This window comes from Hemiscyllium ocellatum, chromosome 16, assembly GCF_020745735.1.
Source record: "Hemiscyllium ocellatum isolate sHemOce1 chromosome 16, sHemOce1.pat.X.cur, whole genome shotgun sequence".
In the NCBI taxonomy this organism is placed as follows: domain Eukaryota; kingdom Metazoa; phylum Chordata; class Chondrichthyes; order Orectolobiformes; family Hemiscylliidae; genus Hemiscyllium; species Hemiscyllium ocellatum.
The window spans coordinates 3,278,030-3,422,208 of NC_083416.1; the positions used below are offsets into that span (position 1 = coordinate 3,278,030).

The 144,179-nt window shown below is 40.7% G+C and overlaps 1 protein-coding gene and 1 long non-coding RNA gene across 2 annotated transcripts; one reads left to right on the top strand and one right to left on the bottom strand.

Annotated features, from left to right (window-relative positions):
• Positions 1 to 3,262: 3,262 nt before the first annotated feature.
• LOC132823320 (matrin-3-like) lies at positions 3,263 to 96,194 on the top strand. The gene is made up of 15 exons (XM_060837006.1): positions 3,263 to 3,351; positions 26,204 to 27,347; positions 53,957 to 54,018; positions 54,344 to 54,382; positions 56,032 to 56,147; positions 68,183 to 68,256; positions 69,379 to 69,516; positions 70,870 to 71,001; positions 77,054 to 77,194; positions 79,597 to 79,728; positions 81,963 to 82,015; positions 83,156 to 83,573; positions 86,172 to 86,490; positions 90,840 to 90,961; positions 92,742 to 96,194. The coding sequence occupies exons 2-15, from the start codon at positions 26,370 to 26,372 to the stop codon at positions 92,805 to 92,807; spliced, it is 2,790 nt and encodes a 929-aa protein (XP_060692989.1). The 5' UTR covers positions 3,263 to 3,351; positions 26,204 to 26,369; the 3' UTR covers positions 92,808 to 96,194.
• A 19,684-nt stretch (positions 96,195 to 115,878) lies between these two features.
• On the bottom strand, positions 115,879 to 118,036 carry LOC132823125 (uncharacterized). The gene is made up of 3 exons (XR_009645497.1): positions 117,925 to 118,036; positions 116,905 to 116,972; positions 115,879 to 115,990 (listed from the first exon to the last, which is right to left on the bottom strand). It is a non-coding gene; the product is annotated as an uncharacterized LOC132823125 (long non-coding RNA).
• Positions 118,037 to 144,179: the final 26,143 nt, after the last annotated feature.

Sequence of the window (144,179 nt, forward strand, 5' to 3'; positions counted from 1 at the left end):
CACACGAGAGTTCCTAGAAGCATGGCATTCCAACCTGAACTCTACCAACAAACACATTGATTTCGACCCCATCTACCACCCTCTGAGAAAAAGAACCAGAAATAACATTACCAACCCAAGGAAACCCGAACACACAAATAGGAAATGGGACAGAACACAGCGCTTCACTGGAGGCTCACTGATGATGTTACATAGTATGGTGACAAAACGTCTGAAAACAAACCTTCCAGCTCAGTGAGCAAACTTACTTCCAGGTTTTTTTCTGAATTTTTGCTCTTTTGGTGACTGTTTATATTAATTATGCTCATCCCTACAAAAGAAATATTTTCTCTATGATCCACCCCTTTACCACACCATATTGTTTGTGTTCTGACATTCTTTTTCAATTTTCCTTTCTAATTATTTTAGCTATTTCCCTCAATTGCAATGATATTTTTTCATGAAGCATCTTTATTATTGCCTGTTTTCTATTGTTGTCTGTTCTAATATTGAATCAAATCTTTATTACCCATTCATGGGATGCACAAAAGCACAAATATAAGCCAGCATTAATAGCCTAATTATGCATGAGATACAACTTGGTGGCTTTTTGCATTTGAGGACAGTTGGAGCCAGAACATGATAACACAAAATATGAATGATTGATTTTCAACTTCCATCATTCATATTAGTATTTGAGGTCTTTACAGACTTAAGTAACTTTTCTAAAATGGCAAATACTACGCTGAAATAACTGATGTGAACACCTGATAATAATTCAATAGAAGAGGACAGTTTCAGGTTGTGGTCTTGACCATTTATGACCAAGATGAAGAAATATTTATTCTAGCCACCAACTAGCCACGAAACGACACGACCAGCTATGCTTAGTAGCCACACACGCAGATGACAAGCAACATGAGTTCGACTGGGACAACACTACTATTATAGGACAAGCCAAACAGAGAACAGCCAGGGAATTCCTAGAGGCATGGCACTCATGCACAGATTCAATCAATAAGCACATCGACCTGGACCCAATATACCGGCCACTGCAGCGGACAGCTGGAACTGACAACCGGAAGCGGCAGAGACAAACCACGAGAAATGCCGGAGGAAACATCACAGAAGCGCTTCACAGGAGGCTCCCAAGCACTGAGGATGTCACCTAGACAGGGGACGAAACGTCTGCAACACAAATTCCCAGCTCGGCGAACACAATCACACCAAATATTTATTCTCTTAAAAGTAGTGAACCTGTGGAATTCTCTACTGAAGAAGACAGGGGAGGCTCAAGTGTCTTCAAAATAGAGATTTCATTTTCATTAAACACATTGAGATATGAAGAGAATGCAGGGATATGGCATTGAGATAAAGGGTCAGCCATGATCCTGTTGGAAGTTTTCTGAAGAAGGGTTCCTGGAGCTGAAACATTACCTCTATTTCTCTCCACAGGTGCTGCCAAACCTGCTGTGTTTTGTCCAGCAATTTCTGATTTTGTTTGATTTTCAGCACTGGCATATCTGTGGGGTTTTATTCGGAAGAGCAGCACCTTATTGAGGATGTCTAGAGATGAGCAATAAATTCCATGCCTAGATCTCATGAGTGAATTAGTGGCAAGGTAGTAGCATTGTCACCCATGGACCCGGAGGTCCGGCTTCAAGTAGGAGCAAATTACTACAGATGCTGGAATCTACTGAAAGCTGAAAATGGTGAAGATCACTGCAGGTCAGGCAGCATCCATGGAGAGAGCAAGCTAATGACAGGTGTTGGGCAGGGACCTGGCATGGGTAGTAAGACCACCTGCTGAGCTTCCCTCTATTTGAAATTCTTTACCAGACTGTAATGTCAATTCTTATAGTAGTATCATCCTTAATTATAATATGCTATCATTATCTTATTTCTAACTTATTTTTTACGCACTGTAAGTAATGCTGCTACTTTTCCTTTTATTCCTCTTTTGTATCCAAACTTTGTATCTAGGTACTTTTACATAAGATGGTGCCATTAAAGGCTGCCATTGTATAAAAACTTTTCACTGCACCCCCATACAGGAGTACAGGAGTACAGGAGTACATTCTACAATAAAGGATATTTTATTCTTTTCTAATGTTTTGAGTTTGGGACTCTGATGAAGAGTCATCTAAAAGCTCCAAAGGTGTGTAATAACATTTCCGAATAGGTTGATTAGGAAAATTGATAAAATAGCAAAACTGAGGGTGGAGATGCTTTTTATTCATGTTTTGATGGTGCATCTAAAATGGAACCTTGGAGGTCACAGCAGGTTGAAAGGTGTCCATGGAGATAAAGCAAGCTAATGTTTTGTGTCTAGATGACTCTTCATCAGAGCTGACTTGAACTCATTGAGTCATACAGCACGGAAACAAACGTTAAAGTCCAATTAGTCCATGCTGACCAGATATCCTAAATTAAGCTCGTCCCATTTGCCATCATTTGACCCAGATAGGTCTGAACCCTTGCTATCCAATATAACCAGCAGCTGATTAAGATTCATCCAGACCAGTTTCCATCCAGAAGACTCTAAGAGCTGACTTCACACCAGCTCTCAAAACGTATGGTGCTGGAAGAGCACAGATGGTCAGATAGCATCCGAGGAGCAGGAGAGTAGATGGTTCGAGCATAAATTCTTCATCAGGAAGCTTCTGCTCCAAACAGCGCCTGTCCTGCGCCTTGGACGTCGCCTGACCGGCTATGCTTTTCCAGCGTCACACTTTGTGACTCTAATCTCCAACATCTGCAATCCTCACTCTCTCCTTCATATCAAGGAGCAATTTTGGCCTGGGGGTATAATTGCTGGATCCAGACACCTAGGTAATGTTCCTGAGACCTGGGTTCAAAACCCACCATGACTAGATGTTGAAATCAGTTTTGTGGGCGGCACGGTGGAACAGTGGTTAGCACTGCTTTCCCGCCTCAGGCGACTGACTGTGTGGAGTTTGCACGTTCTCCCCGTGTCTGCGTGGGTTTCCTCCGGGTGCTCTGGTTTCCTCCCACAGTCCAAAGATGTGCGGATAAGGTGAATTGGCCATACTAAATTGCCCGTAGTGTTAGGTAAGGGGTAAATGTAGGGGTATGGGTGGGTTGCGCTTAGGGACTTGTTGGGCCGAAGGGCCTGTTTCCACACTGTAAGTAATCTAATGTAAACTCTAAGAGTCATGGAGACTCCAGGGACGCCTGATGCGTCACGTGCGCCCCGCTTGTAACAAAGTTTGTTGGTGGGCGGGGCGGGGTTCGCGCATGCGCTGTCGTTGCCCCCGCTCGGGCGGAGCGCGGTGCAGCATGGGAGTGCCGGGCCGCGCGGTGCATGGTGGGGCTGTGGCCTGCTCCCACTCGCTCGAGCGGCTGCTGGAGGTAAGAGAGCGGCGTGAGGCTGTGGAGAGTGAGAGAGATGGGGTGGGGGGGAAGGAAAGGAAGGCGGAAAAAAAAAGGTTTTAAATAGCCTCCCGCGGAGACTCCGAAAGAGGGGGAGGGGGCACCGTGGGAAAAACGGTGGGTGGGAGGGATTGTTTGTTGAAGGGGGTTGGAGGAGAGTCGGTTAACGGTCGGTTTTTTTTCCCCCTTGCCCGCCCGAGCGGCGCCGCCATTTTGTGATGGAAGGGAGAGGCCGCGCAGAGAAAATGCTCAACTCCAGAGAGGCCTGTTCCTCCCTCACTCACACACACACAACCTAACCTTCCAGATCGTGTAAACACACACTCTCATTCCCGGGGAAAACAACAATCCGAGGCATCCCCCCCCCCCGCGAGAAAACCCGCCGAGAAGCGACGGTTTTACTCGAGGAACAACAGAGAAAAAAAATCCTACTCCTTGCGGGCGGGCGGGCGTCAACAAATAAAACCTCGCCGCAGCCTCGGCAAGTCGCAAATAAACTATTAGAAGCTGTTTTTTTTTAAAAGATCATACTTTTTTGTGTCGGGAGAAAAAGCCAGATAAATCATCTCGAGGAGTGTGAATGATTCAGTGGGATTTTTTTCCCTCCCTTCCTCAGGTTTTCGGGGAGCTGTAAATAAACCTCCCCCCTTTGGCCTGTAAATAAACCGCAGGAGCTCGAAAGCTTCTTCCTCCCCGGGATTTAAATAAATGTAAATCTCGCGGGAGGGTTACACACTCTTGGGAAAACATGATTAACCACAGGAAGCAAATTGTGAAGGGTTGGGGATTGCAATATATATGCGGCAGAGCACAGAAGTTTAATTACTCGTATATAATTTGTGACCCCCCCCCCCCCCCCCCCCCGTTTAAAGGACAACTAACGACCTGCACCGGTTTTGTAAATATGGGAAGTTATCTTTTTCTGCAGGTGATTAAATAACGCGTGGAGCATTCAAGGTGATGTGCTTCCCAGTATTCGTGGTCACCTTTATGTCCACCTGTAAAGATAGGCTTACAATCCCAGCACGCTCTGTTTCTTCCTTTCTCTACTGTGGATAGTATTCTAGTGCATGCTTTCTGCAGGAAACCAAACAATAAAGTAAATACGCTGGAAAGCTGAAGTAAAAATGACAGTGTTAGGAGTGCTTAGGGTGAAAGCTTCAGTAGAGAGTGGGAAAAGAGGCTAAGTTTAAGATGTGCATTTCCAGCACTTTTTAAAAAAATGTCTCAATCACAGTGTCACGGAGCCCGAATTGGACATATGTAGACTCTGACCAAGGCCTTCAAAAGGACAGAACAATTTAGAAGTAACGTTGGGATAATACAATAATGAGGATTGATCTTGTTTTGAAAGCTCAAAAATCAAATTATTTTGGGTGAAAATAAGAAATAGTGAAGGAGAGCAGTTTCTGGTGAGAGCACTTTATAGGACTACCAACACTGTAAATCAAAAAAAAAATTGGGATCTGAAAGGAATATACTTGTGTGCAACTTTAATATTTCATTTACAGATTGGGTAAATCATATTGGTGACGTTAGGCTTGAAGATGAGTTCATAGTGAGTCTTTGGGACAATTTTTTTGTTTTGGAATTAACCAGTAAACAGGTGATTGTAGATATCGTAATGTGTAATGAGAGAGGATTAATTAATGATCCCTACATAAATAATTGTGTAAATAAAAGGGATCATTCCATTGTAGAATTTTGCAGTCAGTTTGAGTGAGAGGTGCATCGGTCTGAAACAAGTACACTAAATTTAAAGGCAATTATGGAAGTATAAAAGTATATGGAATTGGCTAAAGTGGACTGGAAAAATATGTTAATAGGTAAGGAGGAGGATAAATGACAGCAAATATTGGGGATTTTTGTAGTCTCGGTAAAGACTCATTAGAAGGATGGAGCAGTTGGGGGTAACTAAAGAAGGTAAGGATGGCGTCACGTTGAGTCATAGTGTCGGAAAGATTACTGGTAGACCAAGTTTCAGGAAGTTTTAGGAGCCAGAAAAGAACTCCTAAAATACGAGAGGAAGAAAATCAACTGAGTATACTGCTGAGAAACATAATGATATGTGTGACTTACAACAAGAATACAAAAAGAGAGTAACTTAAGTAAACATTGATCCCTTAGAGGGTGAGACTGGGGAATTTATAATGGGCAGCAAAGAAATAGCAGAGACTCAAGTGTTTTGTATTTGTCTTCAAGGTAGAAGACATTAAAACATCCCAATAATAGAAACATCAGTTCGAAAGAAGGGAGAAAAATATTACTAGGCAAACTGAGATTAAGATATTACATGGCTCTTGATGTCATCTTAAATAAGTGGCTGTAGAAATAGTTGGATGCATTTCAGAATTTCTGAAATTTGGACAGCTGTCAGCACTGGAAAATATCAACTATGACACCGTTTCTCAGTAAGAGAGTAAGACATAAAAGCAGAAAATTAGAAACCAGCTCTGCTAACCATTGTCATTGGGAAAATGTTGGAATCCATTTTTAAGGAAGCAGAAATAGGACAGTTCTAAAAACACACCAATTGATTATGCTTGATTGTATTTTAATGAGAGGAAAATCATGTTTGACAAACTTATTGGTGGTGTTTTAGGATCTTCAAGTAAGATATAATGAAATATAACTTAGTGAAAAGCATGTGATGTGGCATTCTATACAAGTTTACTGCACATACTTGCTTGGTATTGGAGGAATTGACTGACTAATAGCAAATGTAATAGCATAATTTTCAGGTTAAACAAACTAATAGGACACTATAAGAATATGTGCAAGGACCTCAACTACTTACAATCTACCATGTCTGAGCAAACTAGGAATTTTTAAGGTCCATTATTTGAACCTTTATTTTGGTTCGTAACAAAGTTGCAAACAGTAGTTTTGGTGCAAGAAACTAAGATTATTTATTAAATCCTGAAACTAGTGTTAACAAGACAGTGCATTATGAATCATGTATGATCTTTCCTTAATGGAGCAGCTTCACCAGAGGTCAATGCTCATTTTAGTCTGACTTCATTCTATCTTCTGTGAACCTGTACAACTTCGCAGTTTAGAAGACCAAAGTGTGACATACTGAACATAAAATCCTGACATGACAATGTTAGATTCTTTTCCCAAGGTTTCCCACAAGAGATGCAACTCACACACACAACTTCTGCAAACATTTAAAGTTTAGTAAAGCCTGTACAAGCTAGATGACCCCCTTTGACCCTCTTCGCAAGTGTGCAAAGTAGAGTCAGAAAGCCAGAACAAAGAAGACACATCCCCTTTATACAGGTCAGTTTCAGAATGCATATGGGTACTCTGCTGTCCCCCCTCCCCAAAATAACCACCACCACCACATGTTACCCCAGAACAGAGGTAGGATGAGGTCATCCTTGGAGATAATGTGAATGTCCTCGTCCTAGTGAATCGTTATGCAAACAATTTCCTGACTCAGTATTGCCCTAAGGCAATGTAGGTGTGTTATGTCCTAGCTTCAGGGGATGGCTGTGAAAGTATTTCTGAATGGAAGGGACTGAATGAGAGTTCAATTTGATAATAGCTGGAGAGTAGTAGTAAGTGGAAGGGAGCCATCCATATTCCCGCATGCACGTCACTCCCACCCAAAGACAGTACAATTTAACCCTTTGTCATTACATTAATGTCTAGAGAGATATAGAATTTAATCTTAACATTACAACTTGATAGGTTGAATGTAATGATGGTATTTTCTTTTGTAGGAAAGGCTAGAATTTGGGTATATAGCGTAAGAGTAACAAAGAGGTCTCCCCAGGAATAACTGAGATGTAACCAAACTGATCTAGTTCTCAAATGATCATAAGTTTTGTCTGATGCTTTAAAAAGTGCACTGTAGAACCCTAGAAAAATTTCAGCAAAAAAAGAGGCAATTAAGCTTATTATGTTTACGCTGACAGAACAAACTAAAATATATTCTAATTCAGCTTTATGGGGTCATAGAAATCTATAGTTCATAAAAAGATCTGGTTAAAAACAACCATCTAACTATCCTATCCCATAGTTCCTCAGATCTCCTTCAAATCTTTTGCCGATTACCTTAAATCTTTGTCCCCGGTTACTGATCCCTCCATTCCTGTCAACCCTATCTGCAGCTCTCAATGTTATATGTCATAATCATTTGCACCTTCAATCTGCTGTGCTCTAAGGCAAACGACCCCAGTCTTTTGGATCTGTCTTCACAGCTGAAACTAAATAGGCCAGGCAACATTCTAGTCAATCTACTCTCTGCCCTCTCCAGTACGATCGCACATTTCCAGAATTGTCCACAATGCTTCAGCTGTTGCCTAACCAATGTTTTATACACTTCCAATATAACCTCCATGCTCTTAAACACTTAGTCATGACCATAAAGGCAAGTATACCAGATGCCTTGTTAACTACTTTATCCACCTTATCTCAAGGGACTGGTGAATGTGCACACCTGATCTTTTGTGCTTGTCAGAGATCTACCATTTATAATATTGCTTTGCAGCATCTGGTTTGTAGCCTTGGATTTAGGATGCAGATCTAGGTTCCGTTTATACCTCAACCTCTAAACTGAGCAGTTAATTCCAGACACTCATCTCACTCTGGGTGAAAATGTTTTCCCTTATGCCCTCTCTAGTCCTTGTGCCAATTACCCCAAACCTCTGGTCGAAACTAACCTGAAAATGGTTGATTGTGGGCTGTTGTTAAAAAAAGGTTGCAGAATCATAGATTCTTGGAGCATGGAAACAAACGCTTCAGTACCAACAGATCGACCAAGTTCCCCAAATTAAACTAGTCCCACTTGCCTATATTTAGGCCATTTGCCTTTCATATTTCCTCTTCATGTGCTTGTCCAAATGTCTTTTAAATGTTGTAGTTGTACCTGCATCTACATCTATCACTTCTTCTGGAAGTTTATTCCACATATAAACTACCCTGTGAAAAATTGCCCCTCAGGTCCCCATTAAATCTTTCTCCTCTCACCTGAAAAAGTTCCCCCACACTAGGGAAAAGACATCTGCTAGTCACCTTATCTATGCCCCTTATGATTTTATAAACTTCTATTAGGTCACCCCTCAACCTCCTATGCTCAAACAAAAATCACAAAAGTGTTACCGGGCTGAAAAAGTTTTTTTGGCCCATCACCATGCACTGGTGTCCAATATAACTGAATGCCACTTTGCTGTCTTTCTGCATATGGTTGCATAATATTTTAATTCAGACAATACTCTGTTACCTCTTGAATGTCTCGATTGTTCCTACCTCCATCACATATCCAGCTATTATATTCAAGACCTGAACCATTTGTGTGAAAACGTTGTTTTCTTACATTGCTCTTGCTTCATTACACATTGCTCTTGTTTATTGACAAATTGCTTTGAGGATTCGTGGGTCAGAGACTAGGAAACATACAGTAAGCAACTTACCTGACTCCAGCAAGTAAGTCACCACCGGACACCCCCCCCCCCCCGCCCCCCCAATCTAGAGGCACATGTTGGATCTGATGGAAACTTCCTACTTACCTGGATGAGTGCAGCTCCAGCAATACCCAAGAAGCTTGACAACATCCAGGGCAAAGATTGGCAGCACACATCTACAGACATCCACAAGATACTCTGTACAGATTAATCAAGGCTCCTTGGCATCTTCCAACCTATTTCCTTGCCCCTCCATGATTTGAAAACTTCCATCACATTTTCTGTTCAAGAAGAATGGTGCCATTCAAGAAGAATAGTGGGCGGCACAGTGGTTAGCACTGCTGCCTCACAGCGCCTGAGACCTGGGTTCAATTCCTGACTCAGGCGACTGACTGTGTGGAGTTTGCACGTTCTCCCCGTGTCTGCGTGGGTTTCCTCCGGGTGCTTCGGTTTCCTCCCACTGTCCAAAGATGTGCAGGTCAGGTGAATTGGCCATGCTAAATTGCCCGTAGTGTTAGATAAGCAGTAAATGTGGGGGTATGGGTGGGTTGCGCTTTGGCGGGTCGGTGTGGACTTGTTGGGTTTCCACACTGTAAGTAATCTAATCTAATCTAACTTTTCCAATCTATCCTTACAACTGAATTTTCGCATCCCTGGAGCCATCTTGTTAATCCCTTCTGCATGCACTCCTGATTTGTTTGCACCCTTTCTATAATAGGATGCCATTTAAATTCAGTCTGCCACTCAGCCCATAGACCCAATTGATCAAGATTTCATTATAATCTTAGATAACCACCTTCACCATCCACTATACCACCATTTTTGGTGTCATCCGCAAACTTAATAATCAAGTGGCCTGCGTCTGCACTGTAAGGATTCTGTGATTCTATGCCTCCTATATTCTCATCCAAATTTTTAATGTAAATGTGAAACAAAAGTGGACCCAGCACTGATCCCTGTGGAATATCACTAGTCACAGGCCTCCAGTCTGAAAAACAACCCTCTACCACCACTCTCTGTGACCTACCATTAAGCCATTTATGCATTCAGTTGGCAAGTTCACCCTGAATCCAATGTGATCTAACTTTGCTAATTAGCCTACCATGCGGAACTTAACAAAGGCTTTACTAAAGTCCACATAAACAAAGTATCACCCTGCTCTCATCAATCTTTTTGGTTACTTGCTTGAAAAACTCAAATCAAGTTTGAGACACACAATTTTCCTTGTACAAGCTATGCTGAGTACCTCTAATCATTCATTGACTCTTCAAATGCATACAAACTCCCATCTTTCAGGATCACCTCCAATAACGTACCCACCTCCGATGACAAGCTCACAGGTCTACGTTCCAGGCCTCTTAAACCTTATTTAAATAAAGGCACAACGTTAGCCGCCCTCCAGTCCTTTGGCACCTCACCTGTAGGTGTGATGATACAAATATTTCTGCTAGGGACTCTGCTTCCCTAACTTACCACAGCATCCTGGGATATACCTGATTAGGCAGCAGAGATTTATTCACCTTTGCATTTTCTGAGGCCTCCAGCAATTGCTGTTCTGTAATGTGAACTGTTTTCAAAATATTGGTATTTATTTCCTCAAATTCTCTAGTCTCAAGTTATTTCTCAACAGTAAAAATTGATTGTAAAATACTCGTTTGGTGTGTCTCCCATCACCTGAGGTTCAACACATAGGTGACCTCGTTGATCTTTAAAGTGCCCTATATTCTCCATAGTTCTTCATGTACTTGTAGAATGTCTTAGGATTATCCTCAACCTTACCTGCCAAGGCAATCTCTTTACCCTCATGATTTCCAATTTACGGATGCCCTTACACTTCAAAAGATTCATTTGATCCCAGTTGTGTCTATCTAATATATGATTCTTCAACCACATCTTTAGCTTTACCCTTATTCACCCTTTTTATTCCCTCTGCGAGTGTGTTAAAGATGACTTTCCTTTTAGAAATCCATGCTGGCTCATCCTGATCAATCTAATCTTTTCTCCATGACAACTATTTCCTTTGTTGTGACACAGGGCAAACCCCTCTGCTAATTTAAACCCCATACACTAAGAAGCTCACTTCGCTCTGTAGCCTGTTAAATTTCAAGAGGCAAAGAACTACCCAGATTTCACTATTTAAAGTAAAAATTAACAATTCTATTCTTTAAGTCTTACAGAGAACATTAAAACCACAACTATTTACAACCCCTTTCTCTTAAACCTATCTTTTACCTCCCACTCTACAATACTAGTCCAGTAAATTCCCTCTTAAATTGAGGGCAAATCGGTTTCAAACCCAGTTGTCATTTTTAGATGTTGAGCTTTCTCTTTAGGTTTCTCTAGGTCAGCTTCGGTCTTCTGCTACACAAATTTCATATGGATAGGTACCTTTCAGAGAGCTATTCTGCTGGCAGTCTTTACTTGTGGGTGCTCTTTGTTTTCTCCCCTTAACTGTTTTATATCCCAAAACATTGGATCATTTCATTGTTTGGATGCTTCCAAATAAACCTGTTGGATTATAAGATGATGTTGTGTGATTTTTAACTTGGTAAAATCTGATTAACTTTTTTCTCTATTCACCATGAGCGTTTGTTGCTCATACCAGATTGCCCAGGGGAAGGTAGCGAGCTGCTTTGTTGAACCACTGTAATGTTTGGGATGTAGAGTTATCCACAGTTCTGTTAGGGAGTTCACAATTTTGACCAGGTGGCAATGAAGGAATGCAGAGCGAGTTCAAAATTGTGATGATGTTTGCTTTTAACTGTTGCTTCATAGCAACTGAAGTGACAGTTGCCATCGACCTTGACTTGGGACTTGTAGATGGTGAACTGACACTGGGGAGATCAGAGGTGAGTTACTGCATAATTCCCAGCCTATGACTGGCTCTTATACCTGCAGTATGTAGATGGTTGGTCCAGTTCAATATCTGAAAAATGTGTTGCTGGAAAAGCACAGCAGGTCAGGCAGCATCCAAGGAGCCGAAGAATCAACATTTCAGGCCTTCCTGAAGAAGGGCTTATGCCCGAAACATCGATTCTCCTGCTCCTTGGATGCTGCCTGACCTGCTGTGCTTTTCCAGCAACGCATTTTTCAGCTCTGATCTCCAGCGTCTGCAATCCTCACTTTCTCCCAGTTCAATATCTAGTCAGTTGTAAACTCCTGGATATTGATAGTGGGGGAATTCAGCACTGATAATGCTATAGTCTGATATGAAGCAATGGTTAGATTCTTTCTTGTTGGAGGTGGTTATTGATTGGCTCTTGCCTGGTGTGAATATTACTTGGGCACTTTATCTGTCAGGCTAGACATTATCTGTGTCTTGTTGCACGTGAACACATTGCTTCAGTGCCTGAGGAGTCATCAGTGGAGCTGAATGTTATGCAAAATCCCTGTTTCCAACTTTGTGATGGAAGGAAAGGAAGTCATTGATGAAGCGTCAGAAAGTAGCTGGGCACAGGACTCTATACTGAGTAAATCCTTCAGTGCTGTTTTAGGGACAAGGTAATTGATCTCCAGCAGCCACAACTACTTTCCTTTGTGCTGGTATAACTTCAACCAACTGAGAACTTTCCTTTGATTCCTATCGATTTCATTTTTGCTAATGCACTTGATGCTGTTATCATTCAAATGAGGTCTTGAGGTCGAGCAGTCAGTCGCAATTCTCTTTGGAGTTCAATTCTGTAGTCATTGTTTAGATCAAGACTGAAGTCAGGAGCTGACCGGCCAGACAAAAATCAGATTGAGTGTTAATGAGCAGGTTATTCCTTTGCAAATTTGCTTGATAGCACTGTCAATGTCTCTGTCCATCAGTTGATTGAGAATAGACTCATAGGGCGGTTATTGGCCCAGTGGTTTGTTCTGCTTTTTCTGTATTACGTGCATGGGTAATGTTCCACATCGTCGGGAATGTTCTGGTCTGTTAGCCATACTTAGTTACAGGCTCTGCTGGTTCTTGAGCAGAAGTCTTCTGTATTGTTGCTCAGTGTTGTCAGGGTCCATTGCCTTTGCAGTATTTAATGTCTTCAGCTAAATCTTGGTATCACATGGAGTGAATGGATTTAGTTGCAAAGTACAGAGGAATCTTGATTATCCAGCATTCGATTAACCAACTTCTGGGTTATCCAAACAAGATCGCAAGGTCTCGATGCTTGGCTAGCTGTGTTATCCATTATTCGATTATTGGCATTCAATTAACCGAACAAAATACTCCCTGTCTGTGTACTTCAGATAATCAAGGTTCCTCTGTATGTCATCTTTGATTCTGGGCACCATTAGAGGGGACCTTCTTCTGGTACAGGTGTAGTGGTCATACCTTTGGATCAGAAAGCCCTGATTCAAGTTCCAGATGTTCTAGGGGTATGTAACAACATCTCTGAATAGGTTGATGAGGCAAATAGTTCATTTTTGTAAAAAAAAAGAGACTGAAATTAATTAGCAGCTCAGCACTCTTGGTTGAAGACAGGATGTTGGTATTTGTAAATCCTCCTTCTATTGGCTGTTTAATTGTCCACTACTAGCCAAGATTGGATGTGGCAGAATAATCAAACTTCAATTTGATTACTTGCTTGTGACTGAATGCGATTTTGACGGTCTGAATTGTTGCTGATGATCGTCCACAATGCCTCTCCACATACCTAATTTTGAGTTGCTATATATTATTGAAGTCTGTTCCATGTAGCACAGCATTAGTGAAGGGTCTTATTGATGTAAAAATGGAAATTCATCTCCGAAGGGACTTGTCAGTGTTGACTCTATATAAACAGTGATAGGCAGACGTATCTATGACGGGTCATGGAGATGTACAGCATTGACCAGATATCCCAACCCAATTTAGTCCCACCTGCCAGCACCCGGCGCATATCCTTCCAAACCCTTCCTATTCATATACCCATCCAAATGCCTCTTAAATGTTGCAATTGTACCAGCCTCCACCACATCCTCTGGCAGCTCATTCCATACACGTACCACCCTCTGCATGAAAAAGTTGCCCCTTAGGTCTCTTTTATATCTTTACCCTCTCCTCCTAAACCTGCGCCCTCTAGTTCTGGACTTTCCGACCCCAGGGAAAAGACTTTGTCTATTTATCCTATCCGTGCCCCTCATAATTTTGTAGGCTTTTATAAGGTCACCCCTCAGCCTCTGACACTCCAGGGAAAACTGCCCCAGCCTGTTCAGCCTCTCCCTGTAGCTTGAATCCTCCAACCCTGGCAACGTCCTTGTAAATCTTTTCTGATCCCTTTCAAGTTTCACAACATCTTTCCGATAGGAAGGAAACCAGAATTGCACACAGTATTCCAACAGTGGCCTAACCAATGTCCTGTACAGCCGCAACATGACCTCCCAACTCCTGTACTCAATACTCTGAGTACAGAGTAAATAAAGAAATGCTTTCTTCACTATTCTATCGACCTGCAACTCCACTTACAAGGAGCTATGAACCTGCACTCCAAGGTCTCTTTGTTTAGCAACAATCCCTAGGGCCTTACCATTAACTGTATAAGTCCTGCTAAGATTTGCTTTCCCAAAATGCAGCACCTCGCATTTATCTGAATTAAACTCCATCTGCCACTTCTCAGCCCATTGGCCCATCTGGTCCAGATCCTGTTGTAATCTGAGGTAACCCTCTTTGCTGCCCACTACACCTCCAATTTTGATGTCATCTGCAAACTTACTAACTGTACCTCTTATGTTTGCATCCAAATCATTTACGTAAATGACAAAAAGTAGGGGGCCCAGCCCCGATCCTTGTGGAACTCCACTGGTCACAGGCCTCCAGTCTGGAAAACAACCCTCCACCACCACCCTCCGTCTTCTACCTTTGAGCCAGTTCTGTATCCAAATGACTAGTTCTCCCTGTATTCCATGAGATCTAACCTTGCTAATCAGTCTCCCATGGGGAACCTTGTCGAATGCTTTACTGAAGCCCAAATAGATCACATCTACTGCTCTGCCCTCATCAATCTTCTTTGTTACGACTTCAAAAAAACTCAATCAAGTTTGTGAGACATGATTTCCCACGCACAAAGCCACATTGACTATCCCTAATCAGTCCTTGCCTTTCCAAATACATGTACATCCTGTCTCTCAGGATTCCCTCCAACAGCCTGCCCACCACTGAGGTCAGTCTCACCGGTCTATAATTCCATGGCTTCTCTTTACCGCCCTTAAACAGTGGCACCACATTTGCCAACCTCCAGTCTTCAGGCATCTCACCTGGGACTACAAATATCTCAGCAAGAGGCCCAGCAATCTCTTCTCTAGCTTCCCACAGAGTTCTCTGATCAGGTCCTGGGGATTTATCTACCTTTAACCATTTCAAGACATGAAGCACTTCCTCCTCTGTAATCTGGACATTTTGCAAGGTGTCACCATCTTTCCCTATAGTCTATATCTTCCATATCCTTTTCCACAGTAAATACTGATGCAAAATATTCATTTAGTATCTCCACCATTTTCTGTGGCTCCACACAAAGGACACCTTGCTGATCTTTGAGGGGCCCTATTCTCTCCCTAGTTACCCTTTTGTTCTTAATATATTTGTAAAAACCCTTTGGATTCTCCTTAATTCTATTTGCCAAAGCTATCTCACGTCCCTGTTTTCCCTCTTAAGTATACTCCTACGTCCTTTATACTGTTCTAAGGATTCACTCGATCTATCCTGTCCATACCTTACATATGCTTCCTTCTTTTTCTTAATCAAACCCTCAATTTCTTTAGTCATCCAACATTCCCTATACCTACCAGCCTTCCCTTTCACCCTGACAGGAATATACTTTCTCTGGATTCTTGTTATCTCATTTCTGAAGGCTTCCCATTTTCCAGCCATTCCTTTACCTGCGAACATCTGCCTCCAATCATCTTTTGAAGGTTCTTGCCTAATACTGTCAAAATTGGCCTTTCTCCAATTTAGAAGTTCACCTCGAATAGATTATTACTTTTTGGTTTCTTTACTACCTGCTGCAGATGCAGTTTAGTAGTTGTGCCCTTTAGGTTTCTGTGAGCCCAATTATTGGTGATGCAACCAAGCCACTTTTGGTGGTGGGCATTGACGTCCTCCGTCTAGATTACATTATGTACTTTTGCCATCCTCCATGCTTCCACCAAAGGGTTTTCAAAATGGAGGAGAGCCAATTCATCAGCTGAGATAGGTAGTAATCAGTAAGAGATTTCCTTATCCATCTTTGATCGAGTGCCATGGGGTCTGGAATCAATGTTCACTGCTCTCAGTGCAACTCTGATTGAATACCATTGGACTGTCACCTCTTCAGGTGGAACAAGATGTACCCATGATGGTGTTGGTTGCAACATTATCAGTTGATATTTTTCTGAGTGTGTGACCATGTCTAGTTGCTTGACTGGTTGGTGGGACAGCTCTGATTTTGGCACAAGCCAAGGGATGTTGACAAAGAGTATTTTGAAGTGTACACATGGCTGTTTTGAAATTGTTTCTGGTGACTAGGTCCAGGCCAGATGGTATGTCCTTATTTTTTCCCTGCGCTTGTAGCGATACAATTGAGTGGGCATTCGATATTCAGTTGTATTGATGTGTGTTTCTAGTCATATGTAGGTCAGAAAATGATGGCAGACCTAATTCTCTAAAGGCTATTTGTGAACCAGCTGGGTTTTCAATGACTAAAGGCAGTAGTTACATGGTCGCCATTTGTTCTGCTTTCAATGCTAAATTTTATTCAATTCAAATGTCGCTCAAATCAAATTTCACTTTCACTATCTGAATAAATGTCCCAATCATTAACTTGTGGTTTTGGATTAGTAGTCCAATGATATTATTGCTATATCATTGCCTTCTTTAATTAAGTTGAGGTCGGACTGAAGAAGCTATCTGGCTATGCTGTGTTTACCCACTAGCACTTGTTGGTGTTGCTGGACGTCTGAAATGTGAATGATTGTATTCTCTTGCTTGAACAAGTGTGACTCAGTGTAACAACAGCTGGAGTATCCTTTCCAATCATGCATCCTACTTTAGGAAGGACATGAATTCTCTGCAGAAGCTGGAACAGATTTACTAGAATATTTCCACAATGAAGAATTAAGTGTTATGTGTAGAACCTGGAAAAGCTTAGAGCAGTGAAGTCTGAATAGATTTGATCAAGGTATTTAAAATCAATAGCTTTCAAATTGAATAAACATAGAATGCTACAAACAACTGATTGAATTGTAGACTTAATAAATCCATTGTCTGATTTAGATTTCATGTGCCAAATTTTCATTTCCATTTAAGGAGATTAAAATTTAATTAATAGAAGATCAGAAAATTTTGCATTATTTGAAAGATGGATTATAAAGTTGACTGCATACTAAATCATGGATGTAGGTGAAGAACATTTGAGTTGTCCCATGGATTGAAATCTTTAACGGTACACCCACCTTGTGTATCTGCTATATTTTTAAGCTTTTTTGTATGTTGGCAAGAGAGCCATTTGTTGTAATGTATTTTTGAAAAACAAGTTTGTTTACCTTAGTAAATTTTCAGAATTCTATATATTTTGTCAAAACTGATCTCTATCTCATTGTTGAGAGAAAGCATGAGGGAATTCCTCTTGAGATATCTTGATTTATCAAAAATATATGATGGGGGCTGTTATTTTTATATCTGTTCATTTGCTAAGTCACTCCATTGTCCCTTTGTTTGGGGTTGTTGTTAAGAGCTTTGCTCCTCTAAATCTCTGAAAGGTTTTGGGCAACACATTATGTGCTGACTATATATCTAGTACCTCATCCAAAAAAACGACTCAGAGTTATGGTGAGGCAGTAAAAAATGGTTCACATGTACTTCATTGGCTAACTGACAGTGCAGGTCAGGGCATTTTTAAAAGGAAATACGTTAAAACTGGAAACTTGCAGGTTGTATGCCATTCAGTGAATGTTCCAATTAAAGCCTTCCCACCTGCAGGAAAAAATTGCAAACTGCGTATTGAAGCATAATCAGGAATGATTGCTTTCAGGCTACGATGCCAAAAATGAGGGCTTTTCTGGGGTGCATGCAGCTGAAGTAGTTTGAGATCTTGATTGAAATTGAAAATAGTGATGGTTCACATTGGATAAAAAGAACAAATAATTTTAACAAGTTGGAAGATATCTTTTTAAATTTATAAAAAAGGAGCTAAACTTTCAAAGAACTTGTTTTCTTCATTAAATGGCATAAGTTGTAAAATTGCTCCTGTTGAAATTCCAATGTATTATTTTAAAAGTTCCTATGGTGACTTGGAATATTCTTAATAATCTTAGAGGGCATGAGTTTTTTGAAGTCCAGACTATAAATAAATGGAAAACTATCAAATGCAGTGAGCAAAATCTAGCTGTTGAGTCATGCAGCTGGTAGGCTGAAATGAGTTGCATTATTATAAAAATTCTCTGAAACACTGCATCTGCATATTCAAAAATATTTTAATTCTGAAATAAAGATAATAATCAGTTGAAATCTGACTTTAAAAAGGGAATACGTTGCTACAAATACTTATCTCAATAGAAAACAGTTTTGATTGTATTTCTAACTGACCTAAATATTCTGCAGAAAATATGGCAGATCTGAAGAATGAAAGTGACTTCCAGTGAATGCTTAACTTGTAAATGTTTGAAAGGTTTTTGTAAAACAACATAATTGCTGTTCAAGTTAGAGAGATCAACTGCTATATATTGCCATGGATTGCCTTAAGATGATCCTGTGGCTAAATGCTGTACTCATTTCTACCTGAGAAAAATAGTATTCAAATTATTTACCTTAGTAAGTACTCAACTTACATAATGAACAAATTAGCATCCAGTTTGAAAGTCATGTCCTCTTTTACTTCACTTAAACTTTTCACATAATTGTATAATTTAACAGGTCTTCTTTTGAGATTGTTTGTTGATGAGGAACTTTGCCCTACTGGTGTCCTTCATTAGCTTTATATGATGTCACAAATTATAGCTTTGTGAACTACTTATTCATGGCAAACTACTCCTTGTGCGATAAAGTATGTCTGTCTTGACAGAATCTGGTCATTTTCAGTGTCTTCTAAGAGATGCTGATTTCTTTGTTCTGCATCCAGGACAATGCTATTGGCATTTTATACTTCAATAATATAAGATTTCTTTCACCTATAATTTAACTGTGAACCTACAGTCATTATCCCTGAGGAGAACTGATAGCCATGCCATCATCTCTTCTTTGTGCTCCAGAAAAACTCCCATCTATCATCCTTCACCAAGCAATGATTTCTCACTTTTAACAATTTCTCTTTTCACTTCACTCACTTCCAGGGAAAAGATAGGTGCATGTCCTAACTTCAGACTTTTTTTTAAGGTTGTGGCGTATGTTTTGCTTCAGCCCACTTCCAGATTGCCATTTCCACGATGCTGATGATTAATGTTGCTTCTCATTGTCCATTTAATTTTGATCGCTATGATTTTGGTTTCCACTCATCTCTTACACCTTAGCACATTTCGTACTACGTCTCTGTCCCTCCTGGTTTTCTATTTATCTGTGGTGGTGGGATTTCCATAATCCTCTCATCTGAATGCACTGGCTACCACAACTGATCAGAATATTATTCTTCTCACCCTGTCTCTTACAGCAGTTCTAATATGGAGGATGTTCTGTCTATATCCTATACGTTGGGTATCAATGACTCAAAACAGTTGTAATGCTATTATTGGCTTTATATCCTTTCTGACATTAGCCTCCTGATTGTAGGCAGTGCCTCAAAACAGATTGTCTTAGATTCCAGTGTTTTATCAATCCCATCAACCATGCATTAGCATCTTCATATGGTAATTTCTTGATATATTTGTATACTGTTCTTATTCAGTTAAAACTGTATTTTTCAAACATTCAATGAGAGAACCAGCAATGATGTCTTCCGTCAAAAATTTTTTCCCTTAGATCTGATGTTCCCGTGCTGCGTGTTGCAGCCATCTGGAGTGCTCCATGCAGTGGTCCATACCACGATTAGTTGCAGTTTACTGAGAAACCGAAATATAAAACACATCAAAATGTTTACTGTTTTCCAAAAATCTCTTTTGTAAGCTCACTTATTTCTACAACTTTGAGGAATATTCTTCTCCCCACCCTGTCTCCTGTAATGATTCTATTTCCTTCTGTGTCTCACTTAGACATTGTTTGATCATGATCTTTTGCACCGAAGTTCTTAATATTCAGCCTGTAATCTAATCAGCATTGTTCTGACTGCCCTCTCCAGTCTCAATCAATCAATCAAGAGACAATCTATCAGTTCTTATCTTCTGTTACACAGTCTCTCTGTATATGTCAGAGTAATTTCAACATGTACGTGACCAAAAACAACAGAATTTTACATTTTTTGAAAGTGAGGTAGTTTGTTCTGAAACCAGGGTGTTAAGCTTGAACAAAAGAAATTATGAAAGTATGAGGGGCAAATTGACTCATAGGCACAATATATTACGTAGGTAATGGATAGTCTTTCAAGGACTATTAGATAGTTTATAAGCAGATCTACATTCTTTCAAAGCCCTAAGTATATCATTCCACTGTTGCAAACAAAGTTCAGAACTGTAGATCTTTTAAAAAAAGACTAATGAAGTTGCCAGAAATAGTAATAAAGCTGAGGATTTTTAGAATATAGTAAAGGAAAGCCAAGAAACTGATAAAGGGAGAAAAGAATATGAATGAAAACTAGCAAAACAAAACTTAAAAATGAACAGTGAATGCTTCGGCAGGTATGTAAAAAGGAAATATTTGTCTAAAATGAATGTGGGTCCAATGCAAGAGTTTTTAAGATGGAATTTGAGAAATGGCAGAAAAGCCAAATTTACTTTGCCTATTTTGTCTATGGAATATACAATGCAGAAACATCCCAGAATTGTAGATTCCAAGGGAGTAAGAAGAATAAGGAATTGAATGAAATTGGTATTAGTTGAAAGTGTTGGAAACATTAATTGGAAACAGATATTAAGTCATTGGGACCTATTAATCTCTTCCCCAGAGTGTTTTTTTTTAACTGGTTCCTGAAGAAGGTAAGATAGTAAATTTCACAAAACTCTTTAAAAGGGAAGGGAGAGAAAGTGAGGAACTAGAAGACCTGTTAGTCTTTCATCAGTAGCATGGAAAATGACTTTTGGATAATAATGAACTGTTTGGACATAGCATGGATTTATGAATGAGAAATTGTTTTTGAGAAATTAATGGATGTTTTTTGAAGATCTGAATAACAGAATTGACAAAGGTTGAAGTAGTGTTCTTGAGTAGTAGACATGATGGACCTACTTTTATTCTGTTGGCACTTCCCTATATGTATTTAGGAGAGGAGATACCTATCTGGTTACCACTTTCCATAGTGTTGTCAGAACTTCTGTGGAATATTAAATTTGAGTTTCTTGTAAATTGCTGTGTAGGGCGCAGTGGCCTCTGCACTGGGAGGATGAATGTAGACCAGTTGACTGCCCTGCTAAGTATCTCCTTTTGTCTGTGTATGTGACTCAGAACTGCCTAATGTTAATCACTTAACTGCCTAATGTTCCTCTTCCTTCCACTATGACCTCTGTCATTAGCCTTCTGTCTTGTTCCAGATTGCTGTATGGAACAATAATCTGTTTATTCTATGCATTCTCTAAGGTTCTGGTCTGAGAACTGATTTCAGTAACTTCAGAATTTTAGTTATATTTTCCTTTTCAAATTTTTGCACAGTCTTCATAACTACCTCTGGGATTTTGAAATCTCTCGTTTTCTTGCACTTTCCTCAAACATCTCACTTCCTTGACCATTTATGGGAGTTATTTTTCTTTTTTATTTCTCTCGTACGTTGTTTTGACACTTGACTAGGAGTTAATTGTTTAATCATTACACTCTAATTCCACTTGAGTTTGTCATTTTTATATATATCCTTCCCTCTTTCTGACTGTATTAATATACTTGTCATCTTCTTTTTCAGTTATCCAGAAGGGTGCACACCTGAAAAGTATCTGTTTTCTCCACGGATGCTGATTGACCTGCTGGGTGTTTCCAACTTTTTCTGATATTGTTTCAAACTTATGCAGCTGCAGTATTTTGCTATATATTATATATCTATATTTAAATATTGCCTTTGCACTCCATCCATTGTTGTAAAGCATTCATTGGTTCTGCAAGTTGCATGGATCTGCTGAGTTTTGCTAAATCCTTCCAAATTCTAGCAAACATACAACATTGTATACATACAATAATTTTTTGCATACTTTAATCTGCTATTTGAGATTGCTCATATTTTGCTGAGTTGGATAAAATTCCAGCACTTACTTGAGACATTGAATCATTCTTCAAAGTGGGAGAACACTGCGCCAGTCAAACCGAGAAATGAAACCAATTTGAGAGCACTCCTTGCATAAGTTCCTCCTAGGTCAATTTGAATGATTGCTGCTTCATAGATCTACAATCTTAGAATTGGAGGTTCAGACAACCCAATTGATTCCTTTATAGTTAATGAAACCTGTTTCATTTTAAGCATGAATTTAAACAAAAGTCTAGCATTTATCACGTGGTTGGGGTAGGGGAATTGAAGAGATTGCTACTTTCCTTAGAGACTTTCATTCTGTGGCCAGACCTTGGGCACACATTTTAGCAGTAAAGTTACTGAAGCTTGCCTAACCCCAGGCAAATTCACCTGCATTCTGTATGCTTTTCTTATGTTATCTTTGAATGAGTGGCGGTTCTTTCTTTCACGTATTTAACCAAAATGACTAAAATCAGTAGGATCAAATTAATGGCATTTATGTCACAAATATGCTCAGTTGAGACACATTATCACAGAAATAATTTTTAAAAAGTCCTACCAAAGAATAAAGTGTTGGTCTAACTTAATGTGTGCTTGTGAATTCAAGCCTCATCCATAGACCGGGGCGCAAAAGTCAATGTTGATCCTTTAGTGCTGGGGCAGTGACGTGTCAGAAGTGTTGTTTTCAGGTGTGCTGTTGATCTGAGGCTCTACCTACCTACTCAGGTAGACATGGGAATTTTAAAAGTATTTTCTAATGAAACTGTTCGGGAGTACAATTACACACCTCTGGAGTAGGTGGGACTTGAACCCAGGTCTCTTGACTCGGAGATAGGATCGATATTATTGCACCACAAGAGCTCCTTGTTATCAATATTTTTGCACCACTATTTTAGTGAAGGATAGGGCGCTTTCTGTGATGACCTGGCTAATTTGTATTCCTAAGTCAGCATTAAAATATCTGAATACTACGTCATTATTGGGCAAAAGAGTTGCCGTGTTTCCTGCAACAGTGGCTGCAATTTAAAAGTCAGTACAAAAATTGGTTGGAAAGTTTTCAGATTATGAAAGATGCTATGTAAATAAAATACTTATCATCATTGTTTTGCTGTAACCTCAGATAAAGAAATTGTTTTTCAACCAATGGATTACTTTTGAACTGCAGTCATCATTTTGAATGCATCATGATGTTGAAATAAACTTAGTTGATTTGAAGATGAAAAATATTACATGTTCTGAACTCAACAATGAATGTTATTACAAATCGCAATTACAATTTATTTGCCTTCACTGGAAAGTTAATCTTTAAGAAGGGAGCATAGTTATTCGGTTCAGTATGAAATGCACATGCCTCCCATCAGATCAGTCGGTGTGTCCAGTACTGTGGTGCTTTTTTTTACACTTTGTATATTGATGTTTGCTTAAATTGGATTGTATGAGATTCTGTAAGAGAACTGATTTTTTTTTTGCTGTGTAAATTCAGAGATTCGTTACAAGCTGCTCTTTCCCAATCCATCCTAAAAAGTCGTGATGTAAAATTATTTTTTAAGAACACATGGCCGTGGTAAGATCAGAAAACATAAGATAAAGGGTATCAGACATGTTCCTTCCATTAACATTGTATCACGCACATCATTTAGTCAGTTTAATCTCTTGAAGAAAAAAGTTTAAATTTTCTCATTGTCAGGGACCTCAACCCTGGTTGCTGTGAATTCATCTATCATACCAAATACAAGGTTAGGTATTTTTAAGCATGCCTGTTTTTGATCTGCATGGGCCATGTTTCACTTCATATTGATTCTCTTCATCTGTGCTTAGCTATTTTTAAAGAAACTAATGAAAACATCTGAAAATTAAAATCATATTTCCACCCTTCTGCATGAAGGAATCAAATCTTAGTCATCTCATATCTTGCTCGAGACTTGTATTTTTAGATAATTGCTATTAATTTAGGTTAAATACCTTTCTTGCATCTCACCTTTCATTTAATTCCTGTATTCGTTTTAAAAATGGATTTTGTCTTAACTTTTCTCGAATGAAAACAAGTATTTGGATCTTCCTTTATAATTCACTTTTTAGTGTCCTGGAATTATCCTCCTTACTCTTTTCTGGAAACTTTCCCAGCCCAATTAATCTTCCCTTGAATATCGTGAGCCCAGAATGTACAAATAGTCTAAATTTTGCATCACTATGCATTAGAAAAATTTTAAGTTTGTGTCTTCGTGATACATTCTACTGCTAATAGTCTTGCTGATAGTATTTCCATATTGACCCACTACTCCAAATCAAGGATCTTCTTGATTCTCCAGATCATAATCACTTACTTTGTTAATTGTTTCAGTGCCTGATACCTTTATTGTATTTTCAATAAAAATCTCACCTGTCCTTACAGATTCAGCTCAGCACTTCTGCTTCTTGTCACCTTTGGCCTCACACCTACATACTAGATTTTGTTTGGAATCAAAGCCCAACTGGTTGAACTTTGAAATCTTTATCTTCTATGGCCGTGACAGCTGGTAACTTACTGTTTGAAGATTGGAATTATGTCGTGACTTTAAAACTGGCTTTGAATAAACCAATTTTGTTGCTTGAAAATGAATGCACGCTACAGTGGAAATTTTGTAAAGCCATTGGAGCATGTATCTTCACTTCATTTGTCTCTGGTCTTTTCATGTACAACTCGTTATTTTCTCAATATAAACATTATGCATCTTCCCAGTTCTTTGAAGAAATAAACCACCAAAGGCTTCTGATTTAGTGTTAAGGAAAATGCTGACATAGTGGAATTATTTCTGAACAAACGTATCTCTCTCATTAATTGCGTTGTCATCCAAAACTGTCTTCCATGACACTTGTTGAAGTTTATATATTTTTCAGATCTATGCTTTTAAGTTCACTGTGCATTATATACCAATATTGAAGTATTATCTATTACCTTTTCTGCACATACTTCACGTACTTGATAACTCACACTGTAGGTCTAGAATGACACATTTCAAAAGTTAGTCTTAATTCATTCGAGGGGTAGCTGAAAGCCCTGGAATATAAAAGCTTGAATGCGACTATCAAATTTCTAATAATGTAGCATTTAAAGCCTTTTATTTCTACATTTAGAGTAACTGACATTTAATCTATTGAAGTTCCTTGTACACCATTGTGTTACATACACTTTACATATACATTTTTTCATTTTGCTCTGCCCTTGATCATATTTTTGCAAAATACCCTTTTAAGGTAAGTTTTATAGCTTTTTATTCAAAGTCCAATTTTAAGAGTGTAAAATTGGGTTACACTGTACATTTCATCATATAAAGCTGTGCAGGAAGTTCATGCTTAAAGTTGCACTGCTTAAAATAATTTCTCTTTCACTTTATATTTAAGGCCTGCTTCTCCACATTATGATCACATTCCCAGCCTGACTACCCTGGCCCTGTCTCCAGAGTGATTTTATTACAGTTCTTATTTTCTTGGTCCTTGACCCCCACCCTGCCTCATACACAAAAAAAACTCTGACTTTGGATCTTTTTCTGGTCTCCCTCTTCCCTTGACCCTGCCTCTTCCTCCTCCTTGTCATCCTTCCTCTCCCCATCCCCTTTTTCCCTTTTCCCCCGAACCCACAGATTGCTCCTTGAGGCTGTGCATTTCTGACTGTGGTCCTAAACCTGTACCAAAGGGCTCCATCAAATGGCTGAGGTTAGTTAGTGCAGCTCCCTGCACTGACTACTGTCTGCCACTAGGTGGAGGTTGATCAATCTAAAAATACAGGTGAGTGTAATTTTAAAAGTATGCATTTTAATAATGTGTTGTACAGGGTGTTTACAATTCTGAATTTCTTTTAGAGTAGTGATTTTTTTTTGAAGTTATTTTAGCAACAATGCACAGTATGGTCAGCATTTCAACTTGAATGTTGTTTTCTTCTGGGCAGTAAATGTCCAAAGGAACGTCACTCTGACTTTACCATTGATTCCTATGGGAACCTATGATTCACCTAGTCATTTCACTTTAAGTCACAATTTTCAGGAACACAACCACAACTTTAAGCGAGGACATCTGTATGAATATTGAACTGAGTTCTATTTTTAAGCTGCTTTCTTTCAACAGATCATTTTTGAATTTTAGAACTTGAAGCTGACTCTAATCTCTATCCTTGCGATTCTTTCGTATTCTTGGATCTAATGTTTTTCTTTTAACTTTCAGCCTGACAAAATTCTTGGAGAAATTACATCCCTGTAGTTTATGAAATCGTCCATCTTTTAGACCAAATTAGACAGTGAAACAACTTCTTTAGAACTCCTACTAACCAAGAAAGAACTCCTAGCCTGCTTTGACCGCTATTGAAATAGACACTCTCTCTTGTGCCACAATGGCAAGTTTTGGCAGAGGCCAGAGCAATCAAATGCGTACCAAGAGGAAGAGTCGTTTTCACGATGCAGATGCTGGAGGTCTCGCTGCAGGTCCACCTCTGAATATCCAGGCAGCTCTTGGGACATTGTGCCACAATCCTCACTTGGCTGGCTTAATAAATTCTGGACAGGGTCAGAATTATGGCCTTCATGGTGCAGGACAGGGTCAGAACTTTGGCCCGCAAGGTGTGGGACAAAGATCTAAAGGTTTGATGTCTACAGCTGGTGGGCCATCACGATACAGCGATACTGCTAGCAGTAGCTTACCTTCCTTGTTTGGAGTTAGAAACCAGAATCAACAATCTCATGCTGTTCAGAAACAGATTGATGCAGACAGGGCCAGTAACATTCTAGCTGCGTTTGGTCTTTCATCCAGGGATTTGGATGAACTGAGCCACTATCCTGAAGATAAGCTTACACCTGAATCCTTGCCAGAAATTCTTACGGAGATAAAGAGAAGAAGAGCTAATGAAGGAGCAGCTTCAAAATACAACAGGGGTGACGGTTCTCCACGACATGACCGTTCCTACAGAGCCTCTCATGATGATTGGGAGGAAGAAAGACACTTTAGGAAACGTAATTATGCAAGTCGTGACTCCAGTCTTGACTCAGTAGTTGAATATAGTCACGGTCATTCTTCTCGAGACTCAAGTGCTAGGTATGACCGGAAGGACTATGAACGTGAGCGATTAAGAGGCAGTGATGATTTCTCCAGAGAGGAAATGTGCCTCTCTGAGCCCCCTCACAATTTCAATAAATTTGATTCTGATTATGGAAGAGCTGCTCATCTTCCTTCTCCTCGTACACACGAGAGATCTCTCTTTGAGAGAAAACGAGGATCTCCTTCATTGAACAACATAAACGATTACCATGGTTTCTTGCCAGCAGTGTTCCCCTACTTGTGCTCGCTGTGTGATCTAACCATTCATTCTGTACAGGTGAGTGACCTCTAACTTCTTTAAGAATTGCTTAATAAACAAAAAGCTATAACTGCTGCAGCTTTTCTTAGACTTGGAAAACATCATTTGGTTTTAAGATTCTCCCAGCTGACCTTCTGGATAATCTTTGCTTCTGATGCATTATTCAAAAATGTGATGCAATTAAATCTACTTTTCTACGCAATCTTTTCTTTCAATGCACATGTATTCATATAAATTAACCTCTTATTGAATTTTGGACTTAGTGTTTCAGCTAGATGTAGCTCTTGCACAGTCCTGACTGTGAACTTGAACCTCACTTTGTTCAAGTTTTGATTAATGCGACATCACTATTAAATCAGTCTAGGTTAGAAATACAGAAAACCTTATGACGTTTTCTAAGTCATTACTTTTTGGATCTATTTTAAGATATGATTTTATTTTTGCGTGGACAGTATTTAATCAGTTTTCCTGACGTTATAAGTCATATTTTCACATAGGTGACATCATCCATTTAAACTTTATTCTGTCACGTGGTAGCAGAAATCATTTTCAAAGCTCCCACTATTTGAGATTTGGTGTTCAAAATAAAATCTGGCATGTTTGACTTTTTGACAGTTGATATGACTGTGTCTTTATTTTCCTGTTCAAACTCTCTTTTTTTATTCCTACCTTCTCTCTTTGACCCCCTGTCAGTCTTGCATCTCCACTCAGTGTTTCTTCCCTGTGCTCCTTAGCATAGGTTTACTTGCTTACCAGAAACTCTAGTTTCAGTTACAACAGGATCCATGGGTGTTGTTTTCCTTGTTTTGCCTTGCAAATTCATGGACAATGGGAGAAATATTTGATAAATAACCAAAACTTTGCAAAAGCAGTCAGTCATACGTTTAAAAAGAAAATTGGGTGGCTGGCATCTAGATTTCTGCCACCCTAATTACATGTTTCATGGTTTACAAATGTAAAGGGAATGCAGTTGTGAATTTCTGTTTACAATGAAGCATTTATATTTTATTATGAGATTTTAGCATAAATCCAAATCAAGTTGAACTGTATTTGTCCCTGAATCTTTAAACTTTGGTTCATAAGCATTTGGCTTCTAAAAATTAAATGCTTTGAGTGTTAACTCCATAAGTTGTTGAGGCGTCAGTGGTGACAATTTATCACGTTAATTGACAAATTAATGGTAAAACTGAATCCATCAGTAAAGGTAAGTGATTATTACCTTCGCATAAAAATAATCGATGAAGTCTGCATAAAAAATGTCTCGCTTAATATCAAATCATCGATCTGAACATTGTTGGTAGTAATTAATGGTGCATTACTACATCTTCAGTGTTTTGTTGCAAGGGCTGGAGTCTGCTGGTATTCCAATCATTTATAATAAGTGTCCAATAATCTTAATATCTGGTTTTATATTAAGTTGTATTTTACTGTTTCAATGATTATGGAAAAAGCAATATTTTTTATGAAGTCAAAATAACAGTCTATCTATTGTCAAAGCCATTATTTGATAGAAATATAACCTGTGATTATAGATATCCTTACACATCAAATTTATATAGGTGGGAATGTTTTTCCTAAGGACTGAAAATGTGCTGTATAATTCTTAAGACGCTAAGAAAGGAATGAATATTTCTTGACATTTTTTGGTACTACTGTGTAGTGTGCAGCCAAATTACAGAAAGGCTAGTTTAGAAAAGATTGTGTGATCACGTAATTCCATATGAAATTGGAACAGGAGTTGACCCCTCTAGTTTATTGTTCTGATTAAGTTGTGGTCTCGACTGTACTTCACTGTCTAAGTTTTGACTCCCTTTTTATTGAAGAATCACTAATGCTTTCCTAAAATTATATAATGACTTACCCTACACTCCTCTCTGGTGAAGAGAGCTCCATATACTAATGATCCTTTAAGAGGGTAAGATTATTCCTCAAGTCTAAAGAGGACACCTTTTTTTTTTAAAAAAAGTCCCCGATTATAGAATCTCACGGCATTCCCTCTTTCAATCCCCTCAGAATCCTTTACGTCTCAATAAGGTCACCTCTTAATCTTCTCAACGCTGACGGATAAAGGCCTATCCTTTCCTTTTAGTCCCTTCATCCCAGAAATCAGTTGAGTGAATCTTATCTGAACTGCTTCTGATGCAGTTATATTCTTAAATAAAGAGACCAGTGCTACATGTACTGAATGTCACATCATCATGAAGTTCTGCAGTTTTCTTTTTCTGCCCCTGTTCAATTTGGCGATTGAAACCGTACTTTTGTGACCCGCAATGAGGTGTCTTAAAATTATTCATGCTCAATTTGCACAAAATATGCTTGTACACAATATATGTGTGTGAAGAAATTACTAGGTTTTTGTTTTCTTCAATTTCACCCCCATTGTTCCTTCGTCAGTATTTAAAATACCAATACTTTCTCTCCATTATTTTGTTTTTCATAATAAGTGGAAGATCTCCAAATCCTGGTTCTGGAAATGTTCTGCATTGTTCAGTAGGTGTTGCTGAAACTTGTAAAATGTAACGTAATTCATTCATGGGATGTGGCTGGCCAGTATTTATTGTTTGTCCTGACTCATCCTTCAAAAGGCAGTGGTGAGTTCCTGTCCTGAACTGCTGCAGTTGATTTTAACAAAATAAAATTTTGAAAGTGTTGGTTAAGGTGCACTGATCACTTGGCAGTTATTCTTTAACAAGTCTATATATAAAAAAATTATTGAAGCTTTTATTCAGCACTTTGTTCCAAACATCATTTGACCAAAATTTCTTTTATTCCCTTATTTATGTATTCCTTTATAATTTGATAGAAAGCGCACACTGAAATATTATTAGATTCAATGAATTGATTTCATGTGCAAATTACTTGTGCTGCATCATTAACTATTAAATATTATATAAGTCATATATATTAAATTTGTTATGTCCTGTCTCTACTAAATTCTACAATTCTTATACACTCCTTCAACCTGTGTTCTCTGTAGTTGGCTTTGTGACAGTAACTTCTCCATCTTCCGTCTGTCTTAATTTCATACAGGTTACTGCATAGATATTTGAAGATCTTATGTAACACTATTTCCTTTTTTTAAAATTTCTTTCACTTTCCAGAAACAGGGTGAAACAATTAAGCTTAAGTCTGCCTAAGATTTTGCAATGTTTCTTACTGTCTAGCTGAATTCCCAAAATTCTTGTTGCTCCATAATCTTAGTTGATTATGATCTTTCTTTTCATCTTCAGTGTCCTGTTTTAAGCTTTCAGTGCCTTACCTTTAACTGCTACGTGACATTTTCCTGAGCCTTGCTGGCTTGACATTGGGCTTGAAAGCTGTTTTTTTCTCTCCCATTCTTTGCTGTGAAACCTTCCTGCCACCTCTGAAGTACTTTGCAGTCCATCTTGTGGATGGAACTGGTAATTATCTACATAATATTAATTATGTGTCACACTGTTGATTGTAAGGACTGTATGAACTAAAATGCTTTGTTAAACCATGTACTATGCAGTCACTGAAATTGGTCTGTGTTGCATCAGGTGATTTGGAACACACTTAAGACACACAGAAGGAGGATTGCTGAGCAATGCTTTGAAGTTCTGTTGTTCAGGTCCAATAAATTGCAGTGAAAGGAAGCCATGTTGAAGATTGTGCATTGAGGTTTAGTAGTGGGGTTTGGTAACAGTACACTTCAAAAAGTTATTGAACTAGCATTGTGGTGTCATGAGTTACATAAACGTTTTAAGAGTGAATTCCGTTTCTAGAAATATCCTGTAATTTCAGCAACCCATTGGAGAGGTTTAGGATGTGATTATAATGGTTTTAGGGTTGAGTCTAGGAATTTTTGGTTAGTTCTGTTTTGGCAAATTAATTTGTGTTGATGGGGGGGGGGGGGGGAGGGGTGTGCTTATAACATGTAGATTCATGAGCAGTCAAGCTCCATAACAATTAATGGTGCTGGATTGGAAGAAAAGTCACCGACGAGATTCTCTGGATACGACTGGATAGATCAGGTCATAGTAGACAGGGTAGTTGTGGAGGGGTGTTTTCTGACTGGAGGTGAGTGCTGGGACTTGTGTTCGTAATACAGCAAACGTTGTTTTATCCAGCAGGTTATGAACAGGCACTCCTGATAAACCAGCAAAAATTACATACCTCAAGTGTTTACTATGTTATTCTATCCAATTATTATAGTTTTAAATGTACTTACCTCCACGTAAATATATTTGTTGTTCAGTCGAATGGCCACATGAAGTATCAACAGTTGATTCTATTTTGAGTCATTTTCTCCTCAAATACCAAAATGTTCTGCAGTGCCTGAGTAGTCAGTTACAGGTGTGAGCGAGAAGGCTCTCTGTTCGTAAGTTTTATTTCAGGCAAAGTTTCATGGTTATTTAAGTGATTTATACTGTAAATCAAGTATAGCAGTGCTGTGTGGGTCTTTTCCCCAGGGTGGAAATGTCAAATACTAGTATAGACAGTTTTAAAGTGAGGGGGAAAGTTTTTAAAGGAGATGTGCGAGGCATGTTTTTTACACTGGGTGATACGTATTATACATTTCTCTTACTTAGTGTGTGTTTTCACATTGTTCATGTCTCAATTATCTGGAATATTTGAACAATCAGCATAGCTCTGATCCCATGAGTTTATATATGAATGATTTGGGTGGCCTGGAATGGTGGTCTGATTAGTTTGCAGAAGAATGGTGGAGGTGTGGATAGTAAAGAAAGGTATTAAGGGACACAATAGAGTACAGATCAGTTGAGTGAAGAAGTTACAGGCAGAATTTAATCTGGACCAGTGTGGGGTGATGCAAATTGTGAGATCAAATGCAAAAAGAAAGTATATAGGAAATAACAGGATCCATATGAGCATTGATATGCAGAATGATCTTGGTGTAAGTCCATAGATCCATGAAAGTGGCAATACAAGTGGATAAGATGGTAAAGAAAGTGTAAGACATGCCTTCATCGGCTGGGGCCTTGATAATAAAAGTTGGCAGGTCACATTGCAGATGTATCAATTTTTTAGTTGACCTCATTTGACTACTGTGTGCGGTTCTGGCCACAACACTAGAAAGGATTCGGGAGCTTTGGAGAGAATGCAAAAAAGATTTACCAAGTTGTTGCCTGCATTTGAATGTATTAGCTGTCAGGAAATGTTAGACAAACTTAGATTGTATTCGCTAGAATGTTGAAGGTTGAGGGGGCGTTCTGATGGAATATGTACAGTTAAGAGGCATGTTTCACATGCAGGCTGCGTCTTGAGTTTTGTTAATAGAAAGATCAAAACATAAAACCTATAAATCAGTTGCATTCTGCAGAATTTCAGTTTGACTTGATGCCCTATGAAAATGCTCAAGATCTATTAATATAGAAAATAAACGTGAGCAGGGAGCCTTTAATATATTTGAAAATCTCTGATAAGAAACTGGCGGTTTGTCTTTTGTTACTATTTGGTTAAGATTTACAGCTAGTCACATTTAAGAGAATCTCTGTCACAATTGCTGAAGCATTGTATTTAGTGGTGTTCTTTTACTTGGCTGCTAACTCTGTTTTCCAGTTAATTTGGTTTCTTGCCATCATATTTGGCTGATATGGAGGAACTGGCAGGAAGCGGAATAGGAAATATTTAAATTTTCAACAGTGCTAGTTTGAAGGAAATTGATGCATGATAGTTCTTTTATAATGCAGTCTATGATAATACTGTCCGGAGAATATATCCATTGGGATTCATGTACTTAATGATTAAAATCCTAGTGTTTGCACTACTTGTCATTTCCAGTTCTATATATTTATGTTTCAGTTCCTATGTAATTATCAAGAATATTATGTTTAGATTGATAACTAGTTCATATCTGAAGTACAGAAGTTTCACATACGATAAATAACTGAATGTTTGGCGACTTGCTGAGTAAGCAAGTGTGTATCTCATAAATATATATGTAGGATGCATGATAGTTTCTGTTCTTTAACCAAGCGAAAATTGATTGTTAGCCAAAGCATAAGACAATTACATTCCTTTGAATTGTGTCGGTTGGAACAGATAGAATGGCAGACATGCTATCAAACCTGCTAATTTGTTATGAGAACTGTAAATTAATGTGAATAATACCTTTCAAAGTTTTGCACAAGATTCAAATTCTCCATCAGGCATAATTGTTAATTGCTATCAGTTTCAGAGACTTTGGAATGCTGGGAAGTATTGTGTTCAAGGCAGAGAAATGTTATGAAGAAATTTTATGACATTTCTTCAACATTTCATGTTCTATATTTTTTAAAAACTCAAATGGTTTAACAAACGAATTGTGTGTGAAATTTTAATTCCCCTGAGCCCACATATCAAGTATTTTCTGTAGCTGAAATAAGTACAAATATTAGAAGGTCCTAATTTTTGTCCCTAGGTCAAGGTATAGAAGCTGGACACTGTCGGGTGGAATTGTCAAATTTTCAGTTTCTGCTCCATTCTTGATTCCTGTATTATTTTTATCTCCCTCCATAATATTAGCAATGGTGTAAACACACACCTTCTTTTTCTATCTTCCTAGTCGTAGTATCACTTTAACATGTCACACTCACTGTTCTTTTCCTATCTGGCATGCTTACTACACATGTCACATAACTTTCATTTTAGTTTGAGATCTGGTAAATTTTGCGTTCAATGGTTCACCAGAGACAGGTAACAAAACTGACATCTCCCTGACAAAACATATGCTTTCCCACCTTCTATCTCTTCTAGCTTTCCTTGTTTGCTAAGCAACTTCCAAATGCCTTTTTGATAACTCCCAAGTTTTAGTTAAATGTCCCTGGAAATTTGACATGTAGGTTGGGATAATCTTTTACCTTTGGTTTATAAACTCTACTTTCATTAATTTCAAAGGGTCCTTTTACCTGATGCCTGTATATCAGTTTAAAATAGTGTCCTGTGGACTCATTAGGAATGTCCCTAATATATTCAAAAACAAGAGGACTCCTTTATCTCCATCATTCCTGACGTTAGGGTCTCATCAAGGAGTTTAACATTTGATGCAATCTTTCTGACGCTTCTTGCAACTGTGTGTAATAAGATGAACATGTAAGTTGTTTTATTTCTAAACTACTCATTCCTTTGAAAATTTAATAGCAAAAAGTTGAAACTTTATCTGATTGTATTTCTTTGGATCAACCATTTTGAGTGAAAAAATATTGAGCCATGGTAGAATCAAAGTCATCCTCTGAACTGCTATCTCTTCATTCTTCCTTTATCTTAATCTTCTCTTCAACCTAATCATATTGTCTAATTTCTGTGTCCCTCCCTCGAGTTCAAGCTTTCAGACTTTGTTTCTCTTTTTCTTTTGCTTTCGTCTCTTACTAATTCATCTTTTTGTTCATTTTTTTCTTTTTACTCCTCTCCGAGGTTTGTCCATTTGCGACTGCATGTTAAGTAGTTCTAACTGTGATACATCAATTTCATGTTTCTTTCCTTTCAATTGTAAATGCTGGCTAATCACTTTAATAATAATGTTCAAGTAATTGGCAACAATCAAAGCCATTTTAAAATTCTAACCCGCATAATATACTTCGCAGCAGTGCCTGCTTTTATGTCCACCCACGTACTGGTTTCTTTAAGGATTCGCAGGTCAATCTTAAGCTCAACTATGTTTGATCCTGGATGAGCCTTTACTTTGCTCTTGTCCAGTATTACCATCAGCTACGAGAAGTCAAATTCCAGTATGAAAACGAGCTTAATAGGCTCTAACACTTTTAAAACCTGGGGATAAAAGTTACTGGTTGCATTTAGAAATTTTCCAGCGTACTTTTCGCATAATGGCACATCTTTCAAGCAAGGAAAACAAAGTATGAAGTAGATTAAAGTAGACAAAAAGATGAGAAGAATTCTTTGTAAATACCAGAAAACTATTCAGATTCGCTGTCTTCCTTTTTATCCATGCAAACTTTAAAACCTCAGTGTGATGATGTAAAACTATCTCCACACTAAGGCATCTTGCATGGGGTGGTACACCTGGAACTGGTTTCTTTTTAGAGTATTTCTGTGCATACACCAGATGCTTATTCTTCAGCTGTCTCTCTTCCTCTGACACCTAATGCAAATTGCAAATTAAACTCATTTACTTCTAATTTCAGAGTTAACATGAGTTCTCTGCACGTAGTTTCCAGCAATTTTGCAGGATTTCTGACTCTGGAGTTTAGCGTTCATGCATCCACACTTGCTTTTTCTTGCATACAGATGTGATGTTTCGATTTTTCTGACTTCACATGCCCTTAGACTGCAGGCACCAGCACAGATTTTTTGCTTTCTTTCATCGGGCTACTAAGCCCCATCTCTTCGCTTCAAGAGGTTGCAAAATTTTAATAAACTGCATGTAAATAAGCAGGCTTTCAGAATTCTTACCAGCAAGCCCACAAGAACAATTTTTTGAAATGAAACTAGTTCCAAGCCTCTTACGTCTTAACAGTGATAATACAAAATATAAATTAAATTTTAAAAAGTTACACATTGTTCTGAACACATCTTGCAGCGTTTACTCAAGATCTGATTTTTAAAACCTTGATGTTAAAATGTATCAAAGCTGTGGGCTTAGAAAAGGGTGATTTTGATTCAGCATTTCGTCCTTAGCTAATCTGTTTCCTGATAATAGCAGTTGGATAATAGGAAATAAGTAGAGGTTATTCATCCTGATAATATTAGAAGATACAAATGCCTTCCGCTGGGCTACTGGTGTGTTACAGCATGAAGGTGATTTATCACGGAAATGAATGGAAAATCTGCTTACATCATTGTCCAACCTCACTTGTATGAAGTTTATTTTTTAATGTTAATAACCTATTGTGACTCCTCAATTTTCATTGCTTTATCATTGCTGGCCATTGTCTTCAGCTTCCAAGGCCCTGAGCTCTGTAAATCCTTTGCTAAACCTTCCTGTTCTCTACTGTAAGCTAGTCCTTCTGCTTCATTTGACCAATATTTGATATTTGTCCGAATCTTTGTTAAAGTGTCTTTGTTTCACAGTTCTGTGCAAAGGGTCTTAGGAGACTTTAAGAGCCTTTAGAATTTTTTCTAAAGGATTATAAATGTCCAAATTTATTCAGTACATGGTATCACTTCTTATGACTGATTGATAACATTTTTGCATGTCTAATTTTTCTTTTGTTTATTCCTGCCAGACCTGGTCTGATGAGGATTTATAGATGTATGAACATTGTTCACATTTATACAATTTGTGGAAAAATACTCTTCAGTCTGATTGTGATCTGATCCTGGCAATTAAACTGTGCCTGACTATAGCTTCATATGATGTGCAACCTAGTACAGGCACTCTGAGGTGTAAATGGGTTTTGTTCTCAAGTCAATTTGAATGTAAGTCAGAACAGCATGCAGGATAATATAAAGTAGTTATTCATAAGTGCAGGAAATGTTTGTATGTTGGATATTTAAAATTATACCCTGTATAGGGTCATGTTTGTAAGTATGAGCATTTGTAAGTCTGGGAGCGTCTGTGCTGAAAATTATTTTCCTAGCCTTAAAATAGAAACTGAGTAAATATGTGAGGATTAGCTGTGGAAAAGTCATGTCATGTTAGTGTGATGCCAGATCAGTGTTGAGACTACATTCCAGATTCCTGTATGAGAGAGTGCCCAGAGTCTGTTTCCTTTGAGAAAATGCAATCTATTTCATTGCTGATTTAGAAGACATCTTTTCTTGAATGCTGCTATTGTATCAGCTTCCACTAGCACCTCTGATGGCACGTTCCATGGAGTTGCCACCTTTGTGTGTGAAAAACTTGTCTTGCATGTTTTTTAAACTTTTTTTTGTTCCCCCACCCCACCCCAAACCACTCCCAGTACTTTGAACCTGTGTCCCTAAGTAATGAACCCCTCCACCTTGGGGGAAAAGCCTCATACTTCCCACTCTGTCTATGCCATTCACAAGCTTACAAACTTCTCTCACGTCGCCCCTCAATCTCCTGCATTCCAGTGAAAACAGTTGCTAACTGAGTTCAACATTTGCTTTCATTCTCTTAATACTTGTGTTCCATTATGAAACAAAGGTTTCTTTAATTTGTGATATCTCAGAGATTAATCACCTGATTAATTAACTGAACTTGCTAATTAAATTTGCTCATGCTCTTCCGGAGGGTTTAAACTAATTCAGCAGGAGGATGGGAACCTAAGTTAAAGTTCAAGTATACAGGAGGTTGAGTAGTGAGGTCGTAAATAAGATTTCAAGGTCACAAGAGGGCCACCGGCATTAGGATGTTGGTTTGAAATGCATCTGCTTCAAAATGAGCATCTGGAATAAGGTCGTGAACTTGCAGCATGGATTGATACCTGGGATTTCGATGTGGCCATTTCAGAGACATGGATAGAGCAGGCGCAGGAATGGTTGTTGCAGGTTCCGGTATTTAGATATTTCAGTAAGAACAAAGAAGATGGTAAAAGAGGGGGAGATGTGGCATTGTTAATCAAGGGCAGTATTAAGGTGGCAGAAAGGTCATTTGAGGACTTATTTACTGAGGTAGTGTGGGCTGAGATTAGAAACAGGAAAGGAGAGGTCATCCTGTTGGGAGTTTTCTACAGGCCTTCAAATAGTTCCATAGATGTAGAAGCAAGGTTAGAAAAGATGATTCTCGATAGGAGTGAGAGTGACAGTCTAGTTGTTATGGGGGACCTTAACTTTCCAAATATTGACTGAGAATACTATAGTTCAAGCACTTTAGATGGGTCAGTTTTTGTCCAATGTGTGCAGGAGGGTTTCCTGACACAGTATGTACACAGGCCAACAAGGGCAAAGATACATTGGGTAAAAAATGAGGTCTGCAGATGCTGGAGATCACAGCTGCAAATGTGTTGCTGGTCAAAGCACAGCAGGCCAGGCAGCATCTCAGGAATAGGATTTGGTACTGGGTAACGAACCCAACCAGATATTAGGTTTGGAGGTAGGTGAGCTCTTTGGTGATAGTGACTACAGTTTGGTTATATTTACTTTAGTGATGGAAAGGGATAGGTATATACTGAAGGGCAAGAGTTATAGCTGGGGAAGAGCAATTAAGATGCTATTAGGCAAGATTTAGGAAGGGGAAGGAAACTGCAGGGAATGTGCACAATTGAAATGTGGAGCTTATTCGAGGAACAGCTACTGCATGTCCTTGATAAGTATGTACCTGTCCGGCAGGGAGAAAGTAGTTCGAACGAGGGAGCTGTGGTTTACTAAAGAAGTTGATTGTCTTGCCAAGAGAAAGAAGAAGGCTTATGTTAGGATGAGACATGAAGGCTCAGTTAAGGCCCTTGAGAGTTAAAGTTAGCCAGGAAAGACCTAAAGAGAGAGCTAAGATGACCCAGGAGGGACATGAGAAGTCATTGGTCGATAGGATCAAGGAGCATCCTAAGGCTTTCTGTAGCTATATTGAGAATGTGTATAAGATATAAGCAGGCAGGGAAAGTGTTAAGATTTGTGTGTTGTGAAGCAAGAGGTTTAGCTGAGCATGATAAGAACTGAGTTAACAATGGGACTCCGGAGGCAAGGGTAATGGGTTAATAAGGTGGAAAAGCATTATGTAGAGCTATTTAACAAGATGAGGTAGCATTCAGTATGTAATGTCAGTTAACAAGGTGAAAAGTATTCACAAGGTTAACAAAATTCATTGTATAACAGCAGATGGCTTAATCTTTATTGTTGATGCTCGCTGATTATAACGGTCACCCAATTAATATGTACGTTGCCTTATCTGGATGCTTCTCCCTGTAAGATGACTATATAGTTTATTGAGAAACTACTTTTCCAGAGAAGACCGTGAACTCATGTCTCTGTGCACATGGACAATTGTTCTGTCTTCTTCAAGGGCCAGGAAGATGAAAGAGATAAAGCCATACTGTGTCTCTGAGCGTTTTGCTTCAACTGAGGAGGGTGGGGGGTGGATGCGGGACGACAATATCAGGAATAAAAGGATGACCAGAGTAAGATGAGGGCTAATCAAGGATAGTAGTGGGAATTTGTACGTGGAGTCCGAGAAGATGCGGAAGCGCTAAACGAATACTTTTATCACCTCGCACTAGAAAAAGGCACCTTTGTTGAGGAGAATACTAGGAAACAGGCTACGAGAATACAAGGGATTGAGGTGCACCCGGAGGATGTATTAACAATTCTGGAAAGTGTGAAAATAGGTAAGACCCCTGGGCCAGATGGAATTTATCCTAGGATTCTCTGTGTAGCCAGGGTGGAGATTTCAGAGCCTTTGACTTTGATCTTTGTCTTCATTGTCTACAGGAAATGGAAAGACAGGACAAAGAAAAGGAGAGAGAATTGGAAATACGTCTTTAATTTGGAAAGAGGAGGGAGAATAAAACAATAATTACAAAAAGAGAATTGAAAGGCAAACGATGAGGAATGGGAAACAGAATTTTAAAATGCGTAAGCTTCCAATAGGCAAGGAAATCAGACAACTTAACTTAATCAGAGAAAAATTTCGAATAAAAGAAAGAAGAGGGAGTTGTCAGAGAATGACTCCTAAGAAATTTGATTTCACTAAAAATCTGCATTTTGTTCCTATATTAAGTCAGGATGGAATTGAAAGACATTTTGCCTCATTTGAAAAGGTAGCTGGGCATATGTGTGGACCTTCAATGCTAAGAATATTAGAAGAACAATTTGCAGACTATGAAATTGTTTTAAAAGGCAGTCCTGAAGCTTATCAATTAAAATTTAGGAGTATAAGAAACAACCTTAATTAGACATTAGAAAAAAATCAGGAAAGGGAAATGATATAGGATTAATTATTTCAGTGCAATTAGAGTTTATTTGAGAAAATAAGGGAATTCGTGATTATGGAAGAATTCAGAAATAGCATGCCCACAGAACTAAACGTTTACTTAGGCGAGCACCAAAGGTCCAAAAGCAGCAGTTCTGCCAGATACTTGAGGTATCTCACAGTTATATGGAGAAATGATCATATGAAAATCTACAAAGAAAATGGATTAATAGAAGAGGTACCAGCTTTAGGGAATAAAGAGAACAGTGGAAAAGTAATAAAGTTGAAAACATCACAACTAAAATTTGATAGTAAATAATGCTCATCTTTTGTATGATTTTAGAGGTTCTGGTGTTGGACTAGGGTGTGCAAAGTCAAAAATCACACAACACCAGGTTATAGTCCAACAGGTTTATTTGGAAGCACTAGCTTTCGGAGCACTGCTCTGAACCACTTGATGAAGGAGCAGCGCTCCAAAAGCTAGTGCTTCCAAATAAACCTTTTGGACTATAACCTGGTGTTGAGATTTTTACCTTTGTAATAGGACAAAATACCAAAGATAAGTGCTGGAAATTAAATGGCAGACCAATTGTAATAATAGGAACTGTAAACAAATAGTCAGAAAAGGAGGCCTCCTGAAAGGAAATGGGTGCTACAAGGAGAGCTGAGATACAAAGAGAACATGTTTCCTTCGAATGAACAAGGCTAAGGAGGGAGAAAATATTAACTAGAGGTCTATGCGGAGGTTAGAACATAGAAGAGAGCTGCACAGGAGCAGGACTTCCAACCACTATGTCTAACTAACCATGGTACCGCTCTAAACTAATCCAGTCTGCCTGCACTTGGTCTATATTCCTTTATTCCCTGCCTGTTCATGTGTTTGTTTAAATGCTTCTTAAACATTGTAAAAATATCTGCTTCTACTACCTCCACTGGCAGTGTTTCAGGCACCTATCACACTATGTTTAAAAAAAAATGCCTCCCTCATCTCCTTCAAACTGCCCCCCTTTCACTTTAAACCTATGTATACTAGTATTTTACATTTCCAACCTGAAAAAAGAGTCCCGACTATCCACCTTATCCATGCCTCTGATCATTTTATATACCTCAGTCAGGTGGCCCCACAGCCATCGACACTCCAGCAAAAAAATCCCAAGTTTATGCAAACTCTCCTTGTATCTAATACACTCCAATCAAGGCAACAAACTGATAAATCTCTTTTGCATCCTCTCCAAACCTTCATTTAGGATGCAAACCAGTTCCAGTATAGTAAGTTGGACAAAAAAGTGACTTAGTAAATAGAGAATTTGTACTTGGAGTAGTGAAACAAATACCGAAAGAGGAATTGATTTGGGCAATGAACAAGCAGCCTCAAAAATATTAGGCTTGCTGAAGACAGTGAAACAACCAGTAGAAGGAAAAGAAACTGAGATGTTACAAGAGGAACATTCTGGATTGTATCCTGACTCTGTTGTGATTAGAGCTTAGCCCCATAAACTCGTCTCTTTCTGTGAAAAAGGGCCAATGACTTGGAAATTCAATGCAAACTTTAAAAAAGAATGAAGGCAAAGGGACTACCATGTTTAACCCAGCATCTTTAACAGAAATGCAACAAACAGATTCTGAATTGGGAGAATTCTATTAATGGTTTACTCAGAAATTGCATCAGAACAAAGGCCAGACAGTTACTAAAGATCATGCTTCGAGTTTCAGACAAAAGAATCATAGCATTTGCGTTGGCTAAAATTCTGTGCTTGATGAACTATGAAAATTAGAGCCAGCAAAAAGACCAAAGGTTTGAAATTTTATTTATGGAGACAAAGCATGAGAATTACTGTCTCTGGGAGCCATTACAGGCATAAATTTCCTGACAAATCAAAAAGAAACTAAACATTGTAAATTATAGAACATAGAACATTTCCATACATCAAGAGCATTTCTGAACTGACAGCCAGACTACTGCGACCACTAGGACTCATAACAGCACACAAACCAACAGCCAATCTCAGACAACAACTCACTAGAACAAAGGACCCCATACCCAGCATGAGCAAAACCAATATAGTTTACAAAATCCCATGCAAGGACTGCACAAAACACTACATAGGACAAACCATAAGACAGCTAACTATCCGCACCCATGAACACCAACTAGCCACGAAACGACACGACCAGCTATTCTTAGTAGCCACACATGCAGATGACAAGCAATATGAAATCAACTGGGACAACACTACTATTATAGGACAAGCCAAACAGAGAACAGCCAGGTTATTCCTAGAGGCATGGTACTCATCCACATATTCAATCAATAAGCAGATTGACCTGGACCCAATATTCTGGCCACTGCAACGGACACCTGGTACTGTTAACCGGAAGCGGCAGATTCAAATCACTACAAAATGCTGAAGGAAAGATCACAGAAGCGCTTCACAGGAGGCTCCCAAGAACTGAGGATGTCACCTAGACAGGGGACGAAACGTCTGCAACACAAATTCCCAGCTCGGTGAACAGAACTACAAATTGTTTAACAGAACTGGACTCTAGGCCGAATAATTTCCAACAACCACCGCTCGTTACCTCCTTATAGAGAGCCAGTTTCTCCAGTAGCTGAAAAATGTGTTGCTGGCAAAGCACAGCAGGTCAGGCAGCATCAAAGGAGCAGGAGAATCAACGTTTCGGGCATAAGCCCTTCTTCAGGAGTGAGGAGGGTGTGCCGTGCAGATTTCTCCAGCTTCCTCATTCCAACCCCCCACCTTCTCAGTCCCAACCCTCTGACTCGGCGCTGCCTTCTTAACCTGCAATCATCTTCCCGACCTCTCCGCCCCCACCTCCTCTCCGGCCTATCACCCTCATCTTAACCTCCTTCCACCTATTGCATTCCCAATGCCCCTCCCCCAAGTCCCTCCTCCCTACCTTTTATCTTAGCCTGCTTGGCACACCCTCTTCATTCCTGAAGAAGGACTTATGTCCGAAATGTCGATTCTCCTGCTCCTTTGATGCTGCCTGACCTGCTGTGCTTTTTCAGCAACACATTTTTCAGCTCTGATTTCCAGCATTTGCAGTCCTCACTTTCTCAGAGTTTCTCCAGTAGCCTACCATGTGGAACCTTATCAAAGACTTTGCTGAAATCCATATACACCATGTCAACTGCCCTACCCTCATCCACATGCTTGGTCACCTTCTGAAAAAACTGAGGTTTGTGAGACATGATCTGCCCTTGATGAAACCGTGTTGACTATCTCCAATCAAATTATTGTTTACTAGATCACAAATCCTATCTCTTAATCCTTTGCAAAACCTTTCCTGCAACAGACACAACGCCGACTGGTCTATAATTACCTGGGTTATCTCTACTGCCCTCCTTGAACAAGGGCACCACATTTTCAATCTTCCAGTCCTCTGGTACTATACCTGTGTACAACGATGACTTAAAGATCAAGGCCCAAGGCTGCGCCATCTCCCTAGCTTCCCAGAGAATCCTTGAATAAATCCCATCTGGCTTGGGGGATTTATATACTTGCACACCTTCTAGAATCGATAATATCTCCTCCTTACTAACTTCAATCCTTTCATGTCTAATAGCCTGTATCTCCGTCTTCTCCTTGAGAATGTTCTCCTTTACTTGAGTGAAAACAGATGAGAAATATTCGTTTACCACCTCTCTGATCTTCACTGGATCCACACACAAGTTCCCACTTATGTCTTTGACTGGCCCCTATTCCTACCCTAGTCATCCTTTTATTCCTCGTATCTATAGAAAGCTTTAGGGTTCTTCTTTATTCTATCTGCTAAAGACTGCTCATGTCCCTTCCTTGCTCTTCTTAACTCTCTTTTTAAATCATTTCGTGCCCCTCTGTAACTCTCCATTGCCTCATCCGAACCATCTTGCCTTAAAGTCTCACAAGCCTCCCTCTTCTGCTTAACAAGAGATACAAATTCTTTAGTAAACCACGGTTCCCTTACCTTCATCACTTCCTCCTATCAAGGACACGCAATATCTGTTCCTTAAACCAGCTTCACATTTCCATTGTCCCCATCCCCTGTGTTATGCTGCCCCATTCTATGCCTCAAAAGTCTTGCCTAATTGCAGTATAATTGCCCTTCCTCCCCCCCCCCCCCGCCATCTATAGCTCTTCCCCTGTGGCGTGTATCTATGCCTTTGTATCTGTAAACTAAACTTAACCGAATTATGGTCCCTCTCTCCAACGTGCTCACCTACCACTAAATCAAACACCTGGCCTGGTTCATTACCATGCTGAGAGTATTCCAGACAGCATTGAAAAACATCAGCGTGTGATTCATATTAGTATGTTCAAGACATTGTGACAGAGTATTGTTTGCACTGAAAGAACAAGGAAGTGACAAAAATTTCAGATCTGGAGAACTGAATCAGAAATTAAAAAATCAAAAGTTGATCCTCCCACAATTAGATAATAAAGATGTTAAAAGGTTAGATTGTTTTATCTTCCGGAGAATTATCAAAGTCACTATTTTAATGGCTATTGCAACCTCTATTTCTGCATAGGTTGTGGAACAACATTTTTGGCAATACATTGTTAATGTAGGGTGGTGTGTTATTGACAAAACAAAGCTCTTACACATTCAGTTCAGAGAAATTAGTTTAAATTAAGCAAGAGATGAAGTTCACAATCGAGAGTGATATTATTGAATGGAATCATAATGGCTGGAGTTCACCTATAATGATGGTGCCAAAACTGGATGGATCACAAAAGTACTATATTATTGCAAATCAATACTGCAACAAAAGTTGACTTGTATTCCAACTTCCATTGATGCAGCCAAAGAAATTAAAGGTTGTTAATACTAGATGGATTTTTATCAATAGCATTTTGAATGAAAAACACCAGCGATTTACCAGTAAAGTCACTGATGGACCAAATTATTATGGTTGAAAATGTGTTGCTGGAAAAGCGTAGCAGGTCAGGCAGCATCCAAGGAACAGGAGATTTGACGTTTCGGGCATCAGCCCTTCTTCAGGAATGAGGAAAGTGTGTCCAGCAGGCTAAGATAAAAGGTAGGGAGGAGGGACTTGGGGGCGGGGCGTTGGAGATGCGATAGGTGGAAGGAGGTCAAGGTGAGGGTGATAGGCTGGTGTGGGATGGGGGGGCAGAGAGGTCAGGAAGAAGATTGCAGGTTAGGAAGGCGGTGCTGAGTTCGAGGGATTTGACTGATCTCCAGCATCTGCAGTCCTCACTTTCTCCTCTAAATTATTATGGTGTCTACCTCAACGAATTTGTTGTGTTCAGCCAAAACTGGGAAGAATTTTCACACCATTTGATGAAACTAAGAGCCAGTGCAGTTAAGAACCTGAATTTGAATATGCCAAAACAAAGGTGTGAAAGGTATTATTTGTGCCATACTTCTGGACAAGGGTAACACACACGTGGAAAAGTAAAATGTAGAGCTATTTTGGATATTCCCATGTCTAGGACAAAATGTGAAATTCTGTGACATATTGGCAAGTATAAATTTTGTGAAAGGTTTGTGCCAATCTACAGATATGTTGTGGCACCGTTGACAAATTCTCTAAAGAAAGGCAGAAAATTTGAATAAGCACAATGATTTCACAGCAACTTGGACAACATGAAAGATTACTCTAAGCTGCCCACAAGGTTCCACACAGGGCCTTAAAAGTAAGGTCAGAGAGTTTTTCTGGAAAATTGTTAAAATGCACCGTTTTGTCCAGAGAGGAGGTGCATAAACCTTTGAGATGTTAATGAAAAGATATTGATAGTGTTGACAGTAGAATAAGCACATTTTTAAAAATGTTCAGATGAGTCATAAAGTTGAGTTGTGGAGGGTGACCAGGTCAAATTTGGAAAGATTTGGTATGTGAAACTTTTAAATGAAGGCCAAACACAAAAGTGTTAATAAAAGGAATGATAAACAGACTGACAGGAAAGGACAGAGTTTGAAACTTAATAATCAACCAACAGATAAGGCTAGTATTTACATACTGAGGAAAAGATTAAAACTAAGATTGTGTATCAGAATGCAAGTAGCGTTTGAAACAAAACAAATTAACAGAGTGCAAATAGAAATGGATAAACATGATCTGGTAGCCATTGTGTAAATATGGTTGCAGGATGACAGGGTTTACATTGATTCTTGAAAGGCACAGGATGTTTAAAAATTACAGGAAGATAGAAAGAGGTGAATGGATGACTGTGTTAGCTGATAATGGTATTGACACATAGAAAGGGGTAACCTAAGTTCAGGAAGCAAATAAATGGAAACAATTTAGGAAGAAATGATAAAGAAAAGAAGTAATTTGAGGGAGGTTTGTACAAGCCCTCAATCCCACTGTAGCAGGGACGGTGTACGGGAAGAAATAATTAGAACTTGTCAGAAAGGCACAGCAATAATCCAGTGGCATTATAATCTACTTATCGACTGGAAAAATCTGATGGGCAAAGGTGATCTAGGTGAAGAGTTCACAGTGTATTCAGGATAGTTTGCTCGACCCCTTGGCAAACAGCATCCTCTGGAACTGACCAGAGGGTAAGCTGGACTTGTTTTGCTATTGTGCAGTGAGATAGGGTTAATTAATCTTGTAATGAAGGCATCCTAGGAAACAGCAGCTATTCTCTGAATGAATTTTGCACTCCATTTAAGGGAGAGAGGAGCAGATGAGAGCCTGTTTTTAATGTTTTTTTAAAAAGAGCAGTTATGACAGCATGAAATCAGAGCTGTCTAAAGTGAATTGGCAAGTTGGTTAAAGGATAGGTCAGTAAAGTTGCAGAGGCAACCATTTAAGACGTTTCAGGATGAACAGCATAGATTCCAACAAGGAAGAACCATTCCAAGGAATGGATCCTTACCTGTCATTAACTAGAAATGTTAAAGATAGTATTCAAACCAAAGAGGAAAGCATATTTGTATAAAGATTGGACTGAATATAAAAACAGCAAAGTATAACCAAAATATTAATAAAGAGGGTGAAAGCGGAGTCTTGAGCGTAAGCTATCCAGAAATGTAGAAGCAGAAACTTTTTTTTTCGAAACAGGTTAAAAAAGTGAGCAATGATTTTTTTCAAAGTGAAACTAGAGAATTAATATTGACAATTAAGTAAAAGTCAGAGCAACTGAACTGGAATGTTGCATCTTGCTTTACTGTAGAGGTTACAAATAACATTCCAGGAGCAAACATAAATTAGAAAATGAAAGAGAGCCAACAGCTCAGGAAAAATTACAACAGTCAGAAAAATGATACAGGGTAACATGTTGGAGCTGTGCTCTGACAAATCCTGACTCCTGATAAACTTCATCCTAGGATCTTAAATATCTAACCAATGAGATACTGCAAGGTTCTTATTTGGGGCCATTGCTGTTTGTCATTTTTATAAATTACCTCAATGAGGGCATAGAAGGATGGGTTAGTAAATTCGTGGATGACACTAAGGTCAGTAGAGTTGTGGATAGGCTGAAGGCTGTTGCAGGGTACAGAAAGACATGGATAAGCTGCAGAGCTGAGCTGAGAGGTGACAAATGGAGTTTAATACAGAAAAGAGAGAAGTGATTCACTCTGGATGGAGCAACAGGAATATATGGTACTGGGCTAATGGTAAGATTCTTGGTGGTGTGGATAAGCAGAGAAATATACATGTCCATGTGCATAGATCCCTGAAAGTTGCCAACCAGGTTGATAGGGTTGTTGAGGAGGAGTATGGTGTGTTAGCTTTTATTGGTAGAGAGATTGAGTTTCGGAGCCACAAAGTCATGTTGCAGCTGTGAAAAATTCTGGTGCGGCTACACTTGGAGCGGGTCACTGCATTTTAGGAAGAATGTGGAAGTTTTGGAAAGGGTTCAGAGGAGATTTACTAGAATGTTGTCTGGTACGGAGAGAAGGTCTTAGGAGGAAAGGCTGGGGGACTTGAGGCTGTTTTTGTTAGAGAGAAGGTTGAGAGGTGACTTAATTGAGACACATTAGATAATCAGAGGGTTAGATAGGGTGGACAGTGAGAGCCTTTTCCCTCAGATGGTAATGGCTAACACGAGGGGGCATAGCTCTACATTGAGGGGTGATAGATATTGTACAAGTGTCAGAGGTAGTTTCTTTACTCCGTAGTAGGGGCGTGGAATGGCCTGCCTGCAACAGTAGTAGACTCGCCAAATTAAAGGGCATTGGATAAACATATGGATGAAATGGTCTTCAGATTGCTGCACTGACCTGTGAAAACATTGAGGTCCAAAAGGCCTGTACTGCATTGTTATGTTCTATAATGCATTGATTTTAATTTTACAAAACTTCCTTAATTTGGGTGCAGTCCCATTAGATTGGAGGATAGTGAATGTATGTTTTGTTTATTCAAAAATGGAAGGAGACTGAAGGCCAATCGGTTGGCTTAACCTTTGTGATAAGGAAAATATTAGTCACATTATTATTAAAGAAGCTGTAACAGGGCACTCTAAGTTCAAGGTAATCAGATAGAATCAGCATAGTATTGTGGAAGAGACGTCATGCTTCACCAATATATTGGTGTTCTTCAAAAAAGGGAGCTGGCAGATAAACTGGATTTAGAAGGCATTTGATAAGGAGTCACATCATTGGTTATTACAGAAAGGAGAAGCTCAGGGTATAAGGGGTAGCATATTGGCATTGGGTAGAAGATTAGTATGCTTATAGGAAGTAGGAAGTGGGTGCAAAGGTCTCTTTCAGGTTAGTAAGATGTAACAAGTGATGTGCCACAGGAATTGATGCTGGTTCCTGAACTGTTTATAATTTATATCAGTGACTTGGATGAAGGGTGGTTAAGAAGACATTTAGCATGCTTCATTACTCTGACCTTTTGAGTACAGGAGTTGGGATGTGATGTTGAGATTGTGTAGGATGTTGGTGAGGCTTCATCTGGTGTACTGTCTAGTTTTGGTCACCGTGTTATAGGGAGGACATTATTAAGCTGGAGAGGGTTCAGAAAGGATGTACCAGGATGTTGCCAGAAAATAGTCATAAGGAGAGGCTAGATAGATTGGGACTTTTTTCACTGGAACGTAGAAGGTTGAGGGGTGACCTGTATAGAGATTTATAAAATCATGAGGAGTATAGATAAGGTGAGTGGCAGGTGTCTTTTTACAAGGGGGGGGGTTATTTCAAAACTAGGTATATTTTTAAGGGGAAAGGAGAAAGATTTAAAAGGCATGAGTGACAATTATTTTACATGGTGTGGTTTGTGTATGGAATGAACGTCTATAGTGAGTGGTGGATGCAGATACAATGACCCAGTTTAGAAGACATTTGGTTAAGTAATTGAATAAATGTTGGGAGGAATTACACATTTAGTTTATGAAATGTTGTTATTTTGGCATAGTGTTGTTTGTATATGGAAGTTGTCAAATAAAGAAGCTTGATAAGTTATAATTTTCTAGTAGTCTTCTGGACATTTTGTGATCCAAGAAAGATTACATTGTGGTAGTCATTCTCAAACTAACATTTGGAGCAAAATTTAAACTCTGTCCACAAAATTCTCACTCATTATTTCAGTTAATTGTTTTTTTCTGACTTGCTGCGCTTGAGTTTCTTTCAAATGACTTCTCTTATAATTTTCTTTTGCATCCCTTTGGGTTCAAAAAAATGTGTTTAGTCTTAAATACAAGCATTAAAGGTGCAGGTTGACAGATCCAGTCATATACTTCTCTCGTCAGTTTGATTTCTAGTTCACAAATCTCAAACTCGCCACACTGATTATCTGTTTTCCCCTAAAAGCACAGTTAAATATTCAGCCAATGTCCCTTAATTAAAGTCACCTATTTCAACTTGTATTTACTTTTGGGCGTGCCTCCTTTTTGAAATATGTGTAATATTGATAATAATTAAAAACAAACAAAAATATACAAAATGACATTATTGTAAAGTGGAGGTTGACCCCATCTGAACTAAAACTGCAACACCTAAAGAGGAGTGTGAAAAGTAATGTAACCTTCTCAGCAATTTCAAGTGGTTAAACAAAATAAATACCTAACACACACTCTAAAATCAACAAGTAACAATTTATTCATCTAACTCTAATAGTGAGCAAATTAACTAAACTATTAACAAACCAAATAAATTCCTTCTAAGTAAATATTCCTGTGTAAAACAATATTCTAGTGGTATGCTGTTCCAATGAATATAAGTCCTACTCATATAAAAAAAAGTAGAATTTAGTCTATCAAAATTACAGCCAGGTTGCTTGTCTTTTGGAATTTTCTGTGCCTTCTCTATTGATTCTTCTGTCAAGGCAGCCTTCTGTCATTGATGCCGTTACTATTTAGATAGTGCTTTCTCTAAGACATAGATGACTGTGAGAGCCAGTGATTCTCTTTTGAGAGCTATGGGCAGGTAGCTCTGGAGTGTTTGTCCAACTATTCCCGTCTTTTATACCCTTGATGACATATCAATGTACCTTACAATAGGATTGGTCTTACGTTGTCAAAACCATCAGATTTAAATTTAATAGGTTTTTGATATCTGTGTGCCTGGTTCAAATTGGCTAACTGCAAAAACTGTTGTCATAGAGATGTCAGAGATGTACAGCACGGAAACAGACCCTCCCCTCCAATCCATCCATGCCGACCAAATATCCCAATCCAATCTAGTCCCATCTGTCAGCACCCAGCCCATATCCCTCCAAACCCTTCCTATACATACACGCATCCAGATACCTTTTAAATGTTGCAATTGTACTCGCCTCCACCACTTCCTCTGGCAGTTCATTCCATACACGTAGCACCCTCTGCGTGAAAACGTTGCCCCTTAGGTCTCTTTTATATCTTTCCCCTCTGACTGTAAACCTGTGCCCTCGAGTTCTGGATCCCCCATCCCAGGGAAAATACTTTGTCTATTTATCTTATCCATGCCCTCATAATTTTGTAAACCTCTATAAGGTCATTCCTCAGTCTCTCACACTCCAGGGAAAACAGCCCCAGTGAATTCACCCTCTCCCTAAAGCTCAAATCCTCCAACCCTAGCAACATCCTTGTAAATCTTTTCTGAACCCTTTCAAGTTTCACAACATCTTTCCAATAGGACGGAGACCAGAATTGCACACAGTATTCCAACAGTGGTCTAACCAGTATTCTGTACATCCGCAACATGACCTCCCAAATCCTGTACTCAATGCTCTGTCTCATGTTGTCTTTGTTAAAACTGCTATTTGGCCTGCTAATTATAAAGCCTTTTGATGCAAATATTTCAATTCGGGGTCCCTATGTACTTGAATTTTAAATCTCTGAGCACAGAAAAAGCACCATCTTTTAAAGGGACTTTAACCCCCCCACCCGCCCCCCAGCATTTTACAATTCTCCAAACACCAAATTTTAACTTTCTGCCTCCCAATTTTCAGTTACCGTACCCAACTTCTCAACAATGCATATTTCTATCATCTTTTTGCTCTACAGTAAAGTTCCAAATATTCTTTTGCGAGTATTTCTGACAAGTTTGAAGTTGTATTTAAAAGGCAATTGGGTACGTGGCAGTTGCAGCATTCACTAACTTCAAATTAGTTTCCTTTTGTCCTCCAGTTTCAGTTTTAAATTTCAATAGTGGTCCTCAGTCTAATTCCATGCAATGTTAGCTCTTTGTGACTTATTCTCGATTTAGGCGTCCATGGGTCTTACTGTCGAGTCCCTTTTAAAATTTCTTCCCATACTTAGCTCTATTTTTTGTGAGAGCCTGATTTCATCCCTTCCCATGCTGGGGACTGACAACTCGTTATTGGCAGGACTTTAGGAAGGATTTCTACAAAAAATGTACTAACATGGATTATATCCTCTAACTGATTGCAGCTGATTATTGGTATGGAGAGCCCACACTACTGCAGCTGATAATTTACATTTTGTCTGAATTGCCAAAACTTTGAATTGTTTTGTCTATTACCACAAAATTTCTTTCATACTTCCTGTTGCTAAATGGGCATTCATAGTGATTATGTCCATGTCGATGTACAGCCTTTAAATTCATTAACAAGTTTAACCCGAATATCAGTAAGACTTTTGCTGGTAGTCTAACTCTAGCTCCTGTCCTTGTTTCTATTACCTTATCCACAGTTATTTTCTTTACTTTGTATTTATGTTTGACTGACCAACTCCGGTTGCCAAACCTACAGATTGTAAACTGAAAATGCTTTTTTTTAAAACCCTAAACCGTTAACTCCATAGCCACTACTTCATTGAAATCTCTTGCTAACAGTGGACTTGGTGTAGGCTGTGATGGTGTCCTTTACTATTTCATGCAAATCTCACATCTATCACATTTTGTAATTCTATATGTTTTCTTCAAGCTTTATTCCTGCATCTTTTACTAACTTCTGGAGGTCAGATGGGAAAAAATGCTCTTGTAGTTTTACACAATTGATTTTGTGTCTTCTAAATTTCTGTACTCTTGTCAATAACACTTCATTATTTTCTTCTGCAGAGAGGTTATGTTCTACTAAAAGGACATAATAATGTCCCAATTATGTTAAGTTCTTTTTTGAGATCCTTACGCACTTGACGCAACTGCAGACGCTAACTTCTGTGAACAGCAGCCAAATTTTCTTAAGTACAGTACAGAACAAGTTTTGGAGAAACCCTGAATAGTTCTCACCGTGCTTGTGAGGCGTATCCAGGGAAACAGTTGTTCCTTTATTCAAAATCTTTACATCACAGTTAGTAATGCCCACAAGACAACCCCCCCAGAAACAAGTTAATGCCAATCATCCCTTAAAGGTCAAATCTATTGCAAATCATTTTTTTTAAACAATAGGGGAGTAGCCAAGTTCCAACTGTAATGTTCTTATTGATTTCTGAATAGGAGAGGAAAATGTAAGTAATAGGAGATGACAATGTAAATGGCTTTTGAATAACTAGCAAATGGCCATGCAAATGGCTTTGAATGCCAAGAGATGGGAATGTGATTTCCTTACAATCTACCTGTAAGGCAGAGGCATCCCATTCTAGCCTCGGGCCATCCAATTTCCTGCAGATCAGCAGAGTAAATTAACTCTTTAATGTCTCAATTGAGTACATTACAATTTCAGATTTTCTGAATACAGAGACACCAACACTTTGTTATTAAATAGGTCATTGATAAACAGTGGTATTTCACTAGATGCTGCAGCTGTGTCAATGAAGCAATCAATTCCAACTAATTTACAAGCAATGACTGATCTTTTTAAAAGATTTTACAGTGTTAATATCCCTCAAACTGGTGGAACTCTTAAATTCTTGAACTTTGTTCCAGTCCATTGCATACATGGTGGACATGTATCTACTGCACAGTTAAAAGGTTCTGCCACCACCACATTCATCACTGCCTTGAAACTTATTGTAATCAACTCAATGGTCTTTCTAATCAGTGACTCTGTCTTCTGGTGATGTCATGCTGAAGGGAAAGGGAGGTTATTATGGATTGAAGCATTCAGTGACCAAATGCAGAAAAACTTGGTCAGTAATATCCAGTTATAACAATATTGTGGGTGTACCTGCACCAAATCGACTGCAGCAGTTCAACAAGCAGCTCATTGTTGTCTTCTCAAGGGCAACTAGAGATGAGCAGTAAAGCTGACCCTGCTAGTGAAGCCCAGATCCCCTGAATTAATTTAAATATATCTAATCAATGAACAACTTGATGCATTCATTTAATGATTTACTTGTTTATCCATAAGGTTATGAATTTGTCCTATTTGGCAATATCTAGATAATGTTTCAGGTGTGAGAAATACAACTGTAGGTGAATTTGCCTTTCTGTTTACTGTGGAAAAACATCTATTCCAAATAGTTGTTATAATCTATGCCTTTTGATATACTACTATGGTATTCATTCTGTGAAATCAAGCTTGTCAATTACTACTTCATATATTTTGTAAATTGGATATTTTAATTCTAGTCAGTATTTATATTAATCTTTTCTTCCTTTATAGGATTGGAACCAGCACAACAAAAGTACAACACACAGACGACTTTGTGACCTCCTTGTGGAAATGTATGGAGATTTTTACTTGCTAATGATATTGTATAGTCTGCTTTTACTGGCTTAAATGCTTTATTGTTGATTTTATATGGCTAGTTAATTATGTCAATTCATCTACTTCCTTCAAGAAATATGAATTGAGCAGTTGGTGGGATGGCGGAGTTGGTTGTAAACATTTTTAAGGCTTTACACTCTGGTTTGAATCCTCTTCCTGCACCTGATTGCTCTTGCATGTGATAAAACGTAATGATTTTGAGAGATCATCTGCTAATTTTTGATAAAATTGTTAATGATTTGTAAATTTAATAATTGTGATTTCTTATGTTGTCATTTCCAGATATCCAGAATGGAATCCGGATGCCCTCCCACCACAAATGTAAGTATTTTGTCCATGCCTACACAATCTTTGTTCAAAATTTGTTTTAGTCCAATTACTCTGTTTCCTTTTATTCCATGAAGAATAAATTCTAGGTCCTGTGTTCCTGTAGGAGCAATTCTATATTGTGAGCTTTCCATCAGTCTAATAAGTTTCAGATAGGTTAACCTAACGGGCTTTAGTTGGCATTATTGATATCTATTTACATATGTTGATGAGAAAATATCACAAAGTTTTGAAGGCTTCTCATCATAGTGTGTGCTGTCATTATGAAGTGTGATGTTTGGGTGACACTTCCATAGACTCCCTACAGTGCGGAAGCAGGCCATTTGGCCCATTGAGTCCACATCAACCCTCCAAAGAGCAGACCATCCTGCTACCATATCCCTATAACCCCACATTTCTCACTTAACCTACTCACCCCTAGGCACTATGTGCAATTTAGTTTGGCTAATCCATCTGACCTGCACACCTTTGGACTATGGGAGGAAACCGGATTACCTGGAGAAAACCGACGCAGACACAGGGAGAATGTGCCTGCACAGAAAGTTGGCCAAGGGTGGAATTGAACCTGAGTCTCTGGTGCTGTGAGGCAGCAGTGCTAGCCACTGTGTCGCCACTTCATGCACTATTGGCAGCATATGTTTTGTTAACCATTAGAAGCTTCCTCTTTGATGCTCGTTGGTTCAAGTGGGTTGCAAAACTGTAAGTGCTGAATTATCTACTGCTGTAAGTGCTGGAAAAGTCCAGCATTGTTAGTCTCGGTTTACGTTTTGACCCCTTGCACGTTTTATAATTGTCACGAGACAAGTCATACTGGATAAACTCCCCAGGAATCTACATTGTTGCTTTACTGTCTCATATTTGTATTGAGAAGGACCATTGCTCATGAAAGGCCCCTTTGTGTTTATGACAGGCTTGGGCAACATTTTGTTCAGATAACCCAAAAAAGTTTGGCAAAAGTTCTTTATCAAGTAACATTAATTGAATAAAATTAATTGTAATTCATTGGTTTAAATCTGGACCTGACATGAATGAGCGAATGTTTTGTTTTACATCAGGACACTAAAGTTAGCAGGGCAGATTTTGACAGTGAAAGTTGAACTTGCTTCTTACACAGCATTACAGATACAGTTTGTGATGTAATCTATTTTATACGCAACTGATGTGCATTTCCTTTCTTAAAGTTTGGGATGTAGTACATTTCAATCAAAACCATGAAACCCTTTGAGTAGAGATTCCTCTTAAACAAGACTGTTTGTTTATTTCCAGTATTTATTTTGTTGCAAAACTTTTGATTTAGCATCAACTTTTGAGTAAATAATTATTTTATGTTTAATATCTTGCTCCCTGAAATCAGTCAGCTTCTACTGTTAATTTTTCCAGCTAAGCTAAATGACTTTATTAAAGTTGAATAATTTTATATATTCTTGCCATCCTTTTTGAATGAGCTGCTGTCAAGGCTCCACTTCATCCTATCGTAACCACTAAGAAAGCTCAGGTATTTTGTCTAAACAAGGTCTATACAGTTACTCATTTTCATTTAACTTCTTTGCAATAAAATTAATGTTAGAACAGCAATTATTGTATACTACTACATTTCTGATTTTACATATATGAACTGCTTAAAGATATTTTATTGCTTCCAGGGGCGATCCTCTGGTTTTACAGTCAACAAACCTGGCTCCAGGTATTCTGGGTCCCCCACCATCTGGATCCTTTCTTGCATCGAACAGAGGCATGGGAGGGATGGAATCCCATGGGGGTAATGAACGTCAACTGTTATATTACATTTTGTCCATCGTGCTCAGTGTTGAAACCTTTTGCTCTATAAGTGATTTGTTATGAATATTTTATTTCTTATATTTGATCTCAACCGTAAAACTTCATTTGAAACAAGGTTTCAGATTTATGCTTTCACTTGTGTGAATATACCACATTTAGGATGGCAGGTTACCCCAGTCTTTGGGACCATCGTTGATGTTTGTCTCGTGGTTTTCTTTCAACTTAATACTCTCCTTAGCTTCTTTGATTAGCTATGGTTGATTTATCCGTCTCTTTTCTCCTCATTGAGATATAGTTTTGTTGAGAACCATGATTTCTTCCTTCAATGTCTGCCACTGCTTGCTTACTATCTTCTGTGAATCTATGTGGCCAGTCCATTTTAGCCAAATCTCCCCTCATTTCATTGTAATTCCCTTTATTTAAGCTAAACACAGTTGTTCCCAATCCAAGTTTCTTGTCTACAAACTGAATATTAAATTCAGCCTTCTTCTGGTCATTATTTCCTCAGGGATCATTTTTACTCTGAGGTCTGCCACAATACCCATAACCATATATAATCAGTCTGATCTGTGGTTGGGTCCAAGTCATATTGATTTAGAAAACTATCCTTAATGCACTCTTATGAATTTATTGTCACAGTTACTCTTTCTAATTTGATAAACCCACTCAATGTCATCCATAATTGGTTTTCTGTTCTCTTTACATGCTCCTATTATTTGTTGATCTATATCCTTTCCTAGTGTGACTATAGATTGGGGAACAAACACCACTTCTATCAATGTCTTTTTTCTCTTGCTGTTTTTGTCCCCACCCAAATGGAATGCATGACATCAGAGACTCGATCTCTCAACTGCCCTAATTTCATCTTTTAACAGTGCCACCCCTCTTGTCCCTTTCTGAAAGATGAAGTATCCCTGAATGTTAAGTTCCCAGTTTTGATCTCCTTGTAACTATGTCTCCATAATGGCTATGAGATCATATCAATTAACATGGATTTGTGCCACCCGTTTGTCTATCTTATTCCAAATGCTTTGTGCATTGAGATACAAACCTTTAGACTTGCGTTCTTGTCATAGAACATAGAACAATATAGTGCAGAACAGGCCTTTTGGCCCTTGATGTTGTGCCAATCTGTGAACTAATCTAAGCCCATCACCCTACACTATCCCATCATCATCCATATGCTTATCCAAGGACTGTTTAAATTTCCCTAATGTGGCTGAGTTAACTACATTGGCAGGCAGGGCTTACCACTTGTAAAGTAGTTCCACTCTGTACTCGTAATGAGTAAAGAGCATGCCTCTGACATCTGTCTTTCATCCATCACCCCTCAATTTGCAGTTGTGTCCCTCGTATAAGCCCACGTCATCATCTTTGGAAAAAGACTCTCACTGTCCACCCTATCTAATCCTCTGGTCATCTTGTATGTCTCTATTAAATCCCCTCTTAGGCACCTTCTCTCCAATGAGAACAGGCCCAGGTGTCTCAGCCTTTCCTCCTAAGACCTTCCGTCCAGACCAGGCAGTATCGTGGTAAATCTTCTGTGCACCTTTTCCAATGCTTCCACATCCTTCCTGTAATGGGACAACCAGAATTGTATACAATATTCCCAAGTGAGGCTGCACTAGCGTTTTGTATAGGTGCAGCATGACATTCTAGCTCCGGAACACAGTCCATCTGCCAATAAAACCTAACACACCGTATGCCTTCTTAACAGCACTATCAACCTGAGTGGCAACTTTCAGGGGTCTTTGTTCATGGACACCAAGATTCCTCTGTACATCCACGCTACCAAAATTCTTTCCATTGACCCAGTATTCTGCATTCCTGTTATTCTTCCCAAAGTGAATCACCTCACATTTATCTGTATCGAACTCCCATTTGCCACCTCTCAGTCCAATTCCACAGTTTATCCAAGGTCATCTGCAAACTTAACTAACTCATCCACTTATTCCTGTATCCAAGTCGTTTATAAAAATTACAAACAGCAATGGTTCCAAAACAAATCCTTGTGGCACACCACTAGTAACTGGATTCTAGGCTGAATATTTTCCATCAACCACCACTCGTTGCCTTCTTACAGAATGCCGGTTTCTAATCCAAACTGCTAAATTACCTTCAATCCCATGCCGACACATTTTCTCCAGTAGCCTACCATGTGGAACCTTATCAAAGACTTTGCTGAAGTCCATGTATATCATATCAACTGCCCTACCCTCATCCACATGCTTGGTCACCTTTTCAAAGAACCGAGGTTTGTCAGACATGACCCGCATTTGACGATTCCATGTTGACTATTTCCAGTCAAATTGTTGCTTGCTAGATGATTATAAATTCTATCTCGTATAATCTTTTCCAAAACCTTTCCTACAACAGACGTAAGGCTGACTGGTCTATAATTGCCTGAGTTATCTGTACTGTCCTTCCTGAGCAAGGGCACATTAGCTAACCTCCAATCTTCTGGTACTATACCTGTAGACAATGACAACTCAAAGATCAAGACCAAAGGTGTGGCCATTTCCTTCCTAGCTTCCCAGAGAATTCTCGTAAAAATCCCATCTGGCCCGGGGGTTTATCTACTTGCATACCTTCTAGAATTGATAACACCACCTCCTTACTAACTTCAATCCGTTCAAGTCTAATAGCCTGTATCTCAGTCTCCTCTACAATATTCTTCCTTCCCTGTGTGAAAACAGATGAAAAATATTCGTTTACCACCTCTCCTATCTCCACAGGGTCCTGACACAACTTCCCACTTCTGTTTTTGACTAGCTCCATTCTTACCCTAGTCACCCTTTTATTCTTCATATCTATAGAAAGCTCCTTTATAAAGGTTCTCCTTTATTCTACCTGCTAAAGACTGCTCATGTCCCCTCCTTGCTCCTCTTAACTCTCTTTTTAAATCCTTCTGTGCTACCCTGTAACTCTCCATTGCCTCATCTGAAGAATCTTGCCTTGAAGTCACATAAGCCTCCCTCTTTTGCTTAACAAGAGATACAATTTCTTTGGTAAATCATGATTCCCTTACCTTCATCACTTCCTCCTTGCCTGGCAGGGACATACCTAACAAGGAGATGCAACATCTGTTCCTTAAACCAGCTTCACATTCTAATTGTCCCCATTCCCTGCATTTTGCTGCCCTCATTCTATGCCTCATAAGCCTTGTCTAATTGCAGTATAATTGCCCTTCCCACATCTATAGCTCTTGCCCTGTGGCATGTACCTTTGCCTTTGTATCTGTAAACTAAACGTAACCGAATTATGGTCCCCTTTTCCAAAGTGCTCACCTATCACAAAATCAAACACCTGGCCAGGTTCATTACTGGCTACCAGATCCAATGTGGCCTCCCCTCTTGTTGGCCCTTCGATATACTGTGTCAGAATACTCTCCTGCACACACTGGACAAAAACTGATCCATCTGACATACTAGATTTATAGCATTTCCAGTCAGTGTTGGGAAAGTTAAAGTCCCCCATAATGGCCACCCTGCTCCTTTCACTCCTGCCCAGATTCTATTACAAATCCTGTCCTCCACGTCCCTGGAACTTTGCAGAGGCCTATATAAAAAAAAAACCTCCCAGCTATGTGACCTCTCCTGTTTCTAACCTCAACCCCTACCACCTCAGTAGACGAGTCCTCATCAAATGTTCTTTCAGCTACTGTTATACTGTCCTTGACTAACAAACCACACTTTCCCTTTTTTACCACCTTTCCTGATCTTAATGAAATGTTAAAACCCTGGAACCTGCAACATCCATCCTGGATTAGTGTGGTGCTGGAAAAGCACAGCAGTTCAGGCAGCATCTGAGGAGCAGGAAAATCGATATTTCAGGCAAAAGCCCTCTCTATTCCTGATGAAGGGCTTTTGCCCGAAATGTCGATTTTCCTGCTCCTTGAATGCTGCCTGAACTGCTGTGCTTTCCAGCACCACTCTAATCCAGAATCTGGTTTCCAAAATCTGCAGTCATTATTTTTACCTAACATCCATTCCTGACCTTGCTCTATCCATGTCTCAGTAATGCCCACAACATCAAAGTTCCAGGTACCTATCCGTGCTGCAAGCTCACCTACTTTATTCCGGATACTCCTAGCGTTGAAGTAGGCGCACATCGTACGAGCTTGCTGTTTGCCAGCACACTCCTGTGACAATGAAATCCTGTCCATGTCCTCCGTACTCTCATCCATCTATGTACTGGAACTACAACACAGGTTCCCAACCTGCTTCTGAACACTTTTAACCATCCTGATTTTTCTTTGTCCTGTAGCAGGTGTTTAAGGGGCTATTCAATTTCTCCCAACTAAAATATATTCTAGAGAGTTAGAAACTTTGTAAAAAGGGTTTAAAAAAAATCCATGGCTAAGCAAGTTAACAATAAGATAAAAACAAGCGCATACCATATGCAAAGGCTAGTGGCAGGGTGGAAGATCAACAGCGGGTTACTTAAAAAAAAGTATAAAAAACAAAGATAAATGAAATGAAACTAGCACAAAATATAAAAATGGGTAGCACAATCTTCTGTAAGTCTATGAAAGGGAAGAAAGCAGCTAAAGTTAATGTTGGTTCCTTGGATGAGACTGGAGTTAATACTGAGGAACTGAAGTGGCAGAGACACTAAACCAATATTTTGTCTTTCACAGTGGAGATGAGTCCCATTCCAATAGTAACAGGTCATGCAGAAGCTCTAGAAAGGGAGGAACTTTGAGCAATCATCATCACTAGTGGGAAAAGTACTGAGTACTTGGGATTGAAGGCAGACAAGCCCCTTGGCCTGATGGCCTATATCCTTGGGTCTGAAAGGAAGTGTCAGTGGAGGTAGTGGATCCATTGGTCATAATATTCAATAATTCCCTGCACATCAAAAAGGTACTTGTGGATTGGAGAAATGCCAATTATAATACCCTTATTCAAAAAGGGAGGCAGGAAGTAGGAACCTATAGACTAATTTGTTATTGGGAAATTGTTAGAATTCACTATTAAGAAAGTAATAGGCATTTGGAAAGTTAAAACACAATCTGTCAAAGGCAGCATGGTTTCTTGAAGGGTAAATCATGATTGACTAATTTGCTAGTGTTCTTTGAAGAAGCAAGATGGATAGTGTAGATCCTTCAGATGTAGAACATCTGGACTCCCAGAAGACATTGATGGGGCCTGCACACAAGGTTGATACACAAAGGTCACATGGTAATTTAGGGGTAATTTATTAACCTGGATATGGGATTGCTAACCATCTTCAGTGGTCTCCAGCATTACAGATACCAGTCTTCAGCGTGTTCAACTCACTCAACGTGATAGCAAGAAACGGTTCGGGACATTGAATGTTGCAAAGGCTAGGGGCCCTGACAAAACCCTGGCTATAATACTTAAGACTTGTGCTCCAGAACTTGCTGCTCCCTGAGCCACACTGTTCCTGTACAGTTAGGACATCTGTCTCTGACATTGTAGAAAATTGCCCAAATATGTCCTGTTCTGAAAAAGCAGGACAAATGCAACCTGACCAGTTAGTGCTCAATCAGTCTACTGTTGATCGAAGATATAATCAATAGTACTGTCAAGTAACGTCTGCCCAGGTCTTAATGATGCCCAGTTTAGGTTCTTCGAGGGCCTCTCAGCTCCTGATCTCATTGTAGCCTTGGTTTAAATATGGTCAGAAGAGCTGAATTCCAGAGGTGAGATGAGAGTGAAAACCATTGCCATTAAGGCTACATTCAGCCAAGTGTAGCATTAAGGAGCCCGAGCAAAACTGGAATCAGTGGATGTCGGGAGCGAAGTCTTTGCTGGTTGGAGTCATTCCTGGTACATAGGAATATGGTGGCGGTTGTTGGAAGTCAGTTGTGTCAGTTTCAGGACATTTTTGCAGGAGTTCCTCAGGGTAGCGTTCTAGGTCCACCCATCTTCAGCTGATTTATCAATGACCTTCCTTCCATCAAAAGGTCAGCAGTGGACGTGTTGGTGATGGTTGACTGTGATCGACACGGTGGCACAGTGAGTTAGCACTGCTCCCTCACAGCGCCAGGGACCCAGGTTCAATCCAGCTTCCACTCTGTCCGTGTGGAGTTTGCACGTTCTCCCAGTGTCCACGTGGGTTTCCTCCGGGTACTCCAGTTTCCTCCCATATTACAAAGATGGGTAGGTTGGTGAGTTGACCATGCAAAATTGACCCATCATGTTCAGGGATATGCAGGCTAGGTGGATTAGTGATGGGAAATGCAGGATTATAGGGAAGGGATGCTCTTCAGAGGGTTAGTGTGGACTCAATGAGTCAAATGGCCTGCTTCCATGCTGTAGGGATTCTGTGATCATAATTTGTGACTCCTCAAATACTGAAGCAGTCCATGTTCAAATGCAGTAAATTCTGAACGGTATCCAGATCTGCGCTGATCAGTGGCATGTAACATTGAAGCTACATAAATGGCAGCTTTTACCATCACCAATAAGAGGCACTCGAACCACCTCCCCTTGACATGCAGTGGTGTTACCATTATTGCATTCCCCACAATCAGCATCCTTGGGGTGACCATTGTCTCAATTGGACAGTTATATAAATACCGTGACTACAAGAGCAAGGAATACTGTGGTGAGTCATTCACCTCCCAACTCCCCAAAGCCTGTCCATCACCTACAAGGCACAAGTCAGGAGTGAGATGGAATATTCCCCACTTACGTGGATGGCTGCAGCTCCAACAATATTCAAGAAGCTTGGCACCATCCAGAAAAAGCAGCCTGTGTGATTGGCAGTATGTTCACTCCCTCCACAACCGAAGCTCAGTACCAGCAGTGTACTATCTACAAGATGTATGGCAGAAGTTCTTTAGAGATCCTCAGACAGCACCTTCCAAATCCGCAATCACTTCCATGAAGAAGGGCAAGGGAACAACACCTGCAAGTTTCCCTCCAAGCCACTTACCATCCAGTCTTGGAAATATATTGCCATTCTTTCACTCTTGCTGGGTGAAAAACCTGAAATTCCCTCCCTGGCATTGTGGGTTAAATGATAGCTGTTGAACTGTAGAGGTTCAAGAAGGCAGCTCACCACCATCTCCTCAAGGGCAGCTAGGGATGGGCAAGAAAGGCTGGCCAGCCAGTGATGCCCACATCCCACAAATGAATAGAAAATACAAAAAGCGGAGTGTCAGGATTATTTGTACCTTTTCCTTGCTTGACGAGGTGTGACTAGTGGGGTTCCACAGCTTTTGATCTTTGGGGCCCCAACTCAAAGTCATGGAGGTACACAGCACAGAAATGGATCCTTCAGTCCAGCTCGTTTATGCTGACCAGATATCCTAAAGAAATGTAGTCTCCTTTGCCAGAACCTAGCCCATATCCCTCTTAAACCCTTCCTGATCATATACCCATCTAGATGTCTTTTAAATGTCGTAATTTACCAGCCTCTACCAGTTCCTTTAGCAGATCATTCCAAACACGTACCACCCTCTGCATGAAAAGGTTTTCCCTTAGATCCATTTGAAATCTTTATCCTCTCACCTTGAACCGGTGCCCTGTAGTTTTTGGGCTCCCCTACCCTATCCTTGATCCTCGTGATTTTGTAACTTCTATAAGGTTACCCCTGTGTCTGTAACACTCCAGGGAAAATAGTTCCAGCTTATTCAGCCACTCCCTCTAGCTCAAACTCTCCAACCGCGACAATATCCTTGTAAATCTTGTCAAGTTTCACAAAATCCTTCCTGTAGCAGGGAGACCAAAATTGCATGCAGTATTCTGACAGTGGCCTAACCAGTGTCCTGTACAGCCACAACATGACCTCCCTACTCCTATATTCAATGTACTGATCAATAAAGGCAAGCATACCAAACACCACCTTCACTATCCTATCTACCTATGATTCCACTTTCAAGGAACTCTGAACCTGCACTCCATGGTGTCTTTGTTTAGCAGTCTTCAGGACTTACCATTAAGTGAATAAGTACTGCCCTTTGCCTTTCCAAACTGCAGCACCTCACATTTATCTAAATAAAGCTCTATCTGCCACTTCACAGCCCAGTTGCCCATCTGATCAAGATCCCGTTGTACTCCTGAGATAGCCACCTTTATTGTACAGTACACCTCCAATTCTGGTGTCATTTTCAAACTTACTAGTATACCTCATGTCATCCAGATCATTAATCTAAATGACGAAAAGCAGTGAACCCAGTACTGATCCTCGTGGCACACCACTGGTCACAGGCCTCCAGTCTGAAAAGCAGCCCTCTACCACACCCTCTGTCTTCTACCTTCGAGCTAGCTGTCCCTCTATTCCTTGTGATCTAACCTTGCTAACCAGCCTATCATGAGGAACCTTGTCCCATGCCTAACTGAAGTCCATACAGATTACCACTCTGCGTTCATCAATCCTCTTTGAGTTTTTTGAAGTAGTAACAATCAAGTTAGTGAGATACGCTTTCCCATGGACAAAACCATGTTGACTATCCCGTGTCAGTTCTTTCCAAAAACGTCAATCCTGTCCCTCAGGATTCTCTAACAACAACCTGTCCATCATTGATGTCAGGCTTATGGGTTTATAGTTGCCTGGCTTTTCCTTATCATCTTTCTTAAATAGTGGCACACGTTAGCCAACTTCCAATCTTCTCGTACCTTGCCTGTGGCTATCGATGATACAGATATCTCAGCAAGGGCCCACCAGGGTACCTTCCCTGGCTTCCCACAGAGTTCTGGAGTGCACTTGATTGGGCCTTGGGGATTTATCCACCTTTGTACATTTGAAGATGTCAAGCACTACCTCCTCTGTAATATGGACATTTCTCAAGATGTTGCTATCTTCCATATCCTTCTCCACAGTAAACACTGATGCAAAATTTTCATTTACTATGTCCTCTTCTCCAACGCAACCCCTCCCCCCATCCCAATCTCATGTGGTTCCACCAATATATGGCCTTGCTGATCTTTCACTCTCTCATTGTCTTTAGTGTATTGGCAGAATCCCTTTGGATTTTCCTCAACCCTATTTTTCAAAGTTATCTCAATTTAGATTAATTATTAGGTTGTTGGGATAGATGATACTACAGCCATTTGCAGATGCCATTAAAATTGGTGAGAAAGTAAGTTGCAATAAAAGTAGTAGAAGAGACGGATAGGTTAGCTGAATGGGTCAAAATTTAGCAGTTGAACTTGAATAAGTGTGAAATTTTCCATTTTAGTCAGAGAAATAGAAAGGCGACTTATCTAAATGGGCTGAAAGTTCAGAAAGCTTCAGTACAGTGAGATCGGAGTGTCCTTGTGCATGAATTGTAGAAAATTAGTATGCAGGAAGGCAAGTGGAATTTCGACATTTATTGTTAAAGGAGTAGAGTGTAAAAGTAGGGAAGTGTTGATGCAGCTGTACAAGGCATTAGTGAGACTGCCATATTCTAGGCGCAAATAGTTTTGGCCTCCTTACTTGAGGGAAGTAGTTGCATTGGCAGCAGTTCAGAGGAGGTTCCAGATTGATTCCAGCGGTGAGGAATTGCCAATTATTACAAGTAATCCTTATGTTTTATTGACTTTGTCAAATTTCCTGTCAACCTGTTCTGCTCCAGAGAAAACAGCCCTAGTTTTTCTAGCCTTTCCTTATAGCTCATACCCTCTAATCCAGATAGCATTCTGGTTAACTTCTTCTGTATTCTCTCTAAAGCTTAATCTTTCCACAAAATCTAGTTCAGCTGGATCAGACTTTTGATCTTTATGGATCACTTCCAGTTACCTTGAATGATCTACCCTTTGAAGGAATGTGCCCCATTCATATACTGTTTCGCTATGTAAGGCTGTATCTGTGCACAAAAATGTGGATGTTTATAGAAACCATGGGTGGTTGTTTATCCCATTTCTGATCTTTTGACCTTAATCTTTGTTCGAGTGTCTTTGTTTTTAGTCCTTCGAATGAGAGAACCACCTGGCTTAGCAGGCTTTTTATTTTGTGATAACTTAGCAATTGACCCATTATTTAGGCAGAGCGTCTCTTGACCTGAGTGTATGTCATTCTTAATATTTAAGTTTCCAGGCTGTCTTTATTTAATCATTCCTCCATATTCATTGTCAAGCTAAAATGTTAAAGCAAATGCATGCTGGGCCACTTCGAATCAATTTTAAAATATTCTAGTCAGAAGCAAGTCAAGGTAACACCGAAAAGTTTTATTCAGCCTCCCAACAGGTCATCTCTGAATGGCACTGATCTAAGTTATTCTGATTCATTTTAGCAAAAAGGGAATGTCCTTTGCTGCAAAGGTAAATTAAGCTTTCGTTAGAAAGCTGTTCCTTGATGACTAAAGAACTGCTTTCCTCCTTTTCCAGGATCTGAGAACACTATTTGCCAGTCTCATTGACATGAAGGCACATATTGAGTTCGAAGAATACCCATGTAATTGTCCCTAATTGCCAGAGTGTGCTTTCAATACAGCATACTGTTAGTTAACCTGATCCCAGTGTCTGTAAGATTATCATGAAACATTAACCTGTGTTGGAGCTTTCCTGTGACCTGGGAACCTGGGCAACAGATGTAATGGTCATTAAAAAAGTAATGTTGGTTTGATTTTCCAAACTTCATTTGATTTTTGGAAAGTCCAATTAGATTAGAAGATAGTAAATGTTATTCCTTTATTCAAAAATAGAGGGAAGCAGGGAGCTACAGACCAGTTAGCTTAACATCTGCTCGAGGAAAATTTAAAAGCTAATATTAAATGAGTCATAGGATGTTTCTGTAAGTTTAAGGTTGTTGAGCAGAGTTGACATGCTTTAAAGGCACTTCTTTGTGTTTTATTTTTGTACCTGTCTGTTTATTCAAGGGAGAGTTTTACAAATGGATTGGAGTTTTAACTAGTCGAGTTAAATTACAGTGGTTTGTACATGTTTAGCTGTGGTTAGAAGTTAGTTACTTGTAGTAATTGGCAATCCTTGGTAAATACAGAAATCTGGTCTGTGCTTTGACACCATGGGTCTTAAAGTCTCAAATTCTATGTACTTGATAAACTTTTTTGATTTCTGGGACTACTCTGGGAATAGCAAGGCTTGATTTTCAGTATGCCACTCCAGTGAGACATAACTGCTTTGTGATAAGGCAACTATGTTTAACCAGTTTCTTAGTGTTAGATGATTACGAGGAACAGGAGCAGCCATACATTATTATCATACCTGATTCTCTGTCTCAATTCTATGTTCCCACTTTTTACCCATATCCTTGAGGTATTTAAAATCTTTAAAAAAACATTTTCCTGAATGTATTCAGTGACATGGCCCCCGCAGCCTTCTATGGTAGAGTATTGCACAGGTTTGTGATCCTTTGGCTGAAGAAATCTTTCCTCACCTCAGTCCTAAGTGGTGTCCTCTGGTTCTAGACTCCAGATCATTCTCCCTAAATCCAATCGGTACAGCCCTGTTAGAATTTTATATATTTCAATAAACACCTCTCTCATCCTTCTAAATTTAAGAAAATCAATCTCATCCTAGATCAACATAAAAAGTGAATGAATTGTGGATGCTGGAAGTCACAAACAAAAACAGAAGTTGCTGGACAAACTTGGTGTGTCTGGTGCATCTGAAGAGAAATCTTGAGTTAACGTTTATGGTCCAGTGACCTTCCTCTGAACTTAGATGGCAATAGCTTCTTGTTAAGGGATGGAAGATTATGCATGTAATTGGGAATGTTATAATCAGACCAACCATGATCTTAGTGAATAGCAGAATGGGCTTGAGGGACTGAATGGTCTATTCCTGCATCTTGTTATTTGTATGCTTGAATAGAGGGAGAATGTTAAGATTTGTTGGAATTCCATATAAAAATGTTTCTTGATCATGAGAGGTCAATTTGAGGAAGATGGATGTTATAGACAGCATGGTCATTAGTTATATCCAGTAAGAAAGGCTTACACCATTAAGTGTAAATCAAGCAGAAGGCAGTATGCATCCTAAAGTTACTATCATATCAGGTTCATAATGCAAATAAAATAAAAGAAGGCGAGGAAAATTGAGAAGATACAAATGCAAGTTTTTTTTATAGTAACATTGCTTAATTATTTCTGTGTTTTAGCTTCAAGTCGCAAAGGTCCTATGGATAACAAGCAAGGAAACAACACTCAGAGGCTGCAGAAGCCATCCAGAATGGTTGGTGTTTCACACTCTTATAAGATTTTTGTATTGAAGGTATTCATGTTGAATAAAGTCTAGTTTTGGACAACCCTGATATTTCATAATGAGAAATTAATAAGAGGAGTATCTTAGTTCCTTCAGCTTATCTTTATCATGGGTGTAGTAGTGGTGGTCATTCTAAGTTATACGGGATTGTGATTGTGATTCAATATCTAGTTCTCTACATGGTACGCTTCTGACCTTGAAATATGTTTGTGGTCAAAACACTAAACGCATGTCTATAAAAATGGTAAAATGTGAAACACTGAGTTATTTTCTATAATTAATTTTTGCGTAAGTGTAGAACAGGGTTGACAGATGTGACATGGCTTTCTCATGTTGTATCACCACAAAGTTGTACAGCCTCATGTGTCCCTTCAGAAAGTAAGTTGTGTGTATATATCAAAGAATAATCTAGAACACAAGGCTCAGAAAATTTGGAATTGAATCTCAGCATGGCTGGTGGGGAAATTAAATTTGAAAAACAAAATTGGAATAAAATAAAACCAGTCTAATGACGACATTTGACCACTTTCAGTTGTCAAAAGCACTCACCTGATTCACTGATATTATTTAGGGATGGAAATTTGTCATTCTTACAGTCTAGTCTCGATCCACAACAATGTGGTTGACTCCTCTGAGAAATTAGTGTGAGCTAAATGCTGGCCTAGCCAATAATGCTCATATCTCATGAATTTCTTTGTTTAGCATCAGTGTTCTACAGGATCACTCTTCCACACTGGTGAAACAGTTCATAGTTGGACTTGGGCAAATTCTTTATGCAAGTTCATTACATGTAGAAAGCCGTCTACACCCAGAGTGTTGGTGTATTTAGAGTGGAATTTTCTGTGTTTATTTTTTATGCCCATTGAGATCAAGATTGTATTTGGTTAAGGATTCTATTATTTTTAATGTCTCCAATCTGTTGATCACCTGGCATGGTTCAGCTGATATTTGTACGTGATATTATATTAGAGATTTTGAACAAACAAAGACAATCTATGAAGAATTTATTTCATTTTTCAAGACTTTTAAATTTTATTGTTATAAGTTTGAGTAAGATGTCTCTTAATGCTAAGTCCTTTTCTCCTGATTTAGAATGTAAGTGATGAGCCTGGCCGAGTTGTTCACATTAGTGAATTGCAGCGAGGTAGATGTACGAATCGTGATCTAATCAAGCTGGCTGAACCTTTTGGGAAGGTTACAAACTACTTACTAATAAAGTCAAAGGGTGAGGTAAGCACGAACATGCCTAGGTTGTCATACCTCAGTGTTGTGTTGAGACATATGGGGATTTAATAATCATTCTAGGTATAAAAAAGACAGTTTATTTCAATAAGAAAATTAGTGAATTATGATACAAAATCATGAAATTTTTGCGATAAGAAAAGGCTATTCAGCTCAAAAAAACTCAGACTTCATGTTCTCTAGTTCACTTGACCTATCACTTAAACTTTCTTGAGCTCTACTTTCTCCAATCTTCATCCTGTTAATCCACTGGGCAGGCTAAACTTGATTCGTTGTTTTATTTTTGCCTCATCTACGGCATTTAATACTCAACAAACCGTAACCCTGTTAATTGTTTCAGAAAATCTCTCCTCATAGTGAAGTCCCAGTAACTTTTGGGTTATTCTTTTTCTTTCTTTCACCTCGATAAATATACAAGGCATTTGAAGAATGCCAGCCAATATTGTGCAGTGCTTAAAAGCACCAGTGACCTTAAAGCACAGCACAACCTGCATAAACTTTTCTACACTTTGTTTTTTAATGTTGTTTCAACATTGAAATTGATGGTCTATTGTCAGTCAAATGACATTGTTGTGAGCAATGGTCCCTTTCAGAATTAGCTGGCAGCTCATGCTCATTAAGGAGTATGCCATATGGTACATTGATAATGACCCTACTCTGAGGCAGGAGGCCAGCGTTCAGGTCCCACTGCCCCAAAAGTATGCCACACATCCTTGGGTAGGTTGATTTCAAAACAATGTTGTAGTGGCAGTGTCCCTACCTCCGGACCCAGGTGGTCTGGGTTTAAGTTACACCTGCTCCAGAGCTATGTAATACTATCTCTGAACAGGTTGCATGGAAGTATCAAGGGTTGGTTTGTTACAGTTTGGACTTGGTCAGAAAGGGGCGCAAATAGTAGAGTTTGAACTGAAGTATCAAATGCAAATAACATATGGAAGACAGGCTATCTTCTGCAATTGGTAAATGGATGACTAGCAACCTAATATCCCCAATAGTTTCCTGGACTAATACCATTCAGTTTGTCGGGGATTCTTGTGACACAGTGGTAGTGTTGCTAACTCTGGGCCAGAAGGTCTACGTTCAAGTTTCATTTTCCATGGAAGGGCAACATAACATGAATAAGTGGAATGTTTAAAATAATTTTTGCTTTTTTCTCTTTCATTGTGTAGAGCTATTATGTTTTCGTCTCACCTCACTGTATTACCATTTGCTTTCGTTTATTATTTATTCAAATATTTTAATATTTTGCCTTGAATATTTATTTGGAGTTGGTCATAAAAAAATTAACAGAGGATTGTGGGAATCTACTTGCATTCAGTATTTGTATTTTTTTAATTGTAGGGATTTGTGGAATTGGCATATCCTGAAGCAACTCAAGCCATGGTGAAGTTTTACCAGATGAAACCAACATTTATTGATGGCAATGCCGTCAGAGTGGAACTCTCCCAGAAATATAAAAAGCTGACTATAATGGTATTTTATTTATAACTGATGTGTGAAAGTTAATAGCTTTATTTATATTTATACAGGTATACTTCCACGTAAGTATGGTTTATTTGATTCAGAGCCATGGATATTAAACATGCAAAAGAATTCCTCAAGCATGCGAGTTAATAGCATTTCATTGCAGACAATCAAAATAATCAGTTTGAACCTCTGCACAGTATCCAAATATGGATAAGTATGATTCATATTCACCAATAACTGTTTGGGCCTAAATTTGCTATTTCAGATACTTCATAAGGTTATTTTCAGGTTCAGTGTGAAACTTAATTAGTGATAGTTTAACTTTTATGGATATCATGTAAGGCCTCACTATCTTTCAGAATTGCAACGTCAACACACAGTTACAAATCCTTAACTGTCTTACTATATTGCACCTTCGGAATCTGACTACCCAATGCTTTCTTTTCACCTCTGTAATTGTTTACTGCAAGCTGCAGGGCCACAACATTTAATAAAGGCATAAATGGTCAGTTTCCTGTTCCACCTCTGGGCCTTGACCACTATCTTGGACGTTGTGCATCTTCTTCTGCACATCAAGAGAGAAATTGTAACAATAATGCCTTCAAGTTTGTGGGGGGTGTGACATTTGTTGGCAGCAGTAATCCTCAGTTTGCTCCTCATTATGCAACGTCTTGGAGTTGACTATCCCCCACCCCGAACTTTCATAACTCGTGTTGTCTTGCAGTGTGACATGTATACTCGATGCCTCCATGTACTTGAGGAACACACAAGATAATGCAATAGCAGACTGATGTCAGGTTTATATCCATCTCCAGAATGGTTAGCCATTTTGGCAGTGTGATGATCTTTGGATCACCTCAGAGCTGCTGCCCTCTGCTGCAACCAAGTCCAGGCTGCTTATTTTCTGGCTGAGATTTCTTTTCCCATCGAGGGGTGAGGGACCTCCCAATTATCATTTACAGCCTGAAGAAGGAGCTGCAGAGAGTCATCATCAAACTTAGGTCTGTCATAGAGATGTACAGCATGGAAACAGACACTTCGGTCCAACCCATCCATGCCAACCAGATATCCCAACCCAATCTAGTCCCACCTGCTAGCGCCAGGCCCATATCCCTCCAAACCCTTCCTATTCATATACCCATCCAAATGCCTTTTAAATGTTGCAATTGTACCAGCCTCCACCACATCCTCTGGCAGCTCATTCCATAAAAGTACCACCCTCTGCATGAAAAAGCTGCCCCTTAGGTCTCTTTTATATCTTGCTCCTCTCACCCTAAACCTATGCCCTTTGGGTCTGGACTCCCCAACCCCAGGGAAAAGATTTTCTCTATTAATCCTATCCATGCCCCTCATAATTTTGTTACACCTCGATAAGGTCACCCCTCAGCCTCTGACGCTCCAGGGCTAACAGCCCCAGCCTGCTCAGCCTCTCCCTGTAGCTCAGATCCTCCAACCCTGGCAACATCCTTGTAAATCTTTTCTGAACTCTTTCAAGTTTCACAACATCTTTCCGATGGGAAGGAGATGAGAATTGCACGCAATATTCTGACAGTGGCCTATGCAATGTCCTGTACAGCCGCAACATGACCTCCCAACTCCTGTACTCAATACTCTGACCAATAAAGGAAAGCATACCAAAAGTGCCTTTACTATCCTATCTACCTGTGATCCACTTTCAAGGACTCTTTCAAGAACCTACACTCCAAGGTCTCTTTGTTCAGCAACACTCCCCAAGACCTTCCCATTAAGTGTATAAGTCCTGCTAAGATTTGCTTTCCCAAAATGCAGCACCTTGCATTTATCTGAATTAAACTCCATCTGCCACTTCTCAGCCCATTGGCCCATGTGGTCCAGATCCTGTTGTAATTTGAGGTAACCCTCTTTGCTGTTCACTACACCTCCAATTTTGGTGTCATCTGCAAACTTATTAACTGTACCTCTTACGCTCACATCCAAGTCAGTTATGTATATGACAAAAAGTAGAGGGCCCAGCCCCGATCCTTGTGGCACTCCACTGGTCACAGGCCCTCCAGTCTGAAAAACAACTCTCCACCACCACCCTCTGTCTTCTACCTTTAAGCCAGTTCTGTATCCAAATGGTTAGTTCTCCCTGTATTCCATGAGGTCTAACCTTGCTAATCAGTTCTCCTTGGTCTGGAACCCTTCCCAACACTTAGCTCTGTTCTCTTTGCTGTTTGTAGAGAGAGAATAGAGATTTAGAGTTCTGTTTTTTTTTGTTTTCCTAAACATTTTATATTCATTAGAGGAATGGATCAGCTGTGTTTACATTTTCTTTCCCTCCTAGTAAAGGTTTCAAAACTAGCAAAATAGTTAGAACCAAACACTTTTCCCCCAAAATAATTCAGAGAAATTTAAATGCCACCTTAGACCTCAAAACGATAATTTTTGGTGCAGCTTTTGCACCAGCATGTCACGGGTCCCTTTAGAGTCACTAAAAATGTAACTGATTTCACGTTACTGGATTGCCCCCTCGCCTCAGACACCCAACCTTTGTTTATTGACTGGGCAAGCTGTCCCCCTTCCTGAATGTAATTGGCCAGTTTCCCAAGGAACAGCCATTAATTGGAAGCTAAAAACATTGTTGACTGTCTTTCAAAGTCGGGGGTGGGAATTGGTGATGCCCACACTTTAGAATGGGCTCCCACCCACAGTTGGGAAGCATTAAATTCAGCCAGTGGTGTTGGTCAGGAAGCCACTAGCAAAATTTAGAGGCATACAGTTATGTTTTGAAATTGGTGTGAAGCAGATATTTTAAAAGTGACAAAATGGTTGTATGCTTTTTTGTAATTGGATTCAGCATTCACATTGAGTCAAATTGTCATGGCTTAAAAGTTAGAAGAAAATGGTCAGAAAATTAGTTAGTAGATCCCTGAACTGGCAATCAGTCAGCATTGAACAATTCTGCCTGTACTACTCACAAGTGCTGATCTTGTTTTATTCCATAAAACTAGGAATCTGTCTGAAAGTGAATGCAATGATTCAGTCCTTTCAAAGCAGGTAGGTCCGTTTGATCCCTGGAAAGATCATATTGAGCTGTAAATATGGTTGCTATCTTGACCATCTGAAATTTCTACCCAATGAATGTGGATAGACAATGTCAACTTTTAAAGAAGACTCATGAATGCTATCAAGTTCTTTCAGGTATTGGAAATGTATAGCCAGAAAAGGGTGAGCTATTTGACAGGGTGAGACAGCATTATTAGTTTGCTGGATCCCATGAATTTTGGAGCAACTTGAGGGCTCAACTTAATGCATCACTTTGGATTTCTTCTATGAGGATCAGAAAATAAGTACCCACTGGAGCTCAAAGAAGTTGATTAAGCTGCAGAATGTTTAATTAACTTCAGTGAGAAATACTGATACCTGCTGGTGTTCCTTACCCTGGTTATATCACCATAATAACTTTTATCCCCTGAACTTCATATGAAAGTTTGAGCTGACCCAACCTGGCATGTAATTAAGTTTAGTGATGTAATGACCAAAGACACATCTAGCATGTGGTTTGTGAAACGTAAGTTAGTAACATTCATGTTATTAGCCCACTTTAATTCCTGATGACTTAAGATAAAGCAGATCATCAGTTGAGCTTTTGCTCAAAGCGGTTAATAGTTAGCTTATCATGTTATTACTGAAATTTACTTATGAGTAAAGAGAGAGTTATTAAGAATAGTGTAGAAACATCAGGAGTTAAATGAGTATAGCCAAGACAAAAGATGCAAGTCCCACTGCAGTATCTTGGGGTCATGTTGCTTGAGTTCATTGGTGCTGAGGCAAAGAGATTGACACTTCAATTCTGATCCAGTAGCTATGGTAGCTTCCTGTATTTGGTGTTTTGTTATGCGCATGGACAAATAGGACAACAGATTTTGGGAGAGATGAAACTCCTGACTTCGGGTCCCGCAAGTGTGCACTTTTAACTGTTATGTTAATTTACAGCAGGTCATTGCATGTTTCAAGATGCCTCTTTTTTGCCCTTGTTCACTCTGTTGAACTGCTCAGATGGTGTTTCTTGATGTCTGCATTGCAAATTGGCTGTATGGTCAGTTTTGTATAGTTTCAACTTGGAAAAATACTTATTGCAGAGTGATGAGTAGCTGAGAGTGCGGATTTGTCCAGATATTAGGGTTAGACTCGGCTGAATCAATCACCTTTTCAGATGTTGTTGTAATCGAATTGAATGGCTCCCACTTTTACGTTTGTAGTAAGAACAACTTCTACAACTGAAAATGACCCATTGTGCTGCACATGGCTAGACACATCTAAACACTTGCCTGTGCAATTTGAGACACAGCTAGTGCAGTTCATTAGGCTTTGAAAGTAGACTGTAATAGCCTGGTTGCCTGTGGTCTCCATCTTGATATCTTTTATTTCCAATTTGTTAAAGAAAAATCTACACAATCAGTCAATGCAGTCATAACGAGTGACAATAGCGAGAATTGTGAAGATGATGACTTTGCTGAGTTTTGATTCTATAATTCAGTTAGGAAGGAATTATGATTTGGTGATGATAAAGAAATAGCAGTTATCCATTTCAGAATAGCTGCATGTTGCATGTGATGGTGGTATTGTGCAACAGCACCATAAATGGTAGTTGCTGCTGCTGAAGAAATCTCGTTGAGCTATATCAAGATGTTTGAAAATGATATGCAACGCATCAATATGCACTCATTCATGTGTTTTGCCCAAAACTGTTGACTGGTCTGAGAAAAATTTGAAACATTTGTTTGTATATTAGTTATGAAGATGATGACACATAATATTCAAAGAAAACCCTATTATTGTGAAATTGAAGTATAAAATTTAAATTTCATGATTCTTGTCTTTACTCTTAAAATCAATTGGAAGCTATTGTAACCTCATCCTCTCGGACCGAATAAAATTTGGCTATGTTTGGAAAATCACTTGAAGTATACTTTTATAAATCCTGCTTGCATCCTCTAAATTCTCAATTCATTGTCACCTTTAATATAGTTTTTTTTTAGTGTGCAGCTGTTTTGCAATATACTTTAGTTTAAAATGGATTAAAGCATGGGTGTTGTGAACCCCCATCACAATAGCACTCCCTTGTATTTAGTTGCTAAAGAGCAAAAATAAAAGTCAATCATGGCTGAACCCTTCAGTCAAAATGGAATTTGGGCCTGGGCCTTGTGATAAATTGTGTTTATATGGGGTTCCAAAGTGAAGAATAAGCTTTGTTTTGTACATACTTCAGACTTCTCTGCCATGCAGTGATTCTTATTCTGTGCTTTTCTGATGCCTCGATGATGATGCCTTTTTTCCACTTGAGGCAGGGTGGAGATTTTAAAAATAAAAGGGGAGGCAATGGCCTAATAGTATTTTTGCGAGACTGTTAATCCAGGCACCCAGGTGATCTTCTGGAGATTTGGATTCGAATTCTGCCGTGACAGGTGGTGGATATCGAAATCACTAAGAATCTGGTATCAAATGATGACCATGGTTTTTTATTTCTTTACAATTGACAATCTCGTTCACCACTACCCTTTTAGAGAGGAACACTGCCATCCTCTCCTTTTCTGGCCTACATATGACTCCAAATCCACAGCAATCCTACATCATAGGAATGAATTTTGAAAATCGATTATTTTACGTACTAGCTCATTCTAATCCTTGCTGAAAATTGTAGTAAATGAAGATGAGGGGTTTGGAGCCTGGTCTGCTATCTGAGCGTTCCTACTTTGAAAATGTTTACAACAGCATTGATACATTAGAAATAGGAGCAGGCGTAGACATGAGTAATAGGGCCCTTATACCTCACCTTTTTAAATTTGCCTCGAAAGTATGTTATATGGGTATTGTTGGAAAGTCATAAACTAATTTTGTAAATCTTTGACTTGAATTTCTGGTTTGGCTGAAAGTCTAATTGTTCTCTAATTTGTGGTGCCGGGTAGTTGGTGGAGAAAGGGAAATGGTGAGATGTGTTTTTAGCTTGAAGATATCCAGGATGTTTCACTCAGTAGGTTCAACTGTCAAGTATTGAGGATTATGTTTAAATATTTTTCCATGCTTTCACACTTAGGGCAAAGAAAGTGAAGAACGAAGCCGGGTCGTCCACATCAGCAACTTGCCTTCTGTTGGCTATTCTGATTCAGAAATTGTATGCCTTGGTATGCCCTTTGGAAAAGTGACCAACTACTTACTGATGAGAGTTAAAAATCAGGTACTGTAGGATTAAAGTACTAGCAGTAATATGAAATATTTTGTTAATATTCATCATTTTAAGTCAGTCAAATAATCATTCACATTTGATTATTTTGACTATTTGTTTGGCACTTCTACCTTGAAAAATGAATAGGCATTTACAAGGAGGAGAAATTTCAGTTATTTGATAACATTTTGACTTTTAGATACTGGAATTCTGCTTGTTTTATTTTTATTTCCATACTCTCCCTTCACTCACCCTCCTGATCTTCTTTCTTGGTCCCTCAACCTTTCCACAACCTACCTGCCTAGCCCAGCCTGTAGGAGAGTGTGTTCTGCTAGTGGCAATGTGATGGAGCTATGGAGTTCAAGGTCAGCAAGCACAAGTCTCGATATTTTGGGACAGAGGGGCACAGAGCAGCAGAACCCAATGCTCCGTGAAGTTTGGCAATGCAGAAGGAAGGAAAAGTGGAGGACCGACTAGATTTGGGAAGTGGGCTAGTTAGTAGGAGGAAGAGGGTAACGTGGAGGAAGAGAACTGGTTGTTGTGTGTTCAGAGGGGTTTCACTGAGTCTCTGTTACCAGGGAGTATGGAGATCTTGGCTGAAAACCGCATAAAGTCATAGAAATATACAGCATGGAAACTAAATCCTTTGATCCGTGTCGGCCAGATATCCTAAATAAATCTAGTCCCATCTGTTAGCATTTGGCGCACGTCCCTCTAAACCGTTCCTATTCATATCCCCATCCAAATGTCTTTTAAATGTAGTACTAGCCTCCACCATTTCACCTGGCAGCTCATTCCATGTACACACCACACTCAGCGTGAAAACATTGCCCCTTAGATCCCTTTGAAATCTTTCCCCTCTCACTTTAAACCTATGCCCTCTAGTTCTGGACTCACCCACCCCAGCGAAAATACCTTGTCTGTTTACCCTGTCCATTCCCCTCATGATTTTATAAACCTCAATAAAGTCACTCCTCAGCCTCTGATTCTCTAGGGAAAATAGCCCCAGTTTATGTAGTCTCTCCCTATAGCTCAAACCCTTGAACCTGGTCAACGTTCTTATAAATATTTTCTGAACCCTTTGTACATTTTTACAGAGTACTGCCATAGCATAGATTTCCTATCTACAGAACAACCTCGATTATCCGAACATAACGACAGGGGATATTTTGTTCGGATAATGTGTTTACTGGACCTTGAGACCCTTGTTCAGATAATCCGGAATTTGGATAATTGATGTTCTGATAACCAAAGTTGTTCTATGTATGTTGATTTGTAATGTGCATATGTTTTAAGTGGTAGTGGTCTGCTGTCCTTGCCATGCGGATGCTCCCACAATTCAGTTAGGAAGGAATTATGATTCAGTGATGAAGAAGAAATAGCAGTTATCCATTTCAGAATAGCTGCATGATGTAAATGATGGTGGTTTTGTGCAGCAGCACCGTAAATGGCAGCTGCTGCTGAAGAAACCTTGTTAAGTCACATCAAACTGTTTGGAAATGATGAGTGATACATTTTGTTCTAGGTGGATTCGTTTTGGTGTAGCTTTTTCTCTAACATGGTTGGTGTATAAGGGTTTCCATCTGTTCATGTATCCATGCTGCTTTATTTATTTTTCTGTTTTAACTTTTGAGCCATATAACTCATATGCCCTAGCTGTTGAAACAGCACAGAAGCAGCTTTACTGCTCCCAGTGTTAAATTCATAATGAGTCATTGGTAATAGGTGTATATGAAAAAATTGAGTTAAAACATTGATATCGCAGACATAAAGAGAAAACTGACATGGGGGTTGGAGTCATAAAAGTATGTATGAATAATTTAGCAGAAATAGATTCAGTGAAAGAGTACCTATATTAGTGAAGTATGACATAATTTCTATTGCAAGAGTTGGAAGAAGTTGAAACCAAGTAGGTAGAATAACCAAAAGCAAATTCTTTAGAGTTTTAACTGAACCATCGATATAAAATGGTGGTCAAGCCTAAACATGTTAAGTGAGGTGGGAATTCTTATTTCTCAATGCACATTATGAAGAGATTTTAATCATGATGCTTTGCTAGATTTACAGCACCTCCAGAAGCAATTGATATTATTAAAAATAGTGACTCTGATAGCATTAAAGTTAAAGCTAAAATTACTTGCAGAAGTAAAGGTCCTTAACCGGATCCTTAAGGCCAGGATAACCTGAAAATCATTAACCAGCAATGAAAGAGAGGAATATCTCGTACCCAGAGATGAAATTTCTTGGTAAGTTTGTGTCAGTTGTGCTTCCCTGCTAAGGCAGATGATTCTTAATTAAAAGTGCATTGTTTGAAAGACTGAACAAGCGGCCACCTTTGATATTTTTCCTGTTGTACTGAAGCCATTATTCCAAACCTAGTTACACTTTCCAGTGATACTTTGTTTCAATCACAGGTTTTCCTGGAAATGGAAACACATCAGATGGCAATGGCCATGATAGAAAAGTTCAAGAAAATCCCTCTGATGTTCCATGGCAGAGAACTGAAAGTATATTTGTCTGAAAAATACAGAAGCTTAGTGTTAAGGGTAAGTTGTGTGGCTAATGTTCAGTTATAATCATAAAAGTTGAGGCCAGTGAGTGTTTAAGGATGAGATTGCAGAGTATTTGGAATTGCATGGTAAAATGGGGCTAAGTCAATGTAGCTTCGTCAAGAGGAGGTAATGCCTGATAAGTCTGTTAGAATGATTTGAGGCTGTAATGAGTAAGATAGTCAAAGCTGAGCCAGAAGGCGTATCTATTTGGATTTCCAGATGGTCTTTGTCAAAGTGCTGCACAGGAGGCTGTGAAATAAGATAACCCCTGGTGTTTGCAGCAAAGCACTAGCATGGATAGAGGATTGGCTGACTGGCAGGAGGCAGAGAGTGGGGATAAAGGGGTATTTTTCAAAATGGCAGCCGGTCACTTGTGGAGTTTGCAGAGGTCAGTATTGGGATCACAATAATTCATGGTATACATTAATGATCTGGATGAAGGAACTGAGGGCGTTGTTGCTGATTTTACAGATGACACAAAGTCAGGTGGAGGGACAGGTTCAAGCAGTGGGGAGGTTATAAAAGGACTTGGACAGGCCAGGAGAGTGGGCAAAGAAGCGGCAGAAGGAATACTGTGTGGAAAAGCGTGAGGCTTTGCACTTCGGTCAGAAAAATAGAGGTTTTGACTTTTCTAAATGGAGAAAGTGTAAAGTGGAAGTGAGAACCACAAAGTGACTTGCAAGTCCTAGTTAAGGATTCTCTTAAGGTTAGCATGCAGGTTCAGTTGGCAGTTAGGAAGGCAACTGTAATGTTAGTATTCATTTCAAGTGGGCTAGAAAATCGGCGCAGGATGTACTGCTGAGGCTGTTTCAGGCTCTGGCCAGACTACATTAGGAACATGAGGAAGAGTTTGAGGCCCTTTATCTAAGGGGCTGCTTTTGGAGGGGATCCAGAATATATTTATAACAGGGATCACAGGGGTGAAGAGCTTGTCGCCAATAGGGAATGATTGAGTACTCTGGGTCTGTACTCGATCAAGCTTAGAAGGATGAGAAGGGATCTTACAACGGAATACTGAGAGGCCTAGATAGATTGAGCATGGAGATGATGTTTCTACTAATAGGAGAGACTAGGATCCAAGGGCACCACCTCAGGTTGATGGGATGGCCCTTTAGAACTGAGCTGCATGATTAATTTGTGGAATTCATTGCCGTAGAAAGCTGTGGAGTCCAAGTCAATGAGTGTATTTAAGAACATAGGTTCCTGATTAGTAAGGGCAGGAGAATGATGTTTACTGATGCCAGCTATGATTGAATGGCAGAGCAGACTCAATAGGCTGAATGACCTAATTCTGCTCCTGTATCTTTTTGGTCTTCCTGTTGTATTTCATTGACATTTTGATATTGAGCAAACTCAGACTTTTTCTGGCACACAAATGCTCGTTTGATTTGTGTTACCAATGTGGTATAATTTGCTTCAACCAACATATAGTGCTCCTGTCTGAGTAGCAAAAAGTGAGGTCTGCAGATGCTGGAGATCAGAGCTGAAAATGTGTTTCTGGTTAAAGCGCAGCAGGTCAGGCAGCATCCAAGGAACAGGAAATTCGACATTTCGGGCTAAAGCCCTTCATCAGGAATCCTGATGAAGGGCTTTAGCCCGAAACGTCGAATTTCCTGTTCCTTGGATGCTGCCTGACCTACTGCGCTTTAACCAGCAACACATTTTCAGCTTCTGTCTGAGTAGAACCAGCATGGCTCCAGTGAGCAGGTGGGCAATGCTGTTAGGTAATTTAAGCAGCTGTGTGGTTGTAGGTATATATTCAGAGCACGTATCATATAGATACCTTTGCCTTCTAGGCCCTTCTGTTTAAACATAGAACTTTCAGTTGGATTAATGGATAATTGCAGAGTGATTATGGCATATTTTGTTAAGCTCTAACAAGCAAGTTATTTAAACTGTTTCACAAGATGGCCCATTTATCTAAATAAGGTCAGGAGTCACATGACACCAGGGTATAATCCCACAGGTTTATTTGAAATCACAAGCTTTTGGAGCGCTGCTTCATCAGCCTGACAAAGGAGCAACGCTATGAAAACTTCTGATTTCAAATAAACTTGTTGGACTAAACCTGGTGTCATGCAACTTCTGACCTTGTCCACCCCAGTCGACACCGACGTCTCATATTTATTTAGATAAAGGAGTACAACATGTACTTTAAGAATTGTCCTGCATACTTCAGGTATTAATTCAGGTGGCAATGGGGGATTAATATTTTTGTCTTTTTTCAGAAACCAGGCAAAGGAGTTGATGAACTGTTGAGGAACAGAGAGCGAGAAAATCGGTACGCTAACTGCTCGGGTGCTGATATCTGTTTTATTAACCTTGTCTCCAAATTTTAACTATAATCCATTCAGAATTAGTTAAACTTGTTTGAAAGACAGCTAATCTGTAAGTAGCAAGTTACAGTTGATTAACTTCTGGTCATTTCAGGTGTGAATTGTTTAGTGACCGGCATTTATTTTTACAAATATCATTCAAATGGCATTTCGGAGTACCAAGGTACTTGGTTTCTAAGACATTAACGGCCACTTGTTTCTTAAAATATAACAATAGCATTGTTGTATACATCTCTGCTGCTAATTCCAGAGCATTTTTAGTAGAGGCTTGTGGAATTGGTGACAGCTGTCAAAGATGGATTAAAGTATGTGGAAATGAAAGAAAACAATAAAGATTAAAAGTTAATGTTTCAACTCACTCAACCACACCTGTTTTTCTTGAGCTAAGTTAATAGACTTATTTCCAAACATTAAAAGGCTGTACTTTCTCCTGGAGGTTTAGGACATCAGTTTACATGTCATGTGATTTTCAGAATTCCATACCTTCCATGGTAATAGATTCAAGGTAATTTCAGCCCATTTTGTTTTACTGCAACCTTTTGACAGCAGGAAAATTAGATCTTGTGGATGAACTAGTTTAATTTCCTATGTTACTATTTTGCCTATACCATATTTTTTGACAGGGTCTGTGAGCTCAGTTGACTGGCTGCTTTGCAATGCAGGTAAACACCAACTGTGGCTTCAATCCCCACACTAGCGTGGTGACCCTCAAGTTAAACCACCACCAGTTGTCTTTTTATATTGAGCGAGAGCCCTATGATCCACAAGGACTATGGCAACTTTGCCTTTATGTGATCATTAACTGAGAACACAGACCAGTGACCTTCTTAGATCTCTGCCATTATCACAGATGTATAGGAAATGCATAAACACCACTACTTTGTCAGATTTAATTAGCTTATCTCTGGGGTGGAGAAATACTTTTCATCTGGTTTTTTAATGCCAGCTGACATCACAAGCTTGTAATCCAGATAATCACTGAAATAAACCTATAATAAATAAAACTGAAGACTTTTTTCTTTTTAAAAAAACTTTGTGGTACTTTCTGAAATACCTCGTATTAAAGATGTCTGTTTTGATTTCAGAAAAAGGGGTCGTTCTCATAGCCCTCCTTCTAAAAGAGCACGATCACCCAGCAACAAGAGAAAGGCTCAAGATAAATCCAAGAATTCTAAGGAAACAGACCATGAAAATGCACAAACAGGCTCTCCTTCAATGGAGAATGCAAGCCCTAAACAGTTGGAAGGAGAGAATGTTACAAAAATTAAGTCACAGGGTGGCCCTTCTCCAGACACCAAGAACTATGAAGAAGGTGGTACAGAAGACTTACTGTTAACGTATGATGAATTAGTGAAGGACAAATCTGCAGCTGGTGACAGAGGGGATGATTTGGAAGTGGAACTGGACCCAGATATAGAAGTTGGGCATTTCAATGAAGGTGAAATGAAAGATGAGTCTGATGCAGAACTAAGCTCTCGAGATGCAACACTATCATCTGAGAAGGTAGGCGTTAAAAGTTCACAAATTTGCAACTACTTTTGAGTATTCTAACAATTAATATGTGTTATTTGGATTCCAGAAACATAGGTTAGGTGGTTTTGTTTCTCCCTTCCAGTATCTATATTCTTTTACATTGTTGGTGTCAATACTTTAGAATTCTTGCATTTCAGTCACTTTTCATTCTAGTTTCAAGTCAGTGTGGATTTGTAGTATAGTGAGTGCAATGTGTTAATAATGGGTAAGTTTGTATGCTGTACAGCATAGTTATTATGGTAAATTGCATGAAATAGGAATATCTTTTTTGAAATAAGTGCGACTTTGTCCTTTACAGCTGAAAAGCCTTGAGATTAACAGCGAAAGAGCCTGAGATGACTTACTGCTCCTAAGCTCCAGCACAGCAGTGCTAAATTATGCTTTGAAGCACACCCAATGGTTTCCATGCAGCCTTCGCATACATATTGGATATTACCATCATCCTTTATGGGAGTGGAATATAAAGTGGTTATTTCTTTTATTCACTCATGGGACATGGGTGTTGCTGGCTGGGGCCAAAATTTGTTGCCTGTCCCTTGTTGAAGGTGAGAAGGTAATGATGAGCTGCAGCCTTGAACTGCTGCAGTCCATGTGTGATAGGTTTATCCACAATGCTATTGGGGAGGGAATTCCAGGATTTTGACACAGCAACACTGAAGGAATGATGTATTTCCAAGTTAGGATGGTGAGTGGCTTAGAGAGAACTTGTAGGTGGTATTACTCCTACGTATCTGTTGCCCTTGTCCTTTAGGTGGAAGGGGTTGTGAGTTAGATGTGCTTTCTGAGGATCTTTGGCAACGTTTGCAAGTGAAACTTGTCGATTATATGTACTGCTGCTACTGAGCACCAATGATGGAGTGACTGAATGGCAACACATCCACAAATAATCAAGTGGGCTGCTTTGTCATGGATGGTGTCAAGCTTTTTGAGTGTATTTGGAGCTGCATTCATCCAGGCACTTCTGAATTGTGCCTTTGGTGGGGAAATGGGGTGAGTTACTCACTGCAGTATCCCTAGCCTCTGACCTGCTCTTGTGACTGCTGTATTTATGTTGAGGGTTCAGTTCATCCTGGCCGATTGTGATGATAACATCATTGAATGCCAAGGTAGCGGTAGTTACATATCTCTTATTTGAGATGGTCATTTAAGTGGCCGGAGTGTTTCTTGGAGTAAACTGATACTTGATATAAGTGCAATCATTGCAGCAAATTGGAAATCTCATATACCTAGCAAATTTCTTTCACTTTTTCTTTGGGATGTAGCTGTTTATAAGACAGTGTTCAGTTGCAGTGTGACTTCCATATTGTGGTGCAATTTTTCAATGTAAAGCATCTCCCATTTCCAAACTGCCATCATTATATATTTCCTGAAATGTAGCATCACTAGATGGAGCAGTTTTCACTTCCTGTCTGCTTCCAAGATTTTTTTCGATCACTGCTGGAAAAACTCTTCAGAGTTCCTTGCTTTGAACATGTATGTTCTTATAGTGAATTGACTATTTATTATAACATATGATGTGCAGATTTCAAAGCACAATATCCACAGGGAACCAGTCTTAGAGCTACTGGACTGACAATACATTATCTATCTGTTTATGTTGGACCACCGCAACATATTCCTTTATCATTAACTACATCTTGTTGAAACAAGCAAACTCAACTAAATAGGTGACAGCCAAATGCTGCTCATTTCTCAAGAAATTGGGGTCAACCTTCCTAGCTTAAGACTAATCAAAGCTTGTCACTTTACTGTTAATAAGCATTAATGGTCGCATTCTCCATGGCAACATCTCCTACCAATTAGATCTAATTCGTCAACCAGTCAGCACTGTGATAAGTGTGTATGTTGGTCTTCTGTTTGAATTGGTATTCTTGCAAACTGTCTTGGTGAGTGCAAGATAAAAAGCTTTGAAGAACTGTCTTTTCTCAGCAGTTCCTAAAAGAATATTTGTCCATCTGGATCAATTAAACCACCATGTTTTATATAGCCAAACAAAAGCCATTCGGGTCCTCCTGCTTTCAGTGATCTACTTGAGTTGTTGAAAAGGTCTTTTTTTTGGCCATTAGTCCAATACTGCTTGACGAGCTTTCTAGTTTGAGTGGTGAATATAATGCTTGGATCCTTTAACTGATTCTTGATGTCGACTTAAGCATTATTTAGAAGAAGCTGTCCTAGCTCCTGTATTGATCCAGATGTACATCACCACCAAGTTTGAATGACCTTTTATGTGGTCTTCACCTTCTGCAAAAACATCCTTTTTTTTCCCTTTTTTTTGAGTCCTTGCCTCACTCTATCAATTTGATGTTTTAGTAATTTGCTCCCTTCAGGGTGACTGAAATTTAGGTCCAAATAAAATAAGCAAGAAGAGTTTGATGGCCATTGTATTTATGCAGGGCTCCTTTTAGATCATCAAACTCAAAAAGGCTAGTACCTCATTTTTTTTGTTACCTCAGCCAAAACAAATCATTGGATCAGCCTAGAGATCTTACAGTGGATCTTATATGTATTGTGAAGCTGCTCAATCTTTTTGTGAATTAATGACATTTTTTGTTTTTTTTCTCTCTGTAGAGATCAGAAGGCATTCGGTGTCCAGAGTACATGGATGAGTTTTTTGCCCTTGATGAGATTGATGATCCAGATGGTCAGAAAATCAAATCTGCTCAAACAGACAAAATGCTTACTGATGACATCAAAGATGAACAAAATGCTGAAAATGAAAGTTATCTAAGAAATAATATGAGTGAAAACACTGATGTTAAAACAGGTGAAGAAGTGAAGGGAAACATGTCCACATTAAGTGGAGAGCCATCAACCGAGCAAATCCAGGCACTTTCTCCTCTTCCAGAAGAATACAAACTTGGGCCATATAAACCCAACAATCCTGTAGGTAAGATTTTTCTTTAAATAGTAACTGGGATGTCGCTGTGAAGGCTAGAATTTTATTGCTCATCCTTTAAATCCTTAAATGTGGTGAGTCATCTTACTGAGTGCAGTTGACAGGTTAACTAGGTTATTTCAGAGGGCAGTTTGATCACATTGTTGAGAGTTCTGGAGTTATCTATTGCCCATAACATTTAGGGTCAGGAGACTTTCTTCTCTCAATGAAGTGAATTGAATTATTGAACGAGTTTTTTTTTGGAAAGGCAATCTGATGATCAAGAATGGCAATCAATACTGAGAACTAGCTATTTATTCCAGATTTTTAATTTAATTAATTGAATTTAAATACCCTGTATTGGATTTGAACTCTTTGAAGTCACTAGTCCAACAACCTTAGCATCAATTAATCCCTTAATATTTTCTTTCTCTCTAGACAACTAGATTCATTAGTTGCTTTTCATCAGAAAACTGAGGAGCCTATGAGTTAAAACAATGCCTTAGAACTAATTCTTCATGAATAAATTACTCCATGTGATGTGAACACACTTCCCAGTAAGATCAGTAATAACCAATCGTTCTTGAATGATTTTCCCTTTCCTAATCATTGTCTCTAAGGGCTGATTATAACAGGTCCTTGGTGAAAGTGGGTACTGCAGGTGCTGGAAAAGCACAGGAGGTCAGGCAGCATCCGAGGAGCAGGAAAATTGACCTTTCAGGCAAAAGCCCTTCATGATAAAGGGTTTTTGCCCTAAATGTCAATATTCCTGGTCCTCAGATGCTGCCTGACCTGCTGTGCTTTTCCATCACTACTCTAATCTGTAACAGGTCCTTTCCCAGGCAGAGATTGGCTATTTCAGCAGGCAGAACTGTGAGTACTATAAGAATTGACACCTGCCAGTGCTGCACCACACTGCCACATCACATCTGAGTGGATATGGAGTTGGGTTAACTGTTTGCACGGCAAACAATCTTGTAATTGAGAAAAAAACTTCACATTTCGGATTTCGGATAACAAATTGTGTACCTGTACATAGAAATGAATGTCATTAAAGATAATGTTGGTCAGAAACAGGGTTCATTCTCATGGGGAATGAGGAAATAGGAAAGTAATTGAGCAAATACTTGAGCCTGGATTTTCATTCCCTGGTCAGAGCATAGAGAGTTGGGCTGTTTCTCAGCATCACAGACCTGAACTTGGAAAAAGTGACCCAGAAGGTCAGACTTTCTTTTCATTGCGATGGGCCACCCTTGGAGATGATCCAGAATGAATGCAGAGACAAGCTGAGCAGAAGTCTACAATAGTTCACTGTCACTGTTTAGAAGTTTATTTCATTTTAAAATACCTGTAGACCTCACCTCTCAAGCTTCCTACCCTCATAACCTTTCCCTCCCAGCCCCCACTTTCCAAAAACATACCATGTCCCATCCATGTCACCTCATACTAACCTCTGCCAGTTTCATCTCGACTTGCGCTGCCTACTCTTTGCCCTGAAACCAATTTATCAGTATACATTATGGTCAAACCTCAGTACCAGTGCAGAGATGAAGTTCTTTTTATTGCAAGGAGAATGGAATGTAAAAGTAAGAAAGTTTTGTTGCAATTGTTAGAATGTCGGTGAGGCCATGTCTGGACTATTGTGTACAGTTTTGGTCTCCTTATTTAAGAAATAATGTAACTATGTTAAAGGCAGTTTGAATGAAAACATAGGATGGCTGGATTCTCATTTAGGAAAACCCATTTACTACAATACAATTCTTTGCCTACCTAATGTTATAAGAATAAGTATTTAATTGAAATTCACAGTCCTCATAAGAACAAGCATTGAAATTAATTTATAGTTTAACTTTAAAGAGTCTATAACCAATTGGAGCTGTCAGTCAAATGGCAGGCACACTATGATAAAGGATGGTTGTGAAATAAGTGATGTATCAGAATTCCTGTGATGGGAGTCCTCGGGGGTTATGTCAACAGACAGCGGGAAATAGCAGGCAATGCTCTGCGTTAATACTTCATTTGGCCAGGATTTTAAAAGATCTTGACAGCTCCTTTTGATAGGTCCTCTTGATATTTAGTCTTGGCACAGATTTTAACAGAACTGTTGACACTTACCACAATGTTTGTGTGGATAGTCAATGTGTTTATGCAACTGTATCCACTTCATGCCTACTTGTACCATTACAAAGGGTACTTACCCCTTGGGGAGGTTATCTTACCTCTCCAAAAGAATACCCAAGTTATCTAAATAATTGCAAAAAGTGACCAGCTCTTAGAAGTTTTGCTGTGCACACTTAAGTGCACTTTTGGGTAACCAGAATCTCACTATGGAACCATCTGATGATTTGAATAACCAGCTGCCTTTGTGAAGTCTGAATACATGAATGTCATCTTGATCCCATTCCACTCATGTGAAAATGGCAAGTGCTATGTTTGGGGATGGGACTTCAAATTTTCTGGACTTAACCATTTTTGCCACAAGCAAGAAACTTTCCTGTAAAGATGTTATCCTATATGCGTATCTACACAGTACACAAGTTGTACATATACACCACAAATGGAGAGTAACCAGACACAGATGAAAGTAATTCGAACTAAAAGTTGACAGATGTTAAACTGATGGCTTACATTTAGCATTCAAAAATGGATAGATGCAGATAATAGATCAGTGATCAGAAATTTCTACTAGATTTCTGACACTGTGATTTGGAAAGCTCCCAGTTTAAATATGTGATGCAATTCTGTGGACTAGCCCAAGGAATGGGGTACAAAAATATTGGTAACTATTGTCAGTCTGAGAGATCAGGAACTGACTGCACAGCTGTAATTGGAGGAGCATTGAGCATGGGAGAATCTGAGTAGCTGCTGCTTCAGTGTAAATTTTGTCTCTTCCATGTTGGTTGCTCCAGCTCCTCTAATCACAGGTCTCATCCTCCTGTTCTTGCTGCTCCTCCAGTGACATGGTCTGTGATTGGAGGAATGTTGATGACTATTGAATCAGTTTGCAAAGGATATAATTTTTTTTATTGCATCCACAGTGGGTTCCTAGAAAAATAGTAGAGATCATGGCTGCCAGTATGTAAAAATATGTTTAACAGTCTAAGCTTTTCTAGCAATGAAAGTGTTTGTGTAGGAAATTGTAACTTGGCAAGTTTTTAAACCAGCAATGCATGTTTATGCATCTAGAGATATTAGCTAGATGATGGCATTGTAACTTCAAAAATGAGCATTAAGGTAAAGCCCAAGTCTCTAAAGTGGCAATGAATTCATATACAGAAATTATATTTACAAAAGGATGTCTAAATAATAATTTGCCATTACATAAATTGTTCAGTATTCTCGTACCAGTAGACCCCAGCATCTGAGTCTTGAACACTACCAGCATTCATCAGAAGCCAGACTCCTTCCTGAGGGAAATGCTACTAAGTAGAAATGAGGTGAGATTAGATTCCCTACAGTGTGGAAGCAGGCTGATCAGCCCAAAAGTCCACACCGACACTCCAAAGAGCAACCCACCCAGACCCATTTCCCCCGACTAATGCACCTAACCCTATGGGCAATTTAGCATAGCCAGTTCACCTGAGCTGCACATCTTTGGACTGTGGGAGGAAACCGGAGTACCTGGAGGAAACCCATGCAGAGAGTGGGAGAATGTGCAAACTTCACACAGTTAGTCACCCGAGGCTAGAATTGAGCCCAGGTCCCTGGCACTGTGAGGCAACAGTGCTAACCACTGAGCCACCGTGCCATCCAGTGCAATTTTAAGAGAACAAAATCTGTTGCTCCATTGTTGTGGTTGGTTTCTGTACTTAAGTTGGCTGCAGGCCTATGTATCTGGGGCTCAGTGCAGTTTATTAGCAATAGATTCTTAATTGAACAGATTAACTGATGGATGAGAAATTCAAGCTTAATATTAAGGTTATTCTACGATGGATTCAAAAGGGTCAATTTGCCTCTTCTAAGACCTGGAGCAGGACCTGTTTAATGGAAATCCCAGGCTTTTAAGCAATGTCTTCATTGTTCAAATTTTACCAACCATTGAATAACTAACAGAGAGCTTGGTTAAAAACCCCAGAGTAATAGTAGTGCATCATAGTGTCAGGCCTCAAAGTAGGAGATACTGTTAGTAATTTTGTAAACTGCAACACTTCTTCATCTTTACAACAATACCTGCATTTCTTAATTTGATAAAGCACACTGGTCCTAATCACCCTATATATTTGAAGTAGTATGTAGACTTCTGAAAGATAGTGTACATACCTTACTGGTATGGTTAGTATCTGCTGTGTTTACTTTGGGTCTGTTTACGTATTTGTATCAGAAGGATCATTTAGATTCTAATGTTCTCTGTCTTCTTTCAGGTTTAGATTATGTGGTTCCAAAAGCTGGCTACTACTGCAAACTTTGCCGTCTCTTCTACACAAGTGAGGAGACAGCTAAGCAGACGCACTGTGGCACCGTTGAGCATTATGAGAGACTTAAGGTAAATTTGGATGTTCAGGGAAGCAGGTCTTTCTTTCTGCATACATGTCAGTTTTTTGAAGAAGATTGTAACTTGTATAATACGGCCTAGGTAAGGTTCAAAAAGTAACACAAGTATGGAACTATGTATTGTTGGAAAGAGGCGATTCAAATAGTGCATTTAATTCATGTTTAAATTAAAATATCTCTGACCATATCTGTAAACCTTTTAGTAGGAGGATGACAGATTGAGGAATGAAAAAATCATTACTTTCCTGGTTTTCTTTTGGTAGCAATGCATTATTTGGGATTTTAAAAGCTTTTTTTTCCATTTGGTATGTTAGTTACACCCAGCAATAGTTAACCTAAGCTTAATTCAGCAGTTTTTTATTCTGTATGGATATGTAAGAATGTGTTTTCTTATCATACTCTATCGAGCAATTGAATCATTCCAAATTCTATATCCATTATGTCTAATCTTGTTGCAGTAGGGCATGAATAGTTTTTTTAAATTTCCTAAACGTTTGTTTGAAGTGTGAGCTGTTAACTGTTCAGTAAAGGCAATAGGAAGCCTGGTGCCTTGATGAGCAAAACAGATGAAATATATATCATTTCTTTAATACTTTATATAATCTCAAAGATTAAAGAAATACAGAGGAACAACTGGCAAAGTGAGTTAGAGCTGGTAAATTCAAATCAGGTACATCAGGTGAGGGAAGCATTGAATTAAGGGAGACATAAAAAGACAGGTTTATAAATTTTAAAAAAGTTTGAGAACTATGCACTTTAAATCTCCTAAAGCAATTTGCAACCTGATTTTGTGTTTGTTTAAAATTGCTTTTTTTTGTGGAAGTGAGGTTCATTAGCAATAATACATAATTGTCTCATCATTAAAAGGGTTTCTGTGATGTTACTTACTAAACTTATCCTTCTGTGGCAAGTTTACTGGATGATGTACACTAAAAATACAGAAACTCCATGAAAAACACAAGGTGCTGTTTTTGTGAAGCTTAAAGTAGGGGAATGCCAATTGGGTATAAACAGGTGACAAGTTACACTTTACAGAATCTACAAAGTTAAAAATCTCACAACACTAGGTTATAGTCTAACAGGTTTAATTGGAGCACTAGCTTTTGGAGTGCCGCTCCTTCATCAGGTGGTTGTGGAGGACACAACCAGCTGAAGGAGCGGTGCTCCAAAAGCTAGTGCTTCCAATTAAACCTGTTAGACTACAGCCTAGTGTTGTATAATTTTTAACTTTGTACACCCCAGTCCAACACTGGCATCTCCAAATCATTTTTACAGAATGTCTCGTTCTCAACCTAAGTTTCTAGCCAATTTATGCAATAATATAGGATACTTTCTATGCCCCTTTCAGTAAAATCTGGTCTATTTAATTGCATTAGGAGTGCAGCAATTGTTCTATAGGCAGATATGCCATCCTCAATTTATTGTGCTGTAGACCAGGATTCATGTTGTAAGTTTGCTCAGTGAGCTGGTAGGTTTGTTCTCATACCTAAGAACAAACCTACTGGCTCAGTGAGCAAGCTCTCAACCTGAGCTACAAATGATCTCAAAAATCGCAACCAGGATTCATGTATGGCTTCATAACTAGTTATAAATTTCATTTTTATTTTTGCTTTGAAATCCATCATAAATACTTAAATAAAAATAAAATTTTACTACTTTCACTGGAAATCACTCACCCTACTTGTCATTGTAGTTCAAATAGGTAAAACATGGTGTTTTCTGTACCTTTTGACAGTGTTAGTTAACTCAGTCTTTCTACTGTACTTTTAAAGAAAGCGCTGGCCAAGCAAGCTATGGAATACTGGAGAGAAAAGCAACAGCAATTCGTTCTGGAGTGACTGAACAAGAACTGAGCAAAACATTGAGAAGCATAATTCCAGTATTACCCAAAACATTGAACACAATCTGACAACCCAGATGGATATGGTCTTTTTTGCAATTTTTAAACTAGCAAGATTTATATGAGTATTGTGCTCTAATGATGAAAACCTTAGGGCTGTAAGAAAGTTTGAGTTTTGAAACATTGACGATATATTATAACTTTAATGTTCATGTTTCTTTTTGGTTTTGAAGCTTCATTAAGTCGAACTCCCAACTGCAGTAATCACTTCCTTCCAACAGTGAAACAGACTCTCTACTTCAATCCTATTATCCTACAATGTTGATCTCAAACACAGTATCATTTCACAGTAAATTGCTTCTCATCACTTAACTATATGATCATTTTTCATGAAACAGTGATGATTTCAGTCTAGCAAATGAAGCTTCAAAATATTTTTTAAAGTTTGATTTGTTAGCACCTGTTTAAAATAAAACTGAAAGTGTTGAACTTCTAACATACAGTATTTGTCTCTGGTTAAATATTTGTGATTGGCTTGTGGAGACATGAAGCTTTTAATCATTCATTGCTAGTTATGTTTTGTTGAGCTAATATAAATGTTGACAATGTAACTGGCAGTAACTGGAAAAAAAGTAAAATACTCTTCAGAAAGAATGAATGAAAGGTTAAATGGGAATGAATCTCATCCATCATTGTTCCTTCACTGGTTTAAATTAGAATATTGAGTTGTCAGTTATGTTTTCAATTGTAAAACCATAAGTAGAGAGTTTGTAATCTGGGTTGTGATATATTGGACCAACACTGATATCCATCCATTTCAACCCAAACTAAGCAAATATTTTGAGATTTTATTTTCTTTACCACACATATAACATTGGAAAAAAAATTCTGTTTTTGTCTTAAAATGGTTGTTTCTTCATTCATTCAGTGAATTTTCATCTCCAAGTAGGAATTATTGTCACCTGCAGTATAAACCAGCTATAAGAAATGTCATTGTCTGGCAATTTACATGTGCTAAGTGCAACATACTTGGGATTGTTTGGCTCTTCCCTCTATGGATTAGCAGTAATTCATGTTCTCTGTGATTTTGTTTTCATAGATTAAGGTTATGTACTGTAAGTACTCTTAACATTTTTACTTTTGTAAGCATGCTAAAGAACCATATTCAACACTTGGTGTGATGTTCAGTAAACAAACAATTTTAATTTATAACCAGCTCTCAATCTGCAATGAAGAGTGTTTTCCAAATATCATACCTGGTTGTATGAATTTTGTTCATAGCAGAATATGCTTAGCTCATTTTATTGCCTACTGTCATATTCAGTTTTCGTTAGGACCAAGTGATCACTTAATGTAACAGCCAGTTTTTGAGGCACGTAACCATAATTGTCAAAGATTTGGTCAATGCTTGAATAGTAGAATAGGTTTTTTAAGATCTCTAATGTATCAATTTAAAAGTATATATGAAATGCTGCAGTTTTTATTAACTTGGCTCGCCCTCAAGTAACATGTGGAAACCTCATCAAATTTGGATGACTCAAAATTCTAAATCTGGAATGCAATAAAAAAAGTGTATTTTGGAAGTTCCCATTACTGGGTTTTTTAGACTGAAGTAGATTATTTCAAGACAATATCTCAGCTGTGATATGGGCACCCCATTTGGCTTCTTGAGATCTTTGTACTTTAGTTCAGTCATTCATTTAGATTGCAGCAAAATACCTGACATGCATGATGAAATCAGGGTCTCCAGACATTGTAACATGACTGCCTTAGAGCATTTAGATCAGTGCTTTCTAAACTTGAGGCTTGAAAATTGTTGTGACCGTTCAGTGAGAACTAAGAGTGCAGGGGCCTGTTACAGTGGAAGCACAGCTGTTATAATTCAGTCAGAGCTGTACAGGGGCCATTATTGCCCCAGAGGCCATGACCCCAAAGTCCAAACCCCTTCCCACTTGGGAAACCCTAATTTAGAAATTACCTGCATGAACCTCCTAAGGAGAGAGTGGAATGGAAAAATGAGGGGTATTTTGCTGAATTTATTGACTTGTATGCTGCATTCAGTGAAACAACTTGCCAAACGGATAATAAAGGGGCATGAACTACATTGGTTAATTCAGATGTCGTTATCCAAACTCCTGTGCAACTGCAACTCATTTTTAGATATTTCGTGTTACTGATGCCATGCATGTCATTGTGTAAATTCTTGCATATTGTGTCATAAAGATATTCAAAATATGTTTGCCATCAGTAAAAAAAATTGTAAATCCCAAAGAAACCAAAGTAACTTGAAACAATGGTTTGACACCACTGGATTAATTAAGCCTCAAAATTCTTGTCACTTGCACAATTAAAAAGTGTTGCGTTGTGCAGTATTTGGAAAGTGTAGAAGTTCAGATATTTTGAAAAAAACTTGAACTGTCTATGGGGAACAAACAACAATGGCATTCAGAAAGTCTAATAACTCAGAATTGCCACAAAAATTGATTTTTTTCATGTTGATAATTTGTCAAAAGATCAGATTTGAGAACATTGAGAGTTCTTTCACTGTCCTAAATTTTATATAAATAACTTGTTTTCAGTTTGACTCAGTCAAAACCAGATTCTTACCTTCATTTACAATTGAACTAAAATACTTGCTTTTGCGTTTTTAAGAGCAAGCATGCTTGTCTATTAGATCTAAGAGTGTATTTAGTAAACTTCTGAGAGATGGTGTTGGTATTTAAAGTATACAGACATACTAAATCATTGCCGATTAGAACTGTGATGTACTCTTGCTTCTTGTTTAAACCTGTGGTTTTTAGTACAGACATTGTTTTGTATTCAAACTGTTGAAATATTTTTCTTTGGTTTGATCTGTAATGAACCAAATGTTGTACAAAGAAGCCTTGGTAGATCACTTGCCTTCCAAATAGATGGCCAGAATTGATAGCTAGATTACCCTATCAGGAGAATCCTTCTGGCCTAGTCAGATAAGTGTTCCCAATTCTTGGGCAGCATGTGAAAGCGAGATGTTCCCTCTTAGAAGTGATATGTGACTCCCAAGTGATGTATAACATTTCTGAGAACAGCTAAACATGGAATACTGCTATAAGCAGTAAATTGGTGAGTAACTTCGTGATTTGAAAACTGGTAGTTAATGAAGTGGGCCGGCTTTCTTTTATTTCATGTTTGATTGCAGTGTTGTTAAAATTGTTTGCTTTTAAACTCTTTCTTCAACTTTAATGTGTCCAGGATTGGTTGGAAAACCAGCTTTAAATGATAAAATGTGAAATTGTTGGTTTATTTTGTTTGTTTAAAATTGTGCTGTTGAGAAGGTTGGCTGGAATGGTGAGCCTGTTATGCCTGAACACTACACAATAAAACTTTTATATTGTTATTGGTGAAAGATGGTCTTAGGAGATTCAACTTTTTTTCCCCCCAGCAAGTGTAAGGGTGATAAAGCTTGGAGTGCTGAGAACGATAAAATCAGGAATTTGGCAGAAGTGTTTGATTAGTTTTTGTAAAAGCAGAAGGTCACAAAACCAAAACACAACAGACTTGTGGTAAACCCCTTGTGTCTCAGTTTGGTACTGTTTTCTCTCCACTGAATAACTATGTGGATTCAAATCCCACTGCAGAATTTAAACAAGTAAACAGGGCTGTCATTTCACTCTCGTGTTGAGGTGTGTTATGTAAATGACATTACATTGTGGCATGTCCACCTATTGGGTGGGTCAATAGCATTATGCTAAAGGACATGGTGTTCGAGAAGTAAGTTTGCTCACTGAGCTGGAAGATTCATTTTCAAATGCTTCATCACCATGACTAGGTAACATCAGTGAGCCTCTGCTGAAGCGCTGGTGCTATGTCCTGCTTTCTATTTGTGTTTATGTTTCTTTGGGTTGGTGATGTCACTCTGTGTTGATGATATCATTTCCTGTTTTTTTTTCTATAGGGGTGGTGGATGGTGTCCAAATTGATATGTTTGTTGAGAATTCTGGTTAGAATGCCATGTTTCTAGGAATTCTTGTGCGTGTCTCTGTTTAGCTTGTCCTTGGATAGATGTGTTATCCCAGTCAAAGAGTCCTTCCTCATCTGTATGTAAGGATACTAGTGAGAGAGGGTCATGTCTTTTTGTGGCTAGCTGATGGTCATGTATCCTGGTGGCTAGTTTTCTGCTTGTTTGTCCAATGTAGTGTTTGTTACAGTTCTTGCAAGATATTTTGTAAATGACGTTCGTTTTGCTTGTTGTCTGTATAGGCCCTTTTAATTTCGTTAGCTGCTGTTTTAGTGTATTGGTAGGATTGTCAGCTATCAAACTGCCATTCCTAGATCGCACAGTAGAGCAAACAGTCATGGGCCCCAGTTATGCCTGCCTCTTCGTCGGATACGCGGAACAGTCCACCTTCTGCCGCTACACTGGCACCCCCCCCCCCACCTTTTCCTCTGCTACATCAATGACTGTATCAGTACTACCTCGTGCTCCCACGAGGAGGTTGAACAGTTCATCCACTTTACCAACACCTTCCACCCTGACCTCAAATTTACCTGGACTGTCTCAGACTCCTCCGTCCCCTTCCTAGACCACTCCATTTCTATCTCGGGCGACCGACTCAACACGGACATTTACTATAAACTGACCGACTCCCACAGCTACCTGGACTACACCACCTCCCACCCTGTCCCCTGTAAAAACACCATCTCATATTCCCAATTCCTTCGTCTCCGCCGCATCTGCTCCCAGGAGGACCAGTTCCAATACCGCACAGCCCAGATGGCCTCCTTCTTCAAAGACCGCAATTTCCCCTCAGACGTGGTTGACGATGCTCTCCACTGCATCTCCTCCACTTCCCGCTCCTCCGCCCCTCCAATCGCCACCAGGACAGAACCCCACTGGTCCTCCACCAACCTCCAGATACATCGTATCATCCTTCGTCATTTCTGCCACCTCCAAACAGACTCCACCACCAGGGATATATTTCCCTCTCCTCCCCTATCAGTGTTCCGGAAAGACCACTTCCTCCGCGCCCCCCTCGTCAGGTCCACACCCCCCACCAACCCAACCTCCATTCCCGGCACCTTCCCCTGCACCCGCAAGAAATGCAAAACTTGCACCCACAGCTCGCCCCTCACTTTCCTCCAAGGCCTCAAGGGATCCTTCGATATCCATCACAAATTCACCTGCACCTCCACACACATCATTTACTGCACCTGCTGCTCCCGATGTGGCCTCCTCTGCGTTGGGGAGACATGCCGCCTACTTGCGGAACTTTTCAGAGAACATCTCTGGGACACCCACACCAACCAACCCAACTGCCCAACTTTAACCCCCCCCCTCCATCGCCAGACCATGGTAACACGACGCATGGAGGGAGAGCACCTCATCTTCTGCCTAGGAACCCTCCAACGACAAGGGATGAATGCAGATTTCTCCAGCTTCCTCATTTCCCCTCCCCCTACCTTATCTCAGTCCCAACCCTTGGACTCAGCACCGCCTTCTTGACCTGCAATCTTCTTCCCGACCTCTCCGCCCCACCCCCTCTCCAGCCTATCACCCTCACTTTAACCTCCTTCCACCTATCGCATTTCCAACGCCCCTCCCCCAAGTCCCTCCTCCCTACCTTTTATCTTAGCCTGCTTGGCACACCTTCCCCATTCCTGAAGAATTCTCCTGCTCTTTGGATGCTGCCTGACCTGCTGCGCTTTTCCAGCAACACATTTTTCAGTCAGACGTCAAATCAGCATCTACAGGAAAACAGCATATACAGACCAAATACTGAACTTCAGAAGCAATCATCCCAACACCCACAAAAAAAGCTGCATTAGAACTTTATATCGACGAGCCACTACACATTGCTGCACAGAGGAAAATCACCTTTACAGTGTATTCAAAAAGAACAGGTAGCCAATGAACACAGTCTGCTAATTTCTCAGCAACAAACCCAAACAAGCAGACAAAATGCACGCAGAAACCCGAGCCACACTCCCCTACATCAAAGACATCTCAGAAATGACTGCTAGACTTCTCAGAAATGACTGCTAGACTACTCAGACCTCTTGGCATCATGGTAGCCCACAAATGTACCATCTCACTAAAACAACAGCTAATGACCTTGAAAGACAAACACCTCATTGGACAAATAGGCAGAAAACTAGCCACCAGGATACATGAACATCAACTAGCCACAAAAAGACATGACCCACTTTCACTAGTATCCTTACGTACAGATGAGGAAGGCCACCACTTTGGGACAATACATCCATCCAAGGACAAACCAAACAGATGTGCATAAGAATTCCTAGAAGCCTGGCATTCCAACCAGAACTCTGTCAACAAACATCGATTTGGACCCCATCTACCTCCCTCACCAACATTGAAAATAACACCACACACCCAAGGAAACCTAGACAAATAGAAAAGGGGTCATAACATCAGTTCTCCATCCAGAGGCTCACTGATGATGTTACCTAGTATGGTGATGAAACGTCTGAGAATGAACCTTGCAGCTCAGACGCAGTCCCAACCTGTACAGTTTGCGTGGGTTAGGGTAACCAGTAAATGCTACTACTGCAAATGAGAGATTGCAATTGATATGCTCATAACAGGAAATGAAATTAGGATAGAAGCAACAGAAGCAGGAGATCTATAAACTTCAATGATGAACCCTTCCAGTAAAAAGATGTATGCATCACTGAACTGCTTGAACATTTTCAATAATGTGGAGTAGAATTTCTGCTTTTGGTGCAATCAGCAATAAATTGTGGTGATTTAACATGCAGTTAAAGTTAAATTTTCCACTCAAACTTCTTTGAAATATCATGAAAGTAAAAAAACAGTGCATTTGGTCAGCATAACAGAATATAACGTTTTCTAGCATTAAGAAAAATATATTGATGTGTTTCGAAGTGGTAACCTGCAGTTTTTATTAATACAGCTGAAAATTGGATTATCACAAGCATCAATTTTAATTTATCAAATCCATTTTCTGAGTGTAGTTTTATTTTAATTACTGCCAGTGAAGGGCTTTCTTGGCCCTTTCAGCATAATTTTTATTCTCGTATGGTGTTAAAAATCTAAAACTTGATTAATGTTCGTTGCAGAATATAAGCACCAGTTACAATGATTTGCACAAATATCAGATATGCCAGCTCCTGGAAACTCCAGGCTTGTATATGAGTAGAGTCTATCTGATACAGGTATAATTTGAGAGTACGTTACTGGTGCTTGGGAGATTGGTAAGTTTTAATCATTGAGACTTTGTGCCTCAGTGGAGGGAATAAGGGAGTTTTGAGACAGAATTTGCAGAGTGATGGGCGATTGTCTTTTTAAAGCCTGTTGTTATGATACCCAAAAGTAGCTCAAGTGTGATCATTGTCACGAGCGCACTGAAGCATTGAAATAATGAAATCAGCATAAGATCCTACAATGTCTCGAACCTACTCCACCAGTCAGTAAGATTGGACTAAGCTCTCCATCAGTTCTATTTTCTCTCATTTCATAGCCTTTGATCCTTTCCTGCCCAAATATCATTCATTCTCAGCCTTTAATATCCTCATTGTCTTAACACCCACAGTCCTTTTGGAAGTTGGAATTGCAAAGATTCATAATACCAATATTTATTGGTCTCATCATGTTTACATCTGTCTCCATCCTTCCTGTTGGAAAACTTCACGCTTTTCACATTACGGTCCATCTGCAAAGGTGAACTGATGTGTCTGTGTTTGAAAAGCAATGACAAAAAATAGCCCTGAGAGACTGGCCACTTGAGCTGGACATTCAAGAATTTATCAGGTGGGTGAACTGAAACATTTCTTCTCAAGTTTTACTTTGCTTATTTAGTTTGTAATGTTATAAGCAGTTGACCCTTTTTAAAAATCAGTCATTTTTAACTTCCACAATTTTATACTCCAGCATCTCAACAAATCTTGATTAACTCCTTTGCATCTGTAAATTTTTGGTCACCAGTCCTTCACCAGTCACCAAATGTTAGTCTTGAATTAGCAGCAGCATTCTTGCCTCTCAATGAGAAGAACTTGGGTTCAAGTCCAATTCCATATTTAATGCATCTCTGTTGACAGTTTAACATAGCAATTCAGCAGTTGTTGACTCATAGGTACTTACAATTCAGAAGGAAACCATTCAATTATCCTCTCTGTGCCAGTCAACAAACATCTGACTGCAATAATCTTACTTTCCACCTCCTGACCCTTAGCCCTGGATGCAATGGCAATGCAAGTGAATAAATACTGCTAAAAATGTTACGAGATATTATGACTGAACCAGCTTTCAGGCAGTGTATACCAGATCTGGGTTTAAAAAAAGTTCTCCACTTTGTCTTATCGTCAGCCTTGAACCTTAAATCTACAATCCTGGCAAATGAACCTTCTACTAATGGAAAAAGTACCTTTCTATCATCCTATCTGTGTCTTTCATGGTTTTCTACATCTTTATCAGGTAATTTCTCAACCTTTATTGTTCCAAGGATATCAACCCCAGCCTACCAAGTTTCCTCCTTGCTTTTAGACCCCTCAGCCCAAGCAGCATCCTGCTAAATCTCTGCACTCTTCGTATTGCAGTCACATCCTTCCTATAATCTGTTTACCAGAACTGCACGTTGTTTCAATTGTAGTCTAACCAGCATTCTAAACAGATCCAGCATAGCATCCTTGCTTTGTATTATGAGAAAGTGAGGACTGCAGATGCTGGAGATCAGAGCTGAAGAGTATAGTGCTGGAAAAGCACAACTGATCAGGCAGCATGCAAGGAGCAGGAGCGTCAACATTTCAAGTATAAGCTCTTCATCAGGAATGATGAAGAATTCATGCTCAAAACATAGTCTCTCCTGCCCCTCAGATGCTACCTGACCAGCTGTGCTTTTTCAGCACCACACTTGTTGCTTTGTATTATGCCTTGGCTCATAAAGGCAAGTATCCTAAATGCTACCTTAACCATCTTTAACCACCTGTACTGGTACATTCGAGGATCAGTGGATATATGCAGCATGGCCCCTGTAATCCTCCAGTACTTTCCAGGGTCTTTTCATTCATAGTACAATCCCTTCCCCTTGGTATACCCTCCCTATCTGCATGATCTTAGTTTTCTGGGTTGAATTCCTTTGCCACTTCTCTGACCAGGTAATTGATTTCCTCACTGTTTACCACCTTACCATTACTCATGTCATTCACAAACATCTGGATTGTTATCTGCTATGTGTAAAGTTGAATTTGTCACTGTCGACCACAAACAGCAAAGTAATCAGGACTAAGCCCTGAAGGTTTTTATTCACAAACATCTGTCTACCATCGTCCTCTCCCTCCTGCCTCCCTGCCAGATTTAGAACCGACATAGGTTTTTGTTTCGAATCCCTTGAACTCTCACTTTATTGACCAATCTGCCATGAGGGACCTTTATCAAATGACTTAAGTCCATGTAAGCCACATCAAATGCATTACCCTTATCAATACCCCTAGTTACCACCAATAGAGTTGATTAAACTTGTCAGGCACTGCCTTCACTTAATAAATCCATGCTGTCTATCCCTAATAAAACCACGTTTCTCCAAGTTCAGTATGTTCTGTCCTTTAAACATCTTTCTGATGGAATCCCTACAATGAAGGAAGTTATGATTCACCATTGAGGCTAGATTGACTGCCTTGTAACGTTTTGGTCCATCCCTCACTTTTTCAGTAATGTGTCGACATAATCTTCTAGCCTGTGGCACATTAGCGTGTGAAAGTTACTGTCATGGCCCTTGAATACACTTTCTTCAGGCCTGTAGCTTTATCTGCTTTTAAGGCTTTTAAATCTGATAGGTTATATTTCTTCTGATATTTCACACTCCTTCACCTTGATGTCTACACCTGTGTCGTCCTTTTACATTGTGAAAACTTAATGTGCCATACTCTTCCCAACATTAGTTTCTTGCTGTTTATGGGTTTTCCCTTATTCTTCATGCAGGCACTTTCTGAATACTTTTTTTCTTTTCTACTTTCTTTTTTGAGCTTGTTTGCCTTTTTGTGCTCTTCCCGACTCTGCAGGATTGAGTTCTCAGTATCTCCCATAAGCTTTTTTTAAAATTGTTATCCTAATTTTTCTGTCCCTTGTCATCCAGGGTTCTCCAGTCTTGGACTCATTTCCTTTTGTAGGAACATAGCTGCCCTGTACTCTGGCTTATGATGCAGGTTTTTATCTGTAAGTAACTGCTCAGAGCGCATTTGGGCCAACATGCGTTGGAAGTGCACCCATTGATGAGCTGTTAAATCCAGGCCATGGCTCCTTCATGCAGACTTGTGTAAAATATCTCATGGTGCTATTTTTACATGAGTGTTTCTGTTGATCTAGCCAATATTTATCTTGCAGTCAGTGTCATTAAAGTTCCTTTATTGCTTTTGCCAGGCACTTGCAATGAGAAAATTGGTTGCTGCATTTCCCTTCAGTAAAGTTGCAGCTGTATTTTAAGTGCTTTATTGGGATGGTTTTGGATATGAAAAATCAGTCAGAATCCTACAGCATGGAGAAAGGCCTTTTGGCCCAAACTGGTCCAAGCTGACCAAAATGTCTGTCCACACTTACCCCATTTCCCTGCATTTGGCCCTTATCCTTATCCTTTCCTATCCATGTATTTGTCCAAATGCCTTTTAAATGTTGTTAATGTACCCACCTTAACCACTTCTGCTGGCAGCTCATTCCATATCTGTACCACCCTGTGTTTAAAAAAAAAGTTGCCCTTCCGGTTCCCATTATTCTTTCTCCTCTAATCTTAAACTGATGCTCTCTAGTCCTCAATTCCCCAATCCTGAGAAAAAAAGGTTTGCATTCATCCTATCCATTCCTCTCATGATTTTATATACTTCTATAAAGTCCTTCTCTCTCTCTCCCCCCCCCCCCCCCCCCCCCCCCCCCTCACCCCACTCAGTGTCCAAGCTCTAAAGAGAAAACTCCTAGCTTGTCCAACCTTTCCCTATAACTCAGACCATTGAGTCCGGCAATTTCCTTGAAAATTTCTTCAGCATTCTTTCCAGGTGACCAAAGCTGAACACAATACTCAACTGCGGCATCAACAACATCCTGTATAATTGCAACATAACTTTCAAACTTGGATACTCAATGCCCTGTCGACTGAAGGCCAGTGTGCCAAAAGCCGCCTTCACTGCCCTGTCTTTGACTCCACTTTCAGAACGTGAACTTCAAGGTCCCTCTGTTCCATGACTTAAAGCCCTCCCATTCACCATGAAACTCCGACCTTGATTTGACTGTCCAAAATGCAAGACTTCACACACCCATATTGAACTCCATTTGCCATTTCGCGGCTCACTTCCCCAGCTGATCAAGGTCCTGCTGCAATTTCTAATAGCTCTTTACTGTCCATGATACTACCTATTTTAGTGTCATCGGCAAGCTTACTAATCATGCCTTGCATATTCTCATTCAAATCATTAATATTGGATGGGCCCAGCGCATTGGCCCAAATGGACTGTGAGCAGCTACTTGCAAATAACAGTAATGGGTCTAGCACCAACCCAAGGCACTCCACTAATCACAGGCCTCCAGTCCGACAAGCATCCTTCCACTATTAGCTTCTGCTTCCTTCCATCAAGCCAATTTTATACCAAGTTTGGCAGCTCGCCCCGGATTCCATGCAATCTAACCTTGCAGAACAGCCTACCTTTATCAAAGGCCATACTGAAATCCATGTAGATTATGTCTACAGCCGTGTCCTCCTCAACCGTCTTGATCACTTCAAAAAACAAATTTATGAGGTGTGATCTCCCACTCTCAAACCATGCAGGCTACTACTAATCAAACACTGTCTTTCCAAATGGGATACTTTGAAAATACGACGCATGATGTAAATGCAGGTTCTTCCACTGTCGACTATCAACCAATTCAGCCCTGATAGATGTCTTATTCCATTCATTCCCTGCTTTAAATATTGCATCTTAAGGACATGACATCTCATAAGTTAGTTCATCCAGTACTACCTATTCTTTCAATACCTATACACTTCTTTCAAAATTTCCTTTGACCATCTTCTATTCATACAAGCACTTCCATTGATCTTTCTAAAACAACGGGAAAGTATCGACTGCCTATTACTAAGTTACTGTTTTCAGATGCATTCATCACTAGGTTTCCATCTAAAACTAAAAATTAATTAGTCATTTATCCCAAAATGAATCTTGTAAACTAAATATTTTAAAACGTTCTGTTTCACTTGCTTTGTAATAACCAAGTTTGGAGGAGTGTACTGGCTTTCTGGTTCTTCTACTCCATTGACCACAACATGAACTTAAAATGCTTTGTGCAGTTACCAACATAACTAGGTATAAGCCCCACAATCGATGATTTATTGTGAAAACAGGACTTATTTGACAAAGATGTAAAGAAAATTAAGACAGTTCAAAATGGGATGTATACTTACCCTCCAAAATAACTCCAACCTACATATGAACAAAATAACTCTTCAGAAATTAAATTTGACTATCGCATTTTGCCCAGATAATGGTTATTTCTTGGTGGATAACAGAATGTAATATGGAAAAGCCTTTACTTGATGTTGTGGCACATGAACAGTGTTACTGTAGCTTGTCCACAATTCATTAAGAATTCAGAGGTTTTTCAGTAGTACATCCTCACCATTTTTTCTGGTCTCAAACTGGATTCTTTGAAAAGGTTTCCTGAAGTTAACGATGAACTGAGGAGCTGAACTGGCTTTAGCCCTGTCTGACCTGCAGACAATAGCTAAAATAAAGCCATAAACCCATGCGTGGTATTTACGGTAAATGCAGCACACAATAAATGATGCCACATGAATTTACAAGAAGTGTCTTTAGCAAGAGAAGTCCCAATATCCTTTCAGTGACCCCTTTGAGAAAAAGATGGCTCTTCTGTGTTCTAAAGGGTCCATTGTTTACAATCTTTTATGTACAAATTGTCAAAAACATTAATATCAAAAAATCTTCACATCAGCAGTCATTTGTTATTCAGCTTTGTTAATTCTGCATTAGCAGGTGCATCAGATTGCAGACTGCAAAGCTCATACAATCCCCCAGTCCCTCATCATTTGTTTCACAAATCTCTCACAAGCATCAATTAAAGTTTTCACTGTTGAAAGAAGGGCATTCAGTCCATCATGTCTGTGGTAACTTCAAGTGAACCCTGTGTCATTCTGCTTTTGGCCTGTAACTCTGCACATTGAATTGAATTTATTGTCACGTGTACCGAGGTACAATGAAAAGCTTTGTCCAGGCAGATCACAGAGTTAAATAGCATAAATAAGTAAATATTAGGTAAAAGTGGCAAAACAAAAACACAGGTACAGGTGAATGTTAAGAGTTTTGAGAGTCCATTCAGTATTCTAACAACAGTAGGGTAGAAACTGTTTCAAAACCAGCTGGTGCATGTGTCCAGGCTTCTGTACCTTCTCCCCGATGGTAGAGGTTGTAGAAAAACATTGCCAGGGTGGCGTGGATCTTTGAGAATGCTGGCGGCCTTTCCTTGTCAGGGGGCCTGATCGATGGAGTCTACAGATGGGAGGTTATCCTTTGTGATTGTCTGGGCCGAGTTCATCACTCTAACTGTGTCTGATCTTGAATGGTACAGTTGCCATACCAGGTAGCGATACATCCAGACAGAATGCTCTCCATGGTGCATCTATAAAAGTTGGCATGGGTATTTGTTGTCATGCCAAATTTCCTCAGCTGCCTGAGGAAGAAAAGGTGTTGCTGGGCCTTTCTAACCAGTGCATCCACATGAAGAGTCCATTATTTAAATTCAGATAATAGTCAACTGATCTCCTGCATGCCTCAATTGAACCTACATTCAGACACCAAGCAGTGCATTCTAGACACACCCACCCATTTAGAGTCATAGAGATGTACAGCATGGAAACAGACCCTTCGGTGCAACCAGTTATCCCGACCCAATCTAGTCCCACCTGCCAGCACCCGGGCCATATCACTCCAAACCCTTTCTGTTCATATACCCATCCAAATGCCTTTTAAATGTTGCAATTGTCCCAGACTCCACACTTTCTCTGGCAGCTCATTCCATACATGTACCACCCTCTGTGTGAAAAAGTTGCCCCTTAGGTCCCTTTTATATCTTTCCTCTCACCCTAAACTTACGCCCTCTAGTTCTGGACTCACCCAATCCAGGGAAAAGACATTGTCTATTTATCCTATCCATGCCCCTCAGCCTCCGACTCTCCAGGGAAAACAACCTCAGCCTGTTCAGCCTCTCCCTGTAGCTCAATTCCTCCAACTCTGGCAACATCCTTGTAAATGTTTTCTGAACCCTTGTCAAGTTTCACAACATCTTTCCGATAGGAAGGAGACCAAAATTACATGCAATATTCCAACAGTGGCCTAACCAATGTCCTATACAGCCACAACATGACCTTCCAACTCCTGTACTCAATACTTTGGAAAGCCTTCTTCACTATCCTATCTACCTGTGACTCCACTTTCAAGGAGCTATGAACTTACACTTCAAGGTCTCTTTGTTCAGCAACGCTCCCTGGGACCTTACCATTAAGTGTATAATGGTAAGTGTATCCTGCTAAGATTTGCTTTCCCAAATGCAGCACCTCGCATTTATCTGAATTAAATTCCAACTGCCACTTCTCAGCCCATTGGCCCATCTGATCAAGATCCTGACGTAATCTGAGGTAACCCTCTTTGCTGACCACTATACCTCCAATTTTGGTGGCATCTGCAAACTTACTAACCCTACCTCTTATGATTACATCCAAATCATTTATATAAATGACAAAAAGTAGAGGACCCAGCACTGTTCCTTGTGGCACTCCACTGGTCACAGGCCTCCAGTCTGAAAACAACCGTCAACCACCACCCTCTGTCTTCTACCTTTGAGCCAGTTCTGTATCCAAATGGCTAGTTCTCCCTGCATTCTGTGAGACCTAACCAGTCTCCCATGGGGAACCTTGTCAAACGCCTTACTGAAGTCCATGTAGATCACATCTACGCTCTGCCCTCATCAATCCTCTTTGTTACTTCTTCAAAAAACTCAATCAAGTCTGTGAGACATGATTTCCCACGCACAAAGCCATGTTGACTAACCCTAATCAGTCCTTGCCTTTGCAAATACATGTACATCCTGTCCCTCAGGATTCCCTCCAGCAACTTGCCCACCATCAACATTAGGCTCACTAGTCTATAATTCCCTGACTTGTCTTTACCACCCTTCTTAAACAGTGAGAGCACGTTAGCCAACCTCCAATCTTCCGGCACCTCACCTGTGACTATCGACACAAATATCTCAGCAAGAGGCCCAGCAATCACTACCCTAGCTTCCCAAAGAGTTCTAGGGTACACCTGATCAGGTCCTGGGGATTTATCTACCTTTATGCATTTCAAAACATTCAGCACTTCCTCCTCTGTCATGTGGACAACAAATTCCTGTCAACTCTTTCTGTATGACAGCTAAGATGAACAAAATCATTTGTCTATGCTGGAGTCTTAATTCAATGTTGCTTGTTCAAAACTCTGTGTGCCATCTCCAGTTTAAATGCCCAATCACTAAGCTAATGAGTGTGTGGCTATCCACAAGGCTTTGCTATTTCAAGATTATCACTATAGATGGTAGCCATAATGTGGAGGTGCCAGCATTGGAATGGGATGGCCAAGGTCAGAATCGCATGACACCAGGTTATAGTCTAACAGGTTTATTTGAAATGACAAGCTTTCGGAGTGCTGCTCCTTTGTTAGCTGATGAAGGAGCAACGCTCCAAAAACTTGTGATTTTAAATAAACCTGTTGGGCTATAACCTGGTGTCATGTGATTTCTATAGATGATGACACTGAAGTACAGATGATGCTTTCAATCTAGCACTTGGTGATGGTGCTCCAAGTCATCATGTAAGACATTAAAGATGTGTTTAATTGTGTTCTAATTGTGATTCCAGTTGGAGTTGCCCATAATCTTATGAATTGGTTCATGTGTTTTCATTCAGTTACAATGTTTTCAAAATCAAGATTTCATTTTTTCAAACAATTCAGATATGAAAAATATTGCAATATTATAGGACTGCAATTTTACAGATTAAAAGACAGTATATCAAAAAGAGCCCTCTTTAGTTAAATGCTAAAGGGCAAAGATTTAGCACAGCAACAAATAGGTGTTTAAATTAATTTTGAAGTTGAGTAGTTATTAAAAGCAGAGCTATTTGCCTTCCTAAAATTGACAAATATAGGGTATTACAAAGCTAGAAGGTGATGGCCAAGTGGTATTATCACTGCACTGTTAATCCAGAGATCCAGGCCTCACCTTCATTCAGATCAGTCCTCAGCAGAGGCCTCACCTTCATTCCCCTACGCCCTCGGATCAATGAGTTCAACACGCGGTGAGATATTGAACAATTCATCCGCCGCCTTCGCCTCCGTGCCTACTTTTACAACCAAGACTCCCGCCCACCCTCTGACGACCCCTTCTCCTGCCTCCAACACACCCCATCCACCTGGACACCCTGTGCTGGCCTCTTACCCGCCTTCGATCTATTTATAGCCAACTGCCGCCGCGACATCAACCGACTCAACCTGTCCACCCCTCTCACCCACTCCAACCTCTCACCCTCAGAACGTGCAGCCCTCCGCTCCCTCCGCTCCAACTCCAACCTCACCATCAAACCGGCAGACGAGGGAGGCGCGGTAGTAGTTTGGCGCACCGACCTTTATACTGCTGAGGCCAAACGCCAGCTCGCAGACGCCTCCTCTTATCGCCCCCTTGACCATGACCCCACCTGCCACCGCCAAACCATCATCTCCCAGACCATCAATAACCTCATCACCTCAGGGGATCTTCCATCCACTGCCTCCAACCTCATAGTCCCACAACCCCGCACCGCCCGTTTCTACCTTCTGCCCAAAATCCACAAACCTGCCTGCCCCGGCCGACCCACTGTCTCAGCCTGCTTCTGCCCCACCGAACTCATCTCCGCGTACCTCGACACGGTTCTGTCCCCTTTAGTCCAAGAACTCCCCACCTACGTTCGGGACACCACCCACGCCCTCCACCTCCTCCATGATTTTCACTTCCCCAGTCCCCAACGCCTTATCTTCACGATGGACATCTAGTCCCTGTACACCTCCATCCCCCATCACGAAGGACTCAAAGCCCTCCGCTTCTTCCTTTCCCACCGCACCAACCAGTACCCTTCCACTGACACCCTCCTTTGACTGACTGAACTGGTCCTCACCCTGAATAACTTCTCTTTTCAATCCTCCCACTTCCTCCAAACTAAAGGAGTTGCCATGGGCACCTGCATGGGCCCCAGCTATGCCTGTCTCTTCGTAGGATATGTGGAACAGTCCATCTTCCGCAGCTACACTGGCACCACCCCCCACCTTTTCCTCTGCTACATCGATGACTGTATCGGCGCTGCCTCGTGCTCCCACGAGGAGGTTGAACAGTTCATCAACTTTACCAACACCTTCCATCCCGACCTCAAATTCACCTGGACTGTCTCAGACTCCTCCCTCCCATTCCTAGACCTTTCCATTTCTATCTTGGGCGACCGACTCAACACAAACATCTACTATAAACCGACTGACTCCCACAGCTACCTGGACTACACCTCCTCCCACCCTGCCCCCTGTAAAAACTCCATCCCATATTCCCAATTCCTTCGTCTCCGCCGCATCTGCTCCCAGGAGGACCAGTTCCAATACCGTACAGCCCAGATGGCCTCCTTCTTCAAGGACCGCAGATTCCACCCAGACGTGATCGACGATGCCCTCCACCGCATCTCCTCCACTTCCCGCTCCTCCGCCCTTGAGCCCTGCTCCTCCAACCGCCACCAAGACAGAACCCCACTGGTTCTCACCTACCACCCCACCAACCTCCGTATACAGCGTATCATCTGCCGTCATTTCCGCCACCTCCAAACGGACCCCACCACCAGGGATATATTTCCCTCCCCTCCCCTGTCAGCGTTCCGCAAAGACCACTCCCTTCGTGACTCCATCGTCAGGTCCACACCCCCCACCAACCCAACCTCCACTCCTGGCACCTTCCCCTGCAACCGCAGGAAATGTAAAACTTGCGCCCACACCTCCTCCCTCACTTCCCTCCAAGGCCCCAAGGGATCCTTCCATATCTGCCACAAGTTCACCTGCACCTCCACACACATCATCTATTGCATCCGCTGCACCCGATGTGGCCTCCTCTACATTGGGGAGACGGGCCGCCTACTTGCGGAACGCTTCAGAGAACACCTCAGGGACGCCCGGACCAACCAACCCAACCACCGCGTGGCTCAACACTTTAACTCTCCCTCCCACTCCACCGAGGACATGCAGGTCCTTGGACTCCTCCACCGGCAGAACATAACAACACAACGGCTGGAGGAGGAGCGCCTCATCTTCCGCCTGGGAACCCTCCAACCACAAGGGATGAGCTCAGATTTCTCCAGTTTCCTCATTTCCCCTCCCCCCACCTTGTCTCATTCGGTTCCCTCAACTCAGCACCGCCCTCCTAACCTGCAATCTTCTTCCTGACCTCTCCGCCCCCACCCCACTCCAACCTATCACCCTCACCTTGACCTCCTTCCATCTATCCCACCTCCATCGCCCCTCCCCCAAGTCCCTCCTCCCTACCTTTTATCTTAGCCTGCCTGGCACATTCTCCTCATTCCTGATGAAGGGCTCTGGCCCGAAACGTCGAATTTCCTGTTCCTTGGATGCTGCCTAACCTGTTGTGCTTTAACCAGCAACACATTTTCAGCAGCGACCCACATTTGAATCCCACCGCAGCAGATAGAAATCAATAAAAATCTGGAATTAAGATTATTGTGATGATCATTATCCCTTGTCCCAAAAAATCCCCATCCAGTTCACTAATTTCCTTTAATGAAGGAAACTCCCCACATGGTCTGGACTCCATGTGACTATGGCAGTGTGGTTCACTCTTAACTACCCTTAGGGATGAGCAATAAATGCTAGCCTAGCCAGTGATGCCCTTACCCTGTGAATAAATTTTTTAAATTCCCATTTAATAAATTAGGATTGAAGTAAATTCTCATGTTTTGGCCTGAACTATTGGTCTTGTTCTAATGCAGGGTTGGTTGCTGTTTTACTCATAGATCCACTTTGAGTTTAATGATCTCATCTTGTTTATACTTTATTCTGTTTAGTTGAAATCCTTCTTCATAGAACAGCTCTGGGTGTGTAACTGGCCTATGATGGTGTTTATGATTCAGCCAAGTGTTCTCATTTCATTCAACCCCATCAACATATTCTTTATCTGCTGCCTTCATGTGTTTTATCTACTTTCCCCCTCAAATGTGTCTATGGTGTTTCATTCAGCTATTCTGTAGGAGTGAGTTCTATGTTCTAACCACTCATAGGATACATGAATGAATACCCCATTTTTATGATGCCTGCCTTTGGTTTCCTCCAAAAACACGACACATCTTTGTATCTCGGGCAAAAGCCCTTCATCCGGGTTCCAACACCACTCTAATCTCCAGCATCTGCAGTACTCACTTTCACCTACATCTTTGCATCTATCTTTTAAAATCTTAAAGATCTCTCTTTGGTCCAACCTTAATTGAGGGAAATATTTACTGACTGTTACAATTTCAGTTCTTGTGTAGAATTATTTTCTATTACCTATGATGGCAGAGTGTTTCATTTTTGTAAACACGCTTTCAGGCGCCCTTACCGATTACAAGTTTCACAACACAGTGCCAACCCTTTGGCCCTCAATGTTGTGCCAACCTGTGGAATCACTCTGAAGCCTAGCTGTCCTATGCTATTCCATTTTCATCCATGTGTTTATCCAATGACCATTTAACTGCTTTTAAAGTTGGTAAGTCTGCCACAGTTACAGGCAGTGCATTCCACACCCCATTACTGTGAGTAAATAAACTACCTTTGACATCTGTCCTATATTTATCACTCCTCAATTAAAAGCTATGTCCCCTCGTGCTAGCCGTCGCCATCCAAGGAAAAAGGCTCTCACTGTCCACCCTATCATATATGTTTCAATTAAAACACCTCTTAACCTTCTTCTCTCCAACGAAAACAGCCTCAAGTCCCTCAACCTTGTAAGACCTTTCCTCCTAGACAACACCCCAGTAAGTCTCCTCTGAACCCTTTCCGAAGCTTCCACGTCATTCCTATAACGTGTTGATCAGAACTATACACAATACTCCCAAATGTAGCCGCGCCAGAGTTTTGTACAGCTGCAACATAACCTCATGGTTCCAAAACTCAATATCTCCACCAATAAAAGCTAACCTGTCATATGCCTCCTTAATAACCCTATCAACCTGGGTGGCAACTTTCAGGGATCTGTGTACACAGATACTGGGATCTCTCTGCTATTCCACACCCTCAAGAATCTTACCATTAGCCCAGTACTCGGCAATCCTGTTACTCCTTCGAAAGTGAATTACCTTATGCTTTTTCACGTTAAACTCCATCTGCCACCTCTCAGCCCAGCTCTGCAGCTTATCCAAGTCCCTCTGTAACCCTGCAACATCTTCAGCACTATCCACAACTCTACTGACCTTAGTGTCATCCACAAATTTACGAACCCATCCTCCTAAGCCCTCATCCAGTTCATTTATAAAAATGACAAACAGCAGTGGCCCCAATACAGATCCTTGCAGTACTCCACTAGTAACTGAACACTAGGATGAACATTTCCCATCAGCCACCACCCTCTGTCTTCTTTCAGCTAGCCAATTCTGATCCGAACTGCTAAATCGCCCTCAATCCCATGCCTCTATATTTTGTACAACAGCCTAACGTGGGGAACCTTATCAAATGCCTTACTGAAATCAATATACACCACATCATCTGCTTTACCCTCATCCACCTGTTTGGTCACCATCTCAAAGAACTCCAGGTTTGTGAGGCACAACCTACCCTTCACAAAACTGTGTTGACTATCCCTAATCGACTTATTCCTCTCTAGATGATTACAAGTCCCATCTCTTATAACCCTTTCCAATACTTCACCCACAACCAAAGTAAGGCTCACTGGTCTATAATTACCAGGGTCATCTCTACTTCCCTCCTTGAACAAGGGGACATTTACTATCCTCCAGTCTTCTGGCACTATTCCTGTAGACAATGACGGCATGAGAATCAAAGCCAAAGGCTCTGCAATCTCCTCTCTAGCTTCCCAAAGAATCCTGGGATAAATCCCATCCAGCCTGGAGACTTATCTATTTTATACTTTCCAGAATTGCTAACACCACCTCCTTGTCAATGTCAATCCCATCTGGTCTACTAGCCTGTATCTCAGTATTCTCCTCGACAATATTGTCTTTTTCCAGTGTGAATACCAACGAAAAATATTCATTTAGCGCTCCCCCGTCTCCTCAGACTCCACACACAACTTCCCACTACTGTCTTTAGTTGGCCCTAATCTTTCTCTGGTCATTCTTTTATTCCTGATATTCCTACAGAAAGCTTTAGAGTTTTCCTTGATCCTATCTGCCAATGATTTCTCATGTCCCCTCCTGGCTCTTCTGAGCTCTGTCTTTAGGTCTTTCCTGGCTAACTTGTAAATCTCAAGGATCTTTACTGAGCCTTCACGTCTCATCCTAACAGAAGCCTCCTTCTTTCTCTTGACAAGAGATTCAACTTCCTTAGTAAACCACGGCTCCATCGCTTGACCACTTCCTCCCTGTCTGACAGGTACATACTTATCCCGGACACGCAGTAGCTGGTCGTTGAATATGCTCCACATTTCATTTGTGCCCATCCCCTGCAGTTTCCTTCCTCATCCTATGCATCCTAAATCTTGCCTTTTTCCCCAGCTATAACTCTTGCCCTACGGTATATATCCATCCCTTTCCACAGCTAAAGTAAACAGAACCGAATTGTGGTCACGATTACCAAAGTGCTCACCTCCTTCCCTCCAAATCTAACACCTGGCTGGGTTCATTCTCCAGGACCAAATCTAATGTGGCCTCGCCACTTGTTGGCCTGTCTACGTACTGTGTCAGGAAACCCTCCTGCACACATTGGACAAAAACTGACCCATCTCAACTACTCTAACTCTAGTATTTCCAGTGAATATTTGGAAAGTTAAAGCCCCCATAACAACTAGCCTGTTACACTCGCTCGGATCCAGAATTATCGTTAACCATTTGTGGATGGTTGTAGAAAGGTTGTGCCTGGACTTTGTGTCTTAATATTTCCCATTGAAACAGGAGAGGCATTGTTCTGTATCCCGTTGGGATAAGTGCCAAATTCCCAATAGGAATATGCTTGCTATGGGCTTGAAATGAATAATAGCCAATGCTGAGTACATCATCCATCTCCAAAGCCATCACTCAAATGAACCAACAGCTGGAGAAAGCTAATAGGTAGAGTTGGACCTGTAAAGTTCAGAGCTCCCTTGGCAAGTATATATTGAAATAATCAAAATTAATTCAAGGTACATGTTCATTATTCTTTGTAAAATCTGTATTGTGAACTGAGCAAGCTGTGGGTGTGTGTGTGTGTGTGTGTGTGTGTGTGTGTGTATATATATATATATATACACACATACACACACACACACACCCACAGCTTGCTCAGTTCATAATAGTTCCTTAAATGCAAATTCTGCATTTTGTCTAATAGATATCAGGATCTGAATCTCTCCAACAAAGAGAGCCTCTACATCATCATTTACTCCTGATCAGCTCCATGTTCTGTGGTCCCCATGCAGATTTTCTCTTCACGGCTAAAATCACACTCACGCAGCAAGTGTTCTGTTTTGATTTGCCATTCCTTATAGTTTCCTGAAATTCATTGATCTTTTTGACTGCTTCTGCACAACTGTTGTGGAACAATGCAACATGGAACATAAAATGAGAAACAAGGCAGGTACAGTCTGTAATCACAATGAGCTGGGTGAACAGAATTCTGCAAGGAGGGATTAGATAAGGAATTCATACAGAAAGGTGTACAATTTGCAACTCAGAAGAAATAGGCCATTCACTGATTATATTTTAATGTAATGAAGAATGCAAAAATATATCCATGTCTTAAAAATGCATTTTTAAGAAAATGACAGAATTGAATGACTTGAGAGGCTAAATGGTCTACTCTTTGTGTGTACCTTTGTTTCAACATAATAAAAATGTGCCAAGAAATCAAACATTTCTGTAATTCCCAAATATCTTCAAGGTATAATTCCAGGCAAAGTCACCATTCTTTGCTGTTCCCTCGTTGGTTTTGCTGAAATAAAAGTAAGATCTTGAGAAGGTAAACCCAGAAAACTAACATGAAGATTTTCAGGCAGCTGCTCTGCACTTACGTTTGAAATAAAAAACAAGACAAAATGGTGGCAATACAAAACAGATCAGCATTCACCAAGTCACTGACCTTCCTGATTTTGACATATATCAAAATCCTGGAGCTTCCACTTTAATGGAATTGTTTGCTCACCGGCACCAGATGGAAGGCAAGGGTTCAAGAAGCCAGTTCATTACCACCTTTCCAAGGGTAAGGAAGCAGAGGTAAGAAGTGCTGACCCCAGCAGGCAATGCCCACACCGTGTGAATGAATAAGAAGAGAATTGTGACTCCTTATCCTTAAAATTATAAATCTCCTCGTGGGGTTTAAATAACAAACTGCAAATTAATTGGTGAAAACTTGATCAGATATTATCTCAAGTTGTTTTGAAGTCTGTACAAGAGTTGCATCAATGACAATTTAGATTAGATTCTCTACAGAATGGAAGCAGGACCTACAACTCCACACTGACCATTCCTTATAGGAGTAATCCACCCAGACCCATTCCCTAACCTTTATTTACCCCTGACTAATGCACCTAACACGACAGGCAATTTAGCCTGGCCAATTAACCTGACCTGCACATCTTTGGATTGTGGGAGGAAACTGGAGCACCCGGAGGAAACCCACGCAGACACAGGGAGAACATACAAACCCCACATAGGCAGTCACCTGAGGTGGGAATTGAACCCGTGTCCCTGGCGCTGTGAGGCAGCAGTGCTAACCACTGAGCCACCCAATTTCACTTGATATGGCAAGACTTGAGAAAATGTAAATCGGTCTCCAAAACTCAGCAAAATTATGTGACGCAGAATCACCTCCCCTGTGCTCAAAGCATATGATTTTTGTACAGATACCTTTAATTAGGTGCTTTCGAATACTGACTCGTGTCTGGTGATCGGGCTCAGCATTTCAAAGACATTTGCTGCATCAAGAAATTGAAAACATTTGCTTTACTTCAAAGTTTCTTTAGTCTCATTTAGTACATATCATTCAAAAATGTGTATTGATGTCACTGTCTTCTCAATAATCTGCCCACTATTATAAGGTCAGAAATGGGGGATGTTTGCTGTTGATTGAACAATGTTCAGCACCATCCAGGACTTCTCAGATACAGAGACAAAAAAAAGCTGCAGATGCTGCCTGGCTTGCTGTGTTCTCCCAGCTTCCTGCCTATTTTGGATTGGAGCATCAGGAGGCTGGGAGACCACAGCAAGCCAGGCAGCATCAGGAAGTGCCCTGAAAAGGGTTACACAGCTCCTTCCTGATGAAGTGCTTATGCTGATTCTCCTGCTCCTCGGATGCTGCCTGACCTGCTGTACTTTTCCAGCACCACACTCGACTGTGATCTCCAGCGTCTGCAGTCCTCCAATAAGTTCTCCTTATTTATCGATCAAGCCATTTTAATCTTCCACAACTTAATTGAGTGACTTGGCATTGTATTTTGTTTTATAATGTTGATGATGTTTTATTTTGTCATAAGCACCGTAAAATAGATCTTTGTGGCACTGGTTGTATTGGTGGATGATCATGGTAACCAGTCCTGACTCTTCAATTTTGTATCTCCTTCAAGTTTCCTTTTAAACAGCTCTCTTATTGGCAGTGCCTTACAAATCCTCACAACCCATTGCATAAAATACATGTCCTGTTCAGGTTTACCGCTGGTTCTTCTGCTTATCTTAAATCTATGCTATCTCCTTATTGACCTTGTAGTAATTGAAATAGTTCCTCGTTCTTTACTCTCCCGACCCTTGTGATTTTAAATAGCTCTACCAAATCTCCCCTTAGCATTCTTTGGGGAACAAGATGGGGTAACACCCTTACTAAACAGTAGTCCCAGTTCAATTGTGCATACAGTGTGATTAAACCAGTCTTACCAGTCTCTGTGTTGGATGAAGAAGTGGTTATCTTGTAGATGATAGGAGCAGCAGCGATAATTACAAGCAAGCCACTGACAACAATCACAATGCGCAGAGGAGTCATTATCCCTGGAGTTCCACTGGAAATCCCTGTTTTTAATCCAAGACGATAATAGAACTTTATTGAGTGGGGATGGAGTTATAATCAGAATTAAACAATTTCCTGATTCAGGAGCAAGATGTGAGTTTTAAATGGAGTGACACAACTTAATCCTTTTGCTTCCTGTAAACCAATGTGAGTATGTAAACAAACCGTCCCATCACAGCTAATCAGTAGCTAATGCACTACATGTCTCTACTAATTTCACAGAACAACCCGTCAAAACAAAGCCTTTTGCAGAAAGTAAAACTTTGGAGGATTGTTTCCAGGAGTCTAAGATAATAATTGACTGTTGGTTCGCCTGTTCCTTTTATAACTGCAACCCTTCCCTGTCACCCAGACACCTCCCCCTCCCGTTCACACCTGTACACACACAATACACCACATTCTCATAACTGATGTGGGTCTTACCCAGATCCTTAGTGACAGCTCTCTGTAGTGTCTGTCCCAGGGACACATGTTTCACTTCACACCAGTAAGTATGGTTCCTCTCCCACTCTGCTGTCGGCACAGTCAGCTGGCTCACTGTCCGGTAGGTGCCTGTACTGCCCAAAGCCACTGCAAACTGGGTCACTCCCGTCTCCACTGGACCATTCTCATCTCTCCAAGTCACGGAAATATCGGCAGGGTAAAAATCTGACACCAAGCAGGTCACTGTGACATTTTGCCCGGCAGAGACAGCATCAGATCGAGGAGAGATCAACTGGATCACAGGCTCCTGAATGTAACCATCTCCAGCAAAGACAAGAACAGATCGTTAGATAAACAAATATTGACAACTTTATCATAGTCACCAAGTCAAATGTATTTCAGAAAAGTTAAGTGAAGGCAGAAAGCAATGACTTTCTTGGTTTACAGCATCAATAATGTAACACTCCAAGCTCGAAGCAGAAAGTGGGATGTTAATGTTGGGATGCATTCTGGCATAGCCCTGATTACTCATGAATCAAGTGCTTCACCTGATGTATAAGTGGATAAACTATAAGGAAATGCCAGCCAGACTGCAATGATTGAGCTCTTTGGTGATTAATAAGCTACAAACGCCAGGCAGAGTGGAGGGAGGTGGAAACCTATCCATTCTCTTCATTGTAGGTACAATTGATTGTGTTCCTGACTTTCCCTAATCTATATCATAAGCCAGAGTTGAGAGTGTGGCACTGGAAAAGCACAAGCAGGTCAGGCAGAATCTAAGGAGCAGGAGAATCGTCATTTTGGGTAGGAGCCTTCATCAGGAAGCCCTTCATAAGCAAGCTGAGCAATCATACACATAGCTTCCAGGGAGAGAGACTATAAAGATTATAATGGAATTTGTACATTCTCCCTGTGTCTGCGTGGGTTTCCTCCGGGTGCTCAGGTTTCCTCCCACAGTCCAAAGATGTGCGGGTCAGGTGGATTGGCCATGCTAAATTGCCCATAGTGTTAGGTAAGGGGCAAATGTAGAGGTATGGGTGGGTTTTGCTTCGGTGGGTCGGTGTGGACTTGTTGGGCCGAAGGGCCTGTTTCCACACTGTAAGTAATCTAATCTAATCTAATTCCTGCGGTGGCAGGGGAAGGTGCCGGGAGGGGAGGGTGGGTTGTAGCGGGGGCATGGACCTGATGAGGAAGTCATGGAAGGAATGGTGTTTGCAGAAAGAGGATGGGGTGGGGAGAGACATACGTCTCTGGTAGTGGGGTCCATTTGTAGGTGGCAGAAATGGGGGAGGTTGATGCGATGTACATGAAGGTTGGTGGGGTGGAAGGTGAGGACTGGGGTGGGTGGAGTTATGTCCTTGTTGTGGTTAGGGGGATGCTCAAGTATCCGATAGTGTTCAGGGATATGGAGGCTGGGTGGGTTAGCCATGGGGAATACAGGGTTACAGGCATAGGGGGTGAGTCTGAGTGGGATGCAGTTCAGAGGGGTAGTTTGACTTGGGCAGAATGGCCTGCTTCCACAGTGTAGGGTTTCTACGAGGAGAAACAGACACAAAATCGATAGTTAATAGAGCAAATAGCGCCGACAGAGCCAGGTAAGGGCAAGATAAAGTAGGCCCTGCTGGGGTGAATAAAAGGTGTTTATCTGGGACTGCAGACATCTGCTTTTAATCTGATTATCATAGGAACGTAAAATCATACAATACAGAGGGGGCCCTTTCTGCATGTAGTAATTATGCACAAACAAGATTACAATTTGAGTAATGAATGGTGGATACAACAGGACGTGTTTTAAAAATGTGTTCTCTTGTATTTGACAGAATTCCGTTCGAGTGAGTCTAGAACTCTCCCTGTGGGTGCATGATGTGGAGGTTCTGGTGTTGGACTGGGGTGGATGAGGTCAGAAGTCACATGACACCAGGTTATAGTCCTACAGATTTATTTGGAATCACAAACTTTTGGAGCGCTGCCCCTTCGTCAGGGGAAGTCACTTCACCTGGCAAAGGGGCACCGCTCTGAAAGCTTGTGATTCCAAACAAACCTGGTGTCGTCTGATTTCTGACCGTGTGTGTACTTGGATAGATAATGGTCAACCCGTATTCAAAACTGCGGTGGTCAACCATTAGAAGTAACATCACCAACAAGAATTCAACAGATGTGACCTTGGTCTCCTCAACCGATATTCCATGCTTGAGTAGATGCAGGGATTTTAGAACATGATATCAGTTTGAATGGAATATAAGGTTGTAGTAGGAAGGAGGAATGAGAATCTTTACAGGAAACGTCACAGGATTCAAGTTAGACTTTAGGTAGTTTTAAGACACATTTAATATTCCAGGATATCTTGAAAAAACATTTAAAGACAATAAGGTCCTTACCATTTATTTTCCTCAAGCTGTGCCTCACAGGAGTTGACAACAAAACATGTTGAATTTGACAAGTGAACAAAGATCCAGCTTCCCACTCATCGACAGCAACTGTTAACTCGCTTCTGGAACTGTAACTCCCATTTGTATTTAAAGCTGGTGGAAGTGTTTTCGAACTAAAAGTTGTGTTACGGTTATTAACTAGCCAGCTAAACACAATGCCTTTGGGATAAAATCCAACCGCCAGACACACAATTGTTGCATCTTTCTTCATACCAATCTCTTCAGAAGTTGGAGGAAGCACATAGACAGATGGTGGGATCAAATCTAAACGAGTAGAAGTGGTTATTGGTCAGAACAGTACTCTTCCAAAGTCAATTCAGAAGCAACAGAGTAATTTGCATTTAGATATCAAAACTTCAGGACATCCCAAAACACGTTAGAACCGCTGAATGCAGTTGCTGTAACTGTGCAAAAAAATGTGGGATTTAAGTTGCGCTCAGTAAAATCCCACAACTGGCAATGAAATGAATGTCAATTGGAATATTAAGAAAATAAAACTTATTTGTTTTAATCTTATTTATATATCAAAACAATATTTTCTCCAAGGTAGCGTGGTGTAATAATGGTTCCAGGCCAAGGAAGGCCCAGGGTCCATCTAACACGCTAGTTGACAGAGTTCCTATAATTAATTTTGAATAACATTGAATCCCATAAATTGACAAGAATTTTCCCAGTTCTCACCTAAACATGTGAAGATTTCTTGTTCAAGCATGCATGTCAAAAATCTATTCCACATTCTTCCACCCTGATGGAAGAAGACATGGCCTTTTGTATGCAGCCTCTAACTGATGCTTTGATTCTGTATGTGACTGCAATGCTTACTCTGATCATAACCTTTCATAATTTCATTCGTAACAAGGAGTGAAGTTTCACAGCTGTTGAGTGTGGTATGTGTGTGAAATGAACTGCCAGAGGAAGTGGTGGAGGCTGGTACAATTACAGCATTTAAAAGGCATCTGGATAGGTACATGAATAGGAAGGGTTTAGAGGGATATGGGCCAAATACTGGCAAATGGGGCGAGATTAATTTAGGATATCTGGTCAGCATGGATGAGTTGAACCAAAAGGTCTGTTTCTGTGCTGCGTAACTCTATGACTCTAGGGTATTATGAATGGGATCAAAATATAGTTATGGTGCAAATAGATCATGAGAGTTAATAAACTCATTTTTGAGCTGTCACAGGGGAAGTAATTCCCTTTAGTTGTATTTTCTACTTTTTAAAGTGTGCCACATAAAAGTAACACTGTGGGTGGCTCAGTGGCTAGCACTGCTGCCTCATAGCACCAGGATCCCAAGTTCGATCCTGCCCCGGGTGACTGTCTGTGTAGAGTTTGCACATTCTCCCTGTGTCTGCGTGGGTTTCCTCCAGGTGCTCAGGTTTGGTCTCGCAATCCAAAGATGTGCAGGTCAGGTGAATTGGCTGTGCTAAATTGTCCATAATGATAGGTGCATTAGGCAGGGGTAAGCGTAGGTGAATGGGTCTGGATGAGTTGCTCTTCAGAGGGTCGGTGTGGACTTGTTGGGCCAAAGGGTCTGTGTCCACACTGTACGGAGTCTAATAAAAAAAAACTGTCCTTACAGGATCAAATTCTTCTGATGTCAGAAATGGGTACACAAACAGTGATGCTGCACAGGTTAGGATGAAGGTTTCAAGCTCAAAGCAAAGATCTAGTGGTCGTCTTAAAATAGTAACAGAGTTTGGGAGAGTAGTCACACAGGAACTGTCTCCACTTGTTTGGACAAACTAAACTATAGCCACAACTATAAGACAGTCCTGCATAAATCCACAAGGAAACTTATGATATGAAACCTCTTTATCCATACCATGATGAGGTTATGAAACTCCTTGCCACAAGGTATAGCTGATGTGAGGTGAGACACCAGCCGATGAGAGAGCATGGAGTAGAAGGTTATCTTGACAGACAAGGAGGTTCGAGTGGAACATTAATAGTGATGTGGACTAGTTGGATTGAATGGGCCATTTCTGTGCTCTGTATTCTATGTAGTTCTACACATGAAAAATCAATGGTTGCACAGTCCACTTGCACAGCATTGTTGGTTCAAAGCTGCCAGGAATATCAGCACATTTCAGGTTGAGTTGTCGAACCAGTGAACAACTGGAGGAATCGAAACGTAGGAGAGTTATACGCCAAACCTGCTCCCATGTCGAAATTGTGAAATTCTACCAATGGCACAGCTTTAAGCAGGATCTTCAAATTTGCCACATTGCTGAGACACATAAGTGCAAGTGGGCTTGTTTTAAAAGTATGTAAAACATTTACAAAAAAGCTCAGGACTATATGTCAATCAAATAATTGAGTTGCATCCGGGTAATTTTAATGGTATTTTCAATTGGAAGAAAGAACACAAGCTACTAAAAATTCTTAATTTTCCTCATAAACCCACTTTCAGCAAAATTTCACAAAGTTAGCTCTTGTAAACGTAGACATTTTGATAAAAGGAAATAAAAATATCATTGTGATTTTACAAAATGATTTCAAAGGAGACGGAACGCAGCCTAACCAGTGTAATCCCAAATCCCTGTTGAACTCAATTTCCCAACTGTGCCCAAAGCAGGGACAACACATCTATCCTGGGACAGGCTAGTAAAGGCATGCCAGAGAATTCCTGGAGGCCTGGCACTCCAACCACAACGCCATAAACAAACACACAGATCGAGATGCCATCTATCAACCCCTCAGAAAACGAACAGGAAATGACATCACCACAAACCCACAGGAACCCCATCCAGGACAAACATATAAATAGAAAGCAGGAGACAACAGCTTCGCTTCACTTGGAGGTCGCCACTGATGATGTTACCGAGCCAGGTAATGAAACGTCTGGATATCAAACCTACAGCTCAGCGAGCAACACCTACACCCTAAAGCAGGGAGTCCCAGGAGTCTGATTCTCTAGATATTCGGACCCATACATGAAGGAACTTGACCCTGGGATAATTCCCCTTTTCTGTTTTACCTCTAGCAAAGCTAAAGGAATTATTGAAGATACGTTTGGACACAAGATCAGGGACCGCAAACATATCTATCAAAGGTAGAGCTAGGTGCAACAGCTACAGGAGGGCAAGATGGGAAACCAGGGTGGTCCTGAGAGCAGATGTAGAAGAGAATGAGTTTTTGGGAGACTTAGTGTGTAGCACAAGCGGGAGAAAATTATTTGTGAGTAGCTGGTGAGCTTTTTTTAAGGCTTAAGGTTGATTTTGTGAACTGAATTGCTAGTCTAATAAACAGGAACATAGCCAGGACTTCTAACATCCTGTCTAGATTAGATTAGATCAGGAATTCTATTTCTCATGTTCTGGATGTAGCCACGATGTGGAGGTGCCAATGTTGGATGGGGATGGACAAAGTCTGAAGTCACAGGACACCAGGTTATAGTCAAACAGAAACAAAAACATAACTTTCTGGAAAAGCTCAGTAGATCTGGCAGCACCTGTGGAGCGAAATTGGAGTTAATGTTTCGGGTCTGGTGACTCTTCCAACAGATTTATTTGAAACCACAAGCTTTCAGAGCGCTGGCCCTTCATCAGGTGAAGTCATAAAGCAGCAGCGCTCCTTGTGGTTTCATATAAACCTGTTGGACTGTAACGTGGGGTCTTGTGACTTCTCACCATGTTCTGGATGGATTGACAGCTGTGGAGGAGCTTGAATAACGTTGAACCTATGTGCCTACCTCCTGGAGGTAGTACAATGACAGCCTGAGGGAATGCAGGAATCTTCAGCAGATGGGCCAATGGGCTGAGGAGTGGCAGATGGAGTTTAATTTAGATAAATGTAAGGTGCTGCGTTTTGGAAAAGCAAATCAGGGCAGGACTTATACACTTAATGGTAAGGTCCTACGGAGGGTTGCTGAACAAAGAGACCTTGGGATGCAGGTTCATAGCTCCTTGAAAGTAGAGTCACAGTAGGTAGGTTAGTGAAGAAGGTGTTTGGTATGCTTTCCTTTATTGGTCAGTGTATTGAGTCTAGGAGTTGGGAGGTCATGTTGTGACTGTACAGGGTTTTTATTAGGTCATTATTGGAGTCCTGTATGCAATTCTAGTCTCCCTCCTACAGGAAGGATATTGTGAAATTTGAAAGGGTTCAGAAAAACTTTGCAAGATCATGGCCAGTATTAGAGGATTTGAGCTATAGGGAGAGGCTGAATAGGTTGGGGCTGTTTTTCTGGAGTGTCAGAGGCTGAGGGGTGTCTTACAGAGGTTTGTAAAATCATGAGGGTCATGGATAGGATAAATAGACAAAGTCTTTTCGCTGGGGTGGGGGGATCCAGAACTATCGGGCATAGGTTTAGGGTGAGGGGGTAAAGATATAAAAGAGACCTAAGATTAGATTACATTACTTACAGTGTGGAAACAGGCCCTTCGGGTCCACACCAACCCATTCCCCTACAGTTAACACTATGGGCAATTAGCATGGCCAATACACCTAACCTGCACATTTTTTTGGACTGTGGAAGGACCTGGGGAGAATGTGCAAACTCCACACAGTTGCCGGTGGCAGGAATTGAACCTGGGGCTGTAGCACTATGAGGCAGCAGTGCTAACCACTGTGCCACCTACTAAGGGGCAACCTTTTCACACAGAGGGTGGTACGTGTATGGAATGAGCTGCCAGAGGAAGTGGTGGAGGCTGGTACAATTGCAACATTTAAAAGGCATCTGGGTGGGTATATGAACAGGAAGGGTTTGGAGGAATATGGGCCAAATGCTGGCAAGTGTGACTAGATTAATTTAGAATATCTTGTCAACATAGATGTGTTGGACTGAAGGGTCTGTTTCAGTGTTGTACAACTCTGTGACTGTATGACACAGGTCACCAGGCAGGCACAGAATGCTTCCATGAGGGGGGAGTCTCCCTGACTGACTAGAACTCAGTTCCAAATACTTACTTCAAAAGTAGTTACAAGAAATTAATATATAAGATATTGTGAATGAGGCTGTTAATTTAACTCACCATCTTTACTGATTACTTTTCTGATGGGGTAAGACAGTGTTTTATGTGAAACCAGGCAGGTGAAGTGAAGACCATGAAGCCAGTGGTGTGTTGGCACTGTCAGCTCACTGATCATGGTGTAGCTGTCTTCTGATTCCGTCAGTATCCCAGAGTTTGAAACCCCTGAGGAGAGCTGGGTGCTGCCGACGTACCAAGACACCGAGACTGTGTCTGGATAGAAATCACTTACCACACAGACCAGTGTGCAGTCTGCCTGCAGAGAGACCTCCTCAGGTGATGGGTGAAGGAGCTCAACAGAAGGTGGTCTGGATGTGATAGCTGGGTTGGGAAAGTAAGGAACAGTTCGTTCAATTTCCTTCGAGTGAATCTGTCGGGATTTAGCCAATTCTACACTGTGTTTTACCGTCACACTTTCTAACCTCACTTTAGCACCTCCTCAACATGAAGTTCATGTTTGTACTTTCTGAATCACTTTCTAAGCTTTTTTTAAAATTACTTGTCATCAATTTATTCAGAGGTGTTATTGCACAAGTTGGATGAAGGAAGCTGGCCTCCTGGGCTAGAGGTGAAGACGTTGCCACTTCACCTCCCCAGCTCTTCAGCTTTCGCTTGTATGTTGCAGATGGGGTTGATGGTCTCTGACCCACTGGTGATTCCTGGCTCAGTTTGCCCACTAGCTAACATTACACAAGCATGCTCCACATTCTGCAGCTAATACCACATCCTCAGTGCTCAGTAAAGTCACACCCAGGTGCCTGGGTTAGAAGGCCAATGCTGCACCCACCGCGGAATGAGAGGGACAGGAAGCAGCAAATACTGCACTCTGGAAATGAGCAACTCTGAGTCCCCACTGCCAAGCCAGCTCCCTGACTGATGGCTATTCCAGACGGAAGGGTCAAGAAAACTGTTTGTTGGAGCCAATCAATTTCAGCCTCCCCCATCCCCCCTGCAATGAGGCTCATTCTGGACTGCTTGGAGGAGAGTGCCTGTTGCATTTCCACCTCCTCTAGCCTGGGAGAGAGAGGTTTCTGATCTCTCCTGGACATCATAATCACAGAAACCCCACAGTGTGGAATCAGAACATTCAGGCCAACGAGTCCCATACTAACTCTCCAAAGAGCATCTCACCCAATCCCTGTAATTCTGCATTTCCTGTGGCTAACCCGGACACTTATGGGGCAATTTAGCATGGCCAATCCACTCTAACCTGCACATCTTTGGACTGTGGGAAGAAACCAGAGCACCCAGAGGAAACCTACGCAGACACAGGGAGAATGTACAAACTCCACACAGACAGTTGCCCGAGACTGGAATTGAACCTGGGTCCCTGGTGCTGTGAGGCAGTAGTGCTAACCACTGAGCCACCGTGCCATCCCAACTTGTGCATTAACTCTGCTTTCTCTGTGCACAGAGCTTTTCCAGTAATCTGTGTTTGTGTTGCTGAGTTCTGAGGTTGACACTGACCTGGCTTCACATTGAGGATCACTGCACAGCCACACCATTCATTTGTCTTGAGCACAGTGTCCATACTCTGACAGTAAAAGCTCCTGGAATCCTCCTTTTTGACCCTCTCGATGGTTAAAGTGAGGTCACTGTCATTGGTGGCAGAGAACCGGGGCTCGAAGCCGGGATGCTGGACGATGTTGGTCGATCCCGGGCTCATGGACAAGATCCATTTGATGTTGGTGGTGTTCACTGGTACGTAACCCCAGATTAGCACGTGGTCATCCTGCTGCCTGCTGCTGAGACACCCCAGGCTGACTGTTTCACCCTCGCGGACATCGCGTACCGCCTGCAGAATGATCAAGTTGGCGTTGGAGAGCACTGCATCTGAACAAGGGAGGGAGAGAGAGAAAAACAGCAAGTCAGGGCAGCTTGAAATAAGTTACAAATGTTATGTTGGAGAGACACAGCCACTCAGGCAGCATCGAGGAAGAGGGGAATCAACATTTTGAGCATAAGCTCTTCATCAGAAATGCAAAGGGGTGAGGGTAGAGACAGAATAGACAGAGAATTTGGAAAGCTGGTGAGCTTTTTCAGCAATCTCTGTTTATGTTTCTGATTTCCAGTGTCCACAGTTATTTTGGTTTTGTTTTGAGAGAGAGCTTAGCTCCTTACCTATCTGCCAGGCCACCAGCAACAAACTCCAACAGCGCCTCTGCATTCTCAACTCCCTTCACCCCGGCTCTGATCAGTTGGGAAGCTCAAATGACTGTGTCACTGAGAGAAGTGGACAGTCAGCTCCTTCCTCATTTGTCCAAGTGCAGCAGAGAAGGGCAGGGCATGAAGGAAACTGCTCTAGAATTAACTTTTCAATTCATCTCAAACACAACCACCAACCTCGTACGGAAAGCAAAAAGAAAACACTGGAAATCACGACAGGCCAGGCAGTTTGCTCTCTCTCTCTGTCTCTCTCTCTCTTTCCCTCTCTGGACGCTGACTGACACACTGTTATCTCCAGTATTTGCTGTTCTCAGTACAGACTCCATCATTTGCCGTAATTAGTCCCAAGTTGCATGACTCCTTGTCCTTGGAGGTGACCCAACCTCCACTCCACTCAGAGATGTCAGAGCAAGGGCCTGACCTGCAGAGAGAGGGCTGCACTCTCACTAAGTTCAGGAAAGTTCAGATGAGTTTGGCCACACAAAACAAAAGATCCTGAGGGTCCAGCTCCTTCCCCCTTTAACACCCGACCCTGTGCCCCCTTTAACACCCGACCCTGTTCCCCCTTTAACTGCCCACCCTGTTCCCACATGAACACCTCACCCTGTTCCCACATTAATATCGCCCCCTGTTCCCACATTAACTCCCAACCTGTTCCCCCCTTAACTCCCCACCCTGTTCCCCCCTTAACACATCACCCCGTTCCCACATTATCACCCCATCCTGTTCCCACATTAATATCCCACCCTGGTCCACATTAACACCGCACCCTGTTCCCACATTAACACCCCACCCTTTTCCCACATTAACACCCCACCCTTTTCCCACATTAACACCCCACCCTGTTCCCACTGAAACAACCCAGCCTGTTCCCACTTTAATACCCTGCCCTGTTCCCACATTAATACCCCACTCTGTTCCCACATTAATACCCCACTCTGTTCCCACATTAATATCCCACCCTGTTCCCACTTTAGCCCTCCACCCTGCTCCCTGGCCAATATCTCTGTCTCAGTCTTGCTGCAGTGCTCCAGTGAAGCTCAACACAAGCTGGAAGAACAGCACCTCATCTTCTGCTTGAGGACCCTGCCGCTCTCCAGACTCAGTATCACGTTCAATAATTTTAGGGCTTCAACTCTCCCATGTCCTTGTCTCAACCCCTACACCCCAAGCCTTGTTTTCACACAGTCTGCCATAATGCACAACCCATTGTTAGTCACTAACAGTTACTCACACCTTTGTCTGTCCAATTGTTCTTCTCTCTCTTTGGGCTCTATCCCACCTGCTGTTTTCTCCTGACCCTCTACTCCCACCTACGTTCTGCATATAAACCAATATTCCTAGCTGCCATCAGTTCTGAGGAAGGATCGCCTGTTTTGAAATGTAAGCTCCGATTTCTCTCTGCAGATGTAACCAGACCTGTCCAGTTTTTCCAGCAATTTTGGGTGTAAGCTCTGAGACAGCGGCTTCACAGAAACGCAGGGCAATGGTTATTGAGTTACTGTGGCAGTGGGGAGCTGGTGCTGTTTCTGAGGATGTGTGTGCAAGTTAATCCTGTAGCTGTAGTGGGAAAAGAAGCTTAGAGATCAGGAATGGGAGAGGAATATGTCTGAGACCTTATTGTGGGTAAGATGGGATGGTGTGCTGATGGTAATCTTGGCACAGGAGTGTCTTGATTAGATTAGATTCCCTACAGTGTGGAAACAGGCCCTTCGGCCCACCAAGTCCACACCGACCCTCTGAAGAGTAACCCACCCAAACCCCTTTCCCTCTGACTAATGCACCTAACACTATGGACAATTTAGCATGGTCAATTCACCTGACCTGCACATCTTTGGACGGTGGGAGGAAATCGGAGCACCCAGAGGAACCCAGACACGGGGAGAATGTGCAACCTCCACACAGACAGTCACCCGAGGCTGGAATCGAACCTGGGACCCTGGTGCTGTGAGGCAGCAGTGCTAACCACTGAGCCACTATGCCGCCCCAACTTAGTGTTGGAGAAAGGAAAGAAATTAAACTGAAATGATTCAAACAAGAAGGAACTGGAAAAAATAATGACATTTCAGATATTCAGGAACAGGAGTGACATTGGCAGTGGAAGGAGAGGAAGGCAGTGATGATGGAGGAAACTGGGATTTGAGTTTACATCATAGCCACCAGCTCTGATCCTGACATTGCCTGGAATTAACGGATTGAGTGAAATCAGGATATGAACCTCATTTATTCCCACTCCTTCACTTCTCTAGCTTCCCACAAAATTCTAGGGTACACCTGATCAGGTCCTGGGGATATATCCACCTTTACCTGTTTCAAGACATCCAGCACTTCCTCCTCTGTAATGTGGACATTTTGCAAGATGTTACCATCTATTTCCCTACAGACTATATCTTCCATATCCTTTTCCACAGTAAATACTGATGCAAAATACTCATTTAGTATCTCCCCCATTTTCTGTGGCTCCACACAAAGGCCGCCTTGCTGATCTTTGAGGGGCCCTATTCTCTCCCTAGTTACCCTTTTGTCCTTAATGTGTTTGTAAAAACCCTTTGGATTCTCCTTAATTCTATTTGCCAAAGCTATCTCATGTCCCCGTTTTGCCCTCCTGATTTCCCTCTTAAGTATACTCCTACGTCCTTTATACTCTTCTAAGGATTCACTCGATCTATCCTGTCTATACCTTACATATGCTTTCTTCTTTTTCTTAAACAAACCCTCAATTTCTTTAGTCATCTAACATTCCCTATACCTACTAGCCTTCCCTTTCACCCTGACAGGAATATACTTTCTCTGGATTCTTGTTATCTCATTTCTGAAGGCTTCCCATTTTCCAGCCGTCCCTTTACCTGCGAACATCTGCCTCCAATCAGCTTTCGAAAGTTCTTGCCTAATACCGTCAAAATTGGCCTTTCTCCAATTTAGAACTTCAACTTTTAGATCTGGTCTATCCTTTTCCATCACTATTTTTAATCTAATAGAATTATGGTCGCTGGCCCCAAAGTGCTCCCCCACTGACACCTCAGTCACCTGCCCTGCCTTATTTCCCAAGAGTAGGTCAAGTTCTGCACTATCTCTATAGGTACATCCACATACTGAATCAGAAAATTGTCTTTTACACACTAAAGAAATTCCTCTCCATCTAAACCTTTAACACTATGGCAGTCCCAGTCTATGTTTGGAAAGTTAAATTCCCCACCATAACCACCCTATTATTCTTACAGATAGCTGAGATCTCCTTACATGTTTGTTTCTCAATTTGCCTCTGACTATTAGGGGGTCTATAATACAATCCCAATAAGGTGATCATCCCTTTCTTATTTCTCAATTCCACCCAAATAACTTCCCTGGATATATTTCTGGCAATTCCTCCCTCAGCACAGCTGTAGTGCTATCCCTTATCAAAAATGTCACTCCCCCTCCTCTCTTGCCTCCCTTTCTATCCTTCCCGTAAACTTTGTAAATTTATTTCTGACATGTTTCTAATAAATGAGTCCATACATTTTCTAAAAGCATTGAAATAACGATGGACTATATAAAACAGAAAACAGCATTGCAAACCATTTCCAGAATCTAACTCATATAATCTATAGGCAGCTTAGTGCTGCATGGTACAGTTCTGGTAATTTATCACTTGTGGTTAGTGAGATGTTTTGTTCGTTCAGATAAACGTTACTGAATTTAAAAAGGGCTATTTTTGACGCAATATCCAATGGGTTCCGAGAGATTGTTCTATAACATTGATGACTCCACGTGTGGAAGTTCTCAGACTAAAGTCCCAGGGTCAAATCTTCCTGAACGATGCAGGCAATTCTCCCATGTACCCTACATAAACTACCCAGCAGCAGTTACTGAGCAGGAGATCTGAGCTGTTAGCTGCAGTTTGCTCCTGGGCTGCTCTGGGCTTTCAGACTCCAGCAACGGGGACTGGTTTTGGACATGTAGCAGCCTTACTGCAGAGTCATGGCACATCTCTGACCCACCCAACCCTCACCTCCCTCCCCATTACTGTACAGCTCTGCACTTTAATGCTGCTCTTTGGAACACAATGCTACCTTTCATTGGAATCTCACCACCAGGCCACTGGGTAGGGGAGAGGAGGATGGTGGAACCTCACCAATTAGATCAGGGAGCATCTTAGCTCTCATCCTCTGCTCTGTTGGGGCTCCATCACCTTGGGCCCTCTATGGTGATCACGGTGTCTCTGCCTTGCCTTGCCAACACACACAGTCTCCCCTCAGTCAGAGCTTGAAGGCTAATGCCTGGCCTTACTGAATAGGCACAGAAGTGGGCAGCTCAGGGACTGGCCACATTGCTGTTCCATCACCCTCACACCTACACCATGTCAGCACCATAGGCCTCACCCAGACAGTATAGCAGTGCTCCTCCTTTAGCCTCCAGTCACAGCCCAGTCTCTGAAATCAGACCAGGGGCTGGGGTATGGTCAAACTCCCACCAGCGTGGTCAGTGTTAGAAGGTCCATTACCACTCCACTCTGGGAAGTAGGGCATGGTCAGTCCAGAAAGGCCAGCGCAACCAGGTTAGGGATCAACAGAGATCAGTCAGGGATCACCATGGAGATCAACACAGAGATTAGTCAGGGTGTTTCATGAAGATCAGTCAGGGATCTTCACAAAGATCAGTCATCAATTGCTGTCCATTTAAGTTGTTTCGAGTGGAGAGTGGGTCAGCTCAGTTCTGGGGATTGAAGAGGCCATGCAGGGATGTGGGGTGGGGCGGGGGGGGAGGGGGGGGGGGGAGCAGGCAGTGTGAGCAGGTGATGGCAGCTGTGGAGCTGAGAGAGCAGCAGTGGTCTTCAGAGGAAGGAAGAGGGAAGAGGGAGGAGGGAGGAGGGAGGAAGGAGGAGGACATTGAGCAGGAGGATCAGCACCATCAGTAGGACAGAGTGATGCAGCAGTGTGGACGAGAAACCAGCCAGGACAGCACGGACCCCTCGGTGCCAGTCGGTGTGAGCTGGGTACTGTCATCACTCACTGACTGTAAATCGTTATCTCTCGAAACGCAGGCGGTCCGTGTCTGTGCTGGAGACTGTGAATGTTTGTTTTTCTCTCCTTTTGCTGTTGCTGAACATTTTTAACTATTTGAAGGATTTCTATTGAACAGTGAGAAGATGTGAGACTAATGTTTGGGAAAGAGTACATTGGGTTGGCAGCTGATGTGATGTCAAAGACGGGGAGCCTGTGTAATGATGCATTTATGTGAACTGATATATTGATGTGTATTGATGAGTATGATGCATTGATAAGAATTGATGAGTATCGTTGAGTGTGATGTATTGATGCATTAATGAGTATTGATGAGTAGTAGGGGCATGGAATGCCCTGCCTGCAACAGTAGTAGACTCGCCAACTTTAAGGGCATTTAAATGGTCATTGGATAAACATACGGATGAAAATGGAATAGGGTATGTTAGGTGGGCTTCAGTTTGGTTCCACAAGTTAGCGCAACATCGAGGGCCCAAGGGTCTGTACTGAACTGTAATGTTCTATGTTCTATTGATGTGTTTTTATTGATGAGTATTGAAAAGTATTGATGTGTTTTGATGTATTGATGAGTATTGATGCATTAATAAATATTGATGAGTATTGATATGCATTGATGTATTGATGCATTAATGAGTATTGATTAGTATTGACGAGTATTGATGTATTTTGATGTATTGATGAGTATTGATGCATTAATGAGTATTGATGAGTATTGATGTTTTGATGCATAATGATGTATTGATGGGGATTGATGAGTACAGTATTGATGTATTGATGGGGATTGATGAGTACAGTATTGATGTATTGATGGGTGCGATGCATTGATGGGTATGAACTTGTCTTTGCAATGAAGTGCCACCTGGGTGCAGCCAGAGGGTTGACCTCCCGGTGTGTGCCATGTGAGTAGTAGCTGTTGGTTGGCAGGGTATGGCTGAGTTGGAAAACTGGAGCCAGTCCAGGCAATTCCAGTAGGTGTTGGCAGTGCCCAATACTTGCACCATTGCTGAGCGCCAGGTGGCACAGGAGGGGGCCGGAGGATTGGTGCAAACACAATGAATGAAGTAGAGAGAGAGGGAACTCCCCAGGACTGGGGCGGGGAGGGGGGGAATACTCATGACATTGAGGCTCGGTCAGTTTCTGGTTCCTAGTTTAGTTTTCAGTTGTTTCCTGAGTATTATAAAGAACAGAAAGTTCTGGCGAAACTCAACAGGTCTGGCAGGACTAAATCTCGTTTTATTTCCTGCATGACATCTCAGGGCTCCCCCAGCTTGTGCTGACAGCTCATTTCCAAAAAATAATAATAACACAGAGTGTGACTGCAACCCTTTCTCGGTGGGGAACCACAGAGAAGGAATTACAAAACCCGTTGTTCAGTGCGGAACGGACCTCTCTGTGAATCGGGAAAAGCTCTTTGAGGGAAGAAACCGAGCTGTTAAAATGTTCTGCATCTTTTTCCTGGTGAACCTGCGACTGAGTAAGGAGCGAGTTCCCCTGTGTTTGTGTTTATCCCCATCCCCACTGTCTCTGGTTGCGCCCCACTTGACCATTCTCTGTCTTGTCCATTTCAGGTCCAGTTGTATCTCACACCGCTCTGTTTATACCTTCGGCTACTGTCCTCGGGCAAGAGGGAGGATCAGTAACACTGAAGTGTTCAAGTTCTAATACGGAACTCCTGATGAAGTGGGGCTATGTCACCCCTGGCTCGTCAGAAACCAAATGGCTCTTGTACTGGAGCCCGGGAAAGTCAATCGCTGCTCGAATGCCAGGGATCGAGGCTCGATTTTCCGAATCCAGGGCCAGCAAATACTCCTTAAAAATCGATAACTTGAGAGTGGAGGACTCCGCCACCTATTACTGTCAGAGCGGGGAGGATGGAGCTGACTGGTGTGGCTGTGGGGTCATGCTGAAGGTAAAACCAAGTAAGTGAGAGGGAATACTGAAGCAGGTCAGAGCATTAACTCTGGCTGTGAAAATGGAACAAAGTGTGTAATGCTCCCCCAGATAACGAGGAGGAATAATGTAAAGGTTGTTAGAGGTGGATCCATTTAGAAATATTTCACTTACAGGTAGTAATCGATCCTGCCGAGGTTGATATTGGTCACTGGGATATTTCACTCTCACTGTGATCATTCAGGTCTTCCCAAAGTCTTGCAGTTTTTTTCAAATCAATTTGTTCAGAGATAATATTACACAGCCCTGGACATGAACCCAGGCCTCCAGCTCCTGAGGTAGGGACATTACAACAGCACTACAAGACCCTTTGTGAGTAACACAAGCCTGGCAACTGGACAGAGCAGGTTAGATTAAAGTGGTGTGGATTGAGCAGAATAGTCAGAGCCATCCAGTACAGTTCCGTCCAACCTGTCCATGCCGACCATAATCCCAAACTAAACTAGTCCCACCTGCCTGCTCCTGGTCCATATCCCTCCAAATGTTTCCCACTCATGTACTTATCCAAATGTCTTTTAAACGTTGTACGTCCACATCCACATCCACCACTTTCTCAGGAAGTTCATTCCTCACACAAAACACCCTCTTTGTAAAAAGGTTGCCCCTCATGATTTTTAAAATCTCTCTCCTCTCACCTTAAAAATGTACCCCTTAGTCTTAAAATCCCCCACCCTAGGGAAAAGACACATTTCCCTGGTGTAGATGGATCAGGTCAGCATCACTGGGGAGGGAGGGGGTGAACTTGGTACAGATGAGCTGAAATCACAGACGTATTGGTGTACAAGGAGACCATTCAGTCTACTGTGTCTCTGCCAGCTGTCCAACTGATCAATCCACTTAGTCCTATTCTCCAGCCTTTGTCCTTTGACCCCGAACATTGCTCCTTTTCAAATAACTGTCTAATTTCCTTTTGACAGCTTCCGTTAAACCCTGCTTTTGGGCAGTGCATTCCAAATCCTAACCACTCACTCCATGAGAAAAGCTTTTCCTCATGTCTTATTTGCTTCGTTTAGCAATTACTTTGAGTCTGTGTCCTCTCATTCTTAGGTCTATCATGAGTGGGAGTGCTTCCTCCCTGTTAATTCTGTCTAACCCTCACATTCAGATTTCCTGTCAGTCTTCAAGAGGAATAACCCCACCTTCTCCAATCTACCTCCATAACTGAAATTCCTCAGCCCTGGACCCCAATCTAGTAAGACTTTGTCTGTGTTCTCTCCAAAGGCTTTACCATTCTTCCTAAACTACAGCGCCAGTCCAAGGCACAATGTTCCAGCTAAGGTTCAACTAGGTGTCTTGTATAAGTTCACTATGAACTCCTTACTCTTATGCTTTGTCCCTATTAATAAAGTCTAGGTTCCTCAAATTGTTCTGCCATCTTTAATGACAAATGCATTGATAAATGCAGGTCCCTCACTCCTGCACCTCTTTAAAGATACATCTTTTCGTTTACATCTCCCTGTTCTTTCGATCGAAATGTGTTGCCTTCCTTCTGCACAATTAACTCCACCTGCCACTCACTCCACCAACGTGTACCTGCCCTTTTGCAGTTCTGCATTATAATTTGCGCAGTTCACAATCCTGCCTGGTTTTGTGTTGTCTGTACATTTTGAAATGTGTGCCAAGGAAGCGAAAACTGACATATAACTCAGGAAAAGCAAGGGGTCCAGTACTGACGCCTAAAAACTGAACTACGAACCCTCCCCTGAAAAAACATCCAATCATCAGAACTCTCTGTTTGTTGTCATTCAGTCACTGTCTGTCTCCATGTTTCTGCTGCCTGTTTTACTCCACGAGTTCTAACTTGGCTCACTTAATCAAATATTTTCGGGAAGTCTGTGTCAGATCAATAACAATATCTGCTCACCACCTTCTATTACATCATCTAAAAACTCCAGTAAGTTTGATAAAAATGCTTTTCCCTGAGATAATTCGTGTTGGTTCTCCCGTATTGCCCATGCAACTGCTGATTACATTCTGAAGCTGTGTCTCAAGAAATTTCCCGACTACTGATGTTAAACTAACTGACCTGTGGTTAGTTGGTTTATCTTTACACTCAGTTTTGAACAACTGCATAATGTTCACAATTCGTCAGTCCTCTGTCACCACCCCTCTCTATCGAGAACAGAAATTATTGCCAGTGTCTCGGTAATTTCTGTTCTCTCTTCCCTCATCGTACATAGACGCATTGAGCTGGACAGCACGGAAACAGACTCTTCGGTCCAACTCGTCCATGCCAACCAGATATCCTAACTTTGTGGGCGGCACGGTGGCACAGTGGTTAGCACTGCTGCCTCACAGCGCCTGAGACCCGGGTTCAATTCCCGACTCAGGCGACTGACTGTGTGGAGTTTGCACGTTCTCCCCGTGTCTGCGTGGGTTTCCTCTGGGTGCTCCGGTTTCCTCCCACAGTCCAAAGATGTGTGGGTCAGGTGAATTGGCCATGCTAAATTGCCCGTAGTGTTAGGTGAAGGGGTAAATGTAGGGGTATGGGTGGGTTGCGCTTCGGCGGGTCGGTGTGGACTTGTTGGGCCGAAGGGCCTGTTTCCACACTGTAAGTAAGTAATCTAAACCTAGTCCCATTTGGCCCATATTCCTCTAAACTCTTCCTATTCATATACCCATCCAGATGCCTTTTAAATGCTGTAATTGTACTAGCCTCCATCACTTCCTCTGGCAGCTCATTCCCGGCACACACCACCCTCTGCACGAAAATGTTACCCTTCAGGTCTCTTTTAAATCTTTCCTCTCTCTCCCTAAACCTATGACCTCTAGTTTTGGATTCCCCTACCATGGGGAAAAGATCTTGTCTATTCACCCTATCCATGCCCAATTATGATTTTCTAAACCTCTATAAGGTCATTCACCTCTTAAGGAATAGCCCCAGCATATTTTGGATGCAACTCATGCAAAACGCTCATAGGTTATGAGGTGGGTGGGATATGGGTTGGAATAACGTACATGAAGGGCAGTTGTTAGGAGGCATAGGTTAGCATGGGATATGAGGGATTATGGGAAAAAAATGAGCATTACAGATGTTGGAGATCAGAGTCGAAGAGTGTGGAGTTGGCAAAAGCACAGCTGGTCAGGCAGCATCCGAGGAGCAGGAGAATCAATGTTTCGAATGTAAGCTCCTCTTCATCGGGAATAGTCAGGAGGGATTATGGAGGTGTGTATAGAGACATAAGGTGTATTAGAGGCTTTAAAGGGCAATGCTGAAGAGTAGAGCATGGAGATTATGCAGGATTTTAAGGTGGGGGTATGGGAGCATTGGTCAGTATAGAGGAGTATGGAGCGGGGGATAGGATGGAGGAGGGGTGAGGCCTTTCTTTTAGAGTCTTACATCTGTCCTAGTGAGTGAACGTTGAACAGCTTGGACAGTTAGTCTCTATTCTCCAGAAATACTCAAGTCCCGAACTGCCCAATGACTATGATGAAAATTAACCATCCTTTCTCCTTGTAATTTCAGCTGTTTTGCCACAACCACCCTCTGTGAATCTGCATTACTCACCTCCACACAAAGATTCCCAGCAGACGGAGAGCTCACTGCTTTGTGTGTCAAGAGGTTTTTACCCGCAGAATATATCGGTGTCTTGGTATAAAGGGGACAGAGAGATATTCTCAGGCATCACACACTTACGTAGACGGGTGGATTCAAATGACTATTTCAGTGTGATTAGTAAATTGGCAATTTCCACATCTGAGTGGCTCAGAGGTTCTCCTTACTCTTGTATTGTTTCACATGAAGCCCTGACTTCTCCACTCATCCGAAACATCAGCGAAAATGGTAAGTCCTTTGAACAGAATGTTTCCAGATCCTTTGTAGAAACTTTATTCTAACTGGCTCCCGGTTAAGTCCCACCACTTTAACAGAACTTAGCCAATGTGTCTGTCACCAGCATTGGTGTAGTTTGTTGTATGTTTGAATGTTTCTTAATGCAATATCTCAGACATCCAAAGTACAAAGCAGTTCTAGTTTAGATAAATTGCACTCAGATATAAATCTATAAATATTTCTAAAAAGGAGGAAGGATGATGCAGTTAATATGTTCTCTGAATTTAGTGTCTAAACCTTACTAATCTTACCAACTGATTGAAAGCTCATCTCTTTCCAGAAAAGCTCTTTATTTCCTTTTGACTTTTACTGTCTTGAACTATTTTCCCAGTTAGCTAACAGCATTTCTCAGCTCTTAAATGGTTTCAAGTTGAAAAGGATTTGCCTGACTTCCCTTCTCCCTAACTTGTGTTCCCCGATAATTCTCAGGGGCATCATCTTCATCATTTGAATTGGGTCACTGGGAGGTCGCTTTTATTTGTTCCTGGGATGTGGTTGTCACTGGGAAGGTCAGGATTTATTACCTGTTCCAAGCTGTCCTAGAGATGATAGTGGTGAGTTGCATTATTGCATGACTGCAGATCATACTGTGTAGATACATCCACAGGGCTATTAGGAAGGGAACTGAAAATGTGTTGCTGGAAAAGCACAGCATCCAAGGAACAGGAGATTCGACATTTCGGGCATAGGCCCTTCTTCAGGAATGAGGAGGGTGTGTCCAGGAGGGGAGCTCCAGGTTTTTGACTAAGTGCCAGTGAAGGGATGGTGATATAGTTTCAAGTCAGTATGGAGTGTGGTTCATCAGAGGGAATTTGCAGGCTGCGGTGTTCCCATTTCTCTTGTCCTTTTAGGGAATGTCAGTGATAAGGTTGAAGGGAAATGGGATTTAATGACAAAAGGATGCAAATAGCCAAAGGGAGTGATATTGGGATAAATAAAGATAATCTCTCCTGTCTCCCACCTTATCAAACACTTTCCCATTTGTTCCTTCTTCCACTCTCCCACTATTCCACCTGCTTAAAATTCATTCTACATTTTCAACATTTCTCAATTCTACTAAAAGACCATCACGCTGAAACATTCACTCTGTTCCTCTGTCCGAGGGGCTGCAAGCTCTGGAGTATTTTATGGTTTTGTTTCAGAAATGGAATATTTTCTTAAGACCCAATTTTGTGTATCAGCTTTTCTAGGGACTGGTTCAATGTAGCAAAACCACATATGTTGAGTGAGTTGAATTATCCCTTACTAACAATTTGCAGAGTTATAGAGCCATACAGCACGGAAACAGACCCTTCGACCCAACCAGTCCATGCTGACCATAATCCCAAACTAAACTAGTCCCATCTACCCTGCTCCTGACCTATATCCCTCCAACCCTTTCCTATTCATGTTCTTATCCAAATGTCTTTTAAACATTGTCACTGTACCCACACCCACCACTTCCTCAGGAAATTCATTCTACACACAAGCCACCCTCTGTGTAAAAAAATTGTTCCTCATGTCTTTCTTAAATCTCTCTCCTTTGTTTCAGATTAATTACAGATACTTATCTCACACCTATGTACTATATAAATCTTATATTGCTATTCCATGCAAAACATTTCAAACTATTATCTCAATTAATACAGTTAGGAGGCTGCTTGAAGATTATTTTTTATGATTGAGATTAGTCTGGAGTATTGTCAAAAGAAATTAGTATTCTGTCAAATACTGAATAATGAGCTGCTTGAGATTATAGTAATGTCATCCTCAATAATATTAGTATCTTGGAGATTTTATTATTTATCATTTGGAAGTTAGGCATATCATCTGGAAAATGTTTTATGTTTACCTTTTCTCAAGCTCATACTGATAAATTTTTACCTTCCTCAATGGTTTACACAGAATAAGAGTTGTCAGTAACTGTGACAATTACACACGGTAGGGAGAGAATGAGGTAGAGGTCTTACCTCTATCCATTTTCTCTCTCATGCTTAATTTCTATTTCACCATAGAGTTTAAAACTGCAAAGTCTATTTACCAGACAATGTTGAAGCTTCTGTAGGAGCTATACCATCTTTTACTATGTCTGCAATGTCACGCTTTCGTAGTTTATGAAACATTGAGTGTTTTGCTGTTAGAGTAATCGGTGTCTACCAAAATTGGCATAATGTTCCACTTTGGAACTGGAGTACCAAACTCCTCAGTTCCGAATGTCGAATTGATTTTGCTGTTGCAAAGTTATTAAGGAAAGTCACGCTCTCTGCCTTCACAACATATTTGGTCAGGGGCATGTGATACAACTGTAAATATTCTTGTAATCTCTGATCTAACAATCTGTTCCTGTCTTTGCTGGAGATGGTTACATTCAGGAGCCTGTGATCCAGTTGATCTCTCCTCGATCTGATGCTGTCTCTGCCGGGCAAAATGTCACAGTGACCTGCTTGGTGTCAGATTTTTATCCTGCCGATATTTCCGTGACTTGGAGAGATGAGAATGGTCCAGTGGAGACGGGAGTGACGCAGTTTGCAGTGGCTTTGGGCAGTACAGGCACCTACCGGACAGTGAGCCAGCTGACTGTGCCGACAGCAGAGTGGGAGAGTAACCATACTTACTGGTGTGAAGTGAAACATGTGTCCCTGGGACAGACACTACAGAGAGCTGTCACTAAGGATCTGGGTAAGGTCTACATTGGTGTGCTGGCATGGAGGTGCTTTGGGCGTGTCTAGGTGGGCTCAGTGCATGTGTTGTGGGTAATTACAGGGGTGTAAGTGTGGAGTAATGGTAGTATCTATGGCGTTGTGTTGTCTGAGTCTTGGTTGGGTGTGGTTTATGGAACAGAGTTGTGTATTCATCTGTAGGGTTGCCAGTCTGGTGTTTTTGAGTTGTGGGATTTTGTACGTGTGGGTGGGGTAGTGGGGTTGGTCTGTCATATGCAAGTACGTGTAAGTGGGGTTTCTGTTTGTGGGGTCTTACACAGTATTGGCACTATCCGGGAAAACATTCTGACCACATGCAGAAAGCCTTGATTTCAGAGGTATCATCTTTCTAACATGTGGATTGTTAAATCTGAAAACAAGCTGGACAGTAGGAAATACATGGCATCATTTAGATTGAATTGCATTTATTTACACAGGGAAACATTTGCAGATGAATTGTGGTGTACAGAGACACAGTGCCATTGGATCAGCACTGAATAAGAGCTGTGCAAAGTGTAGGAAATCTGCTTCCTTATTCTGAACAAAGTAGAGCCCCAGCACTGATCGCTCAAGTTGAAGTTAAGGTCCATGTAAGTGCACCAACCAAAGAGAAACATGTTTCTAAACAAGGAATACATATTCCATTGGTGAATTCTCCCAACTCTTTAAGATTGAGTGTTCAACAAAGAATATTCACTGTCCACATTCGTGTTGACTCACAAGCGATGTTTTGAGACCTGATTGAAAAAATGTTACCAATGAAATCGCTGTTGGAATGGAAGGTGAAGACAGTAGCTTTGTAGCGAACTCACTCGTTACATTGGGACCCGATTCCCTCTCCATGTGTCACGATTGCTTTCTGACAGTAACATCTTCCTGTGGATTTGTCCTGGTTAGTTACTTCCGCCCCTCCATGTAGTTGGCTTCAAACTACAGGCTCTAAGGTTGGCTATCAGAATAGCCAAATATATAAATTTGCAAAGTTCTATGATGTACTCCGCTAGACAAAGTTCCCATGGCCCATCCTGCACATCTTTGTGACTGTGGGAGGAAACCAAAGCATCCAGTGGAAACCCACACAAACACAGGGAGAATGTGCAAACTCCACACAGACAGTCACCCGAGGCTGGAAATTGAACCTGGTCCCTGGTGCTATGAGGCAGCAGTGCTAACCACTGAGCCACCATGCCACCCAGGTTTTGAACCGGTGAAATAAACCTTCAGTATATAAATTATGACACTAAAACTATGTATAGATATTTACCTTATAATCTACTCTCCAGTATACAGACAAGCAGCGGCTGAATATCCCAAAGATCACATTAACTGGCCAATGCCCTCAAGACAGTAATGAAGATGGCAACAGGATTTCTCAGCAACTGCTCCCCCCACCCTGAAAACCAGATGTCAGTACAACCAGATCTCAATAAAAACTTGCTTCCTTTACAAATGATTCCAATTTTTAACATTGGAAGACCGAACCTTGAAGCACTTTTTAAAACTACTCCATCATGTTCTGCTTCAACAATTTCTGATATTCTAATCATTAAGTTCCTTCTCTTAAATTTCACTGGGTTCTCAATGCTGCACCCCTTGCATGTGCTCATGAGTACAATTCTAACTCTTTGCAGACAGTTATCTTGACTAAGCTGAAACAACCCTTTGTTTGCCTGAGCTCCAATCATTCTCAGTTGTATCAAGCAAGTCCTGTTTGTGTTCACCCTATCTCTCAGCTACACTGAAGTATCAATGCTTCTCAGGTTTCTTTTGAATCCCAAGTGTTCTGGATCGCAGCCAGAGACCAAATTCCAACTCTTGGCTCTACTTATTGGTTTCCTGGAGCCTGTTATAGTGTCCCACAGCAGCACCTCTTTTAGCATGGAGCCCTTCACCAGTTGGGCAAGAAACTGACAGATAAGGAGGCTGAAGGTCAAAATCTTCTGCTTTGACCAATCAACTGAAAGTGACTGTGCAGTGACCCTTGAACTGTTCAAACAACCAATTGAAAATATTGCAACAAACCTTGTTCCTAGGCAGGATCAAATATAGCAATCGTTGGAACATCATGTTGAACGAAACAATTAGAGCATCCTGTATCTACTTGACAATTTTCACCTAACCTATTCTTCACAGCTGCCACCTTTATAACATAAATAGAGACACTAACCCTGGAGGAGCTGGTGTTGGATTGGGGTAGACAAGTTCAAAAGTCACACCACACTAGGTTATAGTACAATCGGTTTATTTGAAATTGCAAGCTTTTGGAGCGCTGCTTCTTCATCAGAAACTTTTTCCCAGGGTTGAAATATCTCATAGTAGGGAGCATGCATTTAAGGTGAGAGGGGGAAGGTTCAAAGGAGATGTGAGGGGCAAGTTTTTACACAGAGAGTAGTAGGAGTCTGGAATAGGTTGTCAGGAGTGGAGGTGGAAGCAGATACGATAGGGATGTTTAAGGGACTTAAAGGAATAGAAGGGTCTCAACCATGGGGAGGTAGAATGGATTGTTTTCCCTGGAGCATTGGAGGCTGAGGGATGACCTTGTAGAGGGTTATAAAATCACTGGGGGCATGGACAGGGTGAATGGCGAAGGTCTGTTTCCTGGTGTGAGGGAGTCCAAAATGAGAGGGAATAGGTTTAACTTGGCGTTGTGTTCAGCACGACGTTGTGGGCTGTA

Bases quoted from the DNA above. Each gene is read 5' to 3' on its own strand.
- LOC132823320 (XM_060837006.1), top strand. From the start codon at position 26,370: ATGGCAAGTTTTGGCAGAGGCCAGAGCAATCAAATGCGTACCAAGAGG. The intron at 27,348-53,956 runs GTGAGTGACCTC...CTTCCTTTATAG, and splicing joins TAACCATTCATTCTGTACAG to GATTGGAACCAGCACAACAA. The intron at 68,257-69,378 runs GTTGGTGTTTCA...CTCCTGATTTAG, and splicing joins TGCAGAAGCCATCCAGAATG to AATGTAAGTGATGAGCCTGG.